This window comes from Ornithorhynchus anatinus, chromosome 10 (assembly GCF_004115215.2).
Source record: "Ornithorhynchus anatinus isolate Pmale09 chromosome 10, mOrnAna1.pri.v4, whole genome shotgun sequence".
Lineage (NCBI taxonomy): Eukaryota > Metazoa > Chordata > Mammalia > Monotremata > Ornithorhynchidae > Ornithorhynchus > Ornithorhynchus anatinus.
Window position 1 is genome coordinate 55,665,889 of NC_041737.1, and position 135,477 is coordinate 55,801,365.

Consider the following 135,477-nt stretch of genomic DNA (forward strand, 5'->3'; position numbering starts at 1 on the left):
GGCGCTCGGCACATAGTAAGCGCTTAACAGATCCCATCGTGGCTACTAGGAATCCTCTCCCAGGAACCGAGTAGCCCCGCACCCCCTTCCCGTGATCGGCATCCCCGACTTCCGCGCCGCCCAGATCGGGGGGCACCGGGGACCCCCGACCCAAAGCCCATCCGCCCAGATTCCTTTCCCTCTGCTTCTCCTCCCCATCGCCCTTACTCCCTCCCTCCGCTCTACTCCCTTCCCCATCCCACAGCGCTTGTGTATAATTATATATATTAATTTATCTTATTAATGATGTGCATTTATCTATGATTCCGTTTATAATAATAATGATAATAATGCTGGTATTTGTTAAGCCCTTACTCTGGGCAGAGCACCGTTCTAAGCGCTGGGGGACATATAGGGTCGTCAGGTTGTCCCCCCGTGAGGCTCCCAGTCTTCATCCCCATTTTCCAGATGAGGTCACCGAGGCCCAGAGAAGTGAAGTCACCCGGCTGCCAAGTGGCAGAGCCGGGATTCGAACCCGTGACCTCCGACTCCCAAGCCCGGGCTCTTTGCACTGAGCCAGGCCGCTTCTCTATTTTGACGGCAGTGATGCCCGTCTCCTTCTTTTGTTTCGTTTTGTTGCCGTCTCCCCCCTTCTAGACCGTGAGCCCGTTGTGGGCGGGGACGGTCTCCATCCGCCGCTGAACTGTCCCTTCCGAGCGCTCGGCCCAGTGCTCCGCACACGGTGAGCGCTCCATCCAGACGATGGAATGAATGAAAGAGCGAACTCCTGGGCTGTGGGGGGGTCCCGGCCGTCCCCGGGCCCCCTCCCCAAGGCTTCCGCAACTGGGAGCCCGGGAGCCCGTCGTCGCCGGGACGGTCCGTGGCCCGACCGTCCGTTCGGAGCGCTCGGCCCGGTGCCGTGCACACGGTGAGCGCTCCATCGAGACGATGGAATGAATGAAAGAGCGAATTCCTGGGCTTTGAGGGTCCCGGCCGTGCCCGGGCCCCCTCCCCAAGGCCTCCGCAACTGGGAGCCCGGGAGCCCGTCGTCGCGCCGGGACGGTCTCTGTCTGTGGCCCGACCGTCCGTTCGGAGCGCTCGGCCCGGTGCCCCGCACACGGTGAGCGCTCCATCCAGACGATGGAATGAATGAAAGAGCGATTTCCTGGGCTTTGAGGGTCCCGGCCGTGCCCGGGCCCCCTCCCCAAGGCCTCCGCAACTGGGAGCCCGGGAGCCCCGTCCGTTCCGAGCGCTTAGCCCGGTGCCGGGCACACGGTGAGCGCTCCATCGAGGTGATGGGACGAATGGGTGCGTTCCCGGGCTTCGGGGGTCCCGGCCATCCGGCGACCCCTGAGCCCGCGGGCCGGGGGGGGGGGGGGGAATCGGGGGCACGGGGGATGTAGGTGACGCACCGGAGCGGAAAAGCCAGAGCCGCCCCCCGCCCGGAGGAGGAGGAGGAGGAGGAGGAGGAGGGGAAGGGGGCGGCACCGGGGGAGGGGCCCGGGGTCCGGGCTGGGGGGGGGGGCGCCAAGAAAGGAAAGAAGATCTGTCGCCCCCCGGCCGGGCTCGGGGGTCCGGACCCACCTCCCCCCCGGCCCGGCCCGGCCCGGCCCGGTCCGTGCGGTGCTGACCGACGCCCGAGGAGCGGCGGGGGCTCCCTCCGGGTGAGTGCGGGACCCCGGCACCCCGGGACCCCGGACCCGGGGTGTGTGGGGGGGAGGGGGGGGGGCCCGCTCTGGTTAATATGCAATGCCCGCCATTAGCATAATTTATATATTTATGACGGAGAGCCAAAAAGGCGGCGGGGGACGGCACCGGGCCCGGGGTGGGGGGGACGGTCCGGAGCCCCCCACCCTCCGGCCGGGTGGCGAGGGGGGGGCCCGCGCCGGCCGCTTCATAAATAGGGAATAAGAAGAGGGATGTCGTTCCCGAAGCATCCCTCGTCTCCTGGGGGGGGGGGGGCGCGGGGTCCCCCGAGCCGCCGACCCGCCATCGCGCCCCCCCCCCCCCCACCCCGTCGCTCCCCGCAACGTCTAAGGCAGGGTCGGGGGCGGCCAGCTCCCCCCCGGACGGAGGCGGGAGTTGGATTCCGAGGCCGACGGGCCCCGGCATCGTTGGGTTGGTGGTTTTTCCCGGGGCCGGCCCCGATCGGGTGCCGGGCGCTGTGCTGAGCGCCGGGCCGGAGAGGAGGTGACGGGGTGGGAACCGCCCATGGCGTTGCTTAATGATAACGTCGGGATTTGGGAAGCGCCTACTCTGCGCGGAGCACCGTTCTGAGCGCCGGGGGAGACGCGGGGTCATCGGGTTGCCCCCCCCCGTGGGGCCCCCGGTCTTCATCCCCGTTCGGCAGACGAGGGAACCGAGGCCCAGAGGAGCCAAGCGACTCGCCCGCGGTCACCGGGCTGAGGAGTGGCGGAGCCGGATTCGCCCCCGTGACCTCCCACTCCCGAGCCACGAGCGATGGCATTTCTCGAGGGCTTACTGGGTGCCCGGCGCTGTTCTGAGCCCTGGGCGGGGATACGGGGTCAACGGGTCGTGGGGGCCCCCGGCCTCCGTCCCCGTTTTCCGGACGGGGTCACCGAGGCCCGGGGAAGTGAAGTGACCCGCCCACGGTCACGCAGCCGGACGGGTGGCGGGGCCGGGATTGGAACCCGTGACCTCTGACCCCCACCCCCGGCCCCGGGCGCTTTCCGCCGGGCCACGCCCGCGGGTCCCGCCTGGGGGTCCCGGTCGTGAGCCCCGTTTTCCGGACGGTGGACGACGGTGACGACGACGGCGACGGCTCGGGATTCTCGTTCTCACGGTACTCGTTGAGCGCCGGGGTCGTCCCGCGTGGGGCTCGCGGTCTTCGCAGAAGGGAGAGCGGGTAGCGGATCCCCCCGTACGGACGAGGAGACTGAGGCCCAGAGAAGCGAAGCCACTCGGCCGAGGTCCCCCGGCGGGCGAGCGGCCCGGCGGGGATCGGAACCCCCGGATCCCGGCCCCGGGGCTCCCTCCACTGGACCGCGCCGCGCTGGAGATCGGAACTCGGCTCTCGGGTTGCCCTTGGTCTCCGACACCCGCCCCTCTCTCCCTCCTTCCCTCCCCGGCGGGCCCCCTGGCCCGCTCGCTCGGCAGAGAAAACCGCGGAGGGCGTCGGCCGTCCGAGGCCGAGGGCTCGAGAAGAATCGTTCGTTAAAATCCGTGGCGTCCGATAGGGCCGGCCGGCGTTTATTGAGCGCTTACTACGTGCCAGGCTCCGGGGCAGATAACCGAGCCGTCGGCTCGGGCCCGGTCCCCGTCTCGCGTCTTCTCTCCGTTTTTACGGGGGGGAAGACCGAGGCCGAGGGCCGGTCATTCATTTATTCGTTCATTCGGTCGTATTTATCGAGCGCTCGCTGGGCGCAGAGCGCCGGACTGGGAAACCCGGCGACCCGTCCGAGGTCTCGCCCAGCAGGCCGGTGACAGAGCCGGGGAAGGAAGCCCGGTGTCCTCGTCTCCCAGCCCTCGTGCCTTTTCTGCCGGGCCTCGCCGCTTCTCCGGCTTGCCGATACGCTGCTGCTGCTGCTGCTGCTGCTGCTGCTGGAAATTTAAGCGCTTACTACGGGCCAGGCGCTGTGCTAAGCCCCGCGGCAGACACGAGATCGTCAGATCCCTCACGGGGACCAACGGGTTACAGCCACCGGATCGAGCTTTTACGCCAAGCGGCGTGGCCTGGTGGGAAGAGGCCGGGCCTGGGACGTCAGAGGACCCGAGTTGGTTCTTTCGTTCATTTGTTCATCCATTCCGACGTATTTCGCGAGCGCTCACTGTGTGCAGAGCCCTGCGCTGAGCGCTTGGCAAGTACAGGGCGGCGACAGATAGAGACCATCCCTAGCCAACCACGGGCTCCCGGTCCAGAGGTGGTCTCTGTTAAGCGCCGACTCCGTGCCAAGCACGGCCCTAAGCGCTGGGGTGGATCCGGGGTGATCGGGTCGTCCCACGCGGGGCTCGCGGTCCGATCCTGATTCCGCCCCTTGCCCGCCGTGCGACCTTGGGCAAGTGACTGAACTTCTCTGGGCCTCGGTCTCCCAAACTGTACGAAGGGGATTAACTACCTCTTCTCCGTCCCGCTTAGGCCGCGGGTCCCGAGTGGGACGGGGGCCGTGTCCGATCCGACAGACTTGGATCTGTGGGATACAGGTTTTTGGGACGCGGCATGGCGTAGCGGGGGCTCTGGTCCCCTTTTTTTAATCCACCAGGCCATCCTCCTTCCCAGCTCCTCTGGTCGAATCAGTTCTCCCTCGAGGCGACTGGCTCGTTGTGGGCAGGGGATGTGTCTATCTCCTCCTCTCCCGGTCGCTTAGTCCAGCGCCTTTAAGCGCTCGGTAAATACGACTTGAATAACCAGACGGTCTCTCCTTCCTCCGACCCTCCCCTCCGCGGGAAGCTCGGGATCGGCGGGCCGGCGGACGGACTTCCGATCCTCTCTTGCTCTCTTTTTTTTTTTTGGAATTTCCTGTTGGAATTTTTTTTTTTCAAAAACAGCTTGCGCATTGGCCTCCATATGTAGCGCTGTCTCATGGCTTCTCGCTCGTCGTGTTTGCAAACCCTGATGAGTTTTCTGTAAATTGAACGGAATCTTCTGGTATATAAAATCTGTCTCGGGGGAGGGAGCCAAGCCAAGCTCGTGGGGCTTGAGGAGGATGAGGGCCTTGGCCTGTCCGGACCCCCTGCCCTCTCGCCTTCAGACGTCGCGGTCGTCCCCCCCCAAGAGGAGGAACCCTAATTCCCATTTTACAGATGAGGAAACTGGGGCCCAAGGAGGATAAATGACGGAGCCTTATGGCATTTGTTAGGTGCATAATATTAATAAAATAACTGTAGCGTTTGTTAAGCGCTTTCTGTGTCCAGACCCGGTCCTGATCGCCATGAGACAGATGAGGAAACTGAGGCACAGAGAAGTGAAGTGACTTGCCAACACAGCAGGCAAATGCGGGAGTTGGGATTAGAATCCGTGACCTTCAGATTCCCGGGCCCGGGCACTCTATCCACCGCCCCGGGCCGCTTACCGGGTGCCGTAACAATAATAATAATGATAATGATAATAATAGTCATAATGATATCTGTGGTAATTGTTAAGTGCTCACTCTGCGCCAGGCCCAGCGTTGAGCGCCGGGGTAGATACGAGCTCATTAGGTCGGATGCAGCCCGTGTCCCACGCGGGGCTCAGAGTCTCCATCCCCATTCGACGGACGAGGGAGCCGAGGGGTCGAGTGACCGGCCCGAGGTCACCCGGCAGCCGCGGGGCGGAGCCGGGCCCCCGCTTCAGCCGAAGAGTTAGACTTCCGCTGCCCGTCGGGCGCTCGCTCCGTACGGTCTCCGAGGTAACGACCGGAGCGTCAGTCAGGACGCTGCTCCCGGCCCGCCTGGGTCTCGCGGTCTACCTTATGCCCGTTTCTCAGATGAGGAAACCGAGGCCCAGAGAGGTTGGGCGACTTGGTCCGGGTCACGGGGCCGGCCCCCCTCAGAACGGAGACAAGAACCCGGTCTCGCTCTTTTTGATTTTTTTTTTTTTTTTTTTTTGACGGTTTGGGTTAGGTACTCACTACGTACCGGGCACTGTACTAAGCGCTGGGGTAGATTTAGGGTTGGACTCAGTCCGTGTCCCACGTGGGGGTGGAGTTTCAGTCGCCCTTTTCTGGCCTAGAGAAGTGACCTGCCCAAGGCCGCACAGCAGGCAAGTGATCGCTGTGGGCGGGGACCGTATCTGCTCACTGTTATAGCGCCCGCCCCCGAGCGTTTAGTACAACGCTCTGCACCCAGCCCAGTGAAGACGATGGACTGACTGACGGGCGGCTGAGCGGGGATTAGAACCCAGGCCCTCTGACTCCCAGTCCCGGGCTCTTTCCACTAAGGAGCGTGGTTTAGTGGAAATAATAACAATGTGGGTATCTGTTAAGCGCCCCACTACGGGCCGAGCACCGTTCTAAGCGCTGGGGCAGCTACGGGGTCATCGGGTTGTCCCCCGTGAGGCTCCCAGTCTTCACCCCCATTTTACAGATGAGGGAACCGAGGCACAGAGAAGGGAGGCGACTCGCCCGCGGCCACACGGCCGACAAGCGGCGGAGCGGGGATTTGAACCCGCGACCTCTTCCCGCCGAGCCGGGGCTCGGGAGTCGGAGGACGCGGGTTCTAAGCCCGGCTCCTCCACTCGTCTTCCGGGTCAGCTTGGGCAAGCCGCCTCGCTTCCCCGTGCCTCGGTGACCTCATCTGTAGAATGGGGATTGCGGAGTCCCTGATTACCTCGCGTCCACCCCAGCGCTCAGAACGCTGCTCGGCACGTAAGAGTGAGCGCTTAATAGATGCCAAAATAAGAATGAGCCACGCGGCTCCCGGGCCGGCCCGCTAAGGCCCTGGTGGGTAGGGGGCCGGGTCCGCCAGGTCCGGCGCGCCGCCGGCTCCCGAGCGCTTGGGCCGGTGCTCGGTAGAGCCGCCGACGGATCGACGGGGGCGAGGGGGGCCGCGGTTCTCTGTTCTCTCCCTCCATCGGCGTTTCGCTTTCCTCTCCTCCGCAGGAAGCCGCGGGTGGGTGGGGCCGCCTCCCCGCCTGCCCCCTCCCCGGCCTGTGGTCATGGATCCCGGGGCCGGGCCTCCGCCCGCGCCTCAGCCTCCCCTGACGACCGTCAACGAGCAGGTAAGGCCGTCCCTTGGTCCGGAGGGCGAGAGGGAGCCGGCGGGAGGACGGCGGTCGGCGGGCGACGCCCCGGCGGGGCCCCACTTACCCTCCGGTCCCCTTCGCCGTCCTCCCCCGCGAGGCCTCAGAGGTGCCTCCTCCTCCCCGTCCCGCCTCGAGTCCTCTCCGGCTCCGCGGAGAACCCGAGGCGGGGGGGGGGGGGGGGGCGCCGGTCCCGGGTCCCCCGGAGGACGGGTCGGGGCCGCCCCGGGCTGCAGCCGTCCCGTGTCCCGGCCCTCGCAGGTCATCGTGATGTCCAGCCACGAGACCATCCGCGTGCTGGAGGTGGGAGTGGACGCGGCCCCGCCGGCGGAAGACCGAGGGAAGGGCCGACCGGGCTCCTCCGGCAGCGCCGGCGAACCGGCCGGGGACGCGGCCCGCCGGGCCCCCGCGGCCCCCGCGGCGGCGGCCGGTGAGCGGCCCTCGGCGGCGGGCGGGAGGAGGAGGGAGGCTCCCGGGGCGGGACGATCACCGCGCGGCGCGGCTCGGCGGGAAGAGCCCGGGCCCGGGAGTCGGAGGTCATGGGTTCGATTCCCGGCTCTGCCACTCGTCAGCTGGGCGACCGTGGGCGAGTCACTTCTCGGGGCCTCAGGGACCTCATCCGGAAAATGGGGATGAAGACCGGGAGCCTCACGTGGGACCACCTGATGACCCCGGATCTCTCCCAGCGCTTAGAACTGTGCTCTGCACATAGTAAGCGCTTAACAAATACCAACTTCATTATTATTACCTTTCGGCTCCTCGGGGGGCCCCCAGCCCCGAGTCCCTCCCGGTCAGCCTCGGTCTCCCCGCCTCAACCGGGCTCTGCCTGACCCCTGCTCTTCCCGGCCCTTTCCCGGGGCTGAGCGGGGCAAGAGGAGAAGAGAACGGTGCCCGAGGCGTAATAAGCGCTTAACAGATATCACCGTTACCGTTATTCCCCAACGGGCTGGGCTAATTCCCGTGACGTTTCGGGAATCAGTCCAGAACTCCCGTCCGGGCCGGTCGTTCGTCCGTATTCCTAACGCTGGTACTCGTTAAGCGCTCAACTACGTGCCGAGCGCCGTTCTAAGCGCCGGGGCGGACGCGGGGGTCATCGGCTCGTCCCTCGTGAGACTTCATCCCCGTTTTCCAGATGAGGGCACGGAGGCACCGAGAAGCGAAGCGACTCGCCCGAGGTCGCACGGCTGACAGGCGGCGGAGCCGGGCTTAGAACCCACGACCCCCGACTCCTGAATCCGGGCGCTTTCCCCTGAGGAGTGGGCGCTTACTGTGTGCAGAGCACTGAACTAAGCTCCGGGGAGGGGACGGTACGACAGTATAACAGACACGGGTCCCCCGCTCGCGGTGAGCCGACAGTCTAGAGGGGGGGAGAGGCATTAATAGAAATAAATAAATCGATTACCGAGATGCACGTAATTACAGCTATCCCTGGACCACCGTTAGCATTTAGAGAAGCGGCACGGCACAGCGGAAAGGGCCCGGGAGTCGGAGGTCACGGGTTCCGATCCCGGCTCCGCCGCCTGTCTGCTGGGTGACCTTGGGCGGGTCACCTCGCTTGGCTGGGCCTCGGTGGCCTCATCTGGAAAGTGGGGATCGAGACCGTGAGCCCCACGGGGGACGGCGATTGGGTCCCACCTGATTTGCCCGAATCGACGGCTCAGCCCGTCTCGCGTGGCTCGGGGGAAGGAGGCCGGGCCCGGGAGTCCGCGGTCATGGGTTCGAATCCGGGCCCTGCCGCTTGTCAGCTGGGTGACCGCGGGCGAGTCGCTTCACTTCTCCGGGCCTCGGTCACCTCGGCTGGGAAGTGGGGATGAAGCCTGGGAGCCTCACGTGGGACAACCCGATGACCCTGGATCTCCCCCAGCGCTCGGAACGGTGCTCTGCACGTAGTAAGCGCTTCGCAGATACCAACGTTATTATTATTTTTAGGCCCGCCTCCGGGCACGGGGGCTCAGGTGGATGACTTTGACGCCCATCCCCTCCGCCGGGGTCAGGCCGGACCTCTGCCCCCTGAGGAACCTCCGCCCGAACCTTAGACGGTCCGAAAGAGCGCCCGACCGGGCCTCCACAGTCACCGCCCGCACGCTCGCTACGCTCCGGGCACCGTACTAAACTGGGGCCGGCGGGACCAACCGGGGCAGTCACAGAAGCAACGAGGCTGGTGGTTAAACAGTAACGCTGGTATTCGTCAAGCGCTCACTACGGGCCAGGCACCGTTCCGAGCGCTGGGGGGTGGGGGGGGGGATACGAGGTGATCGGGTTGTCCCACGTGGGGCTCACGGACCTAATCCCCGTTTTACAGACGAGGTCACTGAGGCACAGAGAAGTTGACGGACTCGCCCCCAGTCACACAGCTGACGAGCGGAGCCCGGGCCTGGGAGTCGGAGCGCTTGCCTGCCGTGCGCGACTGCGGCCAGGTCCCTTGACCTCGCCGCGCCTCGGTTTCCTCAGCTAGAAAATGGGGATTCACTGCCGGCCTTAGAGTCCTCCCGCGGTCCGTAGGGGACCGCGAGCCCCATATGGGTCAGGGACCGTACGCCTACCTCGGCGCTTGAGAGAGTGGGGGGGGGGGGGTTTAATGGTATTTCTTCGGCGCTCACTACGTCCCAGGCGCCGTACTAAGCACTGGGCTAGATACGGACTGATCGGTCACTCGTCCCACATGGGGCTCCCAGTCCCAATCCCCACTTCCCAGGGGACGGAAGCGCTGCGGAGAGGAGGGTGGAAAGAGCGGGTGGACGCGGTCCCTGCCCGCGACGAGCTCGCGGGGACGAGAACGATGACAGTGACGACGATAGGCCCCTCGGCCCTGAACGTCCCGGCCTTCCCCTCCCCGCCTCGCTCACAGACCGACTCTTCCGTCTCCTCAGCGCTGTCGGCCCCCTGCGTCGTGAAGTCTCTGTCGGGGCCGGCGCCCGGCCCCCTTGCCGCCGCCACCTTCAGCCAAGCGCCAAGCCAACCCCAGGTCCCTCAGACCCTGACACCCCTGAACGTGCAAGCCGCCCCCCAGGTAAGGCCCGCCCGGGAACGGGGGCCGGGGTGGGGGACGGCGCGGCGGGACGGTCGGCCCACACGCCACCGGGCGGGGGGCCGGGGCGGGAAAGGGGGTCTTGGGGCGTCGTCCCCAGCTGGGGTCCGGGAGGAACGGCGGGGGAGCCCCGAGGGAGACGCCCCCTCCCCTACTTGATGGCCTGCCGCTAGGCCGGCCCCTCGTCCCCCCTCCCCGGGCCCGGGCCGCGCCCCGGGAGAGCCTAGCGGGCAGAGCTCCGCACCCGGGACGTGGGGGTCGGAGCGGCCGCGGGCCCTTCTCCCAGTGCCGTGGGCCCCGGCTCCTTCTCCGAATGCCCCGGGGCCACCGGCTTCAGCCCAGAGGACCGTGAATCCCGACTGGATTCGCGCCGGGGCAGAACGGGCGGGGGGGGGGTCGGTGCCAGGCCCGGTTAAGAATCCTCATCCCGACATTTGTTAAGCGCTTACTAGTTCCAGGCACTGTACTGAGCGCTGGGACGGGTACGAGCGCATCGGGTCGGAGGCGGTCCCCGTCCCCCGACGGGGCTCCCGGTCTCCATCCCCGTTTTACAGACGAGGTCACCGAGGCCCAGAGAAGCGAAGGCCGCTAAGGCGATGGGCGGCGGCCGAGCGGCGAATCGGCGGTATTCGCCGAGCGCCTACTGTCTGCAGGTGACCGTACTAAGCGCTTGGGAGAGGACAGCGGGACGGAGTCGGCAGACACGATCCATCCCCGCCCACGGGGAGCTTACGGTCTACGGGGGACCGCAGGCCCCAGCCACTCCCGGGGCGAGGGCCCGGCGTCCCCCCCGTTGAGCCGCCGGCCTTTCGGGCCTGAGGTGTCACCGTGGGCAGGGAGCGTGGCTGCCGACTCCGTCATAGCCAAGCGCTTAGTACCGTGCTCTGCGCCCAGAAAGCACTCGATCAGTATCACGGATCGATCGATCCATCGATCGATCGGGGATTTCTGGGCAGGGCCCCTTTGGAAGCGGCCGCAACCCTCTGTGGCTCCCGCGACCTTATTCCGTTCAGTTGGGCGCGGGGCACCGTGCTGAGCGCTTGGGAGAGGACCCCACAATAATAATATTAATCATAATGTTGGTATTTGTTAAGCGCTTACTCTGTGCAGAGCACTGTTCTGAGCGCCGGGGTAGACGCAAGGGAATCAGGTTGCCCCCCGTGGGGCTCACGGTCTTAATCCCCATTTTACAGAGGAGGGAACTGAGGCACAGAGAAGTGAAGTGACTTGCCCACGGTCACCCAGCTGACAGGTGGCAGGGCTGGGTTTCGAACCCATGACCTCGGACTCAGACACCTCCCCTGCCCGCAGCGAGCTGACAGTCTTACGTCGGTCAGTCAGGCATCGTATTCATTAATAATAATAATAATAATAATGATGTTGGCATTTGTTAAGCGCTTACTATGTGCAGAGCACCGTTCTAAGCGCCGGGGGAGAGTCAGGGTCATCAGGTCGTCCCACGGGAGGCTCCCAGTTCATCCCCCTTTTCCAGATGCGTTAACAGAGGCCCAGAGAAGTGAAGCGACTCGCCCACGGTCACCCAGCTGACAAGTGGCAGAGCCGGGATTCGAGCCCGTGACCTCCGACTCCCAAGCCCGGGCTCTTGCCACCGAGCCACGTTAAGCGCTCACCTTGTGCCAAGCACCGTTCTCAGCACCGGGGTAGATCCAAGGCAATCGGGTTGCCCCGCGTGGGGCTCACAGTCCCCGTCTTCCAGATGAGGTCACCGAGGCCCAGAGAAGCGAAGCGACTTGCCCGAGGCCCCGCGGCAGACAGGTGGCGGAGGCGGGATTAGAACCCACGCCCTCTGACTCCCAAGCCCCGGCTCTTGCCACTGAGCCACGCCGCTTCTCTATTTATCGGGCACCGGGTGACGACGATGGCGTCCGTTAAGCGCTTCCTCTGGGTCAGGCGCCGTTCTAAGCGCCTGGGAGAGAACAGGAGAACGACAAACGGACGCATTCCCTACCCTCGACGGGCTTACGGTCGTTCGCTGAGGTGGACTCCGAGAGGGCCAACGTGGCTCCCAAAATGGGCTCCCGGCCCCGAGACGGGGCGAGGCCGAATCCCTCTCGACCCCTCAGGCGCCTCTTAGGACTTATCGGGCTCCTCCTGTGTGCAGAGCACCGGACTAAACACTTAGGAGAGTAGTAATAATAATAGGGTGGTATCCGTCAAGCGCTTACTGCGTGCCGAGCGCCGCTCAGAGCGCCGGAGTAGATTCAGGGTCATCAGGCTGGCCCACGTGGGGCTCCCAGTCTTCGTCCCCGTTTCACAGAGGAGGCCACCGAAGGCCAGAGAAGTTAAGCGACCTGCCCAAGGCCACCCGGCTGACAGGCGGCGGAGCCGGGATTAGAACCCACGACCTCCGGCTCCCCAGCCCGGCCTCCTGCCGCCAAGCCGCGCTGCTCCGTGCGGCGTAACTGAGTCGGCGGACGCATCCCCCCCCCCCCCCGCCCCCGTCCCTCCGTTTCGATCGATCGACAGTATTCACTGAGCGCTCGCTGCGTGCGGAGCCCCGGGCTAAACGCCCGAGAGAGCCCGGGAGACACGTTCCCTGCCCGCGGGAAGCTGCCGGTCTAGAAGGGGAGCCGGGTGGCAATAGATACGTGGACGTAAACGCCGTGGAGCCGACCAAACCAACCAGGCGCGAGGCCAACGCAGGTGTGGGAGGACAGGAAATGAGGGCTTAGTCAGGGAAGGCCTCTCGGAGGAGGTGCCATTTTAATGAGGCTGCGAGCTCGGGGGGGGGGGGGGGGGGGGGGGTCGCGTTTCCCTCGGAGGCGTGAGGAGGATCGGGCTCGCCAGGAGATTTTGATTCATTTAAAAGTCCTCCCCGGCCCCCCGGCCCCGGGCCCTGTTTCCCCCGAGCCCTCCCGTCTCCCACGATCTTTATTCGTTCGGTAGCATTTATCGAGCGCGTACTACGCGCAGAGCACTGGACTGAGCGCTCGGAACGGACGACTCGGCACCAGATAGAGACCGTCCCCGCCCGACGACGGGCTCGCGGTCTGATCGGGGGCAGACGGACGGACGGAAGCAAGACGACATCATCACGCTAAATAGAATCGAGGGGATGGACGCCTCATCGGCCAAATTAATGATAAAAATATAGACAGGTGAACACGGGGCCGAGGGGAGGCGGAAAGGGGGCTTGGCTTAGGGATCCTCAGAACGCCCCTCCCGTGAAGGTCAGGGACGCCCCCACCCCGGGCTGCAGACTCACCGTGGGGCAGGGAACGTGTCCGTTTATTGTCGTAGCCCACCCTCCCAAGCGCTTAGTACAGTGCTCTGCCCACAGTGAGCGCCCAATAGATAGAAGTGAGTGAATGAATGAATGAATGAAGGGCCTCTGGGCGTCGCGTTGATTTTTTTTTTCTTTTTCTTTTTCTTTCTTTTTTTCTTTTCTTTTCTTTCCTTTTTTTTTTTTTTTTTTTTTTTTGAAATCTCGTTTACTCTTGCAGGTCTTGACTCAGGAAAACTTAGCCACAGTTCTGACAGGAGTTATGGTTCCGGCAGGGGCAGTTACTCAACCTCTTCTTATCCCCATCAGTGTTGCAGGTCAAGTGGCCAGTCAGCAGGGGCTGGCCGTGTGGACAATCCCTACCGCAACAGTGGCTGCCCTGCCGGGACTGACCGCCGCGTCCCCCACCGCGGGGATTTTCAAACCGCCTTTAGCCGGGCTGCAAGGTAACGGCCCCTCCCGCCGCGGCCCCCGTCCGTCCGTCCCCCCCACCCCCCGCCCCCCCGACCGGACCCCCCCGCTCCTCCCGCCGCCCCGGAGAGCGCGTCGTCCCGCCCCGGGCGACGGGGGCCGTCCTCGGAGGCCCCGGCCGCCCCGTCCGAGCACCTCCCGGAAGAGGGACGGGAGGAAGGCGTGGACGTCCGGTTCCGGGTCCGGTCGCGGCGGGGCTTGGAGAGGGGGGGGGTCGCCCGGGCCGGCCGCGCCGCCCTCCCCGCCACGCCCGCCGCTCTGGAGGCCCGCGACGTCTGAGGGTCCCCGTCTCTGCCTTCCTCGTAGCGGCCGCCATCCTCAACACGGCCCTCCCGGGGCCCGTGCAGGCCGTGGCCCCGGCCCCCGCGGCGCCCCCGGCCCCCCCGGCGCCCCCGGCCGTGCAGCCGCGGCCCCCGGCCCAGCCCCAGACGCTGTTCCAGCCCCAGACGCCCGCCATCCTGCCGCAGCCGGCCGCCGCCCCCAAGCCGGCGGACGCCCCCACGCACATCGCCGTCCAGCCGGCCGGGTTCGCGTTCAACCCGGGAATCGTAAGCAGCCCTCCCCGCCCCCGCCCCGCCCCCCGGGGGCCTGGGGGCGCCCGGCGGAGGGTGGGGGGCCGCGCCCCCCCGGGACTGGGGCATCCGCTCCGAGAGGTTTGACGGGACGTCGCTCTCGGGATCCGTCGATCCATCGATGGGTGGGGTCTACGGAGCCTTCGCTGTGGGCCGGGAGGGGACGGCAAAGTCGGTAGACCCGTTCCCTGCCCGCAGTGAGCCGACGGTCCCGGCGGGGAGCCCGCCGGGCCGGCCGGAGCACCGCCCCCCCCCCGGAGGGGCCGCGGGACGGGGCGTCTACCGGCGTTCCCGTCTCATCCTCGGTCCCGTTAAGCCCCCACGGGATGCCCCGCTGCCCGGCTGCGACTCTCCCCGGCCCCAGGGAGGACCCCGTCGGCCCGGTCTTCCTCACTCCCTCGCCCGCCTTCTGTTCCCCGTGCCCCCCGGCAGATCGGTGCTGCCTCCCTGGGGGGTCAGACCCAGATCCTGGGCTCGCTGACCACGACGCCGGTCATCGCCAACGCCATCCCCAGCGTGCAAGGCATCACGGGGCAGATCCTCACCAACACGCAGGGCCAGGCAAGTGCCCGGCCCGGGGGAGAGGCCGGCGGGTCCCGCCCTCTGCGGGGAGACAGACCCCGGGGGGCCGGTACCGGGGTCCGACCCCCTTCACCGGGGTGGGGGTGGCCGGCCGGGGCTATTCCCAGAAGGAAGGAGGGGCGGGGCGACCGGGGATCGGTGGGACCCCGCGCGACGCCCCGGGGTCGGGCCGGAGCCGGGGTTCGGTTCCGTCCCGCGCTGGGGAAGCACGGGAGACGCAGCCCGGCCCCCGGGGCTCCCAGCCGGAGGGCCGGATTCCCGGCGTAGCCGCGCCTTCCGGTCCCCCCGAGGACCGAGCCGAGAAGGCCCCCTTTCCCGCGGGCCGCCCGCTGCGGGTCGAGGCGGGGGAGGTCGCCCACCCTGAGCCCCACGGCCCCCTCCCTCCCCCAGGTGATCGGGACCCTCCCGTGGGTGGTGAACTCAGCCGGCATCGCCGCGGCGACCCCGGCCCCGAACCTGCAGGTGCAGGCGGTGACCCCCCAGCTGCTACTCAACGCCCAGGGCCAGGTGATCGCCACCCTGGCCAGCAGCCCCCTCCCGCCCGCCGCCGTCCGGAAGCCCAGCACCCCGGAGCCCCCGGTCAAGAGCGAGGTGAGGACGGGGTGGGGGGCGGGCCCGGGGCCGGCCGGCGCGGCCCCTCCGTCTCTCGGTGGGCCGGGAGACGGCTCTCCCCTCGCCCTCGCCCGGCGTCCCGTCCGCCTGGCGCCGGCCACCCGGAGATCTCCGGCCGGGCCACCTGGTCCCCGCCTCACCGGCCGGGCCGGGCCATTTTACGTAAAGGACCCACCCCCCGGCCCCGGGGACCGCGCCCGTCTGTCATCTGTCTCTGTCGTTTGGGGATGACGCCAGCCCCAGTCAATCGAGACATTTATTGAGCGTTTTATTAAAAAAAAAAAAAAAAGGTATTCATTAAGCCCTTACCGTGGGTCAAGCACACTTCTGAGCGCTGGGGTTAAGCCAGTCAGGTGGGACACGGTCCTGGCCCCACACGGGGCTCACAGCCGGAGGGAGAACGGGGATCGAATCCCCGTTTTGCAGACGAGGGGAGCGAGGGAGGGAAAAGCAGAGCCGCTTGCCCAAAGTCACACCGCAGACAAGTGGCGGAACCGGGATCGGAACCCAGGTCCTCTGGCTCCCGGGCCCATTTTTTATCCACCAGGCCGCGCTCCTTCCCGCCGCTCTGTACCAACCGCTTGGGAGAGTAAGACGCAATAGTAGGTCGGCCCCATCCTGCCCCCGGGGAGCTTACAGTCCGGTGACCACCTACATCCCCCCCCCCCCCCCCGGGGTGAGGCTGCGGGACGGAGGGGGGACGGAGAAGGCTTCGCCCCTGTCCACGACGAGCTTAGAGTCTAGAGGGGGAGACGGACATGAATAGAAATGAATGACGGATACGGACCGGAGTGGCGCGGGGCCGGGAGAGGGGATGGATGAAGGGAGCGAGTCAGGGCGAAGCGGAAGGGGGTGGGAGAAGAGGCAAGGAGGGCTCAGTCGGGGAAGGCTTCCGGGAGGAGATGGGCCTCCATTAAGGCTTTGAAGCGGGGGGGAGAGTCGGTGTGCGGCCCGACCCTGGCCGTCCGTCCCGAGTGGCCGTCGGCCACTCGGGACGGACCGGCCCCGCGATTCCAAGCCCCCTCCCCTGCGAGTCGGGGGACGGGGCGGCAATGGCCGCCCGCCGGCTCAGTGGAAAGAGCCCGGGCTTGGGAGTCAGACGCCATGGGTTCGAATCCCGGCCCCGCCGCTCGTCAGCTGCGTGCCTGCGGGCGAGTCGCTTCACGTCTCTGTGCCTCGGTTACCTCGTCTGTAAAGTGGGGATGAAGACCGGGAGCCACACGTGGGACAGCCTGATGACCCCGTATCCACCCCGGCGCTTAGAACGGTGCTCTGCACAGAGTAAGCGCTTAACGAATACCAACCATATCACCCTCCCGGCCCTCCGCGGGCGGGTGACCGTTCCGCCTCGGAGCGACCGGCCGCCGGCCCTCCCCGGCACGCGGCCGAGGCCCGTCTCGGGACCGGTCTTCTCCGCCCGTAGGCGCAGCCCATCCAGCCGACGCCCGCGCCCCCCCAGCCGGCCGTGCTCGGCGGCGGCCCGGCCCCGGGGCTCAAGCCGGCGGCCTCCGCTCCCGTCCCCGTCGCCTGCTCCGAGACCCCCACCGTCAGCCAGCTGGTGTCTAGTAAGTCGGGGCCGACGGGACGTGGCCCGGCGCGCCGAGCGAGAGAACGCCGGGGGACCCGGGGCCCGGGGAGGACGGTGGCGTCAGCGAGGGAGGTGACCCCCGAACGCCCCCCACCCCAGAGCCCCAGACGCCGACCCTCGACGAGGACGGGATCAACCTGGAGGAGATCCGGGAGTTCGCCAAGAACTTCAAGATCCGGCGGCTGTCCCTCGGCCTCACGCAGACGCAGGTGGGCCAGGCCCTGACGGCCACCGAGGGTCCGGCCTACAGCCAGTCGGCCATCTGCAGGTGAGCGGGGGCGCGGGGGGCAAGAGGGCGGGTCGGAGGGCCAGGTCGGGGGTCGGCCCGCCCCGGCGTCGCCTTTGACCTCCCCTCCCGCCGTGGAGCTTTGGGCTCTGTGGGGGGGTCGCCGACCCCTGGGGTGGACCCATCCCTAAGGAACCCGCCCCCCCCAGGATCAAACCGTCCAGGGGGCGGGGCAGACTGCGCCTTCTCAGAGGGGCGGGGCCCCCTGGACGGTCCAGAAGGGGGCGGGGCCACCTCGACGGTCCACAAGGGGGCGGGGCCGTTCCCCGACGTTCTGAGGGGGGGGCGGGACGGACGGATCACTCTCCGAGGGGCGGGGCCACCTCGGCATTCCAGAAGGAGGGCGGGGCCACCTCGACGTTCCGAAGGGGGCGGGGCCACCTCCCAACGTTCTAAAGGGGGCGGGGCCACCTCCCAACGTCTTTGAAGGGGCGGGGCCACCCCCGACGTTCTAAAGGGGGGAGGGGCGCACCTGGACATTCTGGAAGGGGGCGGGGCCACCTCGACGTTCTAAAGGGGGCGGGGCCATTCCCGACGTTCTAAAGGGGCGGGGCCACCCCCAACGTTCTAAAGGGGGCGGGGGTAAACTGCGCACTCTCAGAGGGGCGGGGCCACCTGAATATTCCGAAGGGGGCGGGGCAGACTGCGCCTTCTCAGAGGGGCGGCCCCCCCCCCCCGCCCCCGGCATCCCCCAAGGGGGCGGGGCCACCTGGGGATTCTAAAGAATCTAGAGCAGCGGCGTGGTCTAGTGGCAAGAGCCCGGGCCTGGGAGTCAGAGGCCGTGGGTTCTAATCCCGCTCCTCCACTCGTCCGCCGCGTGACCTTGGGCAAGACACTTCACTTCTCTGGGCCTCGGTTCCCTCGTCTCTAAAACGGGGATGAAGACTGGGAGTCCCCCGTGGGACAACCCGATGGCCCCGTCTCTACCCCAGCGCTTAGAACAGTGCTCGGCACCTAGTAAGCGCTCAACAAATACCATTATTATTATTACTGCAGTGGGCAGGGCAACCTGAATTTTCTGCGGGGGCGCGTGGGGCAGGGCAACCTGAACTTTAATAATAATAATAATAATGTTGGTATTTGTTAAGCGCTTACTAGGTGCCGAGCACTGTTCTAAGCGCTGGGGTAGACATAGGGGAATCAGGTTGTCCCACATGGGGCTCACAGTCTTAATCCCCATTTGACAGATGAGGGAACTGAGGCACAGAGAAGTTAAGTGACTTGCCCACAGTCACACAGCCAAGTGGCAGAGCTGGGATTCGAACTCATGAGCCCTGACTCCAAAGCCCGTGCTCTTTCCACTGAGCCACGCTGCTTCTCCTTTCTCAAAGGAGAAACTTTCTCAAAGGGATGGGGTAAATTTAGCTTTCTAGGGAGGCGGGGCGATCTGTGCATTCTTGGAGGGCGGGGACCCCCTGAAGATCTTAAAAGTGTCGGGTCAACTGGAGCGTCCTCGGAGGGGTGGAAGAATCCGAAGAGCTCGCCCGAGAATCCCAGCCGTGCAGGAGGGTGGCCTTGGGACCGTGCCCACCGCGTGATCCCGTCCACGCCAGCCCGGCCCTGGCTGGAAGGAGGGTGTCGGGTCCCTGCGGTCCCCGTCCCTCCTCCCTCAGGCGGCCCCGGCCTGAGCCCGCCTCTCCCCCTCTGCCCCCCGGGGGCCCGGGCCCGTCCCCCGGCAGGTTCGAGAAGCTGGACATCACCCCGAAGAGCGCGCAGAAGCTGAAGCCGGTGCTGGAGAAGTGGCTGAACGAGGCGGAGCTGCGCAACCAGGAGGGCCAGCAGAACCTGATGGAGTTCGTGGGCGGGGAGCCCTCCAAGAAGCGCAAGCGCCGCACGTCCTTCACCCCGCAGGCCGTCGAGGCCCTCAACGCCTACTTCGAGAAGAACCCGCTGCCCACGGGCCAGGAGATCACCGAGATCGCCAAGGAGCTCAACTACGACCGCGAGGTCGTCCGCGTCTGGTTCTGCAATCGGCGCCAGACGCTCAAGAACACCAGCAAGCTCAACGTCTTTCAGATCCCCTAGGGAGGATGGGGGGGGGGGTGGGGGAAACCGTGCGTCCCTCCCCCCTCCTCTCCCGCCGTTCCAGCACTTTGTACAGCCCCCCCCCCCCCCCCCCGGGACCCTCCCTCCCACCCCTGCCCCGGTCCGGGGTGGGGGGCGTCGCCGAGAAACGTGTGAGGGAGGGTCAGAGCGGGAGCGGGCGGGAGCCCCGGCCAAGTCTGGCTCTCGCCCCTCTCGTCCCACGCGACCCTCCCCGGGCGTGCGCCCGCGCACCACCCGGGACCCCCGCCCTGCGCGTGTCCTAGCCCCTCTAGTGCTCACGCGCCAACGGCCGACACCGGGTCCCGCCCCCGGGGGGGAGCGGGAAGGGGGTCACTGGCGGGGGGGGCGATTCCTGTTTGGAAAAATCGCCCGCAAACCCCGGGGGGGGGGTGGAGGGACCGGGATCCGTTAGCTCCCGTTCGAGTCGACCCCACCCCGCGCGCGCGCGCTTCCCGTTTCGAAGCTTCCGTCCTCGGCGGCGGGAGCCGCGCGTGGCTCGTCCGCACGACGCCCGCGGGGCCCCGGGAAAGCGGGCCCCTTCCGGCCCCGCGGTCGCCTTACCGGCCCCGTGACCGGGCCCCTGACCACCCCCGCGCCCCACTGCCGGCCCACGGGAGGAGCCCGGGCGGCCCTTCCCCAACACAGACCCTTTCAGGCGGTCGAGCTCCAGCCCCTCGTGTTGTGCCACGGAGGCCTGGGAGCCCAGAAAGTGACTCGGAAGCCCCCGAAGAGGGGTCTTCCCAAGAGGGGGCCGAGGCGGCTCCGTCCCCTCACAGCACAAGCCGCTCCAAGCGAGGACGCGTGGCTGGTGGGGGCAGGAGCCCAACCCTGCTGGAGCAACCCGGCTCCTCCTGCCCCCCGGCCCGGGGTGGCTCCAACCCTGGCCCTCCACGTCTCCGCTTGCTTGGGAGGGAAGGGGGCAGGGTGCGGGGCGGTGGTCACTCGCACCTCCCCCCCGCTCAGCCTGAAGAGGGGATGGGGACCCCCTCCCCCCCCCCCCAAATAAAGAATGCCCCGGGGCGACATTCCTCCCCCAGAGGGATGCAAGACCCCGGCCCTCTTCGTCGCCGAAGGGGCCGCATTCTGGAAGCACCTTCGGGTATTTACCTTCACCCCCAAACTGGTGGTCGGGGGCAGAAAGGGCAGTTGGCCTCCTTTGAGATTTCGCCTCCAGTTTTGAAAGCCCAACGGCCCTCTCGGTAGCCCGGACGGCGAGCCGGGTCCCGCGGCGATATCGGGGATCCCGGAAGAGTGGTCGGGACAGGCTCCGGGAACGGGATGGAGCGATGGGGGGGGGGGGGGACGTTGGGGGCAGGGCCCAGGGCTGGTTTGGGGGGAGGGGGTCCCTCAAAAGGTGCCCGGAAGTCACCCCCACCACCCCACCGTGTTGCCGTTGCTTCCCGGGCCCCCCGGCCCGCTCCTTGGACGAGGCAGGAGCCTTTAGGTAGTGAGGAGGCCTGGGCTAAGTTTCCCGCTCCGTCTCTTTCCCCCTTTCCCCCCCAGCTCCGTGTTGTACTGGGATCCCGGGGGTGGGGGTGGGGTGAAGCACTTGATGTAGTTGTGTGAAATAAACAGTATTTTTTTCTTTTTTTTTCTTTTTTGTACCTGTCTGCGTGGCGTCGAGTGGCTCCGTGGGAAATAACGGCCGGGCGGCCCCCCCGGCCTCCCCCGGCTTCGAAACCTGGGAAGCAGAGTGTGGCTTAGCGGGTGGAGCCTGGGCCTCAGAGTCAGAAGGACCTGGATTCATTCATTCGATAGTATTTATTGAGCGCTTGCTACTACGGGAAGCAGCGTGGCTCACTGGAAAGAGCACGGGCTTGGGAGTCGGAGGTCGTGGGTTCGAATCCCGGCTCGGCCACTTGTCAGCTGGGTGACTTTGGGCGAGTCACTTGACCTCTCGGTGCCTCAGTGACCTCACCTGTAAAATGGGGATTGAGACTGTGAGCCCCACGGGGGACCACCCGATTCCCCCGTGTCTCCCCCAGCGCTTAGAACAGTGCTCGGCACGTAGTGAGCGCTTAACAAATACCAACATTATTATTATTATTATTATTACGCGCAGAGCACTGGACTAAGCGCTTGGAATGGACGGTTCTAGTCCCCGTTCCGCCACGTGGCTGTTGCGTGACCTTGGGCGAGTTGCATCACTTCTCTGGGCCTCGGTTACCTCGTCTGTAAAATGGGGATTATGCCTGGGAGCCCCATGTGGGACAGGGACCAGATCCAACTTGGATCTCCCTCTGCACTTAGAACAGTGTCTTGCACACAGTGATTAATGAGTACCATTATTATGGGGGGAGTTTGGGGGGGTCTTGGGGGCAGTGGGCCCCTTCCCTACCCCTAAGGAGGTGGGAACTTCATTTTCAGACCCCGTCCCCATGGCAGACTGCCCCTCTGGGCCTCCAGCCCTCGAGGTCAGCTTTCCTCCCGGCCCCTTTGGGGGTGATGCAAGCCAGCCCCCTGCCCACATGCAGCAAGACGGGCAGGGGAGCCAGACCGGATGGAGACGGGGGCGAACCCGGACTGGGGGAGGCCGGGCCCATCTGGCTAAAAGCGATTTGTCCGGGAAGAAACCCGCCGGGCCGGCTCCTGCCGGGGAGGGCAGAGGGGGAGCCGGGTCTGTCTAGCCGAGACCGGCTGGGCCCGGCCCTCGGCGGCCAGCCCGGAGGGGTCAGGTTGACCTTTAGAAAGCAGGCTGGGAAAATCCCTCCGAGCCCCGGCTAAAGGGCTGGGACGAGGAGGAGAAAATTGCCTTTTTGCGCCTTGCCCCCTCCTACCTCACCTCTCCGATTTCCTACTACAGTCCAGCCGGCACGTTTTGCTCCTCTAACACCGACCTACCCACTGGATCGCGATCCTGTCTATCTCGCTGCCGGCCCCTCACCCACCACCTGCCTCTGGCCAGGTCTGCCCTCCCGTTTCGTACCTCAGACGATCACTCTCTCCAGCGTCCGAGCCTTATTGAAAGCACATCTCCAAGATACCTTGCCCGACTAATCCCTCATTTCCTCTTCTCCTGCTCCCTTCTCGCCCTTGCACTCGGATTTAAATCTTTTATTCACCCCTCCCTCAGCCCCACTGTATTTATTTGCATACCGGTATTTTATTTCAATGTCTCCCCTTCTAGGCTGTAAGTTCCTTGCGGGCAGGGAACGTTTCTACCAACTCCCACTGCTTAGTACAGTGCTCTGCACGCAGTGAGCACTCAATAATACCAACAATTGTTTAAAGAAGCGAAAGGTTGCTGTCCGAACCCAGCCGCTGAGAGAATTTCTGCGGCTCTCTCTCTTTCTCCTTCTCTCGTTCTCTTTCTTCCTCCTCTCTCCCTCCCAGCCACCCCACAGCCAAGCTATTTCACTGGACCAGATCTGAGCTGCCCACCATCCTCCCTTCAAAATCCTTTTTTTTAAAAAAATGATATTTGTAAGCCCTTATTATGTGCACTTACTATTTGCCAGACACTGTTCTAGATACGAGCTAATCAGGTGGGACATAAGCCAAATCCCATGTGCGACTCACAGTCTTAATCCCCATTTTACAGGGGAGAGAATAATAATGATAATAATCGCATTTGTTAAGCACTTACTATGGACCAGACACATAAGTGAAGAGAAGTGAAGCAACTTTCCCCAAATCACACAGCGGACGAGTGGGGCAACCGGGTTGAGAACCCAGATCCTTCTGACTCCCGGGCCTGTGCTTTAACCGCCGTCCTCATCCAACTCTTGTTATAGTATAATAATAATAATAATAACAATAATAATAATAATGGTATTTATTAAGCACTTACTATGTGCCAGGCACTACTCAAAATGCTGAACACTCCCAGGCGCTTAGCCCAGTGCTCCGCACACAGTAAACCCTTAATAAATACACCTGATTGGCACGGTGGAAAACGGAAGGGAGCTCACCTCCTCCAGGAGGCCTTCCCAGATTGATCCCCCCTTTTCCTCCGCGTTGCCCCGGATCCCTCCCTTTGCTCTAACCCCCTTCCCCGTGTGTGACCTTGGGGCAAGTTGCATCACTTCACAGCTCTTATGTGTCTATGTACGTGCCTATAATTCTATTTTTTTACACTGCGGCCTGTTTACTTGTTTTGATGCATATGTATCTCTAATTCCATTTATTTCTGTTGTTGCCCCTTTGATGTCTGACTCCCCCCCCTTGTAGTCCAGTGTGGGTAGGGATTGTCTATAGTGCTGAGAATTGTCCTTTCCAAGCGCTTAGTCCAGTGCTCTGCACAGGAAGCGTTCAGTAAATACGATAGAATGATTGACTGATGAAATGAATGAATGAATACAGCTCTTTCCTCAAGGCGAGAAGTGGGCGGAACCACCCACCAAATGGGGGGGGAGGAATGGGACCGACCCATTTTCTAAACGGGGGACGCGGGTCGGTCCAAACCACTCGCTACCTCAAGATGGGGGCGGGTGAGGATGAATGCTTGATTGACTGATTGAATGAATGAGTGAATGAATGATTGAATGAATACAGTTCTTTTCTCAGAGCGGGCAGCGGGCGGAACCACCCACCAAATGTCGGGGGGGGTAATGGGACCGACCCATTCTCTAAACGGGGGACGAGGGTCGGTCCAAACCACGCGCTACCTCAAGTTGGGGGGGGAAATGAGGATGAATGATCGATCGATCGATTGATTGATTGAATGAATGAATACAGTTCTTTCCTCAGGGCGAGCAGCGGGCGGAACCACCCACCAAATGTCGAGGGGGGGGAAATGGGACCAATCCATTGTCTAAACGGGGGACGCGGGTCGGTCCAAACCACTCGCTACTTCAAGGGGGGGGGGATGATGAGGACGAGTGATTGATTGATTGAATGAATGAATACAGCTCTTTCCTCAGGGCGAGCAGCGGGCGGAACCACCCACCAAATGTCGATTAGACTGTAAGCCCGTCAATGGGCAGAGATGGTCTCTATCTGTTGCCCATCTGTCCATTCCAAACGCTCAGTCCAGTGCTCTGCACACAGTCAGCGCTCAACAAACACTATTGAATGAATGAATGGGGGGCGGGGGAAGTGGGACCGACCCATTCTCTAAACGGGGGACGCGGGTCGGTCCAAACCACTCGCTACCTCAAGCCGGGGGGGGGGGGAAATGAAGAAGCCGATGGAGGGTGTTCCGAGCGAGCTGATCCCGCCCCCTCGGCCAGGCGATTGGCAGCGCGGCGTCATACGTCACGTCCGGTGCGGGCGTGATCGACGGGCGGGCCGCGTGACGTCACCCGGGGGGGCGGGACGATCGGAGGCGGGCCGCTCTGATTGGCCGAGCGGGGGGGTGATCGGCGGGTCCCGTCCCCGGCCGGGACCGCCCTTCCTCCTCCAGGCGGGGGCAGCGGAAGCGGGGGGAGGGCGGAGCTGCAGGGGTCAGAGGGCGCGGGGAGGGGGAGGGGAGGCCCCCTCCAGGGCGGGAGGGTGTGCAGCACAGGGTAGGAGCTTTTAGCTGTTTGGGGGGGTGGGGCAATTAAGTGGGGAGGGGGGCAGGAGGAGACCCCCCCCCCTCCTGCTGCTGCTGCTGCTGCTGCTGCTGGTCCTGCAGGGCGAGGGGAAGGAGGCGCCATGGCCTGGGCCCTGAAGCTGCCCCTGGCCGACGAGGTGATCGAGTCCGGCCTGGTGCAGGATTTCGACGCCAGCCTCTCCGGCATCGGCCAAGAGCTGGGCGCCGGAGCCTATAGCATGAGGTGAGCGCCGCAGCCCTGCGCTAAGCGCTTTCCTCGGTGCACGACGCCCTCCTGAGCGCTGGGAAGCCCCCGCCGCCAGGCCCCAGCTGGGATGGGGTCCGCCTATAAAAATGCAAAGAGGGGGTATTTGTTCAGCGCTGACTCTGGGCAGAGCGCCGTTCTAAGCGCTGGGGGAGATGCGGGGGCATCAGGAGCTCCCAGTCCGAATCCCCCTTTGACAGATGAGGTCACTGAGGCACAGAGAGGTTAACAAGAATAATAGTATTGGTCTTTGTTAAGCGCTTACTCGGTGCAGAGCGCCGTTCTAAGCGCTGGGGGAGATGCGGGGGCCTCAGGCGGTCCCACGTTAATCCCCCTTTGACAGATGAGGTCACTGAGGCACAGAGAAGTTAATAATAATAATAGTGTGGGTGTTGGTTAAGCGCTTACTCGGTGCAGAGCGCTGTTCTAAGCGCTGGGGGAGATACGGGGGCCTCAGGTGGTCCCACGTTAATCCCCATTTGACAGATGAGGTCACTGAGGCACAGAGAAGTTAACCGTAATAATAATAATGTTGGTATTTGTTAAGCGCTTACTATGTGCAGAGCGCTGTTCCAAGCGCTGGGGGAGATACAGGGTCATCAGGTGGTCCCCCGTGAGGCGCCCAGTCTTCATCCCCATTTGACAGATGAGGTCACTGAGGCCCAGAGAAGTGAAGTGACTTGCCCACGGTCACCCAGCTGACAAGTGGCAGAGGCGGGGGACTCGAACCCACGACCCCTGACTCCCCAGCCCGGGCTCTTGCCACTGGGCCCCGCTGCTTCTCCACCTCCCCCGGCGCTCACCACAGCGCTGGACTCGTCGACGGGGCGGGATGGGAGGGAGGAGGATGGTGCTTCCTGCCGGGCGCTTACTCTGTGCCAAACGCTGGGGTAGGTTACGAGGTCAGAGGGTCCCCCCCGCCGTGGGGCGCCCAGTCTTCATCGCCGTGATCCAGATGAAGGAACCGAGGCCCAGAGAATATTAATAACAATGTTGGTATTTGTTAAGCGCTCACTAGGTGCAGAGCACTGTTCTAAGCGCTGGGGGAGACGCAGGGTCATCAGGTGGTCCCCCGTGAGGCTCACGATCTTCATCCCCATTTTACAGACTGAGGAAACTGAGGCTGAGAGAAGTGAAGTGACGTGCCCACAGTCACCCAGCTGACAAGTCTGTTGCGCGCTTACGCTGTGCTAAGCGCTGGGGGAGATCTTTTTGTTTCAGCTTTGTTCTGTTTCGCTCTGCCGTCCGTCTCCCCCGTTCAGACCGTGAGCCCGTCGCTGGGCCGGGACGGTCCCAGTGTGCTGCCGAGTTGTCCGTTCCAAGCGCTTAGTACGGTGCTCTGCGCACAGGAAGCGCTCAACAGATACGATCGAATGAACAGTTTAGACGGGGAGCCCGTTGTCTGTTGCCCAACGGTCCGTTCCAAGCGCTCAGTCCGGTGCTCTGCACATAGTGAGCGCGCGATAAATACGGTCGGCTGCTAAGCGCCCGACAACGACCGAGAGCTTTGGATTTGGGGGGGGGGGGGTTGAACGGAGCGTGGCGTTTTATCTTTCTGGCGGCCTCTCCCAAGCGCTACGTGGCTCAGCGGAAAGAGCCCGGGCTTGGGAGTCGGAGGTCGTGGGTTCGAATCCCGGCTCGGCCACTTGGCAGCTGTGTGACTTTGGGCGAGTCACTTCACTTCTCTGGGCCTCAGTGACCTCGTCTGTAAAATGGGGGTGAAGACTGTGAGCCTCACGTGGGACAACCCGATTCCCCCGTGTCTCCCCCAGCGCTTAGAACAGTGCTCTGCGCATAGTAAGCGCTTAACAAATACCAACATTATTATTGTTATTAAAAACCCTTTGATACCCACCCCAGCCCCTCATCACTTAATTCACTTATTCCTACAGGCTACTGTTTCTCCTCCCCCTAATCTTTCGATCATATTTACTGAGTGCCTGCTCTGTGCGAAGTTTGGGACTGAGCTCGGGCAGGGGAATTGAATCCACCTTAGTGCCTGCCCCTCCCTGTGACCCCTCATGGGGTCACAATCCCGATTCACAGATGAGGTTACGGGCCCAGAGCGTGATGTGACTTGCCCAAGGTCACGCAGCAGGTAAGCGTGCAGAGCCGGGATTAGAACCCAGGTCGTTCCGTCTCCCGGGATCGGGTCGCCCCGCTTCTCTTCGTCTCCCGGAAGCAACTCTCCTGGCCCGCAAGACGAAAGGAAGCAGCGTGGCCTGGCGGAGAGAGCCCACGTCTGGGAGTCAGAGGAGCTGGGTTCTAATCCCGACTCCACCACCCGCCTGCCGTGTGACCCTGGGCAAGTCACTTCACCTCTCTGCCCCTCAGTTGCCTCAACTGCAAAATGGGGGTTCGGTATTTTTGGGACTGTGTCCGACCTAGTGAGCTCCCCTCAGTTACCTCATCTGTAAAATTAACTGTGAGCCTCACGTGACACAACCTGATGACCCCGTATCTCCCCCGGCCCTTGGAACGGTGCTCTGCACAGAGTAAGCGCTTAACAAATACCAACATTATTATTATTATCACCGGCCCCAGGGCTGGGCACATGGTAGGCACCGAACAAGCACCGTGATTATTATTCCCTGCCCCGGAGGCGCTTCCGCTGAAATCCAAGGAGGCGGTGGGACACGGGGAACGGAGGGAGAGCCGGGATGGAGCAGCCTAGGATGGCAAATAGGACAGGCCCGGATAATGGATGGACGACCTGAACGGGCCTCAGTCGATCGATCGTATTTCTTGAGCGCCGACCGTGTGCAGAGCACCGCGGCGAGGGCTTGGGCGAGGACGGTATGACGGACACGATCCCTGCCCACAGCGAGCTGACGGTCTGGAAGAGACTCGATAGGCCTCGATCAGTCAGTGGTATTTGTCGAGCGCGCTTACTGTGAGCGGAGCACCGTACTAAGCGCGTGGGAGAGGACAGTGTGACAATATAACAGGCACGTTCCCTGCCCAGAGAGTCTAGAGAGGCCTCGACGGGCATCGGTGGCCATTGGGCGGACGTGACTCGGGTGGTGAGAGCGTGAATTATTACTGGACGGCCCCGGGGCGCAGAGGAGCCGCTGGGGTGGCGGGTGGAGACGGGCTTGGAGACCGTGGAGAAATCCTCCCCCGGGGCCCAGAGAAGCCTACTGGGTGGACGGCGGTGGGGGCGGCTGGAAAAATCTTCCCCCGGGGATACAGAGACTGACGGGAAAGTCTTCCCCGCCACATGTCTGTGCCACGCATCTGCGGCGTGACCTCGGGCGAGTCACTTCGCTTCCCCGGACCTCAGTTAGCTCATCTGGAAAATGAGGCAGGACAGTGCCCGGCGCCTAGTAAGTCCTTAACGGACGCCGTGAAAAAAGAAGACAGAGGCCCGATCCGGCGGAGTGTTTGTCGGAGGGCGGTGGTGGCCGGGCCCCCCGGCCCCCACGGGCGCGGCCCGGGCGGCGGCCCGAGAAGGAGCGGGCCGGGGTTTGGCCGGGAGGGGAAGCAGCGTGGCCCAGTGGCTGGAGCACGGCCCTGGGAGTCAGAAGGTCACGGGTTCCAATCCCTGCTCCCCCACTCGTCCGCTCGGGCGGGTCACTTCGCTTCTCTGGGCCTCCTCTGGAAAATGGGGATCGAGACTACGCGGGACCAGGGACCGTGTCCCATCCGATTCACTTCTATCCACCGCAGCGCTTAGCGCGGCGCCCGCTACCCAGTGAGCGCTTAACGAACGCCACCGCCCTTCCGGTCGCGAGGAGGTCCGAGCCCGCCTCCCCCGGGGCCGGCCGGATTCCTCGGCCTCGCCTCCGAGCCGTCCGGGGACGAGAGCGGCAGCGGGCGGCCCGCTCCTCCCGGTCGCCCGATTTCTGGGAGGCGGGGAGGGCACGGGACCCCCACGGTGGGCACTCGGGAAACCCTCCGTTCCCCGAGCGGCCAAAGCCGGCCGGCCCCGGGGGGGCCGCTTGAGCGGGAGGGCGGCCCGGCCCGGCGGAGAGGGCCCGAGCCTTCCGGCCCCCGCTCTCGTCGGGGCCGGCTGCGCGACCTTGGGTTAACGAGCCGACCTCTCTGAGCGTCCTTCCCCTCGTCCGCAGAACGGCCGGGTGTGTTGGCGGGGGAGGAGAAGCTCTCCCGGCTCCCCCCGACCCCGGCTCAGCCCAGAAACCCCGGGTCGGGGCAGAGACTGTGTCCTTTTTGGTCACCTCCTGTCTGCCCCGGCGCTCGGCACAGTCGATGGCGGGCGGGAAACAGTGCCGTCCATTACCGAGAGCCCCGAGACTGGATCTGTCCCCTGGCCGGGGGATGACGTCCCCTCGGCGGGGAAGCCCCCGCCGCAGGCGGGCACGAGGCGCGCGGTCCCCGCTCCCCTTCCGGAGCCGACCGCCCCCTTGGAGACGCTACCTCGGCCCCCGGGGCCCACGGCCGGGTGGCGGGATTAGGTGGCGGGCGGGTGGCCGGGGGTCTCAGCTTTGCTTCCTTCGGGTTCTGCTTCCCAGCCGGGGAGTCGGGGTGGTCTCTGCCGGTGGCCGGGGTCCCGCCCGTGGTGGGGGAGACCCTCCCGCCCGGTGCTGGAGGGGCGGGGACGCACCTCTCCCCCACCTCTAGACTCTAAACTCACTGTGGGCAGGGAATGTGGCTGTTTATTGCTGAATTGTAGCTTCCAAGCGCTTAGCACAGTGCTGCGCGCTCGATTAGACCGTAAGCCCGTCAGTGGGCAGGGATCGTCTCTCTCTGTTGCCGAACTGTACGTTCCAAGCGCTTAGTACAGTGCTCTGCGCATAGTAAGCGCTCGATAAATACGACTGAATGAATGATCAATACGATCGGATCGAGACAGACCGGCAGCCGGCCGTCGGGGCGGGGGGGGGGGGTCCGACCTCGCACGTTCCCTCCCGTTTCCAAATCCCCTGGCCTAGGGGCTAGAGCCCGGGCCTGGGAGACAGAAGGACCCGGGTTCTAATCCCGGCTCCTCCCCCCCCCCCCGTCTGCCGGGGAACCTCGGGCGAATCACTTCGCTGCTCTGGGCCTCAGTTCCCTCATATGCAAAATGGGGGTGAAGGCTGTGAGCTCCATGTGGAACGGGGACTGTGTCCAACCTGACGATCCACCCCAGCGCTTAGAACGGTGCCTGGCACGTAGTAAGCGCTTAACAGATATCATTATTAATATCATTATTGATAAATCTGAGTGGGCCAGGCTGTTGGGGGGCGGGGGGGGGGGGGGCTGACCCCGAAGCCAATAGCCCCGAGATCCCGGCATCTACACGTGTGCCCTTTTACCCTTCTAGTCTACCGTTTCTCCTACCTGTAACTTGTTTTTATGTCCGTCTCCCCCCTTTAGACTGGAAGTTGTCTTTTTTTTTTTAGTGGTGTGCGTAGAGCGTTTAGCACGCGCCAGGCACCGTCCTAAGCACTGGAGTTCGATCCGAGCTAATGGGGTTGGACGCAGTCCCCGTCCCCCGTGGGGCTCGCTCGGGTTTCGGCTCGGCGAGCGCCGGGGCGGGCACCCCCCGGGCCCGTGACCCGGCGGGCCTCCGCCGGGCGGCTCCCCCCCGGCTGCAGCGAGCCCCCCGCCTCTCCCTCCGCAGCGATGTGCTGGCGCTGCCCATCTTCAAGCAAGAGGAGTCGACGCTGCCCCCCGACAGCGAGGATAAAATCCTGCCGTTTCAGTACGTGCTCTGCGCCGCCACCTCCCCGGCCGTCAAGCTGCACGACGAGACCCTCACGTACCTCAACCAAGGTGAGGGACGCCCCCCCCCCCCCCCCGGGGGGGGGGGGACGCGGGCGGAGGCGGCGGGCAGCGTGACCGCGGTGATCCCGCCCCCCCCCTTGGACTGGAAATCCAGCCCCGCCGTAGGGGACCGGGCTTCCGGCCGAGCCCCACGGCGTCGTCGGCGTCCGAGAGGACCCCGCCGTGGTGGGCGGAGCGGCGCCCGGCCCCTGACCCCGAGAAGCTGGCGGTCTGGCGGGGGTGGTAGTCGGCGCCGGTGGACAGATAGGCAGGAAGCGGAGCGCGATTGCCAGGGGGTCAGCCGGCCGCGGCCGAGTCCCCGGGGCCGGCGAGGAGCGCCCGGCGGGGGAAGCCCAGGGGCCGGCCGAGGGCTCCCCTCGCCGTCGGTCTCCCCTTCCGCCCGTCCGCCGGTCCGTCCGTCCACCCGTCACCTTCCTCCCCTTCCAGGGCAGTCTTATGAGATCCGCATGCTGGACAACCGGAAGATCGGAGAGCTCCCGGAAATCAACGGCAAGTTGGTGAAGGTAGGGGAGAGAGTGCCCTCGGCCTTCCTCGCTGAGCCGCCCCTTCCCGTCCCCTTTCGGGGGCAGAGGTGCCGGGGCCCCTCAGAGACTCGTGGGACTCCCCACCCCCGGGCTCCCTGAGGATCTCACTGCCGGAATCGGCCCCGGTGAGCGGCCCCCTCCCCCCGCCTCCCGCCGACTCGGGGGAGGATCCCGGCTCAGGCGCCCCCACCCCGCTCCCTCCCCTCTCCCCCCGACCGGGCCAGCCCGCGTGCCTTCAGTGTTCCCACGTTTACTCGGCGTTGAACGCGAGCCGGTCGGATCGGAGGGTGGGCCGATTTGCGGAGGAGAAGACCGAAGCCCGGAGAGGCGGAGCGGTCACCCAGCGGACCGGGGACAGAGCCGGGACTAGAACCCGGCCTTCTGACTCCCAGCCTGTGCCCCCGAGACCCCGTGCGCTCCGTCAGGCCATTCCACCTCTCCCGGGGGGAGGCGGAGGGGTCCGGAGCCACCTTGGCCAGTGGATTTTGAGCATCGGCCACCAACTGTCCCGACACCGATCCCCGAGATCGTGCCTCTGGGACGGGGAGCGGAACAGAGGAAGCTGGGGCTCGGGGGGGGAGTCCGGCCGTCGGCCCGCCGGGGGCGAATGGATCGAGGCCGGGTCCGCCGGCCGACCCGGGGTCCGCCCCTCGTCCCACAGAGCATCTTCCGCGTGGTCTTCCACGACCGACGGCTCCAGTACACGGAGCACCAGCAGCTGGAGGGCTGGCGGTGGAACCGCCCCGGAGACCGCATCCTTGACATAGGTGGGTGGGGCGGAGCGGGGGCCAGCGCCGGAACGGCCTTGGGGTCACCTTGAGGTCGCGGGGTGGGGGATTCGATCCCGTCCGGGCCCTCCGGGCTCTCCGGGGGGGCCGCCCCTCGCCCCGAGGCTGAGGCGCAGAAGGGGTCACCGTGAAGGGGTCAGAGAAGGTCCGTGTCAGATCCAAGTCAGTCGGGCCGAATACAGCCCCTGTCCCCACGTGGGGCTCCGGGTCGAAGGAGGACGGCGGGCAGGTGTCGAATCCCCATTTTGCGGTCGAGGAGACTGAGCTCGGAGAAGTGAAGTGACCGTCCCCCGGTCGCACAGCGGGCTCGCGGTGGAGTCGGGATGAAGAACCCAGGGACTCCTCCTTCGACCGCCCCGTTAGCGAGGGCGGCCCTCCGCGGGGATTTTTTCGTGTGACCGAGTCACCCGGCTGCCCCGCACCCTCCCCCCAGATCCCTCGGGGAGCAGGGACCGGGCGAGGAGCGGGCCGCGGGCCGGTTCTCCCGGAGCCGGCGGCGGGAGGGCGGCTGACGGGCGACTGTTGCCCCAGACATCCCGATGTCGGTGGGCATCATCGACCCCCGGGCCAACCCGACCCAGTTGAACACCGTGGAGTTCCTGTGGGATCCCACCAAGAGGACGTCCGTGTTCATCCAGGTAGCGCGGGGCGGGGCCGGGACCGCCGGGATGGGGGGATGGGGGAGAGGGGCCGAGCTGGGCGGGTGCGTCGGGAAGCCGCGGCAGAGCTGCCCTCCTCCGCTTCGACCGCGGGTCTGCCCACGGCGAGGCCGCCTCCCGGGGGCGGTGAGGGTCACCGAGAGAGATGGCAGGCGGGCGGTGCCCGGGGAAATCCGGTCGGGCACTTTTTCGGATCGCCCGCCGTCCGGGTGGGGGTTCCTCAGGAGGGAAAAATCCGGCCTGCCCACAGCAGGGCAGGGATGGGGCGGGCGCCGCGTCCTCCACACTCACTCCCCACCTCCCCCGCTCCAGCCCCAGCGCACGGGGCCGGGTCGGCGCTGGCGGGACGAACGGGGCAGTCTGGGGTCAAAGAAGCAGTGCGGCCTAGTGGTTAAAGCCCGGGCCCGGGAGTCCGGAGGACCTGGGTTCTAATCCCGGCTCCACCCCCGTCTGCCGTGTGACCGTAGGCGAGTCACTTCACTACTCTCTGCCTCAGTTACCCCGTCTGTCAAACGGGGATTGAGACCGTGAGCCCCACTTGGGACCGGGCCCGGGTCCAACCCGGCATTAACTCGCATCTACCCCAGCGCTCAGTAGAGCGCCTAGCACTCGGTAAGGGCTTCACCAGGACCACAAAACAAAAAAGAGAAAGGAAGGCCCGGTGAGATTGGCCTGACGATCACAGCCTAAGGCGGGCCGCCGCCCGGGAGAAGCCCGGCCGTATCCGAGGCGACGGAGCAGCCTGCGAGAGGGGAAGTGACTGGCCCCGATTCACCCGCACCGAGTCTCGAGCGGGAGGGAAGGGATTGATTACAGCGTGCGTTCAGCGCTTGCCATGGACCAAGCAGTGTGCTAAACGCTGGGGGAGAGAGAAGCAGCGTGGAGAGAGCCCGGGTCCGGGAGCCGGAGGACCTGGGACAGGTCACTTCACTTCCCTGTGCCTCAGTTCCCTCATTTGTAAAATGGGAATTCACTGGCACTTAGACCGCCAGCCTAGGGTGGGACCTGATTATCTTGCGTCTGCCCGAGCGTTTGGTACATAGTAAGCGCTTGAATCCTGCAGTTAAGACAGACTGGACACTGTCCCTGGCCCACCCAGGGCTCAGATTGAAATTGCAGCCAGTGGGAGTCACGTTTGACTCGGGGCGGGTTCTCTGCTGGGGAACGCGGAAAAAGGTCAACCAGTAGCAGTTGACCGTGCTTACCGAGTGTCCGGCGGAAACAGCGCGCCGTTCCGAGTGTCCGGGGAGTACGAGACGGGTCCGACGGCGTGCCCCGCCCACAGAGAGCTTCCGCTCTACCTGAAGGTGTGGCGTTCCTCTCTTGGGAAGACGGGCATCTCATCAGGTCGGGGTAGACCCCCGTGGCCCCCCAGAATGGATTCTGGCCCCGGGACCTCGGTGGTTTGAGGGCGGGAGGCACCCGGGCGTGTGGGAGAGACAGCGTCGGCGGGTGGGCCGGGCGCTGAGCCCCCGCCCCGGGCTCCCTCCAGGTGCACTGCATCAGCACGGAGTTCACCATGCGGAAGCACGGCGGGGAGAAGGGGGTGCCCTTCCGGGTGCAGATCGACACCTTCAAGGAGAACGAGAACGGGGAGTACACCGAGCACCTGCACTCCGCCAGCTGCCAGATCAAAGTCTTCAAGGTTCGGCCGGTTCCCCGGGGACCCCTCCCGGGCTCAGGGGAGGCAGCCTGGGACCCCCCCCCCCCCCCGGAGAGAAGGGGGGCCGCTTGGAATCAATCAGACCCTAGAGACCGTGGCGGGGTCGATGCCCGCTCGACAGCGGTAGAGCGTGCGGGGGACTCGGCCAGTCCGGGCCTCCGCCGGATCCCGGGTCTCCGCCGAGGGGCGGGGGGGCCTCAGATGGCCCCTCGGGCCCTGGAAGCCGGTCTCCCGCCAGCCCTCACCCCCCTCTGACGTCGCCGCCCCGTATCCACCCCCCACCGAGAAGACGGCACCTCCGCCGTCAGCTTGCCCGACTCCCCCGGCCTCCCCCAGCTCGCGGCTCCCCGGCCCGGACGAGGACGGGAAGGAGGGCCGGGGCGGAGGTGGGACCGGAGCGGGGACCCTCTCCGCGGCCCCGGGGGCGGCCCCTTCCCGGCCCCGCGTCACCGGGGGAGTCGTCCGGGCTTCCTCTCCACCCGGCCCCCGTGCCCGCCTTCCAGCCCAAAGGTGCCGACAGGAAGCAGAAGACGGACCGGGAGAAGATGGAGAAGCGAACGCCGCACGAGAAAGAGAAATACCAGCCTTCCTACGAGACGACAATTCTCACCGAGGTGAGCGGGGAGGCCCGGGAGATCCCGGGGGCCGGTTTCGGGGACCCGGAGTTCAGGCGGCGAGGCCCCAGCCCGACGACACCGGGACCCCTCGAAGCCGGAGCCCGGGCCCCGCGGCCGTCAAGCCCAACGCCTCATCGCCCCCGGGGGAGCGGCGGTCCTGCCCTTCCTTAAGGTCACCGAAACCGCGGTGGGGCGACCGCTTGGCCGGCTCAGGCAGTCGGGCACGAGGAGCTGGGGGGCTGGCTTGGTTTCCTGACCCCTTCCCCCCGCTAGGAGCCTGTGTCCCCCGTGACCTTCGACCTCCGCCCTACGTCGAGACCGTGAAGTTCCCGTTTGGGCGTAGTAGCGGTCGCCCGTTGCCCGAGGAAGCTCCTCGAGGGCAGGGGTCGGGTCTCCCAACTGTATCGTTCTCGAGCGTTCAGTACAGTGCTCCGGGCACAGTAAGCACTCGCTAGATGCCACCGACGGATGGGTCGGTCGCGCTCCGCGCACAGCGAATGCTCCGTGCGTACCCCGGACCGACCGGGTTGATGGCGGTAGCGGAGATAGGCGAGCACCTCCAGCGCAAAGCCCCACGCGCCGCCCGAGGCTCGTTCGCTGCCCGGGAGGAGCTCAGCTCCCGCCCCGACGGCGGGGGGGGGTCCCCGGAGCGCGGGGGCCGGGGCCGCCCGGTCGCTCCTCGGCCTCCCAGCCGGGTTCTGTCTTCCAGTGCTCCCCCTGGCCCGAGATCACATACGTCAACAACTCCCCGTCCCCCGGCTTCAACAGTTCCCACAGCAGTTTTTCCATCGGGGAAGGGTAAGTGTGGGCAGGGGGTGGTCCTGCCGCGGGAACACCCCCTGCCGCCCCGTGCCCCCCCCGGACAGCCGGTCTGTGTCTGGCTCTCTCAGCCTGGCGTCGGCCACGTCTCTCTCCAGGAACGGCTCTCCGAACCACCAGCCCGAGCCGCCCCCTCCGGTCACGGACGTAAGTCTGGGCCGGAGCGCCTGCCGGTCCGGGGCCGGGGGGCGGGGGGCTGGGCTTCTGGGCATCCCTCCTGGCGCTCCCCGGGGACCCGTCCGCGGGCGCCGGGGCCAACCCGCCCCCGTGGCCGCCGTTTCAGAACCTGCTGCCGACCACCACGCCTCAGGACGCCCAGCAGTGGCTCCATCGGAACCGCTTCTCCACCTTCTCCCGGCTGTTCGTTAACTTCTCAGGTCGGGCCTGGCTCCCCTCTTCCCCACCCTTCCTGCCCTCTTCTCTCCTCCCCCGTGCCCTCCGCCGCTCCTCCCCGTTCCCGGCCAGAACCGGGGAGAGCGAAGCTGCCCCTCTCCCGCCCTCTCCGAGTTCAGGGTGCCCGGGGCCCACCGTAGAGCGCTCCGGCTTGGGCGCCGGCGGAGGAGGGTGGTGAGGGCCACGGCGAAGGGGGCCTGCCCCCAGACGGGGCGGTCCCGCCGGCACGGGCGGTCGGACCGCGGCCGGCTCGGTGGGCCGAGCTCCGGCATCTGGCGGCTCTGCTTTCGGGATCCCGGTGGAGCCCGGTGGACTTCCTTTTCCCTCCAAACCCCTCCTGCCCCGTGGAGCCCCTCCCCCCCGGCCTGTCCGTTGCCCCTCCTGACCCCCGGGGGCCTGTGTCGTCGGGGAGATTCGGGACCTGCCCCCCAGAAGCCCTTCGGGCCCCCGTGACCCCAGGACCAAGTTTCCGAGCGGCCGCGTTGGGGTTCTAGGCGCGGATTTACTGAAGCTGACCCGGGACGACGTCATCCAGATCTGCGGCCCTGCCGACGGAATCCGCCTCTTCAACGCCCTGAAAGGCCGGTGGGTGCCCGCCGGGGGCCGGGGGGGGCCGGGGGGGCCGGGGCGAGGTGGGTGGGCGACCGCCGGTGCCGCCGCCGGAGCTCGTCGGACGGGGGGCGTCGGAGGAGGTTCTCGGGGACACCCGAGAGAGGCGGAAGACACGGCCTCTGCCCCCGTGGGCTTTACGCTCCAATCCCCTGCTGAGAGTTTCAGAGCTGGAAGGGTCCTGAGGGGGTCATCTGGTCCGACCCCCTGCCTCCTGGCCGGTGAATCCCTAAAACGTCGAGGACGGCCTCTGTTCGCTTCTTAAAAATTCACCTGGGATGGAGGTTTTCGCTAGTGGAAGGTCAAGGATGGGATTTGAGCATCTACTGAGTGCTGGACACTGTAGTAAGAGCTTGGGGGAAGGACGACCGAGGCCCCACGGCACCCTCCCCGGCCACAAGAAGCACAAAAAACATCTCCCGGTCCTCCGATTCAGAGCGCGTGTCGCTCGCTGCCGGGTTAGAGCTCTTCTCGGTCAATGGTATTTAATGAAACAGCGTGGCCTAGAGGAAAAAGTACCGGCCTGGGGGGGGGGGGGGTGTCAGGGTCCTGGGTTCTAATCCACCACTGGTCTGCTGGATGACCTGGGACGAGTCACTTCACTCTTCTGGGGCCTCGGTTCCCTCATCAGCAACGTGGGGATCCAATTCCTGTTCTCCCTCCTATTTAGACTGTGGGCCCCGTGTGGTCCCTGATTATCGGGTATTCACCCCAGCGCTTAGTACAGGGCTTGGCACACGGTAAGCGCTTAATACCAGAATTATTATCGAGGGCTCGTTGTGCGCAGAACGCCGTGCAGCGCGTCAGAGTGAGCTTAGTTTCCTCTGATTTGATCTTCCGGTCGTGGAGAAGCGGTCAGCGTCCGCCTCGTGGAGGCCCGCCCCGGGCTGGGGACCGCAATGCAGGCAGCCTTCTCTTCTCCAGACCGGACCCCCCAAATTCCTTGCCCTTTGAGGGGGCCGGGGGGAGACCCACGGTCCCTACTCCCGCCCCTAGTCTCCTCCTCCCCTCCTCCCACCTCCGGGGTCACCGTGTCCAAAGCCAGGACCGAGAGGGACCTCTTGGCGACCCCTCAGGGATCCTCTTCGGAACGGGGGTCCCGGCGGGGAAGGCGGAGGCCGGCCCGGAGGGAGCGTCTCCCCCCCCGCCCTCGCCACCACCTACTTCCTCCCCAGGATGGTGCGGCCACGACTGACCATTTACGTGTGCCAGGAGTCGCTGCAGCTGACTGACCAGCAGCAGCAGAAACACGAGGACGGGGACTCGAACGGCGCCTTCTTCGGTGGGCTCGCCGGGGTCGGGGCGGCGGGGCGAGGCGGGCAGGGGGCGGCGCCTGAGGGGAAGACTCGTCCGAGGGGACTCCCCAAGCGACTCCTCCCTACCCCGGGCGGGCCCGTCCGCTCCTCCCCTTCGTCGGTCTGATTCGCCGCTCCAGCCGGTCTCCTCCCCGCTGCGGCGGACTGTGGGAGCGGGGGTCCGGAGGGGGTGAAGGGTGCGGACGCCGCCGCCTCCGAGGAACCCGTGCCCCCTCCCACGCCCCCGGCACACCGAGTGGCCAACCGCATCACTCACTAGGGTCCCGGAGCCGTCCCCGTGAGCCGGGGCGGCGGGATTGGGAGGGTCCCGGGGGGATGCCCCGGCCTAAATGTGACGCCGTCCGTCCCCTCCCCCTCAGTGTACCACGCCATCTACCTGGAGGAGCTGACGGCCATGGAACTGACGGAAAAGATCGCCCAGCTTTTCAGTATTTCCCCTTGCCAGATCAGTCAGATCTACAAACAGGGGCCGACCGGCATCCACGTGCTCATCAGCGATGAGGTAAGCACCCCCACCCCCGCCTCGGGCCACGAGCCGGGGACTGCCCCGACCCCAGAGGAGGGTGTCGCCCGGCCCCCGGGGAATCCCCGGTCCCAGCTCCTGGGACCGGGTGGGGCCCAAGTCAGGCGTTACCCGGGAGGACGCCGAAGCCGGGGAACGCCCTTCCCTCTGCCTCGGTCTGGAGGGGCCCTTTTCCTCCGGACCCGGGTGACCGTCTCACCCCTTTTTACTTCCAGATGATCCAGAACTTTCAGGAAGAAGCTTGCTTTGTCCTGGACACGATGAAAGGTAATGGAATCCCAGAACCGGCGCCGACCGGGGCCCCGGGGGGCGGCCGCCGATCCCGCCGCCTCCCATCTGGGGCTCACGGGTCGGGTGGGCCCGGACCCAGCCGCCCGGGGAGGGGGGGACCCCTCGGGTCCCGCTCTCGTCTTGCCGAACGGCCGCCTGAGATCCCGGGGGCGGGGGCGGTGAGGAGGGTGGGGAGGGAATCCCAAACCGTCTCAGGGTCCCCGGGAGGCCGAGTCTGGTCGGAAGGCCCCCGGCTAGGAGCGCCCACGGGGGGCCGAGAGCTCACCGGGGCCAGCGGGCCGGAACGGGCACCGGCCAGGGCAGTTCGGGGTCCGGGAGCGGACACGGAATCCTTGGCAAACTTAGAAGAGAAAGGGCTTACGAGTGGAGGATGGGCCGGTTCCCCAGCCAAAGCGTTGGACCGTGGCATCCCTTCTCATCCCCCGCCGCCGGCTTTTTTGCCCCCTCCTCCTCAACCCCCTGGGCTGCTTTTACCCGAGCGCTTCCCCGGGGGCGGAGCACCTGCCCAGAGCCCGGGGAGCCTCCCGGTCGATCGGTCAGTAGATCGTATTTATGAAGGACTTATCGTGTGCAGAACACTGCCCTCCCAGAGCCAAAATCCCAACCCCTCCCTCGAGGAGCTTGCGGTCTAACGGAGGGAATCGCCAGAAACGGGCCCCGACGGTTCAAAGGTGGAATTTAGACGTGAGCAGGGGCAGGGGAACCCCGGGGCCGGGCGAGCAGCCGCGGCCCTGGGCGGAGGGGAGGCCGCCCTGTTGCTGCGGATCCCTCCCCGCCCCCTCCGTCCGGGCGGCTGACCCTCCTCCTTCCTTTGCAGCTGAAACCAACGACAGCTACCACATCATCTTGAAATAGACGGGGAAGCCCACCCCCCCGCCCCGCCCCTCGCCCCCGCCGGAGCCACCCCGCCCTGGGACGGGCTGGGGGCGGAGCGTCGGAGGGCCGCGGGAGCCCCGCGGAGGCTGCCCGTCCGTCCCCCTCCTCCCCGCCCCCCGCCCCCTCCGGCCGGGTCCCTCGATCCCGGGTCCCGACCCGCGGCGCCGGCCGGATGCCACTCGCCCCCCGTGGCTTCGGGTCGGGTGGACGGCGCGGGGGGCGGGGGGGGGGGGGGGGTGTCGGGCAGGGAAACGTTCCCGCTCCGAAGTCGAAAGGAGAGCGGCCCCGCCCTCTCCCAGACGGGCGCCGCTCCTGCGCGGCGGGCCCGGACTGAAGGTCTCCGGCGGGCCGTGGCGGACCGGACCCCGAGCATCCCTCCCGCCCCCCGGCCGCCTCCCCCTCCCCTGCTCGGGGCCACCCCGTATCCCGGGCGATCCGCCGAGGGGCTTCGGGGCCGGGGTGCGACCCCCCGCCCCCCCCTCGAACCGGGAGGGTGTCGCCGGGGTCGGTCGCCGGCCCCCTCCCCGGATTGGCTTCAGGTTGACGCGTCTCGAAAGATTTTTATACGGGACTGGGTGTCTGGCTTTTTTTATTTAAAAGCACTTGATAAAGCTCGATCGGTTTTTATACGAAAGGCGGTTCCCGTCCATTAAAGTCAGCCTGCGTGGTGGTCCAAGTCCGTTTCGATTGTCGGCGGGAAAGCCTGAGAGCGGGGGGTCCTCGGACCAAGAGGCCCTCCGAGGGCTCCCGACGGGCCCCGGGTCTCCCGCCGCCACCGGCCACGGCGGGGTCCTCCCGGGGGTCCGGGCCGCGAGTCCATCGGACCCGAGGCCGGCCTCCAGGCGGTCGGTCGTATTTATCGAGCGCTCGCTGTGCGCACGGCGCTCTACTAAGCGCCGGGAGCCCCGGCGGGCCCACGCTGGGGGCTCTCCTCCAGTCAGACGGGACTCGGCGTCTTCTCCGAGCAGGCTACGAATCTCTTCCTCCTCCCTGACCCACCCCCCCGGGAAGGGGGTGGAAGGCGACGGGGAGCCGGAAGGAACCGTGAGGCACCGCCACTTCCGGCCAAAGGCGAGAAGCCAGACCGGGACCCTCCAGCCCGAAGGCCGGGGCGAGTTTGACCACGGCAACCGGACCGGAGGCCCTCCTGCCCCCCCACCCATCTCCGGGAACGGTTCCGGCCCGGGCAACGCCGTCAATTCCCCTTGCCCGTTCGCCACAGGAATGACGCGAGAGGGCCGGATAGTTGGACGGGATTTGCAACGTCACACCGGGCCCGGGAGAGGCCGGATCCCGCACGCGTGGACCTACGGCCTTTGACCCCGGCCCGGCGCCGGGCCGGAGGCCTGCATCGTCTCCTGTCTTCGCCACCCGCTCCCGGACGTCAGGCGTCGGAGCCCGCCGCTCCCCGGGCCCGTCTCCGAGACCTCCGAGAGCGCTCGAGTCTTCGAAGAGACTGGTGTGGCTCCCCGCCCCACGGCTGCAGAAGCCGGACAGAACCAAAGCGGGCCCATCCTCCATTGCTGCCCCCCGCTCGAGGCCGTCGACTGTCCCAAGCGCTCAGTCCGGGGGTCTTCCGTACGAGGTAGCAGAATCAACCAGCGCGTCGACCGGTTGATTCTCGGGCCCCTCGATGAAGTCGAGGGCTTGCCGGAGCCGCTGCGCCCGAGCGCTCTCGGGGGAGGGGGACCCGACCCAGCTCCTGGTTCCTCCCGCTGTTGGCAACGGTTGGGGTGAAGCGGGATCGAGACGCAGGCCGGAATCGCACTGGGGACACGGGGCGGGATGGGGTGGGTTTCCCCACTGGGGCCAAGGAGTCCTTTTTTGGCAGGAGCTGGGAAATCTTCCGTTCCCGCCTCCACCCCTCCGTTTCACCCCTTCCCCTGGAGGTCAACCTCTGGCAGCCAGCCTTCCCCTCTTAATAATAATAATTACAATAGTAATAATGATGGTATTAAGCGCTTACTGTGTAACCGAGCACTGTTCTAAGCGCTGGGATAGTACCAGGTTATCAGGTTGTCCCCCGTGGGGCTCACAGTCTTCATCTCCATTTTACAGATGAGGTCGCTGAGGCACAGCGAAGTGACTTGCCCAAGGTCACACAGCTGACAAGGGGTGGAGCGGGGATTAGAACCCACGACCTCTGACTCCCAAGCCCGGGCTCTCTCCACTGAGCCACGCTGTTTGTCTTTGGTATTCGTTAGGCACTTACTATGTGCCAGAAGCGGCGTGGCTCAGTGGAAAGAGCCTGGGCTTGGGAGTCAGAGGTCAGGGGTTCGAATCCCGGCTCCGCCACTTGGCAGCAGTGTGACTGTGGGCGAGTCACTTCACTTCTCTGGGCCTCAGTTCCCTCATCTGTAAAATGGGGATTGACTGTGAGCCTCACGTGGGACGACCTGATTCCCCTGTATCTCCCCCAGCGCTCGGAACGGTGCTCTGCACATAGTAAGCGCTTAACAAATACCAACATTTATTATTATTATTATTATTATTATTACTCCGGGGTGGATGTAAGGAAATCAGGTTGAAGGAGATCTCTTGGGAAACTTACGTTACTTGGGAGGGGTCCGACTTGCCCCAGGGCTCCCGACCCGGGATCGAGCTGGCTCAAGGGCAGACCAATTCTAGTGATAGTAATAAACGCTGTGGCATTTGTTAAGCGCTCGCTATGTGCCAGGCACCGTACTAAGCGCGGGGACAGGTCTAAACAAATGGGGTTGGATTCGAGTCCCCGTACCACATGGGGCTCACCTTCTTTCTCCCCATTTTATAGGCGAGGCAGCTGAGGCCCAGTGAAGCGACCCGCCCCGGGTCTCACAGCAGACAAGTGGCGGAGCAGGATTAGAAGCCAGATCCTCCCGACTCGCAGGTCCGTGCCCCACCCGCTCGGCCACGGGTGCGGGCAGCCCCCGGTTCCAGGAGCTCCCCGGGTGAGGGGCCTTCCGGCCCAGACCTGGGAAAGGTCTCGGCCGCCCGCCGCCCTTCCAGCGTGGGGCCGGGTGGCTTGGCGCCGTCGCCCGAACGGGTCGCCCGGCTGGCCCTCCGCCACCGGGCGGGGAATGATGGCGGGACTCGAATGCCATCCGTGGCTGCCCGGCGGCAGGGCCGGGGCCTCTGGACTTGGAGACGGTGACGCGTCCCGTGAAGCGCCGTGTCACGGGGGCCGAGGGCCCGCAGTCGTGCGTTCCCTCTCCCCGGCTACAGAGAAGACGGAGTCGGGGCCCACGGGAGATTGCCGCGGCAGCGACGCGGTCGGAGCGTAACCCCGTCCCTCCTGGCTCCGATCAAGCGGTCGTATCGAGCGCTCGGGTGCGGAGCGTTGCGCCGAACGCTTGGGAGAACGGTATAACGGGCCCGTTCCCGGCCCACGGCGAGCCGGAGGAGGGCTTCGCCCGTCCCGCGGCGGCGGCGGCCGCGCTGTCCGCTGCGTGACCTCGGACGGCCCCCTTCACTTCTCTCTGCCTCAGTTCGTTCATCGGTGAAGTGGGGGTGAAGACCGTGAGCTCCACGCGGGACCGACTGAGCTCACTGGGGGCGGGGAACGTGCCTGTTTACCGTCGTACTCTCCCAAATGCTTAGCTCGGTGTTCCGCGCCCGGTAAGCGCTCGATAGGAACGAACGACGGAATAACGGGGACCGCGTCCGACCCGATTTCCTCGTGCTGGGGACCGGCACGTGGTAGGCGTTCGGATACCCCGGGTACGATCCCCGGGGGGGCCCCCCGCTAGGGAGCGGGAGGAGAGCGAGACCCCCCGTCTGCCCTCCGCCAGAGCCGCGGGGCCGAGGGCGGCGGGGCCCGGTGGCAAGAGCCCGGGCTTGGGACTCGGAGGGATCTGGATTCCGATCCCGTCCCTGCCCCTCGTCTGCCGCGTGACCTCGGCCGAGTCGCCTCGCTTGGCCGCGCCCCGGTGACCTCGACCGCGAAATGGGGATTGAGGCGGCGGGGGCCGGGGACCGGCCAAGCCGAACGGCCTGGGGCCTGGCGCCTAGTGAGCGCTTAACGGATCCCATTTTGGTTTTTATTAACACGCTTGAGACACCGCAGTCGTGTGACATTCCCAGTGCGGGGAGAGAGATTCTGCTTTTTCCCCCTTCCGGGCTCGGTGTCTGGGCCGCTCCGCCGCTCCCGGGCTGAGGCGGGGGGGCCGCAGCGGCGGCGAACTCGCTTTCCCAGGAGGCCCCTGGGCCGGACTCCATTTCCCAGGCGCCCCCGCGCGCCGGGCCTCGGCCGGGCCCGGCGCCGGACTACGAGTCCCGGCATGCCCCGGGCGGCCCGCCGGACTCCATCTCCCAGGGTGCCCCGGGGCGCGGCCGGACGTGCCGGCGCCTATAAAAGCGGCGCCGCTGCGGCCGGCGCCTATTGTTAGCCGGAGCCGGGGCCGCCGCGGCCCCTCCGCGCTCCCCGCTCCCCGCCGACCCGGCCCCGGCCCCGGCCCCGGCCCCGGCCAGGGACCCGGCCCGGGACCCTCCCTCCTTCCCTGCCGCCCGGCCCGCCGGAGGAGGAGCCGGTAATGGGGCCGAGGGGGGCGGGGCCGGGGCGCCGCAGACCGGCCATGGGCGGGCGGGGGAGGCGGGAATTGGGGGTGGGGGGACGTCGGGGGGGGGGGGGGGCTGGGGGGCACGGCAGAGAAGGGGGGGCGGGGCGCTGGAGGTAGACGTTGGGGGTGGGGCGAGAAATGGGGTTTGGGGGGTGGGGAACAAGGCAGAGAAGCAGATGGGGGGCTGGGGGATAGAGGTGGGGATGGGGCAGATGTGGGGGGTTGGGGCAGATATGGGGAGTTGGCGATGGGACAGATATGGGGGGGTTGGGGGATGGGACAGATATGGGGGGGGTTGGGGGATGGGGCAGATATGGGGAGTTGGAGGATGGGGCAGATATGGGGGGGTGTGGGATGGGGCAGATGTTGGGGGGTGGAGCAGATATGGGGGATGAGGCAGATATGGGGAGTTGGAGGATGGGGCAGATATGGGGGGATGTGGGATGGGGCAGATGTTGGGGGATGGAGCAGATATGGGGGGGTGGGGCAGATATGGGGGATGGGGCAGATATGGGGAGTTGGGGATTGGGCAGATATGGAGAATTGGAGGATGGGGCAGATATGGGGAGTTGGTGGGGATGGGCCAGATTTGGGGGTGGGGAGCAAGACAGAAAAGGGGTTTGGGGCAATGGAGGGATAGATGGAGTCGGGCGATGGGGGCCCTGGGAGTGGAAATTGGGGATGGGGAACCAGGCAGAGGAGGGGTTGGGACTCGGGGTAAAGATGGGGTGGGAGCACGAGGAAGGGGACAGATAGAGATGGGGGTGGCGGGGAGAGGAAAGGGCTTTGGAGGAGGGGCAGAGGCGGGACGGGAATGGGATGTGGGCCCTGAGGGTGGAGATGGGGAATGGGGGCAAGAGGAAGAGAGGGCGGTAGATATTGGGGATGGGGGCACAAAGGGGGGATTGGGCAGAGGATTGAGCAGAGAAGGGGAACGGGGATGGGGTGGGGGCGGGGTTTGGGACTGGGGACCTGCAACGGAGATTGGGGGTGGGGTGGAGGGACCGAGGATGTGGAGGGGGTGACAGGTTGGGGATAGGGGGCCCGAGGACTGAGGATGTTGGGGGGAGGGGGTTGCTGAATGGAGGGGGCCCGGATGCCACGGCGGGTCGAGACGGTGGCGTTGGCACTGGGGAAAGCGGCTGGGCGTAACGGTTCCGGGCATTTGGACCGAGGGGCGGGAGAGGACCGGAGTAGGGGATTGGCCTAGGCCGGCCGCCCCCTTGGGCGGGAGGGCTCGGAGGTCCCCCGGAGGGTACCGGGAACCGGAGCGGGGGAGGGTCGCGCGCCCTGAGGGATGCGTCTCCGGGTTCCCGCCACCCATCGAGTGACCAGTGCCAGAAATAGTAGCGTTGGTATTTGTCAGACGCCTACTCCGTGCCCGGCGCCGCTCTGAGCGCCGGGGTAGGTACGAGGTAATCGGGTCGTCCCACGTGGGGCTCACGGTCTCAGTCCCCATTTTAGAGATGAGGTCACCGGGGCCCGGAGGAGTGGCTTGCCCAAGGTCACCCAGCAGACGAGGAGCGGAGCCGGGATTCGAACCCACGTCCTCCGGCCCCCGAGCCAGGGCGCCCTCCGCCGAGTCGCGCCGCTTCCGTTAAACGGGGCGGCCCGGCGGGTCCGACCGACCCCGCTCCCCCTGGACGCCTCCCTGCCCTCCCTCCCGCCCGGCAGACCTGGGGCGCAGCCCGGCGGCGGCGCCGCGGGTGGCTCCGGTCACCTCGCGGCCTCGGGTCCCGCGGCGCCTCGGCCCCGGGGGAGGCCGGGACCCCCGGCCGGAGGTCCGACGGGGCCCCGGAAGAGGTGACGGGAAACGAGGGGGAGCCCGCGCCCTCCTCCCCCCAGCGGGCCGCTCCGCAGTCGGGGAGCAGGGAGAGCCGGCGTGCCCGGCGATCTCCGGGGTCGGGGAAGTCGGCACGCCTTGGGGCACTCGAGAGAATAGGGGCGCCTCAGGAAACGAGGGCGCTGCCGCCCGACGACCTCTCCGGGCAGTCGGGCCGGAAACTTCCCCGCCTCTGGGGGTGAACGTGGGAAGGGGCCGGACCCCACCCCCAGGCCCTCCTGCTCTTCTTGGGGGGTGGGGAGGGAGGGGAGAACCTCGATGGGAGTCGGGTGGTCTCTGGCCGCAGCCCCTCCCCCGGAATTCCCGCCCCTCCTTCCTCCCCCACGTCTTCTCGCCCCGACCCCCAGAGGGGCCGGGTCTCCCCCGCGTTCCCGCGTTCCCCGGGGTCTGGGCCCGCCGGCCATAACCGTAATGAAAGGTAATAGCGGTAACCGTCCCGTCGAGCGCTTTACCGTGTGCCGAGCACCCGACTGGGTGTCGGGGAAGATACGAGGTGATCGGATCGGACGCCGTCCCCGTCGTGGGTCTCGGGTCCCCATTTTACCGGGGAGGAGGCCGAACCGCGGGGGGAAGGGAAGTGACTCGCCCAAGGTCACACGTCAGGCAAGTGGCGGCACCGAGGTCGGAACCCGGGTTCTCCGGCTCCCGGGCCCGGGCTCTCGCCCGCAGGCCGCGTTGCCTCTCGGGGAATCGGCTGCCGTCCTTTCCCGATCCCGGGGTTCGTCCCACCCTTCCCGGGGTCACCTTGCGGAGCGACTGGGGTGGACCCCCCTCCCCCAGCTGAGGTGCCCGGGGGAGGGGAGAGGGGAGAGGGGAGGGGAGGCCGCCTCACGGCCGTTCGAGCTCCTCTGTGGGCGAGGAGGCTGCTGGGCAGACCCGCCCTCACCCCTGTGGCCCAGAGGGAAGAGCACGGGGCCGGGAGTCGGGAAGCCCGGGTTTGACCTTGGGCGAGTCGATTTACTCCTCCACCTCCACTTCCTCCTCTGCAAAATGGGGCACTCGACGCCTGCTCTCCTTTCTCCCTTCCACCGCCAGCCCCACGTGGACCGGGGACCGCGGCCAACCTAATGATCTCGTCCCTACCCCAGCGCTGAGCGCGGTGCCCGGCCCGTAGCAGACGCCCAACGGGATGCCCCGGTTATCACTGGGACCCGCCGAGTGGCCGCCGAGGCCGGGGGGCCGGTGGCGGCCAGGGGTCTTGGGGCTCCGGGCCTCGACCGGAGGGGGCTTCCGGGGTCAGAGGGCACGCGCGGGGGACGCGGGGCCGGAGGGAAGCGAGTCTTCCACCCTCCGCGGCGCCGTCGGGATCGGGGGGGGGGGGGGGGGGGGCCGGGTAGTGCGGGATGGGGAAGGGGCGGCGGAGAGGTTGAGGGGGCCCGGGGTGGGCCGGGCACCGCAGGCGGAGGGGGAAGTGCCGGCAGAGCGGCCGGCCAGGAACCCCCGGGGAGGACGAGCCACCGAGTGGCTAACGGGAAGTGGGCTGGGCCGGCTGGGACCTGACCCCAAAGGCCACCAGTGAGGCAAGTCAGCGGCTCGGGATCTGGGTGCCCGCTCCGCCTCCTTCCACCCTAGGAGTTTGACGGGGTTGGCTCTTGGTTGGGGTCGGGGGGTCGGGGGGGGGACGACACCCCCCCGGAAGCTTCCCGCTCCCAAGAAGGGGGAAACCAGCGTGGCCTAGCGGATCGACCAGGGGCCCGAGAATCAGAGAGACCTGGGTTCTAATCCCGGCTCCACCATCTGCTGCGTGACCTCGGGCAGGTGACTCCTTCGTTTCCCCGTCCCTTAGTTCCCTCAGCTGTAAAATGGGGGCGAAGACCGAGGCCCGCTTGGGTCATGGACTGGGTCCAACCTCGCATCTACCCCGGCGTCCGGCACCCAGTAAACGCTCGCCGGATACCCTTTTTTAAAAAAGGGGGCGTGCGGGGTCCCTTCCCGGGTTTCCTCTTCCTCCTTTCTCCCCTTCCTAGAATGCCCGTCACCGGAAGGGAGCGGGCCCGTGACGGAGCGTCCGGAAGGCGAGGACCGTGGTTGGGCTGGTGGAGCCGGTGGGGAGGGCGGCCCTCCCGGGGCCACGGATGGAGCACCGTCCGAGATGCCGGTCCCAGACGAGTGACGGCAACCGGTAAATGTTCAGCGCCGACTCCGTGCCAGGCCGAGGTGGACACGAGCAGAGGAGGTTGGACGGAATCCCTCTCCCCCGCGCGGGGCCCCCGGCCTTCGTCCCCATTTCCCGGATGAGGTCACCGAGGCCCAGAGAAGGGATTTGCCCAAGGTCACCCGGCAGACAAGCGGCGGAGCCGGGATTAGAACCCGGGTCCGGGCTCCATCCGGGGCTGCCAAGAGCAACGGGTCCTTCCTTCCCAGTCCCTTGAACGGGAGACCCCTCCCCGCCCCCCCCGACACCCAGAGCCTGTCCGGAGTCATTCATTCAGTAGTATTTATGTGCAGAGCACCGTACTAAGCGCTTGGAATGGACAGTTTGGCAACAGATAGAGACAATCCCTGCCCATCGACGGGCTCATGGTCTAATCGGGGGAGCCGGGGCAGACCGGGCTGGAGCGCCCCGCCGATCAGTTCTTTCGGTTGCATTTACTGAGCGTTTACTGTGTGCAGAGCACTGTGCTAAGCGCCCGGGAGAGGACGGTACAACACGACAGCTGTGCATACAGGGAGCGAGTCGGGGCGACGCGGAAGGGAGAGGGAGAAGAGGAAGGGGGGGGAGGCTCAGTCTGGGAAGGCCTCTTGGAGGAGACGGGCCCTCGGTAAGGATTGGGAGCCGGGGAGGGTGATCGTCGGGGCGGAAGTCCTCCCTCCTCCCACCGATTCCCCCTCCGGGAGGCGGGAGGCGGGAGGCCCCGGGGTGGAGGCGGAGGCCGGGACTCCATCTCACGGCTCCAGTTCTTCCTCCCAACGCGTGTGGACCTCTGGGGCCCGCGCACAATATAATCACCGCCGTCGTTCCTCGGTTGGCATTTACCGGGCGCTTACTGAGCGGCCGACGCCGCGGCCGGGGTGGGGCGGTCGCTCCGGTCCCGGGCCCTGCCCCCCTCGGGGCTTCCCTCCCCGAGAGGGAGGAGGAGCAGGGCCCTCGGCCCCGTTTCACAGCTGAAGAAACCGAGGCCCGGAGGAGCAGAGCGGATAGTGGACCGAGCGCGGGCCTCATCCCGGCTCCGCCTCTTGCCTGCTGCGTGACCTTGGGCAAGTCACTTCACTTGTGCTTTGAGGTCATGAGTTTGAATCCCAGCTCTGCCACTTGTCAGCTGTGTGACTGTGGGCGAGTCACTTAACTTCTCGGTGCCTCCGTTACCTCATCTGTAAAATGGGGATTAAGACCGTGAGCCCCACGGGGGACATCCTGATTCCCCTGTGTCTACCCCAGCGCTTAGAACAGTGCTCGGCACGTAGTAAGCGCTTAACAAATACCAACATGATTATTGTGGGCCTCAGTTTCTTCAGCTGTGAAATGGGAGTTCAGTAGCTGTTCTCTCTCCTACTTGATTGGGACCCTCATGTGCAACGGGGACTATGTCCCACCTGACGAACTCGTAAGAACTCCTGGGCTTAACACGGTGCTTGACACATAGTCAGCGCGTAACAGATACCGTTAAAAAAAGAAAGAATAATAGTGAAGTGACCTGCCCAAGGTCACACATCAGGCCCTAGGCAGAGCTGGGATTTGGAGCACGACTTCCCTACTGAGTCGCGTGCACTTTCCGCTAGGCCGAGCTACCTCCTCGCGCGGCCTCGACGGGACGACGATCGAAGCGACGGCGGATCGATACGCGCTTACTCTGTGCCGAGCGCTGGCGTCCGCGCCGAGCGGCCAGGTCAGACCCGGTCCCCGGCCCCCACCGGGCTCACAGTCGGAGGAGGAAGAGAACAGCTTGCGTTCTTTTAGGGTGCATCCCTTTTCCGGATGAGGAAACTGAGGTACAGAGGCAGCGTATCATAGCGGGTAGAGCCCGGGCGTCAGAAGGACCTGGGTTCTAATCCCAGCTCCGCCACTCGTCTGCTCTGTCACCTTGGGCAAGTCACTTGGCTTCTTTGAGCCTCGGTCCCCGCCTCCGTAAAATGGGGATGAAGACTGGGAGCCCCACGTGGGACGACCCGATCACCTCGTATCCCCCCAGCGCTTAGAACAGTGCTTCACACCTAGTAGGCGCTTAACAAATACCATCATTATTATTAGCTTGTACCTACCCCAGCCTTTGGAACAGTGCTTGACACACAGTCAGCACTTAAGAGATGTTGTTATTATTATTACCGTTATTAGGGGAGAAGCAGCGTGGCTCAGTGGAAAGAGCACGGGCTTGGGAGTCGGAGGTCGGGGGTTCGAATTCCGACTCTGCCACTCGTCGGCTGGGTGACTGTGGGCGAGTCACTTGACTTCTCTGCGCCTCAGTTCCCTCATCTGTAAAAATGGGGATGAAGACTGGGAGCCCCACGTGGGACAACCCGATTCCCCCGTGTCTACCCCAGCGCTCAGAACAGCGCTCTGCACACAGTAAGCGCTTAACGAACACCAACGTTATTATTGTTATTACGACGATGGTGCGAAGTGAGCCACCCGCAGCAGTGGTGGTGCTGGGATCGCGGCCCCGGTCTCCCGACTCCCAGGTGCCCTCTCCACCGAGCCACGCTGCTATTCGGCACTTGCTTTGTGCCAAACGCTGTGACGGGTAGGAGATGATCAGATCAGACCCAGTCCCTGTCCCTCTCCATCTTTAGGAGGGAGAGCAGGTCACATCCCCATTTAACAGCGGAGCAGAGAGGCCCGGAGAGGTTCGGTGACTTGTCCAAGGTCACACAGCCGGCTGTGGAGGAACCGGGGCTCAAACCCCGGTTTCCCGATTCCCGGAGTCCTGCGCTCTTCCCAGCGGGCCGTGCTGCGTCTCCGGTCCGGAGAGGCCGGGGCGGATCCGTCGGTCGGTCGATCGATCGATCCCCTCTAGACGGTAAAGTTGCTCTGGGCAGAGAACCCGTCTACCAACTCTGTTATTTGGTCCTCTCCCAAGTGCTCAGTCCAGTGCTCAGCACACAGTAAGTGCTCAGTAAATAGCCCTGAAGGGTCAGTGGTGGTTATTGAACTCTGTCCTACGGCCTTGGGGAAGCAGGATATCACAGAGTTGCCGGCGATAAGGACGTTAGGCGCCGGTTAAGCCGCTACCGGGTTCCGGCACGTGCTCGGCCCCGGGGAGGCCGGAGATCGTCGGTCCCTGTCCCTCGTCGGGTTCACGGTCCGAGGGCCGGGCCCCGCCCCGCCCCCGTTTTCCAGCTGAGGACACCGAGGCCCAGAAAGGGCTCCCAGCTGGCCGGTGGTCAGGCCGGGCCTCCGCGCGAGGGTTTCTGCCGGTGGGTTGTCGGGGGTCGCCAGCGACGGCCCCGGGGCGGAAGGGTCTCCGTGGGCCGGACGGGAAGGCTGAGCCCCGCCGCCCTCCCGCGGGCCGGTCGTCTGGCGGCCCCCCGTGGGAGCAGAGGCAGGGAGGTGAGGCGCTGCCCGGGTGCTCGTGTCCTTCCGCCGGGATCCCCGCGGTCCGTGTCCGGGAGGCGGCGCGCCGACCGGTCGCCGGCGTCCCCGCTCCGACTCCGGGGGGAGGGGAGCGGGAGAGAGAGAGGAGAGAAAGGGAGACGGCGACCCATCGTGGGGTGACGGACGGTTCTGCGACCTTGTGGTCGGGGTACACCTGGGGAGCGGGGCAGGATGCCCCCTCCGCCCCCCTCGGCGGGGCCCGGCTCCCCTGGGAAGGGGCAGGGGGATCCCGGAGATGCGGATCGGGTGGCCCCCGCTCCGGGCGATGACCCCACCCGCCCACTTCCTCCCGCCACCGGAGGCGGGGGTCCCGGGGGACGCCTTGCCAGCTCCCAAGCGGAGGAGGCCCCTCCCCTCCTCCGGAGCCTAAGCTTTCAGAGAGCCGGGACTCCCTCTCCGACCTGGGGGGTCACCGTCCACCCTGAGGAGGGGTGACTCCGCACTGGGCCCCGACGCCGTGGTGGAAGGCGGTTAGGGGTCGGGGAGGCGGGAGGAGGAGAGCGGGGGAGTGGCTTTTGGAGGGGAAGCAGAGGAGGCTCCCCGGAGGGGGTGACTGGGCGGGGAGGCCGGTGGGTAGAGGTCTGGAGGAGGGTGGGGGAGAGCCCGAGCTGGGGGAGGCGCGTCCCCCGCTGGCGGGGGTCCAGCCTGACCAAACGGAGGACCGTGGGAGACCTCCCGCCGCGGGGGCCGGGAGGGCCGGGGCTCCCGGGCAACGGCGACGCCCTCGACGTCCACCATCCCCACCCCCCACCCCCCCTCGCCCCCAGGGTCCGAATGAGCGTCTGCGGCCACTGAGCGGGGCTGCGGGGCCGGGCCGGACGGCCCCCGCCCCCGCCCCCCGAGACCGATGGACGCGTTCGCGGGCTCCGGCCTCAAGAGGAAGTTTGAGGAAGTGGACGCGGGCTCGTCCCTGTCCAACTCGGACGATGAGATCTCCAGCAGCGACAGCGCCGACAGCTGCGACAGCCTCAACCCGCCCAGCACCACCGGCTTCACGCGTCAGTGCCCGGAGCCTCCCTCCCCCTCTCCCCCGGGACCCCCGGACCCGAGGCCCCCTTCTCCCCCAGCCGGCACCTGGCGGACCGCGGCGGCCTCCCGGGGCCGGGCCGCCCCCGCCCCGTGCCCTGGCTCGCCTTGGCCGGTCGGGGGATGGGGAGACGGTTGCCCTGGGAGCCCCGGCTGGGCGCCGTGCTGCCCAGATGCCAGAGACCCCGGGGGGACCCCTGGGGGAGGAGGACTGGGACCCCTGGAGGAGAGGAGGGGGCGGGAAATTCCCTCGTGAGGGAGAGGGACCGGGAAGCGCGAGGGGAGAGTCACGGGGGCGAGGGTGGTCCTACGATGACGGGCCGCGGAGAGGGGATGCCGCGGGTCGGAGGGGGTCCCGGCCGGCGGGCCGACGCCGCCCCCCTCCTCCCTCCCCCCCCCAGCCACGTCCATCCTGAAGCGCAAACAGCAGCAGCTGCGCCGGAAGAGCGTCCGCTTCGACCAGGTGACGGTGTACTACTTCGCCCGGCGCCAGGGCTTCACCAGCGTGCCCAGCCAGGGCGGCAGCTCCCTGGGCATGGCCCAGCGCCACAACTCGGTGCGCAGCTACACCCTGGGCGAGTTCGCCCAGGAGCAGGAGGTCAACCACCGCCAGGTTCTCCGCGACCACCTCAAGGAGGAGAAGCTGCACGCCAAGAAGATGAAGGTGCCGGCGGCGGCGGGGGGAGCCGGGGGTCCGCCTGCCCCGTCGCAGTCCCCGGGGAGAGCCCGGGGGCGTCTGTCTACCCCCGCCGCGGTGCCCGGGGACGGCGAGAAGCCCGGAAGGTCCCTCTGACCCCCGCCGTGGCGCTCGGGGTGGGGTGGGGGGGGTCCGGGGAGGGGTCGGCCCGGCCTCGGCGCGGTGCCTTGGGGATGGGGGTAAGTCTGATGGGGCGCGGGGTCGTCTCGCCCCCGTGGCGGCGCCTGGGGACTGGGGAGAGCCCGGAAGACGTCCGCGGCCCGACTGGGGTGCCCGGGCACGGGAGGACGTCCGCGGGGGAGCACGGTCCGACTGCAGGGCCCGGGGGTTGGGGGCGGGGGAAAGCCCCGGCAGGGCAGGAGCTTACTACGTGGCAAGCTCTGAACGAGACACCGGGGTAAAGAGCAGGCAGTCGGACCTCTGAGAAACGGTGCCCGGCGCGGCGGCCGGAAGGAGGGCCCCCGAGTCGGCGCGGCCCGGCGCGGAGAGCACGGGCCCGGGGGGCGGAGGACCCGGGTTCTCGTCCTGGCCCGGCCGCTCGTCTGCCGTGCGACCCTGAGCGGGTCACTCCTCTGGGCCTCAGATATCTCATCTGAAAATGGGGATCGAGACCGCGAGCCCCAAGTGGGACGTGGACCGGGTCCGACTTTCCCGTTCCTGCCCGGCTCCCGGTACCGGGCTTGGCGTGTAGGAAGCGCTTAACGAGTAGCGTTAGGAAAAATGCTCCTCCCCTTTCCGGTGCCCTCTCCAGGTGGGGCTAGTTTCTGGGCCCCGGGACCAGCGACGCCTCCGGTCCCGGGTGCCCTCCTGGCTTCTCCCGGCACTCTCTAGCGGTGCCATCCGCCCCCTCCTTCCCGTTCCCGTCCGTTGCGTCTCTGCTGGGGCGTCGGCCTTCACCCCTCCCTACCGGCCACCGAGCCCCCAGGACCTCGGTCCCGGAGACAGACGGGGCTCGGCGGTGCCGTTTCCCAGAGGGCAGCCGCCTGGCTTCTCCTGCTCGGCTACCCGGGCCGTGCAAGACGTGGGCACCTGGGCTGCTCTGCGTGTGCGGAGCCCCGGCCCCGGGAGGCCGGGGGGGACCGCTCCCCTGTCGGGTCGGGAGAGGAAGCGAGAGGGGCCGCGGCCAGACCTCGGGACGGGATGGGGACCAGGGTAGAAGGGGCGGGTGGTCCAGCCCGGACGCCATCCCCTCCCCTTCGGGCGGCGCCGGGGACGAGGGCGTGAGGACCACGAGGCCGGGCGCCCGGAAAGAGCAGAGAGGGACCCGAGGCCGAGGGGCGCCGTCCGGCCGGGACCCCGCGGGCTCCGGGGCCGGGGGGCGGCCGGCTCCCGGGCTGACCGGCGCCCGTCCCCCGGCAGCTGACCAAGAACGGGACGGTGGAGTCGGTGGAGGCCGAGGGGCTGACGCTGGACGACGTGTCGGACGAGGACCTGGACGTGGAGAGCGTGGAGGTGGACGACTACTTCTTCCTGCAGCCGCTGCCCACCAAGCGGCGCCGGGCGCTGCTGCGGGCCGCGGGCGTCCACCGCATCGACGCCGACGAGAAGCGGGAGCTGCGGGCCATCCGCCTCTCGCGGGAGGAGTGCGGCTGCGACTGCCGCCTCTACTGCGACCCCGAGGCCTGCGCCTGCAGCCAGGCCGGGATCAAGTGCCAGGTGGGCGGCGCCGGGGCAACCCCGCGGGCGAGGGGGCGGAGGGAGGGCCACCGCAAAGAGCCGTCCTATCTGTGGGGCGCTTACCGGGCGCCCGCCGGCGGTCTGAGCGCGGCGGGGAGGTTCGGGGTCATCGGTTCGGACGCGGCCCCCGTCCCGCGTGGGGCCCGGGGATCAGGTAGGAGGGAAGTGGATCGAATCCCCGTTTTACGGATGAGGAAACTGAGGCCCAGTGGAATTCAGTTCGGTCGTACTAATTGAGCGCTTGCCACGTGCAGAGCACCGTACTAAGCACTTGGGAGAGGATAACGCAATAAATCCACATTCACTGCTCACTTGGAGAGCGCGTGCCGTAAGCGCTCAGTAAGTACGACCGAATGGCGCCGAGTACAGTGCTCTGCACACAGTAAGCGCTCAATAAATACTATCGTGTGAGCGAATGACTCGCCCAAGGTCACGCAGCAGGTGCGCGGGGGAGTGGGGATTCCAACCCGGGTCCCCTGCCCCCCAGACCCGCGCTCCTTCCGCTAATACCGAAGGAACGCGGCATTTCCGGCGGGCCCTGACCGGGCCCGGGGCTAGGGGCGGGTTCGCCGTCCCACCCGCCACCCGCAGGGGTCACGCGGTCCGAGCGGGAGGGGGGCCGGGCCTCACGCCCGTCCGTCCGTCCCTCCCCGGCAGGTGGACCGCATGTCGTTCCCCTGCGGCTGCTCCCGGGACGGCTGCGGGAACGCGGCCGGGCGCATCGAGTTCAACCCGCTGCGGGTGCGGACGCATTACCTGCACACCATCATGAAGCTGGAGCTGGAGAGCAAGCGGCAGGTGGGCCGCCCGCCCGCCCCGGACGAGGACCCCGCCCCCGCCGCGGCCCCCGCGGCCCCCGCCTCCCCCGCCGGCCCGCCGGGCGCCGAGACGCAGGACTTTCAGGAGTTCATCGCCGAGAACGAGACGGCCGTGCTGCACCTGCAGAGCGCCGAGGAGCGCGAGCGGCTCCAGGCCGGCGAGCCCGGCGACCCGGGGGACCCCGCCCCCGCCGGGCTGGCCTCCGTCTGCCTCCTGGAGGACCCCCCGGGCGGGCCCGGGGGCCCGTGTCCCGGCCCGGCCGCCCCGCTCCTCATCCAGGCCCGGCTCCCGTCCGGCCCCCCGGTGCTCTGCTTCGCCGAGGACGGGGCGCCCGCCGGCCCCGTGGACCCCGCGTCGGTGAGCGGCGGCGGGTCCGTGCTCTACTACCAGCTGGAGCCGCGGGCGGCCGGGGACGGGGCGGGGGACCCCCAGCCGGCCCCCGCCTTCCCCGGGGAGAAGGATCTCGGCGTCTTCGCCCTCCCCGCGACGGCGGCGGCGGGGGCCCCGGGGCCCGAGGGCGCGGCCGGCCCGGGGACTCCGCCGCCCGAAGCCCGCGGGCCCGGGGAGGCCGGGCCCGGCGGCCCCCGCCCCGCCCGGGCCCCGCGCCCGCCGCCGTGCGGCCCGGACAGCGACGGGGGCGGCCCCCCCGGGCCGGGCCCGGAGCGGCCCCCGAGGAGCCCCCGCTGGCCGTCTGACCCCGCCCCGCCCCTCCCGCAGCCCGATCTCTATTTATTCCCGTATCTGATGGAAGGCCCGGCCCGAGGGGGCCGGGGCGGGGGCCCGGGGCCGCCCGGACGGACGTTCTGAACGGGCGGCGGGCCGGGGTTGCGGCCCCCGGTCGGGCGACCCCGGCCCGGGTCGAGGCCCCGAGCGCGGAGGGGCCGGCGGCCGCGCCGGGTGGGCGGGGCGGAGGGGCCCCGCCCGCGGTCCCGCCCGGGCCCCGGCGGCGGGCCCGGCCCCCGGACGTCTCGCTCGGGACGCCCGGCTCCCGGGTGTGGTTGCGGGGCCCGGGCCGGGCCTCGGGGCCCGCGTGGCTCTCCGCCCCTCTTCGGGCCGGGGCCGGGTGGCCCTCTCCGCCCCCCACGGGTGCTCCCGTTTGCCGCCGCCGTGCTCCGTCGGCGGGTGGGGCCGGGACCCCCCGCGCCCCCGGGTCAGGCCGTGTGCAATCCTTTCCCCAAGCACTTTGTGAGCGCAGCCGTGAAGGCCGGGCCCGCCCGGGGCCTTCCTTCCTCCCACCCGCCGGGGGAAGGGTCCGGCCTGGGCCCCGTGGCCCCCGTGGCTCCCGGAGGGAGCGGGACCGTCTTCACCCTCCACGCTGCCCCTCGCCCTCCTGAGGCTGCGGCCCCCCACCTCCCCGCCGGAGTCGGGGAGGGGCGGTCCTTGTCCGCCGCACCGGGGAGGGGCGCGGGCCGGGGGCTCGGGTCCCAAGGGGAGGGGGCCCCCCGGGCCCCCCCAAACCCTTCCCCCGCCCCCCACGCTTTAGCTGTGAACGTCTCTCGGGGTGGGGGGGGGGAGGGCTGGGGAGGGGGACTGCGGCCCAGACCCCCTCCACCTCCCCCCCTTCGACCCTATTCTCAATGTGAATCCAAAGCTTGTCTGGTTCGCCGCGACTCCACCCACACGCCCTCTCCGGGCTAGGTTTTTTTTTGTTTTTTTTTTTGGCCTCTTCGGTTCACTACATTGTGATAATGCTGTATTTAAAGAAAATATTTAAATGTAAAATTAAAACACGTGCTCCGAGCGCGGGGCGTGCCGCTGGTCTGCGCCGCCCACGGGGTGGGGGGATCCGGCCGCCGCGGCGAGGGCCGCCTCGCGTGGTGCCGTCGGGGCGCGGGGCCTTCTCTCTGTGAGGGCGAGGCCCGGGGGGAGGGGGCGGGCGGCTGTGAGGAGCCGTCGTCCCCGCCCCGGGGCGTCCCCGCCGGCCCCCCGGCCCCCCCTCGGCACCCCCGGGGGGCTGGGAGGGCCCGACGGGATGGGGCGCCGCCCCCCGCTCAGCGCTTCGTCCTCGTCCCGCGGTAGTTGGTGTCCAGCAGGACCACGCCGTGCAGCAGGAGGGAGAGGTCCGCCTCTGAAACGGGAAGCGCCGCCCACGTCCGCCGGGGACCGGAGCCGGGGGGACGTGCCCGGAGGCCGCCCTCCTTCCCCCCGTGCTCTGCGCCCCGCCCGGGAGGAGCCCCCCCAGGAGCCCCACGTTGGGTCGGGGCCTCTCGTGGCAAAAATTGCCAGAGGAGGCTGGAGGTGGGGGCGGGAGGAAGAAGAGGAGCAACTCCGTCCCCTCCCAGGTGCTTAGTACAGTGCTCTGCACTCAGTCAGCACTCAGTAAATACCGCTGACCGACTGACGGAGGGGGAAGGGGACGCGGGGGACGCGGGGTCCGGCAGGCTGACCTTTGAGGTTGCGGGACAGCTTCAGCCACTCCTCCAGCCAGTCCCGGCACTGGTCCTCCCCGAGGTGGGTGGAGTCCAGGCCGCGGGTATAGCACGCCTGGACGCGCGGGAGAAGGGGGTCGGTGAGAAGAACGAGCGGACGCCCGGGTTATCCCTTCCTGAAGGGAAGGGAGCCCGGAGGACTGGGGAGTGGGGGTCGTTGAAGAGCGGGGGCGACCCGAAGGGCAGCCCAGGGGGACTACGTGACTGAAGTCCAACCGGAGAAGCGGACGGAGCCCGGGCCTGGGGGTCAGGAGGACCTGGGTTCTGATCCCAGCTCCTCCACTTGTCTGCTACGTGACCTTGGGCCAGCCGCTTCACTTTTCTGCGCCTCGGTTCCCTCATCTGCCGAACGGGGATGAAGACCGTGAGCCCCGTGTGGGACGGGGACCGTGTCCAACCTGATTATCTTGTTATCTACCCCAGCGCTTGGAACGGCGCCTGGCACATCACGAGCGCTTAAATAACCAAAAAAGCACTCAGAAGGCTTCCTTCACCAGGCCTCGACACGAGACCCAAAGCGTACTTGTCCTTTCTTTCCTTCTATCCTCTTCCTCTTTCGTTCCGCGGTCCCTTGTCCGGGACTAGGGTCCACCCCGCCCCCCAAGGGCGCTGGGAGAAGTCCTCGTCGTGTCACGTCCCCGTCCCCCATCCCTCCGAGCCCCGGAGGGGTGGGGACGGGGAGCGGGGGTGACGGGCGGCGGCAGGGAGCTCACCGATTTGACTTCCTGGGTGGTCAGCTGGCTAGGCCCCAGCCTGAGCAGGGCTCGGTCCAGATAGAGGAGCTCGATCGTGTGGTTCTTCAAGCGGTGCCTCAGGAGGGGGGCGGGCAGGTACGGGGTCAGGAACAGCCCCCGGCTCAAGGCTCTCTGGGGCGGGCGGAGGGAGTCAGTGGAGCGGAAGCTTTCGGGACGGGGAGGGGGTGACGCAGGCCCGAGACGCTGGCCGGGAGCCTGCGCGGGCCTGGGGGCCGGGGAGGACTGATGGGGAAGGGGGACGGTCAAGGGGAAGACAGGTGGGGGGAGGAGAAACGAGGGAGGAAGACAGGAGGGGGAAGAGGAGGGTAGGTGCTGCTCACCAGGTGGGCAGCAGGGAGTCTGTGGAGGCCCAGGGGTCGGTCTGTGAAACAGTCTCGCACAGCGAGGAGCTGGGCAACGTCGGGGTGGTCTCCGGCCTGCAGCTGATGGGGGAGATGGGGCGGGGGGCAGGGGCCGGCCCTCAGAGATCCCGACCGGCCCCCTCCCGCCCGCCCTCCTGACGCCCCGGTGGCCGGGAACGAGGTCGCGATTCCGGCCCCCCCAACCCGTCGGCGCCTGCCGGGGGGGGCCAGTGGGCCAGTGGCTCAAGCCCAGCCTGGAGACGGGCGGGGTGGGACGGTCCCCGGGTGGCACGGGACGCCCCCACCGCGGGCCGGCCCCGGCCCTGTCTCCGCTCCTCGCCCCCGGCCGAGAATCCCCGGAAGGGGAGGGGAGCGGCGGCGGCTCCGCGTCCCGGTGTCCGGCGTCCGTTACCCGGGCGCAGAGCCGCTGCAGGTGGCCGGTGGAGGTGGCGGGCCCCAGGGCGGCGGCCCGGTCCAGCCCGCTCAGGACCAGCGGGTGCGCCTGGCGTCGGAGGGCGTGGTACACGTCCAGGAATTCCACCTGCTGGGCCGCCGTCCAGAAGTGCCGGATCAGCAGCTGCCGCGGGAACAGGTACCTGGGCGGCGGAGAGGCCGGGGGCGGGGGGGGGACCGGGAGGAGGGTCGCGCCGGGCGCTTCGCGGCCCGCCCCCTCCCCCCGGGGGGTCGCCGGGGGCGCCCACTCACATGAGCAGGAAGACCAGGTAGTTGGCGAACGGCGGGATGGACACGATGCCCAGCAAGAGACACTTCATCACGTCGCGGCGGAACTGGGCGGGGACGACAGGCGGTGAGCCGCGGCCCGGCCTGGGCGCTCCTCCCCGCCTCCCTGGGGCCGCCGGTCCTCGGCGGGAGACCGGGCAAGCGGGCACACCCGCCCACAGGGACGGCCCCGGGCTGCTCGGGTCGGGGGGCGGAGAGGGAGGAAACGCCCCTGCCCTCCAGCGGCCCTCGGTTCACCTGGGGCGACGGGCCATCCGTCGGTGGTATTTATCGAGCGCTTAATGGGTGCGGGGCACCGTACTGAGCGCTCGGGAAAGGGCAACAGAAGAGTCGGTAGACACGTTCCCAGCCCACAACGAGCTTACGGTCTAGAGATCGGTCGCCGGAGGTATTGAGTGCTTACGGGGTACACGGCACTGTCCTAAGCGTTTGGGAGAGGACAGCGGAACAGAGTGGGTGAACCCGTTGCCTGCCCACCCACAACGAGCTTACGGTCTAGAGGGGTGACGGCGCGCGGTGAGGGGTCCCCCCCGAGCGGGCTCCCCGGAGGAGGTGGGCTCCAGCGGCCCTGCGGGGCGGGAACGGAGAACACAGGCCCCGGGAGGAGCGGGGGGCGGGGCTGGGGGGGGCAGGGGGTGGGAGTTGAGAGCGTGGGGGCTCCGGGGAGCCGCCCGCGGGTCCGGGTACCTGGCGGAGGTGCTCCATGTCCCTGTAGGGGAGCCGCTGCGGGCTGAGCCCCTGCTCCAGCCTCCTCAGCCGGATGCGGCGCGCCTCCTGGGCGTCGGCCACCAGCCCCCGGAACCCTGCCGCCGGGGATGGGGTCAACGGGGCCGCCGGGGGCCGCCCGCCGAGCTCCCCTCGAGTCCGACCCGCGCGCCGCCCCCCGACCGGCCCGGGGAGGGCAGGAGCCCACTTGGTGGGGGCGGGAAGGTCGGCGGGAGGGCTTCCTGGAGGAGGCGGGCCCGAGACGGGAATTTACGGGAAGAGGGGGGATGGGGAGGGGAGTCCAGGCAGAGGCCACGTGGCCTCGCGGGGGGGTGCCGGGAACAACCAGGGCCAGCTTGGGGGGGGGGGGTCCGGACGGCAGGCGGAGAAGCGGGGCACCCCCTCCCCCCCTCCCCACAGACCAGCCCCCCGACCAGACTGACACCCCCCGACTCTGATCCCGGCCGGCGGCTAGAGCCCGGGCCTGGGAGTCAGAGGGAGCCGGGTTCTAATCCCGGCCCTGCCGCTCGTCCGCCGTGTGAACCCCGGCGGGTCACTTCTCTGGGCCTCAGTTACCTCAACTGTAAAATGGGGACTTAAGACCGTGAGCCCCACGTGGGACAGGGACTGTGTCCACCCCGGTTTGGTTGTATCCACCCCAGTGCTCAGTACAGAGCCTGGCGCGTAGTAAACGCTTAACAGATACCGGCGATTAGTATTCTTCTTATCTCTCGGATCACTTCGGGAAGCGGAGACCGGGACGGAGCGGTATGTGATACAGACCGGTTAAGACGGGAGGGCTGAATCATCAACCGATCGATCGATCGTGTTTGTCGAGCGCTTCCTGCCTCCTGTACTAAGCGCTTGGGAGAATACGAACAACGGACAACTGAATGTTTAAACGAAGACTTGGAGGGACACGTGGTGTAGGAGGGTGCCACCCGGGTATGGTACTTGTTGAATGCTTACTATGTGCCGGGCACCGTACCAGGCTGGGGGAGATACGAGCTTATCGGGTCGGGCCCAGTCCCGCTCCCACATGGGGCTCACGGTCTTCATCTCCATTCTGCAGATGAGGGAACTGAGGCCCAGAGAAGCCAAGTGACCGGTCCAAGGTCACCCGGAAGACGTGACAGCTCCTTCCGACTCCCAGGCCCGGGCTCTGCCCGCTAGGCCACGTGTCGGGAACGGACCGGGGGAGACTCGTACCTCGACGGGCACGGCCGGGCCGGCCGTTCGGTCTCGATGCCCCCTCGCCCCCCCAGCCCGTCCCCCGTCCCCCGCCGGGGTTACCTTTGAAGAAGGTGGTGTACAGGACGTAGAAGCCGGGAAAGCGACGCTCCAGGAACCGATGGTATTTCTCGTTGACCATCCTGGCTCGGGCCCGGACGGAGGCCCAGAGGCCCCGACCGCTCGTCCTGGGGGACAGGTGGAGCCCGCGGGGCCTGCGGGGGGGGGGGTGGACAGACACGCCTTGGCCGACGGGGGACCCCCGGCCCCCCCCACCCCTCCCCCTGCCGGTGCCCAGACAGTGGGGGGCGGGGGGAGGGAAGGGACCCCCGGATGGAGTTGTGGATCTGCGGATCCGGGAGGGGGGGGGGGGGGGGGGGGGGGTCGTTCAGATCTGGGGAGGAGCTCTGTGGGTCGGGGGAGGGCAAGAGCCGGGGACAACTTGGGAGGGGTTCGGGAGCGGGAGACCCGAGATCGGGGTGGGGGAGGGCGGTGACGGAGAAGTGAGGGGAACGCGGACTGGGCGGGGGTTGTCAGTCAATCAGTCAATCAATCAATCACTCCACTAGCTACTGAGCACCTAGTAAGTGCTTGGGGAAGCACGGCGGAAGCAAGGAGCCTGGCCTGGTGAAAACAGCGCAGGACCCGGGAGTCCGAAGGACCTGGGTCCTAGTCCCGGCTCCGCCACTTGCCTGCTGCGGGACCTTGGGCAAGTCCCTTAACTTCTCTGGGCCTCAGTTTCCTCATCTGTAAAACGGGGATTCAATTCCTCCTTAGACCGCGCGCCCCGGGTGGGACAGGTACGGTGTCCGCCCTGATTATCTCGTCTCTACCCCAGCGCTCAGGACGGTGCCTCAGGACCCAGAGGAAGCGCTTCAGCGGTATTTATCGAGTGCTTACCGCGTGCAGAGCGCCGAACTAAACGCTTGGGAGAGCACAGTGCAACAGACCGAGCAAACCCGTTCCCTGCCCACAACCAGCTTAGAGTCCAGAGGGGGAGACGGACATTAATGTGAATAAATAACCTATACTCAAGTCTGTTAGCTTCTCAAGCGCTTCACAAATACCACAATGACCATCGTCATCTTCCTTCCTCCCATTTTGAGGGCTTTACTATGTGCACTAAGGGGAGAGCCCAGGCCCGGGGGGTCGGAAGACCTGGGTTCTGATCCCCGCTCCACCACTTGTCTGCTGTGTCACCTTGGGTGAGCCGCTTCTCTGTGCCTCGGTTCCCTCGTCCGTAAAATGGGGTTGAAGACGGGGAGCCCCACCCGGGCTGCTTACCTTGTATCTACCCCAGCGCTTGGCACATAGTCAGCCCTTAACAAAGACCATTATTATGATTATTATCATTAGAATCAGCAACGGGCTCCCTGCCCATAACGAGCTGACAAGTCTAGAGGGGGAAACAGACGTTAATGTGAATAAATAACTTATTGCTATTGCAACCTGTCGCCCGCTCTAGACCCGGATCCCGAACCTCGCTGGGGGGCAGGGAAAGCTTCTTCTTGTTGCACTGTCCTCTCCCGAGCGCTTAGCCCAGTGCTCCGCACCCAGTAAGCGCTCCATAAATAATAAGGTCGGTATTTGCTAAGCGCTTACTATGTGCCGAGCGCTGTTCTTCGGATCAGGTTCGCGGTCTTCACCCCCCTTGGACAGAGGAGGAAACTGAGGCACGGAGAAGTGACGTGCCCCAAGCCGGCTGGCAGGAGGCGGGATTAGAACCCACGACCTCGGAGCATACGACCGGAGGAGGGGCGGGACCTGCCTCTCGCGTGTCTTGGCGCAGAGCGGGGGCCAGACGAATGGCCACGATCGGACGGGAGAGGAGGGACGGAGAGAGGGGACTGTGGCCACAGCGGCCCCGCCCCCACCGCCCCCAGGCCGCTCACCTAGGGGCTGCCGGGGTCAAGCCCGGGGTCAGGCCCGGGGTCAAAGCCGGGGTCAAAGCCGGGGTCCCGGGCGGCAGGCGGCGGGGCGGGGCGGGGCGGGGGGCTCCCGCCGCCCCCCACAGCCACAGTCGGGTCCAGCAGCCCCCGGGCAGCGCCATGGTGACCCCGCCGTCACCGCCTGAAGGCCCGGAGGGTCACCGGAGGGGCAAAGGTCAACCCTGCCCACCCCGGCCCCTGCCGCGCATGCGCACCCGGCCGGCCTCCCCGGCCCCTGCCGCACATGCGCGCCCGGCCGGCCTCCCCGGCCCCTGACGCGCATGCGCGCCCGGCCGGCCTCCCCGGCCCCTGACGCGCATGCGCGCCCGGCCGGCTTCCCGCCTCGGCACCCCCCCCCCGGAAGTGCGTCACGCCCCCTCGGGATTGGGCCCCCCACTAGGAGGCGGGATTTCCCCTCCTCCCCCCGCCCCCGCCCGGCCTGGTCTGACTTCCGGGTGACGGCGCGTGCGCGGCGGAGAGGGGCCATTCCTAATCTAATAAATATAACGATGGCAGGTGTGAAGCGCTTACGAGGTGCCAAGCGCTGTGCTAAGCGCTGGGGGGATACAAGGGGATCAGGTTGTCCCACGTGGCGCTCTCAGTCTTCATCCAGCGGGGCTCAGTGGAAAGAGCCCGGGCTGGGGAGTCAGAAGTCATGGGTTCGAATCCCGGCTCTGCCCCTTGTCAGCTGGGTGACTGTGGGCAAGGCACTTCACTTCTCTGGGCCTCAGTGACCTCATCTGTAAAATGGGGATGAAGACTGGGAGCCTCATGTGGGACAATCTGATGACCCTGTAGCTGCCCCAGCGCTTAGAACAGTGCTCGGTACATAGTGAGCGCTTAACAAATATCAACATTATTATTATTTCCACTAAACCACGCTCCTTAGTGGAAAAAGCCCGGGACTGGGAGTCAGAGGGCCTGGGTTCTAATCCCGACTCAGCCACTCGTCAGTCAGTCGATCGTCTTTATTGAGCTGGGTGCAGAGCATTGTACTAAACGTTCGGGAGCGGACGGTATAACAGTGATCCTGCGCACAGTGACTACTTTTCATTCAATAGTATTTATTGAGCGTTTACTATGTGCAGAGCACTGTACTAAGCGCTTGGAATGAACTACTTGTCTGCCACTTGTCAGCTGTGTGACTGTGGGCAAGTCACTTCACTTCCCTGGGCCTCAGTTCCCTCATCTGTAAAATGGGGATGAAGACTGGGAGCCTCATGTGGGACAATCTGATGACCTTGTATCTGCTCCAGCGCTTAGAACAGTGCTCTGCACAGAGTAAGCGCTTCACAAATACCAACGTTATTAAGTGGAGAAGCAGCATGGCTCAGTGGAAAGAGCACGGGCTTTGGAGTCAGAGGTCATGGGTTCAAATCCCGGCTCTGCCACTCGTCAGCTGTGTGACTGGCCTCAGTTCCCTCATCTGTAAAATGGGGATGAAGAATGTGAGCTCCATGTGGGACAACCTGATTCCCCCGTGTTTACTCCAGCGCTTAGAACAGTGCTCTGCACATAGTAAGCGCTTAACAAATACCACCATTATTAATAATAAGAAGTGGCAGAGGTGGGATTCGAACTCGTGACCTTTGACTCCCCAGCCCGGCCTCTTGCCACTGAGCCACGTGATTTCTCTCCAGCCCCCCCCGCCCCCCCTTCCAACATGGCGCCTGCTGGAGAGCCGGGCGGCGGCGCCCCCTGGCGGCCAGCGAGGAGAGTGAGCCCGAGGGAGGTAAACCCCTAGCAGCGCGCCCTCCTGTGGCCAGCTGTAGCAAACGCACGCGAAAGCCAGGATCAGTCCCTTAGTCACGGTATTTATTGAGCGCCCGCTGGGTGCAGTGCATTGTCCTAAGCGCTTGGGAAATACAGAGCAAGACAAGTGACAAGTTCCCCACCCACCACTTTGTTGTCTTTTTAATCATCATCAGTGGTATTTATTGCATGCTTACTGTGTGCTGACCCCTGGACTAAGCCCTTGGGATAGCAGTAATAATGATGTTGGTTTTTGTTAAGCGCTTACTAGGTGCAGAGCACTGTTCTAAGCGCTGGGGGAGATACAGGGTCAGCAGGTTGTCCCACGTGAGGCTCACAGTTAATCCCCATTTTACAGATGAGGTCACTGAGGCACAGAGAAGTCACCCAGCTGACAAATGGCAGAGCCGGGATTCGAACCCATGACCTCTGACTCCCAAGCCCGGGCTCTTTCCACTGAGCCACGCTGCTTATTTGTTGAGCACTTACTATGTGCCAGGCACTGTATTAAACACTCGGGTGAATGCAGGCAAATCGGGCTGGACACAGAGGGAGGAGGGCTGTGTGACTTTGGCAAGTCACTTCAGTTCTCTGGGCCTCGGTTACCTCATTCTGTAAAATGGGGATTCAGACTGTGAGCCCCATGTAGGGCAACCTTGTATTCCCCCCACCCCAGCGCTTAGCACAGCGCCTGGCACATAGTAAGTGCTTAACAAATGCCATCATTATTATCGATTAGACTGTAAGCCCCGTCATTGGGCAGGGATTGCCTCTATCTGTTGCCGAACTGTACATTCCAAGCGCTTAGTGCAGTGCTTTGCACTTAGTAAGTGCTCAATAAATACTATTGAATGAATGAATTATGGAAAGGAATTGGGCTGTGAGTAGGCGTGGGTTTAATAATGCATCAAGAGTCACCTGGGGAGGTCAGCCGGTGAGGGCCAAGGCAACGTAGGGGTGGGGAGAGAAGGCTTGGCCTGGAGCTAAAGAGATTGGGGGTCTGGGTCTCCCTCCCCCATAGCACTTACACCCATATCTCTCATCTATTTATTTCCATTAATGTCTGTCTCTCCCTCTAGACTGTAAGCTCATGGTGGGCAGGGGATGCGTCTGTTTATTGTTCTATTGTCCTCTCCCAAGCGCTTAGTAAAGTGCTCCGCACACAGTCGGTGCTCAATAAATACGATTGTCCGGGTGGGCAGTGGAGAGAAGGATCCCAGGAGGCTGGAGGGAGAAGTCCTCCCCGCGGCCCGGCTCCCCACGGATCCCCACCTCCTACTCCCCGATCCGGGGCCCAAGCGGTAGAAAGTTTCTGGAAGAGCCCCCAGTGTCTCTCCAGACCAGTCCATCCCGCTCCCCGGACTCCTACCTTATGGGCGCTAAAGCCTTTTTTCTGAGTGCCAGGAGAGAGATGGAATTTCATCCAGACCAGAGGTGGGTGGGGGAGGGCAGGTCTGGAGAGAGGCCGGGGGTGTCGGAAGGGAGCCGAGGGAGTTGAAGAGGCTGTCGGAGAGGGGATGGAGAGGTTCGGAGGGAAGGAGAGGGAGCAGGGGGTGGGTTGGACTGGGGGGACTGGAGAGGGTGTGGGGAGGGTGAGTTGACAGTAGCGGGGCATTGGAGGTGGAGGGGAGCAGTCGAAGGGGCAGGCTCTCACCTTCCCCCACCATTGGTAGGAATAGAAAGCAAGACTGGGCTTTCGGGGGGGAACATCGCAGGGCTGGTTGTGCCAGAGGCACAACGGCAACTTCTGGGGGGTCTGGGGGAGGTGGACGGCGAGGCAGCCGCGACTGCGGGGTCCTGGGGGAGGCGGAAGGCGAGGCGGCCGTGCCCAGTTTCACCCTGACTCACTGGAGATAAAGCCCAACTCCTGTGTGGGTGTGCGCGCGTGCCCCGTCTCCCCCATCGGGCTGGCAGCCCCCCAAGGCCAGGACCCACACCCTTCTCTCCCTCTGAGGGTGGTCTGGGGGGGGGGCCATCCCCAACCCAGGGGCAGGGGGCTGAGGGTCCCTTCTACTTCCTCGGTGCCACCCCCCGCTGGCATCGGGTCTCCCGCTCCCGTGGGTCCGGGACCTGCGCCAGGCTGAACCGGCCCCCCGAGTCGCCCACCCGGTCCCTACCCCCGGCGGGTCTTGGGGATCCAGGTGCAAGATCAGCTCGTTGTGGGCCGGGGACCTGCCTACCGACTCTGTTGGTAGGGAAGCAGCGTGGTGTAGTGGCTAGAGCCCGCGCCCGCGAATCGGAAGGTGACGGGTTCTAATCCTGACTCCACCACTTGTCTACTGCGTGTCTTTGGGCAAGTCGCTTCACTTCTCTGGGCCTCAGTCGCCTCCTCTGGAAAATGGAGATTAGGACTCTGAGCCTCATGTGGGACAGGGACTACGTCCAACCTGATTTGCTTGTAACCACCCCGGTGTTTAGTACGGTGCCTGGCACAAGGAAAGAGCTTAACAGATACCATCATTATTATTTTATTGTCCTCTCCCAAGCGCTTAGTACAGTGCTCTGCACACGGTAAGCACTCTCCCCCTCTACACTGAAAGTTCATTATGGGCAGGGAACGTGTCTACCAACTCTGTTTACTCTCCCAAGAGCTTGTACAGAATATAGTACACTGTAAGCCCTCAATAAATAGGATTGATTGATCGGTCGACTGACTGACCCACCGCCGGCCGGAGGAAATCTCCCCAGGGCATCACCAGAACCCGGGAAACCCCCGCAGCCAGCTCCCTGGCAGGGCCTGGGCCTCAGCGGAGTTTTTGGGGGTCTCGGGGGGTCCCTGACCCGTAGGTGCCACAGGCCAAACGGGGCCGAGCAAGGCGGGTAGCCCCCGCTGAGCCAACGGGAGAAGGCCGGGGGGCCGGACGACAACACGGGACATCGGGTTCTCTCGACGGAAAAGCGGGCAGCCTGGGGCTGGGGGAGGGGGATGAGGCCCGGGTGGCGGGGAGGGCGGCGAGGAATGGTCGGCGCTCACCGGGGAGGGCTTCCTGGAGGGGGGGGTTTCCAGCTGAGTTCTGAAGGTCTGAAGGGATGTGGGTTGGAGGCTGGGGAGAGGGGAGGGCAGGGTCTGAGGGAGAGGCCAGGGGATGGGAAAGGGGGGTGCCCAGACCCCCGGTGAGATGGGAGCGGAGAAGGGGCGGGTCTTCAACGCAGGAAATCCCTCAATTCAGTTCCAAGCATCCTTCCCCGGCCCCATCCTTCCTCCCTCCCTTCCGCCCGTGTCCTCTCCCTCCCCTCGCCAGGGCAGGGCAGGGCAGGGCTGCCAGGACCGGGTTGGGCTGTTGTGCTCTCCCGGAGGCGGGCCCTGCCCCGGGAGGGTCCGGAGAGGAGGAGGAGGAGGAGGAGGAGGGGGCTGGGTACCGGTCCCGGAGAAGCGGCGATGCTCGGATTCCGGGGCTGGGGATGAGGGGGCCGGAGGGACGGACGCCGGGACAAACGTTCTGTGAAACGTGGACATGTGCTCGCCCCGTGTGGTGCGGGGCGCCAGGAGGGGCATCTCCGGGGCCGACCCTGGGCCCGGAGAGGTTACGTGACCTGCCCCGGGTCACAGAGCAGGTGGGAAGCGGGCCCCGGGTAGGATGCGGGTCCCCCGCAACTTCCCGATTTAGGCTGGAGCCGCTAGGCTTCTCAGGGCCTGCCCCGCCCCGCCGGGTCCCCGGGACCCTGGAGGGTCTCCCCCGGCCCTACCTGGCTCCCCCGGTTCCCCGGGGTGGGTCGTGGCCTAGACCGCCGGACCCGGTCCCCCGCCCTTCAGCCCGGCCCCTGCCAGGCTTCGGCCGCGCATCTCCGCCCGATAACCGTACCACGGCGGCACGTGGGAAGTGCGGTCGGCCCTCGGGGGGTCGGGGGTCCTCCCCACATCCAACGGGCAAGTGCCGGGAAGACCTCCGCCAGGGCTGGGGACGTGGGACGTGGCCCGGTGGCTAGAGTCCGGGCCTGAGAGTCAGAAGGTCATGGGTTCCAATCTCGGCTCCGCCTCCTGCCCGCCGTGTGGCCTTGGGCGAGTCTCTTCACTTCTCTGGGCCTCAGTTCCCTCATCTGTAATAACGGGGATTAAGACCGTGAGTCCCTTGCGGGACAGGGACCGTGTCCAGCCCCATTTGCTTGTATCCACCCCAGCGCTTGGTATAGCGTCTGGCACACGGTGAGCGCTTAACAGATACCACTATGATGAGGATGATGATCTCAGTCCAGCGGCCGGGAATCGGCCGGCTGGAAGGGGCCTCCGCCCGCCTTTCGGTGATTTCTCATCTCACGGCGCGGCCTTCCCGCCCCCGGCCGGCCCCTGCGGCCTCTCCGCCTCCCCCGGACAGGGCGGACTCAGAACCGGCCGGACGGCGGGCGGGGACCGTCCGGATTGGCTTCCCCCGAACTGGGCGTCCCCCGCTCGGTCCCGGGGGACCTCCTCCTCTAGGTACAGGTGGCCCACTCGAAGGAGGAGACGGGAGGCCCCACGGCCGAAGGAAAACCTGTTTGTCACCATGGCCCGGCGACAGGCGAAGAAGCCACCGGCTTCCCTCTGCGAACTGAGTGAGTAAGAGGAACGTGGGCAGAGGAGGGAAGGGGATGGGGAACGTGAGAAGTGAGAAGAATGGAATCGGATCCACTCCGGAGGGCCCCGGCAACCGCTCAGTCAGTCGATGGTCTTTACTGAGCGCTTACTGGGTGCAGAGCACTGTGCTATGTGCTTGGGAGAATATACGATCAATAATAATGGCATTTGTTGAGCGCTATGTGCAAAGCACTGTTCTAAGCGCCGGGAGGGGGGAATACGAGGTGATCAGGTGGTCCCAAGTGGGGCTCAGAGTCTTCATCCCCATTTTCCAGATGAGGGAACTGAGACCCAGAGAAGTGAAGGGACTGGCCCAAAGTCACACAGCTGACAAGTGGCGGAGTGGGGATTAGAACCCACGACCTCTGACTCCCAAGCCCGTGCTCTTTCCACTGGGCCACACTGCTTAACGACAGCCGATCTGTAGGTCACAAATTCCACTGATTGAGTGATCGATGGTTGCGTCATACTCTCCGGAGAGCTTAGTACAGGGTTCTGCACACAGTCAGCGTTCAATAAACACCGCTGATCGACTGCACTTAGCTCTAGGGAGATGACGATGCGAGACTGTCGGTAGACAAGACCCCCCCCTACTAACCCCTTGCCCCCTGGGCAACCCCCAATGCTTGCCACTTCCTTGGGCAATGCCCACTGCCTCCCCGGGCAGTCCCCATGCTTGCCACTTCCTTGGGCAGTGCCTGCCTCCTCCCTGTGCCCGGCCCCTCCCTGAGCAGCCTCTCCTTCCCAGGCTCCTGCCCCCCCTGATGTCGGCCCCTGCCTGGGCATCTCCTTGCCCAACTCCTCCCTGGGCAGCCCCTTTCTTCCCTCCTCCCCGTGCCCGCCCCCTCCCTGGGAATCTCTCTGCCCCCCTCCTCCCTGGGCAGCCCCTTTCTTCCCTCCTCCCCGTGCCCACCTCCTCCCTGGGCAGCCCCTCTCTCCCCTCCTCTCCATGCCCGCCCCCTCCCTGGGCATCCCCTTGCCCCCCTCTTCGCCGGGCGGCCCCCCCCCCCCCCCGGGTGCCCAGGTCCTCCCCACAGAGGCTGCACGGTCCTGACAGGCCACTTTCCAAAAATGGGGCTTCGGGGCCCGGGGAGACCCCCGCCCCTTCAACCCCCCTTCCCCTCCTCCATCCCTTCCCCCCCGGGGCCATCCCTGGGCCGGGCAGCCGGTCCTGTCTCCTCCCACAAGGAAGGGGCTGAAGGGCGGGGACCCCGACTCGAACCCCGCACCCCTGCGTAGAGATCTTTTTTAGAAAGTAGGCGGGGACGCCCCCTGCGCAGAGATCACCTCTAGAGACCAGGCGGGGGGCGTCCCTTGCACGTAGATCTCCTCTAGAAAGCAGGCGGGGGCGCCCCCGGGGCGGAGATCTCCTGTAGAAAGCAGGCGGGAGGCGCTCTCTGCTTAGAGCTCTTCTCTAGAAAGCAGGCGGGGGCGCTCCCTGCATAGAAATCATCTCTAGAAAGCAGGCGGGGGAGCCCCCAGGGTGGAGATCTCCTGTACAAAGCAGGCGGGGGGCGCTCCCAGCATAGAGATCTTTTTTAGAAAGCAGGCGGGGGCGCCCCCAAGGCGGAGATCTCCTGTAGAAAGCAGGCGGGGGGCGCTCCCTGCATAGAGATCTTTTCTAGAAAGCAGGCGGGGGCGCCCCCAAGGCGGAGCTCTCCTGTAGAAAGCAGGCGGGGGCAGTCCCTGCATAGAGATCTTTTCTAGAAAGCAGGCGGGGGCGCCCCCAGGGCGGAGATCTCCTGTAGAAAGCAGGCGACGGGGACGGCCCCTCCCCCGGTCCTCCGTCAAGAGGGTGTGGGTGGGGCGGCAGGCGCCCCCTGGCGGGCCGGTGAAAGGGCCACATCCCCCCCCGCTTCCGCGTCTCCCCTCCGGCCGCGCGGGGGCGCTGCGACAGGCTCCGGGCGGGGGCTCCGGGGGAGGTGAGCCAATGGGAGCGCGGGGGCGGCGGGCCAATGGGAGCGCGGGGCCGGGGCGGCGGCGGCCAATGGGAGCGCGGAGCCGCGGGGTGGGGGCGGGGCTGGAAGGGGGAGGGGGAGGAGGGCTGCGGGATGGAGGCGCGCGGGGCCGCGCGGACGAGGTGAGCGCGCCGCGGGGGCGCGGGGTCAGGGGTCACGGGGCCCTGGGGGGCCTGGGCTTGATGCTGGGGGGGAGGGCGGGGGTTGGTCTCGCCATTCATTCGGTCGTATTTATTGAACGCTCACCGTGTGCAGAGCACTGGACTAAGCGCTAGGAACGTCCAGTTGGGCCACAGAGAGAGAAGGTCGGGGGTCAAACGGGGGAGGCGGACGGCAGAGCCAAACGAAACCAAAACAGGACCACATCAGCAAGAGAAATGCAATCAAGGCCATGCGCACCTCCTTAACAAAATAAATAGGGCTGAAAAATAATATATGCACATGAGCACAGGGCTGGGGGGAGCAGAGGGAAAAGGGGAAGCTCAGTGTGGGAAGGCTTCCTGGAGGAGGTGAGCTTTGAAGAGGGGAAGAGAGTTCATTCAGTAGTTTTTATTGAGCGCTGACTATAATAAGGTTGGTATTTGTTAAGCGCTTACTATGGGCCGAGCACTGTTCTAAGCGCTGGGGGAGATGCAGGGTCATCAGGTGGTCCCACGTGAGGCTCCCAGGCTTCATCCCCCTTTGACAGATGAGGTCACTGAGGCACAGAGAAGAAGAATAATGTTGGCATTTGTTAAGCACTTACTATGTGCAGAGCACTGTTCTAAGCGCTGGGGGAGATGCAGGGTCCTCAGGGGGTCCCACGTGAGGCTCCCAGGTTTCATCCCCATTTGACAGATGAGATCACTGAGGCCCAGAGAAGTGAACTGACTTGCCCACAGTCACACAGCTAAGTGGCAGAGTCGGGGTTCGAACCCATGTCCTCTGACTCCCAAGCCCGGGCTCTTTCCACTGAGCCATGCTGCTTCTTTACTAGGTGCAGAGCACTGTACTAAGCGCTTGGAATATACAGTTGGGCTACAGATAGAGACGATCCCTGCCCAGTGACGGGTTCGCAGTCTAATCGGGGGAGACGGACAAAAACGAGACAACGTCATCACCATAAATAGAATCGAGGGGATGGACACCTCATTCACAAAATAAATAGGGTAATAGTTTGGCAGAGGTGAGGAGGGAGGGCATTGCAGGACAGCGGTGGGACGTGGGCCAGGGGTCGACGGCGGGACGGGCGTGAACGGGGGACGGTGAGGAGATGAGCGGCATCCCGGGGGAAGGGGGAGAGCGGGAGCTACGGTGTACCGGGCCCCCCCTCAGCCCATCTGCTATTTATCGACCGCTTACCGGCTGCAGCGTCAGGTACTCGTATTTGCGGAGCTCGGTTTGGGTGCGGAGCACCCAGCCCAGCGCTCGGGAGAGGACATTCTGCCGCTGAATTGTAATAATAATAATGCTGGCATTTGTTAACGCTTACTATGTGCCAAGCACTGTTCTAAGCGCTGGGGGGGGATGCAGGGACATCAGGTTGTCCCACGTGGGGCTGCCAGTCTTCATCCCCATTTTACAGACGAGGGAACTGAGGCCCAGAGAAGTGAAGCGACTCGCCCAGAGTCACTCAGCTGACAAGTGGCGGAAGCCGGGATTAGAACCCACGACCTCTGACTCCCAAGCCCGGGCTCTTTGCACTGAGCCACGCTGCTTCGGTGACTAAGCCACGTGCGATTGAATGAACGAATGACAGTTCAAAAATGGAAACATTCCCTGCCCACAACGAGCTTCCCCTAATAATAGTGATGGTATTTGTTAAGCGCTCACTATTTGCCAAGGACTGTACTAAGCGGCTGGGTGGATACAAGCAGACTGGGTTGGATTCGGTCCCTGCCCTGAGCTCACAGTCTCTGTCCCCAGTCTTCAGATGAGGCTCAGAGAAGTCCAGCGACTTGCCCGAGGCCACACAGCGGACAAGTGGCGGAGCGGGATCAGAACCCATGACCTTCTGACTCTCAGGTCCGGGCTCTAGCCACCGCGCCATGCTGCTCTGTAAGCATTTGGGAGAGGACAGTACAGCAGGGTGGGTAGACACGTTCCCTGCTCACAAGGAGCTGACAGTCTAGAGGGGGAGGCAGACATTAAGAGAAATAAGTAAATTAGGAATATGGATGTAAGTGCTGTGGGGCTCAGGAAGGGGGGAATAAAGGGAGGAAATCCAAGGGGAGCGGCCCCCTCTCCCCACCAGATCCGACCCTTCTTGCCCCCTGTGATCCATCCCGGTGTCTCCCCGACTGCCCCTGGGGTGCCCGCTGCTGCCGGACCCTTCCCTGGGCAGAGCAAGGGCTTCCAACGCCCACGGCCTGGTTGCCCCGTGGTGGCACGGGGAGGTTCTAGCCACCCCTCGGGGTCTCCGTCAGAACTTTTCGGAGGGTGGCGGAGGGTGGGGGAAGGCCACCCGCGTCACTAATCACATCAGACACAGTCCCTGCCCCACCTCTTGGGGCCCACAATCTAAAAGCCAGGGAGCCGTTTATCTTATCCCCCAGATGAGGAAACTGAGGCCCAGAGAGGTTCAGTTACTTGCCCCAGGCCACTCAGCTGGACACTGGAGGAGCTGGGACTAGAACCCCCGATCTGCTGCTCCTGTGCCTTTTTTAATGGTGTTTGTTAAGCGCTTACTATGTGCCAGGCACTATTCTAATAATAATAATTGTGATATTTGTCAAGCACTTACTATGTGCCAGGCACTGTCCTAAGCGCTGGGATAGATTCAAGCTCATCAGGTTGGACACAGTCCCCGCCCCACGTGGGGCTCACTTTCTTAAACTTCATTTTCTGAGGCCCAGAGAAGTGACTTGCCTGAGGTCACACAGTTGACAAGTGGTGCATCTGGGATTAGAATCCAGGTCTTGCTGACTCTCACCGTGGGCAGGGAACCGATTATATTCTTCCAAGCGCTTAGAACGGTGCCGTGCACACAGTGGACACTCGATAAATACGACTGCCTGACTCCCAGGCCCGGGCTCTCCCCATTAGGTCACGTTGCTCCTCTTCGGTGTCCGTTCGGGTACCGCCCTGGCTCGGTGTTCCGCCAGACTCTGTTTGCTTTGGACCGAGATGGAGAAGAGGTTGTCCTGCTAAGGGGGCTGCCCATCTCCCACGTGGGCACCTCCGTTCCCGGAACCGGTCCGAGCGGGAAGTTGGCATCTCCCCCGGTTGTGGGCGCGGGGAGCTGTGGACGAGATTATTGGCATGTGGCACTGCTGGTGGAGAAAGGGGAGAGTTGGGGCGAGAGGGTGCGGGACAGGGGCCCTCTGTTTCATCATCGTCGTCATCATAATTGTGGTATTGGCCAACCGCTCACTACGTGCCGGGCACTGTACGACGCACCGGGGTGGCCACAAGATAACGACAAGGGCCGCCAGCTCCCGGGCTGGGGGGAAAGACCCAATGGCTCCCCGTGCCCAGCTCTCCCCGGCTGCTGGATTGACCCCAGCCTAACCCCGAGGAAGCCTTTTCCCGTCTCCCCATCCGCCTTCCCGAAGCCTCCGGGAGATGAGGAGGGCAGGGCTGGTCCTCCCCAGGATCTCAGAGAGGTGGGCACCCTGGCACCCGGTGCCACTCCCCTCTCCCCCCTCCCCGCAGCCCCGCCGCCTCTAACAACCGGGAGGGATCTCGTGAGGCTTTCGGCTCAGCCTCTAATCGCCCCGGCCCCCGAGCCCACCAAGCGTATTTTCCTCGATCAGCGGCGAGGCAAAGGAGAAAATTTGATTACGCGGGGCAAGAAGTTTGCTGATTCCCGCACGTTCCCTGCCAGGGTGTGGGCGGGACGCCAGGAGGGGAAGACATCACGGTCGTGACCAAGACCTCGTGGGCCAGACGGAGGGAAGGGCCAGTGGGCGGGGAAACTGGCCGAGCCAGGGGGGAGGAGGTATCGGGGCCGAGAGAGATGACTTTCTGTCCCTCTCTCTCAAGGAGCCCTTTGAGAGAAGAAGTGCGGCCTAGCGGAAAGGAGTCAGAGGACCTGGGTTCATTCCTTCATTCATTCAATCGTATTTGTTGAGCGCTTACTGTGTGCAGAGGACTCTACTAAGCGCTTGGAAAGTACAATTCAGCACAAATGGAGACAGTCCCTACCCTTCAACGGGCTCCCGGCTCCGCCATTTGCCTGCTGGGTGACCGCGGGTGAGTCGCTTCACTCCTGTGGGCCTCAGTTTCCTTATCGGCCAAATGGGGATCTATTATCTGTTCTCTCTCCTACTTAGACTGGGAGGCCCTGGGTGGGACAGGGACTGTGTCTGTCCTGATAATCTCGTCTCTGCCCAGCGCTTAGTATGATGCTCTGCTCCTCCCCCTCTCCCCATCCCCTCAGCACCGTACTCGTCCGCTCAACTGTATATATTTTCATTACCCTATTTATTTCGTTAATGAAATGTACATCGCCTTGATTCTATTTAGTTGCCATTGTTTTTACGAGATGTTCTTCCCCTTGACTCTATTTATTGCCATTGTTCTCGTCTGTCCGTCTCCCCCGATTAGACTGTAAACCGGTCAAACGGCAGGGACTGTATCTGTTGCCAACTTGTTCATTCCAAGCGCTTAGTACAGCCCTCTGCACATAGTAAGCGCTCAATAAATACTATTGAATGAATGAATGAATGACAGAGTAAGCAATTACCAACAACCACATTTAATAATGGTTTTGGTTAAGAACCTACTCTTTGCGAAACACTCCTCTAGACTGTGAGCTCACTGTGAAAAGGAACGTGCCTGTTATATTGTCCTCTCCCAAGCGCTTAGTACAGTGCTTTGCACAGAGTAACCCCTCAATAAATATGATCGAATGAATGAATGTGCTAAGCCCTGGGATAGGTCTCATATGGGGCTCACAGTCTTATTATTTTTTATTTTATGGTATTCGTAAGTGCTTACTATGTGCCAGTCACTGTACTAAACGCCGGGGTAGAACCAAGCTAGTCAGGATGGACCCCGTCCCATGTGGGGCTCCCAGTTTTCACCCCCATTTTCCAGATGAGGCCACTAAGGCCCAGAGAAGTGAAGCGACTTGCCCATTGTCACACAGCAGGCAGGTGGCAGAGCCGGGATTAGAACCCAGGTCCTCTGGCTCCCAGGTCCCGGCCTTTTCCCACTAGGCTACACTGCCCCACCTTGGCAAAGCCACCAGAAATGCCCGGGGTCCAGTGTCCACCTGCAGCCTGTCCACCTGCAGCCACCTCCCCCAGTCAGTCCATCAGTGGTATTTATTGAGCGCTCACTCTGGAGCACTGGACTAATTGGATAATAATAATTGTATTCGGTACGCGTTTTCTATGTGCCAGGCATCATTCTAAGCAGTGGACTGGATCCAAGCAAATCAGGTTGGACCCAGTCCCATACGGGACTCACAGTCTCCACCCCCATTTTCCAGATGAGGTCTCTGAGGCCCAGAGAAGTGAAGCGACTCCCCCAAGGTCACACAGCAGACAAGCGGAGGAGTCGGGATTAGAACCCACAACCTTCTGACTCCCAGGCCCGGGCTCTAGCCACTAGGCCATGCTTAGTCCGGTGGCCGGGCGCCTGTGGACCCTGGGGTCCAGAGGGGTTGGGCCAGGGACGGGGGGAGAGCCGCCCCACCGAGGTTGCCCCATAACGGGGGGCCGTGGGGCTGCGGGAGGAAGTTGCGACAGGCGAGACGGGCCTGGGTGGGGAGGGGGAGCCCCACGCTGAACCTCTGCCCCCCACCCCCCCTGCCATCCTCCACCCGGTACCCCCCTGCCCCCCGATTATTGTTGTTTATTATTGTTGTTGGCATTATCATCATTAGTGTTGGTATTACTAGCATCGTCATTAATAATAATCAGTAATTTTGGTATTTGTTAAGCGCTTACTATCTGCCAAGCACCGTCCTAAGCACTGGATAGATACAAGGTAATCAGGTTGGCCCACATGGGGCTCACGGACTTAATCCCCATTTTACAGATGAGGGAACTGAGGCACAGAGAAGTGAAGTGACTTGCCCAAAGTCACACAGCTGATAAGTGGCGGAGTCGGGACTAGAACCCACGACCTCTGACTCCCAAGCCCGGGCTCCTTCCGCTGAGCCACGCTGCTTCTCTTATTACTATTGTTCATTCATTTAGTCGTACCTATTGAGCACCTACTGTATGCAGAACACTGTACTGAGCACTTGGGAGAGTACATATTACTATTATCATCATTTTTCTTTTTTTATAAGGGATTTGCTAAGCGCTTACTACGTGCATGGCACTGTACTAAGCACTGGGGCAGATCCAAGCTAATCAGGTTGGAAGCGGTCCCTGTCCCACCTGGAGCTTCCAGTCTTAATCCCCATTTTACAGATGAGGGAACTGAGGCACAGAGGAAGAGAATAGTAATCATAATGTTGGTATTTGTTAACGCTTACTATGTGCACAGCACTGTTCTAAGCTCTGGGGTAGATAGAGGGTAGTCAAGTTGTCCCACGTGAGGCTCACAGTCTTCATCCCCATTTTACAGATGAGGTAACTGAGGCACAGAGAAGTGAAGTGACTTGCCCACAGTCACCCAGTTGAGCCGGGATTCGAACCCATGGCCAGCGACTTACCCAAGGTCACAGAGCAGACAAAGTGGTAGAGTCAGAATTAGAACCCAGGTTCTTCTGACTCCCAGGCTCTATCTCCTAGGCCAGGCTGCTTAGAACGCCACCTGACACATAGCAAACATGTAGACAGGGAATGTCACTGTTCATTGTCGTGTGGTGCCTTCCCGAGCGCTTAGTACACTGCTCTGCACACAGTGAGCATTCAATAAATGCAATTGAGTGAAGGAAGGTCACCAATAGCCCGATTATCAATATTATTATGGTGATTATTGTTCCCTGGCTCTGTCGAAAGGGTGAGGGAGATTGGAAAACCGGGCAGGAAGGGTTACTTCCTAGGCCCGAGGCAGAATGAAGCGATGGAGAAATTAGCCTTCCCCTCGTGAGCCGCTTCCTTGCCAAACCCCGAGAGGAGTCAGGAGACCTAGTGATCCCTCCGTGACCTTTCGGGGCCTCAGTTAACTCCTCTGGAAAATGGGGATAATGTCACCTGCCCCTCCCTATCTCCAGGGGAAGGTTAAAAGGCCCTACAGGAGAGAGTTAGTGGGAAAGCACTGGGGGAAAATCGGAGTCTGGGGGTGGTGGGAGGGACACAGTTTGGGGAACATTTATCCCCACCCCGACCCGCACCCCCGTGAAATTCGCTCTGGGCACAGGGGGTCCCCGAAGAAGTAGATCTGGCCGCCGGAAGGCCGGCAGTGTGTCTGGTGGAGAAACCGGCCATTGGCTCACGGTTGGTTTGAGGGTATTTCAGGTCCGGATTTCATCTCTGGGGCGGTTTGAGAGCCATCAAAGTGGGGGTGAGCGGTGGAGTTGGGTTGCCGGGGTGGGGGTCCCCGAGATCTTCCACTTTCTGGAGAGGCTTTAATTGTTAGAATGAAAGGCTCCTTTGATCCTCTGGGGGTGTGGAGGAGGAGGACTGAACCTTTTACAACTAGGAGGTTTTGATAAAGCCCCTATTGTGTGCACGGCTCTACTGAGGCCAGGAGAGTTTGATCTCTGGGGGTTTGTTGTCCAGAAATTCCCAGCTGGCTGGGACCGGGGAAAATTAATTAGGGATGGGGGAAGGAATATGTACTCAAGGGCTGCTGAAGTAGCAGTGGGGGGGGGGGTGAGAGGTGAATGGGGGAAGGCTTCCTGGAGGAGGTGGGGTTTCCCGAAGGGCTTTGAAGACGCCAGTCAAGGCGGAGGGAGCTCCAGGCAGAAGGGACGGTGTGAGCAAGGGGTCGGTCAGGGGTGGGAGAGACCCTAAATTCCTTTGGTTTTTGTAAGGGCAGTTTCTGTTATAATTACAGTGTTTGTTAAGCACCCACCGTGTGTGGTCTAAGAGATAGGGGAGGTCCAAGGCATTTAGGATCATCCACCCGCTTGGGGCTCACAGTGTAAGTAGGAGGGAGGTCGGGTATTGAATTCCCATTCGCTAGATGAGGAAACCGAGGCACAGAGAAGTTAAGCGGCTTACCCAAGGGCAGACAGCAGGCAAGAGGATTGGAACCCGGGTCCTCTGACTCCCAGCTCTTTTCATCGAGTCGTGCTGTTTGCCAGTTATTCTTTTATTCTTTACTGAAATGTAGAACACAATTATACATAAAATACATAGGTAGCTATGCTGGTTTTGATTCTCATTATTAGGGTGGCTCTTCGGCACTTACAGTGTGCCAAGCGCTCCGCTAAGGTGTGGGGTAGCTACGAGAGAGGTCAGACGGATGGGGAGACTGAAGGCCCAGAGGGGGCAGGTGACTTGTCTGAGGTCACCCAGCAGACCGGGGGCTGGGGGGCGCACGGGGAGGGTGTCTTTTGGGGGGAGGGGTTTGACGGAGTTGTAGTCGGAGGGTGTGGTGGGTGGGGGATGGACAGCCCTTTCGACACAGTGAAGGGGGAGCAAAGGTTAACACGCAGGGGCCCCGTGCGCCTGTGTGTGTGTGTTTGTGTGTATGTGTGTGTCCGGGGCTGGGGGTAGGGGATGGCAGTGCCCGGGTCCTTATCGGCCCAGGCTCAGCCTGAGCCCAGGCCGGCGGGGGGTGGGCGGCTGGCAGCGGGCCACGGTGGCTGCACTTCCCCGGGGTGACGGAGAGAAGGAAAGGAGTGTAGGGGGGCGGGCGGTCCCCGGGCCCGTCTGGGCCCGGCAACCTTGAACCTCCTGAAACCCGGAGGCAGGGACACCCCGGAAGACCCACCTTCGTGTGGACCCGTCGATGGTGTGAGCCGGGGGCAGCGGTCCTGACCCCGAAGCAGCCGGCTTCAACCCCATTGGTGTGTTTGGAGGAGGGGAGGGTTCCAGCTCTCATTTGGGGGGGAGTGGGCGTGCGTGCTTGGGCGGGGGGTTCTAGTTTGTGTGTGTGTTGGGAAGCGGGCAGGTTCCAGCTCTGATGGGCGAGCGAATGTGTGTATTTTTGTGTGTGTGTGATGGTTGGGGGCTGTGACTGTGGGCAAGTCACTTAACTTCTCTGGGCCTCAGTTACCTCATCTGTAAAATGGGGATTAACTGTGAGCCTCACGTGGGACAACCTGATTACCCAATATCTGCCCCAGCGCTTAGAACAGTGCTCTGCACATAGTAAGCGCTTAACAAATACAGACATTATTATTATTAAGGCGTTCCAGATCCGGTTTATGTTAGGTGGGGGATGGTGAGGGGGATGCTTTCCAGCTCCAACTGTTATTTGCGTGTGTTTGTGCACGCATGGTGGTTTACGTGTGTGTGTATGTGTTTGGCAGTGGGGGTAGGGGGGGAGAGGGGTGCGTTCAAATTCCCCACGTTCCCGGCCCGTCAGCCAGTGGTATTTATTCAGCGCTTACTGTTTGCAGAGCTCTGGACTGAGCGCTTGGGAAGGGACAGTGCAACCCAACGGGTAGACATTATCCCTGCCAATAAGGCGCTTCCAGTCCAGAGGAGACTGACCCCGGGCCCTCTTGGGGCAGTTCAGCTGCTGCGGTGGGTCGGAGGGAGGCCTCCCGCACACGCCGTCTGCAGGCCTCTGGGGGTGGGGAAGGGTCTCCCCCTCTCGCACCCCTCACCCCGAGCCTGGCCGAGCCCGGGCTCCCAGGAGGGTGGGCGACGACCTCAAAGAGGTTGGCCGGCGGGAGGAGGGTCTGTTTTTCGGGCCCGAAGTCCATCACGGGGTCCGGAGGCTTTCCGAGCCTCTCAACCCTCCGTGGGTAGGACCCCCCCCCACCCCCGGAAGGGTCTCCTAGGTCTCAGACCCCCCGGGCCTCACCCAGCTTCCCCTTCACGGCGAACGATTGATCCGACGGCTCCGTGACCTTCATTTAAGTGCTTACTCTGGGCCAGGCCCTGGCCTACGTCCGGGGAGATGGTACTCAGCCGCTGCCTCCCTCCCCCTGCCTAGATTAGAAACCCTAATTCCCATTTTACAGATAAGAATATTGGAGCCCAGAGAGGTTAAATGACTGTCCCTTTTATAGTATATGTTAAGCGCTTACTAAGTGTTAGGCATTATACTAAGCACTGGGGTAGATGCAAGCTAATCAGGTTGGACACTGACCCTGTCCCCCATGGGGCTCTGCAGATGAGGTCACTGAGGCCCAGAGACTTGCCCAAGGTCACACAGCAGACAAATGGCGGAGCCAGGATTAGAACCCAGGCTTCTCTGACTCCCAGGCCCGGGCTGTACCCACTAGGCTACGCTGCTTCTCACAGGGTGGCACGGCAGTCCGGTGGCACAGCCGGGACCAGAACCTGATTCTCCTCCCGCCTCCGGTCCCTTATGTGTCTTCCCGGAGTCCATCCGGGACCGGCAATCCCAATCCTACGGGCGGAGGGCATTATCCTAGTTAACCTCCTGTCCCTTCTCCCTTCTGCTCTGCCTAGAATCCTATTCTGTTAAGGATCCCAGCTGCCAGCCACCCACCATGGCACCAGGGACGGAGAGGCAGCCCCCGGGCGGTAAGTGGTGGCCCAGCCCTCTGCCAGAGTTATTTTAAAGCAGCTTGCAAAGAGCGTGGAGGTCTTAGCGGCCCGTCGTCCTCCTTGGAGGTGACGCTAGGTCGGCGGGGCAGTTCCCCAATCAAATTGATGTCATTCTTGGTCACAAGACTCCTGACTTCCCCCTTCCAACCGGATTCCTCACCTATTGCCTTATTTACTCCTCTTTTTTTTATGGTACCCGTTAAGCGTACACTACGTGCCAGGTACTGTATTAAGCGCCGGGGTGGATACAAGCTTAATCAGGTTGGACGCAGGTGCCCTTCGGGTGTCCCCCGGGAGGCCGAACGGGCTGGCGGCTGCTGGCCGGCACTCCGGTCTTGGTTTTCAGCCTTCCAGTTCCCCTCACCCGGAAAGCAAGGGCTAATTAGGACCTGAGGCTTATCGGCCTAAAGTTCCAAGCGGAGAAGTCCAGGGCCGGGAGCCCGAGAGACCTCCCTCCCCCACTCCTTGGGCCAGAAAGCAGCCAGAGAGCCAATCGCCGGGTCCCACCGGGCACCTGACCCGCCCCTTCTCCTGCCCCGGCCCGGCTGGAAGTCAGGTGCCCCGGGGAGGGGCCGAGCCCCGTGGGGTCCCTGCTGTCTGGGGGCTGAGGTCCACTCCTTGGCCTTTTCCCAGAAGGCTGCCGATAGGGGACAAGGGGGGGACCCTGAGAGAGTGCGGCCCACCCGGTCAGTCAGTCGGTCAATGGCATTTGTCGAGCGTGGGCCGGGTGCCGAGCGCTGTGCTCAGCGCTTGGGAAAGGACAGTACAATCGAGTTGGTCGGCCCTCCCTGGGGGCCGGGCCCCCACTTCACAAACCCCCTCCCCACGGCCTCCGCCTCGCCTCCCCCGACAAACCGCGGGGCGACGCTGGGGGGAGAGGGAGCTGACGGCTCAGGCCGCCTGGCCGGGGAGCCCCCCAGAACCCGTCCTCTCCATGTCCCCTCGGGCTGTCGAGAAGATGGATCTGGGGACGCGAGAGATGCGGTCAGCACCATCTACAGCAACCCGGCCGCCTCGCACCCCGCCGACCCCCCCGGGGAGCCCTTCGCCACCTACTTCGATGAGAAGATCCCCATTCCCGAGGACCGGAAGGTCAGAGGTTGCAGAGGACGGGAGGCATGGAGGAAGGGAGGGGGCCCGGGCGGAATGGGGAGTCAGGCCCGGGGTGGGCCACCGGTCAACACTGGATACCTGGTGGTTGGGCCCGGTTGGGAAGGCCGGAGGATCCCGGCCCAGTTAGCGGTGGAGGGGCTGGGGGGAGAGGCGGGGGGCGGGGCGGCCCCCGCCCTGCGGGGAGGAAGCCCACGCTGTAGCCTCGGGGGGCTACCGGTCCGGAGGGGAGGGGACCCAGTGGCGGGAGAAACCTGAACCGCGCATAAGCGGGCCGGTCCCGCAGGTGGAGGGGCCAGACCCCCGGGGAAGCCCGGTGATGGCTGGGGAGGAAGGGTAACCTGGGAAGGCTGCCCGGAGGAGGCCCGACACCTCCCCCCTCCGGCCCCACAGTCCTCCTGCTTCAGCTTCCGCAAGCTCTGGGCCTTCACGGGCCCCGGCTTCCTCATGAGCATCGCCTACCTCGATCCGGGGAACATCGAGTCCGACCTGCAGTCCGGGGCCGTGGCCGGCTTCAAGGTGAGAGCGGGGCCTCCCGGACGCCCCCCACCCCCGAGCCCAGCCACCGGGCAGCTCCCATCCCAACCCTCCCACTCCCCGACCCGACAGCACGCCCCCGTCCCCGCGCCGGCCCCGGAGGGGGTCGCGAGCGGTCGTCCCCGTCCTCCATTCGGAGATGCTGAGGCCCAGAGAGGTCGTGCGACCCAGGCGCGCCGTCCAGCAGGGAGGAAGGGGGTGGGACCGGCCAGCCGGCGGTGGGCCCTGTATCCTCCCTGTGCCCCCTGTGACGGGGGGTGGCCCACTGCCCGGCAGCTGCTGTGGATCCTCCTGCTGGCCACCATCGTGGGCCTCCTGCTGCAGCGTCTCGCGGCCCGGCTGGGCGTGGTCACCGGGCTGCACCTGGCTGAGGTGTGCCATCGCCAGTACCCCAAGGTGAGAGCCTGCGCCATCCCTCCGTCCCCCCCAACACTGTCAGCCCATCTCCCCACTCCGACCCGGCTGGCCCGGCCCCTTCGCCTTGGGCGTCCCCGGGGCTGCCCCGAGGGTCCGCGTTGGGAGGGGAGAGGGCTCGACCCATGACTCTTCAGCACCCCAGATGGGTGGGCAGAGAAGGAGGGCACCCACCCAGGGCCCAGGTGTTCCAGAGACCTGGGGGAGGGGCCGGGGGGGGTGCCGAGAGTCTCAGCGCCCCATCCCACGCCACCCCCCGCTCCCTCCTCCTCCGTTCCCAGGTCCCCCGGATCATCCTGTGGCTGATGGTGGAGACGGCCATCATAGGGTCCGACATGCAGGAGGTCATCGGCTCGGCCATCGCTCTGAACCTCCTGTCCGTAGGCCGGTGAGCCGGGGGCGGGGGCCAGTCGGGGCGGGCGGTGCGGACTCCCCAGGGCCCGGGCGTTTAGGAGCTCGCGTCGGCGGTCCGTATCGCCGGGAGGTCGGTGGCCGGGGGTGGAGGGCAGAGTGGCTGGGGTCGGGGGACGCGGACCTCGGAGTTTTATCCTCTACGGCTCGGGGGTCTCTGGGGACGTTGGGGTGGGAGGTTGGCGAGGGGAGCCTGTGGGCGGGGGGACTCCACCTGGCCTTCCCCCCACAAATGTCGTCTTCCCTCTCAGGATCCCACTGTGGGGCGGAGTCCTCATCACCATCGCGGACACGTTCGTCTTCCTCTTCCTGGACAAATACGGTAAGTGGGGCGGGGGACGGGGGAGGTTTCGGGGGGCCGCCGGGGGACACCGAGGCCCGCTCAGGCGGCAGGCTGAGTGTCCCGGGCCGGGATCCCCTCACCCAGGCCTGCGGAAACTGGAGGCGTTTTTCGGCTTCCTCATCACCGTCATGGCCGTCACTTTTGGCTACGAGGTAACCTCTCCTCGGGATCCCCTCCTCCCCCCACCCCGTCGGGCTCCTGACTCCGGCCGGTTTTGCATCTGACCCCTCCTGGGTGCCGCCAATCGCACGCCCCGTCCCCTCTCCCCAGGCAAAGCCCCTCCTGGGCAGAGGGGCCGTTCGGGGGGCTGTCGGGGGCGGCGCCTCAGCGCCCGGTGCGCCGATGGGCCCGGCGGTTCCCGGCAGAGGATTGGGGGAGGGGTTCCCGGGGTCAGGGTGGGGGCCGCCCGCAGCCAGGGGCTGTGCGTGTGTGTGCGCGTGTGTGCGTGTGTGAATGTGTGCGCGTGTGTGTGTGTCCAGTACGTGACAGTGAGACCGGACCAGAGCCAGGTGCTGAGAGGCCTGTTCGTCCCCAGCTGCCAGGGCTGCAAGACCCGGCAGCTGGAGCAGGCGGTGGGCATCGTCGGGGCCGTCATCATGCCGCACAACCTGTACCTGCACTCGGCCCTGGTCAAGGTCAGCGCGGGCGGGGCGGCGGAAGGGACGGAGGGACGGAGGGACGGCGGGGCGGGGTCCAGCGGAACCGGCTCCCCGAGGGCCAGCCACCCCCCTCACCCCTCCACCGGGTCCGCCCCCTGCCCCCAGTCACGCCAGGTGAACCGCGCCGACAAGAAAGAAGTGCGCGAGGCCAACAAGTACTTCTTCATCGAGTCCTGCATCGCCCTCTTCGTCTCCTTCATCATCAACGTCTTCGTCGTGTCCGTCTTCGCCGAGGCCTTCTACAACCAGACCAACCAGGAAGTGGTGAGAACCGCGGCCGTGGTCGGTGGGGACGGGGGCGGGGGGAGGCGGGAGCCCGGACGTTGCCTCGGCCCCCTCCACCCTGGCCCCCTCGGTCGTCTCGAAGCCAAGAGAGTTGAGCTGTTGGTGTCTGGACTGATTGTCACGCCCCCCTCGCCCCCTCCGCCCGGCCCCCCAACTCTGTGGTCATGACGAACGCCGCCCGTTTAGCGCTTTACCTACTGGTTGCCGAGCAGCGCGGGCCTGGGGACCTCATCCCCATTTTACAGATAAGGAAACGGAGGTCCAGAAAGGCCTGGTGACTTGCCCAAGGTCCCACAGTGGGCCAGTGGCGGAGACTCCCTGCCCTTTCCACTAGGCCACCCTGCCTCCCTCCATCTCCCATAAACCCCTCATAGATTCTGATGACCCTTTCTCCGTTGACGGCGATAGGATTTGTTAAGCGCTTACTCTGTGCCAGGCACTGTTCTAAGCTCTGGAGTAGATACAAGCTAATCAGGTTGGACACAGTCCCTATCCCACTTGGGGCTCAAAACATTAATCCCCATTTTACAGATGAGGGAACTGAGGCTCAGAGAAGTGAAGCGATTTGCCCAAAGTCACACAGACGACAAGCGGCAGAGCCGGGATTAGAACCCATGTCCTTCTGATTCCCAGGCCCGGGCTCTGTCCACTAGGCCACGCTGCTTTGTTCCAGCCCCTCTCCCAGCCTACCGAAGAGACTTAGTTTACCTCCTGTGCTCTCCTGCCCCCGTATCTTCGCCCGCCACCCCCCTCCAACCCCAGAGTCGGTGGTTGTGGTGAATTGGGTCCCCGTTCAACAGCTGAGGAAGCGTAGGTTCAGAGAGGCCTCGTGACTCGCCCAAAGCCCCCCACGGGCCAGTGGCTCCCGGCCCGGTGCCCTATTCACTAGCCCCCACTGCCTCCCCATCTGTCTCCTGATCCCCGCGTAACCCCCGCCGAGGGTTCTCATGACCACCTTTCCGTTCCAGCCCCTCCCCGCGATCTACCACAAGGGTCGGTCTCGTTGACTGCCCGTTCTCTCTTGCCCCCCGCCCCCGGTCGCCTCCCCCCTCCCCTCGGCCTTGCCTCGTCCCCGCCGCAGAGCAGACCGATAACAGGCAGGCCACTCGCTGGCCAACCCTCACTGCTCCGAGGGATACGTTCACCCCCGAGCCCAGGTTTTCCCTCAGGCGGGGGATACCGGGGTGGGTGGGCGAGGGGCAAGCGGGTCTGGGTGCCTTCAGCTGGCATCTCGGAGCTGCCCCCCGGGCCCCACCTCAGCTGTCCATCTCTTCCCCGTCCCCTCTCCCCCGGTGTTCTGCCCCCAGCACGACGTCTGCGTGAACAGCAGCAGCCCCCAGGCTGGGCTCTTCCCGCAGAATAACTCCACGCTGACGGTAGACATCTACAAGGGGGTGAGTATCTTCCCCCTTCCCTCCCCCCAGCATTCCGGGCCCGGGCCGAGCCTACGGAGCCTCTCGTCCGGGTCCTCCTGACCGGTGGGAAGGTCACCCTGAGTCACGGAGCCGGATCCCGTCCCGAGGGGTCATCGGGACCACTCCTCTGCCTCTGGGCCGGGGCTCGATCTCCCTAAGCCGTCCGGGATTCAGGGTGGGGATAAGGCCCTGCCAACTCCCTTGCTTACTCTCGAAAGTCAGGAAGTCCATTCATTCAGTCGTATTTATCGAGTGCTTACCGCGTGCAGAGCACTGTACCAAGCGCTTGGGACGGTACAGTAGAACAATAAGCAGACACATTCCCTGCCCACATCGAGCTTACAGTCTAGAGGGGGAGACAGACGTTAATGTAAATAAATAAATTACAGATATGTTCGTAAGTACTGTGAGGCTGGGTGGGGGGATGAATAAAGGGAGTAAGTCAATCATATTTATTGAGCGCTTACTATGTGCATAACACTGTATTAAATGCTTGGGAGAATCCAATGCAACAGAATTAGCAGAGCTATCAGTGTAGAGGGGAAGACAGATATTACCTTGGGTCTAACCTGACTCTTTCTCACTAACAATAATAATAATGATATTTGTTCAGCACTAACTGCGTGCCAGGCAGTGTAAATACAAGATCATCAAGTCAGACACAGTCCCTGACCCACATGGGGCTTCTAGTATAAGCAGAAAGGAGAACAGGTCTTGAATCCCCATTTCACAGATGAAGAAAATGAGACCCAGAGCAGCCAAGTGACTTGCCCAAGGTCACCCAGCAGGCAGGGGGCAGAGCCGATGGGAATCCAGGAATCGTCAGGCCTCACCGCTCCTCCGAGCTTTCTCCCCTCTTTGATCCTGAAGGCCCCTGATTCCTGACCCCAAACGGAGGCCAGACCCCCCCCCCCCCCGCCACTGCCCACCGATCATCATGCTCGATAACGGGGGTGCGGCGAAGCAGGGTTAAGTGTTGGGGACAGCCCCCACCAGGCTAACCACAGCCCCATTTTAATGGGCTTTGCCGTCTCGCCTCCTCTTCCCTCCCTCGGTCCCGCCGTGTGCCAGGGCGTGGTGCTGGGCTGCTACTTCGGCCCCGCGGCCCTCTATATCTGGGCCGTGGGCATCCTGGCAGCCGGGCAGAGCTCCACCATGACGGGCACCTACTCCGGCCAGTTCGTCATGGAGGTACGTGCGGGGTGCGGGTGGTGGGGGCGGCCCCGGGCCCACCCTCTCAGAGCGCCCCCCAGCCACTGACCTCCCACCAGCCGTTGGCCCTCCCCTTCCACCGTCCAAGTTCACCGTTTTCCGGGCCTCCCGTCTTGGCGTCTCTCTCCTTTCATTAATTCATCCAGTCGTACTGATTGAACACGTACTGTGTGCAGAGCACTGTACCTTAGTACTCTTGGGAGAGTCCAACAGGAAACAGACACATTCCCTGCCCACTTACTTACAGTCTGGAAGTGGGGAGACAGGCATTAATAGAAATAAATTACAGATATCGAATCCCCCATTGGTCCCAGAAGGCCCCTGAGGGCAGGGGGTGGGGGAGGACCGGCCCCCTCGGAAGCCCACCCATCCCGGGACATACGGCGAGCCCATCGCTCAGCGCCCCTCTCCCGCAGGGCTTCCTCAACCTGAAATGGTCCCGCTTCGCCCGGGTGATCCTGACCCGCTCCATCGCCATCATCCCCACCCTGCTGGTGGCCGTCTTCCAAGATGTGGAGCACCTGACGGGCATGAATGACTTCCTCAACGTCCTGCAGAGCCTGCAGGTGAGGTCCGGGCCCAGCCCAGGGGTCCACGGCCGCTGGGAGCAGCGATCTGGGGCTCGGGCTTGGGGGCAGAGAGGCACAGAAGTCCGGGAGCCGGGTTCCAAGCTCCCTCCTGGCCACCCGAGGCCGGCGGCCAATCCGATCGCCTGGTCGCCGGGGGCTGGTCCGGTAGCCGGGGGCCTTCAATCAATCAATCAGTTGTAGTTCATGAGCGCTTACTGTGTGCAGAGCACTGTACTAAGCACTTGAGAGAGTACGACAACAATACATCACATTCCCTGCCTATAACGAGCTTTCAGTCCAGAGGGGGAGACAGACATGAATAGAAATAAATGTGACAGATCTGGACATAAGTGCTGTGGGGCTGGGAGGGGGGATGAATAAAGGAAATAAGTCAAGGTGATGCAGAAGGGAGTGGGAGAAGAGGAAAAGAGGGCTTAATCAGGGAAGGCCTCTTGGAGGAGATGGGCCTTCAATAAGACTTTGAAGGAGGGGAGAGTAAATGTCTGTCGGATATGAGGGAGGGCATTCCGGGCCAGAGGCAGGACGTGGGCGAGAGGAGGGTGGTGAGGTGGACGAGATCAGAGGAGCCAAGAGTGCGGGCTGGGTTGGAGTAGGTGGAGGGGAGTCTCACCGCACCCATCTCCGGGCTTTCTCCCCCCAGTTGCCCTTTGCCCTCATCCCGGTCCTCACGTTCACCAGCCTGCGCCCAGTAATGAGCGACTTTGCCAACGGACTGTGAGTGAGCGGGGTGGGCACGGCGGGCTGAGGGGGGTGGCGAGCAGGCCGCGCTGAGGAAGGGAGCCGGGAGGAACGGACAGTGCAGGCTCGGCCCTGTTTCTCGGGACCCCTGGCCTGGGAAGATCTGAATACGCATCTTTAGAGAAGCAGCGTGGCCTGGTGTAAAGAACACGGGCCTTGGGAGTCAGAGGACCTGGGTTCTAAACCCTGCTCTGCCACATTTCGGCTGTGTGGCCTTGGGCAAATCACATAACCTCTCCGGGCCTCAGTTTCCTCATCTGTAAAATGGGGATTAAATCCTAGTCCCTCCTACCTAGACTGTGAGCCCCATGTGGAACTGGGACTGTGTCCAACTTGAGACCTTGTACCTACCCCAGTGCTTATCATATCGTTAAGTGCTTAACAAATATTACTATTGTATCTATCACACTGCTTAGGACAGTGCCTGGCACGTAGTAAGCACTTAACAAATACCACAATTATTAGTAGTAATAATAATATCATTCACTGCAGCTCGAGCCCCGCTGGGCTTAGCACAAAGGGGGTGCTGAAGTCGGTCCCCCCGGCCCCGTGACGCCACTTCACTTCTCTGGGCCTCAGTTCTCTCATCTGTATAATGGGGATTAAGACTCTGAGCCCCATGAGGGACCGGGACAGTGTCCAACCCGATTTGCTTATATCCACCCCAGCGCTTAGTACGGTGCCCGGCCCAAAGTAAGCGCTTAACAAATAGCAACCTTATTGTTATCTCAGGGTGGTAGGGGACGCGCAGCCTCACCTGTCGACATCCGTCCCAAACCAGGGCCTCTCGCCGAGTCGCACCCCCAACCCTCGCAGCCCCCCCCCGGTCCGGGATTTGTCCTGTGGCGGGTGGGCTCGGGCACCACCTCCTCCCTCCCCGCTGAGCCCGGTCTTCCCCGCAGGGGCTGGAGGATTGCCGGCGGGATCCTCGTGCTCATCATCTGCGGGATCAACATGTACTTCGTGGTCACCTACGTCCAGGACCTGGGCCACTTAGCACTGTACGTGGTGGCCGCCGTGGTCTGCGTGGCCTACCTGGGCTTTGTGGCCTATCTGGTGAGTGCCGGGCCCGGGGGGCAACTGTTAGAGTAGCTTATGCCGGGGGAGAGGGAGAGAGGACAGAGGGGCAGGGGCCTCAATCTCTTCGTGGTGGCTTTCTGCCGCTGCTACGGGGCAGAGCGAGTTCAGTCAATCATATCTTTTGAGCGCCTAGGGGAAGCAGCGTGGCTCAGTGGAAAGAGCCTGGGCTTCGGAGTCAGCGGTCATGAGTTCGACTCCCGGCTCTGCCACTTGTCAGCTGGGTGACTGTGGGCAAGTCGCTTCACTTCTCTGGGCCTCAGTTACCTCATCTGTAAAATGGGGATTAACCGTGAGCCTCGCGTGGGACCACCTGATTACCCTGTATCTACCCCAGCGCTTAGAACAGTGCTCTGCACATAGTAAGCGCTTAACAAATACCAACATTATTATTATTATTACTGTGTGCAGAGCACTGGCCTAAGCGCTTGGGGGACATGAGGGAGGGCGTTCCAGGCCAGAGGCAGGACGTAGGGGACAGGAGGGTGGTGAGGTAGGCGATATATATATATCAATATATATATCTATCTATCTATATATTGTCTATATAACAATAGAACGGACACATTCCCTGCCCAAAATGAGTTTACAGTCTAGTTGGAGGAGACAGATATTAATATAAATAAATAAATGACAGATATGGACCTAAGTGGTGGGTGGCTGGGAGAGGGCTGAATAAAGGGAGCAAGTCAGGGCGACGAAGAAGGGAGTGGGAGAAGAGCAAAGAAGAGCTTAATCAGGGAAGGCCTCTCGGTGGAGAAGGGCCTTCAATAAAGCTCTGTGGAGAGGAAGAGTGGTGGTCCGTCAGATATGAGGAGGGAAGGCGTTCCAGGCCAGAGGCAGAACGCGGATGAGAGGTCGGCGACGAGAGAGACGAGATCGAAGTACAGCGAGATCGGTATTAGAGGAGCAAAGGGTGCAGGCTGGATGTTCCCCCGACAACCCGGGGGCTTCCCGTCCCCCAGACTGAGCCCCATTTGGGGAAAGGGGCAGAGGGGAGGGCCTTATCTTATTGGGATTTTTTTTTAATGCCCGCACTGCCTGAATCCTAAACAGCCCGCAGCCTAATCAGGGGGCCCGGGGGTAGTTTGGGGTGAGGAGGGCTCAGCACCTGCAAGGTGTCTGAGGACCCTGCGGTGAGGGGACCCTCTAGCAACTTTCCCCTGCATGTTGGGAGACACAGAATGACCCAGTGGAAAGAGCCTGGGCCTGATAGAGGGTCTGGGTTCCAATCCAGGCTCTGCCAATTGCTTGTGGGCAGGCCGCTTCACTTCTCTTGCCCTCACTACCCTCAACTGCAAAATGGGGAGTCAGTCCCTGTTCTCCCGCCTCCTTCATAACGACGGTATTTGTTAAGCGCTTACTATGGGCCGAGCACTGTTCTAAACCCTGGGGTAGAAATAAGGTAATCGGGTTGTCCCACTGCAGCTCACGGTCTTCATCCCCATTTTTCAGATGAGGTGACTGAGGCACAGAGAAGTGAAGTGGCTTGCCCAAGGCCACACAAGCAGACAAGAGGCAGAGCCGGGATTAGAATCCATGTTCTCTGACTCCCAACCCCGTGCTTTTTCCACTGAGCCGTGCTGCTTCTCGTGAACCTTAGACCTGCTACTTAGACTGTGAACCCCAAACGGGACAGGGACTGCGTCTGACCTAATGAACCTATACCTACCCCAGCGCTTAGAGCAGTGTTTGACGCATAGTAGGTGCCTAATGATGGCCTAGTGGAGAGAGCCCGGGCATCAGAAGGTCGTGGGTTCTAATCCCAGCTCTGCCACTTGTCTGCTGTGTGACTCTGGGCAAGTCACTTCACTTCTCAGAGAAGCAGCGTGGCTCAGTGGAAAGAGCACGGGCTTTGGAGTCAGAGGTCATGGGTTCAAATCCCGGCTCGGCCATTTGTCAGCTGTGTGACTTTGGGCAAGTCACTTAACTTCTCGGTGCCTCAGTTACCTCATCTGTAAAATGGGGATGAAGACTGTGAGCCTCTCGTGGGACAACCTGATTCCCTCGTGTCTACCCCAGCGCTTAGAACAGTGCTCGGCACATAGTAAGCGCTTAACAAATACAAATACCAACATTATTATTCTCTGGGCCTCAGTTCCCTCATCTGGAAAATGGGGATCGAGACGGTGAGCCCCACAGGGGACAGGGATTGCGTCCAGCCCGATTTGGTTGTAGCCACCCCAGAGCTCGGTACAGTCACATAGTAAGGGCTTAAATGCCACAATTATTATTATCGCTAATTATTATTATTATTACTACTAATAAAAATTTAAAAACGCAACTGTCCAGGGGGCTGCTGGGAGCCCATGCTCGCCGCGGGGCATCCCCACTGCTGCTGACGGGGGCTGTTTCTCTCTTCCAGGGCTGGCAGTGCCTCGTTGCTCTGGGCCTGTCCTTCCTGAACTGTGGACACACGGTAAGCGCCAGTAAGGTCCTGCTCACTGAAGAGCCCGACGGCGGCTGCCTTGATTAGACATTGAGCCAGTCGGTCTGCCCGCCCCACGCAGAGGACCCCGGAGTCCGGGCGTTTCCGGGGTCCCCCAGGGTGCCGAGCGCGGACCCCCTCCCCCCCCCAACACCGCCTCACAGTTTCCTGGCCTCGGCTGCTTCTCCCGGGGCACCCCCTGCCCCGAGAACGGACGAGAGACGGACACTCTCCCTCCCTGCCCCCGCACGCCCCCTCCCCTCGATTCACTCCACGAGCATCACGGTGCAGGGAGGTGGGTTTGGTTTTCCCATTCCAACACTAAACTACTGAGCCAGCATGTCCCCCTGGAGCCAGCCGGCTCTCCTTTCCCCCGAGGCAGCTGAGTTTGTTTTTCTCACTCCAACACTAAACTACTGAGCAGACCTGCCCCCCCGGAGCCTTCCCCACTTTCAGGCCTCTTCCTGCCACTTCTCTGGCTCCCTTATTGAGAGAGCGAGCATATGCAAGACCTGAGGCAGGCCTCTTTGGGCCTTGGCAAGTCCCCATCCAAGCTGCCCCCATCTTGAGAGGGCCCCGGGGTAGAGCTTCCCCGGGGCCGAGGCGGGGTTTCAAGGAGGCAGAGGAGAGGGAGGGCCCGGGGCCGGACACTCCACCCCACAGCACTCCCACACTGGCACGGTGCCTGCCAACCAGCCCCGTCTCCCCCAAGTGGCCTCTAAGCCGGACCTGGCGCCAACCCGACTCTCCGGCGCCCGGATCGGGGGGAGGCTTGTGGGGGGAACAGAGAACGAGAGAGTCACCGAAACCCACTGAGACTGAGAGACCGAGAGACGGAGACTGAGAGACTGACGCTGAGAGACCGAGAGAGGGAGACTGAGACTGGCCTCCAGCCACAGTCCGAGGGAGAAGCCGAGGTTTGCAGGGATTTGGAAGGAAATGGCAGTGAGCGCACTGGTGCTTCTCCCTCCCCCAAGGGAGTTTCCTCATCTGAGTCGTCTTTTGTTATCATGGTTATTATTATTATTATCATTATTACTTTTGCCCCCCCAAGCCTCCTGCCCCGGTGTGGGGGATGGCTCGCACGGCTTTTCGGGGAGAGGAAGGAGGCTGGCCCTTGTGGGAAGGGGGCATTGTTTGGGGAGGAGTTTTGCTCCGAGGATCTCAGCGGTCCCACCCCACCACCACTCCCCATTCCTGCCTTTTCTGCTTTCCAAATAAGGACCAGCCACCAGGTCCAAAAATAAAATAGGTGAGGCCTTGGCCTGAGCTGGACATCAGCCCTCGGCAAAGCACCGGCTGAGCTGCCCGCCTCTTGAGAGAGCCCAGCATGGGTCCCTGAGGCAAGATTGGGTGCCCCTCACCCGCGGCCCTCCGGGAATGGCATTCCTGCCCCCTGCCTGCTCCATCCCCTTGGGGGGAGCAGTTTTGCTCTCCATCAGCCCCCCAGCCCTCTGGGAATGGCCATCCGCCCAAGGGAGCCGCCTTGCCCGGCTGGGATCAGGCTAGACATGACATTTTCCCAAGCACAACCGCGCAAAGCCCAGTTCGGTCACCACCCCCAGGCTCTGCCTGGGTCTCAGCCTCTCAGGGTCTGCCCGGATTTGCCCCGTCAACCCCCGCTGCTGCCGTTAGACTCCTTAGTAAACCCCCTCTTTGCCCCCGCTGCACCCCCTCTCTGCTCTGCTTGCTCTGCCAGCCCAAGCTCTCTCCACATTCGCCAATCGGGCCAGGTCCTGCCCTGGGACCCCTGAGGGAAGAAGGGGGAGGGTATGGAGCTGCTAGGGCAGGGCCCACCAGATGAGAGCGAGGGAGGGTTGGGTTCTACCTCCTCTCCCATCCTCCCCCAGCAGCCCCCAATCCCCACCCCCCAAGGGAGGAAACTCGTGAATCAAAAGCTGCACATAAAGAACCCACCCCCTTCTCCGGCGCCAGGCCCAAACAAAGCCGGCACTTGGGACTGGTAAAATCAGAGACTTCGGGATTCCCAGTCGTATCCCCCGCACTTTAAATAAACGGATCCGGTCCCCCCCATCTCCAGCCCACCCCAAAACCCGGATGGAGGAAGCTAGTTGGGGCTGCCCGGGGTTCCGTCAGAATCCGTAACACCAGCTCCAAGCACCTCCCCACCGTGAAATTCCCCGCTCCCGCTGACCTCGGATCTCTGTGTGAACTTGATTTGTAATTAAAAGAGGATCATATTTCCCCACCACCCCCACCACCCCTCCCGCCCCGTGTGGTTTCTGGCTCTTTGTCCAAACGGCGCCCTCGCTTTGGCACAGACTCGGGTTGGCCAGCCGAGAGAGGCCAAGAGCCGGCAAGCCCAGCCCCTCCCCCCTTCCCGGGGAAGTGGGGTGGGGGTGCGGGTGGGCAGATCCACCCCCTTCCAGCCCCTGGACAAGTGGGGGGCTTTGCAGTAGGACGCCCCTGCCCCGGTTCATTCCTCCAAGGGCCCGGCTGCAGCCCAGACAGCCCGGGCCCTTGACCTATTTTTGGATGAGTCCCATCATGGGCCTTCGGACCGGCCAGCGGGGCCGAGCGTGACCTTCGGCCGACAAACCGGCCCCTCCTCCGAGAGAACGTTCAGCCAATCACCCGCCACCCCTGCGGTGGATCCGAGCGGGTCAGTTTAAGGACCACCACCCGCCCCCTCCCCCACCGAGGGGGTCTGGGCCCCCGGCCTCGATTGCGCTTCCGTAATTCCTCCTCTCTCCCTGTCTGTCGCAAGCTCTCCCTTCCTGTCCTAAGTGAACTGGATGCCGTAAGTAGCTCTGTCCGGCACGCGGGCACCCTCGGCTCAGAACCTCCGAGGAGCCAGATGGGCGCTGTTCTTCCCCCCACTCCCTTCCCCCGCCTCCCCCTCCAAGACACTTGGCTTGCTAAGGGTCGTCACACTGGTGCGGCCGGCTCCAGCGGTCGGCCCTGCCTCTTGAGTTTCCCCGGGTGGGAAAGCGGCCTCAAAGCTCTAATTGGCGGCACGTGCCCCCCGGCTGCCCCCTCTCAGGCCAACCTGGGGCGGGGAGGGAACGTATGGGACGTTTGGCCCCAACGCCCCAGCGGAAGACATGGCGGGAGCTCTGCCACCCTCGGGTTCAGATGCCACTGATGGGCAGAGGGCTAGAGCAAGGATGGTTGAGGGCAGAAGGGCCTTCTCTTTCCCCTGTACCACCGATGGATTAATCCAATGGGGAGGGGCCTTCTCTTCCACACCACTGATTTGACTGATTAAATGATCTGGGCATGGGAGGCTTCACTCTTGCAGTCCCCAGAGACCTGGTGGGCTGCCGCGGCAGGGCCAGAAGACAAACGCCCGGTGCCCTCCCGTGCTGACTTAGCCGCTCCCCTGCCTCCTGCCCACATCCTAGAAGCAGAGAACCCCCATCCCTAACCCCAGCTCCTGTGATGCCCTCTCTCCAAACCAGTAATAACCTGGCACTAAGCACCAGCTCTGCTCAAAAACTGTCCCAACCTGCCCTGCCTCCCTTTCATCACTCCCTGGGCCTCCAGGAGATTTTGTTTTTTATGTATTTGTTACGCACTTACTCTGTGCCAGTCACCGTACTAAGCACTGGGATAGATACAAGATAATCAGCTGGGACACAGCCCCTGTCCCATGTGTGGCACCCACTCTTAATCCCCAATTTACAGATGAAGTCACTGAAGCTCAGAGAAGTAACTTACTCAAGGTCACATAGGAGACGCACAGCGGAGCAGGGGTTAGAACCCGGGTCGTTCTGACTCCCAGGCCCCGGACTCCATCCACTAGGCCGTGCTGCTTCTCATCTGGATTTTCGCCCGGACCTGGGTCCTCTAAGCGATAAACTCCTGGAGGAGCAGAGTAGGAGTGGGATAAAGCAGGGTTGGTCGTGAACTGGCGTCCGGCCTCCCCTCCCGCCACCTCGCAGTTCCCAGGTGTAAAACCCCCCCAACACAATCCACACCCGTAACCAGTGCCTCTCAATCAATCCATTAGAAACTTTACCATCAGCTTCAAAGCACTCAATCGGTTCACCTCCTCCTGTCTTACATTTATTTCTTACTTCCCACTGTATGCTCACTCCTCCAACGCCCACCTACTCGCTGTTCCTCGATCCGGTCTATCTTGCCGCCGACCACTTGCCTGCATCCTCCCGCCAGCTTCAAAGCCTTATTAAAACCGCTTCTCCTCCAAGGGGCCTTCCCCAACGAAGCCCTCATCTCTCCTACTCCCTTCCTGCGTCGCCTGAACACTTGGGTCTGCGCCCTTCAAATGCTTGATATTCACCCCACCCTCAGCCCCACAGCACTTAGCTCGTACCCACAATTTAACATCCGTCTCCCCCCTTGAGACTAAGCTCCTGGCGGGCAGGGAACGTGAACACCAACTCCGTTGAACTCTTTCAAACGCCACTGGGGGATTAATTGGTATTTATTGAGTGCTTACTGTTTACGGAGCCCTGAACTAATTGCTTGGGGAATCCAACACAGTAACTTCAATGGAATTTATTGGGCGCAGAGCACTGGAGTAAGCGCTTGGGAGAGTACAACACAACCGAGTTGGTAGGCACCTTCCCTGTCCACAACAAGCTTCCAGGCTAGAGGAGTTGGTAGCCACTTTTCTTGCCCATAGTGCACTTACAATCTAGAGAAAGTTAGTTTAGAATTTGCAGTCCTATTTTTCCTTCAGTACTACAGCAGCCTTACCTGTAAACTCACTGTGGGCCGGGAATGTGCCTACCAACTAATAATGAATAATAATTACGCTACTTCTTAGGCACTTACTATATGCCAAGCGCTGTTCTAAGCACTGGGGAAGATACAAGTTAATCCGGTTGGACACAGTCCCTGTCCCACCTGGGGCTCACACTCTTAATCCCCACATTGCAGTTGAAGTGACTGAGGCCCAGAGAAGTTAGGTGACTTACCCAAGGTCACACAGCAGACACGTGGAAGAACTGCGATTAGAACTGGGAATCCTGTTACACAGCACTCTTCCAATGGCTCCGGACAGTGCTCTGCACCCAATAAATACAACTGATCCATCGATCGATTAATCCAACCACCCCCAATCCCTTCCCTTCTCTCTGGTGGCAGAGCTGGGCCCTGTCCTGACATCTCTCTAACCCGCCTTTCTCTTTGCCTTTAGTTTCACCTGGGACTGACCGCTCACCCTGAACTCTTCCACCTGAACAATGTCGATGCTGACTCCCTCGTGTCTAAATGATTGCCGGGGGGGGGGGGCGGCGGGACGGGGGCGGCAGGGCGGAGAGAAGGACCGGCCTTCCCAGAACCCTCTGCAGCCCCCTTCCCCGTCCTCCCTCCATCCTCCCCGAGCGGCCTGTTACATTTCACTCTCTCCTGTCCGGAGGTGAGTTTTGGTCAAGGATCTTGGCCAGATGCCCAAAGAAAAATTCCTCATGGGAAGGTTAAAAAGGGGAGCAGCCAGTCAAGAGCCATCCACTCCAGAATCGAAGCCAAGGGTCTGGCGACCGATAGGCCCCGTGGGTCAGCGTCCGCATTCCCGGCCATCCTCCCAGAGCCTTAAGTTATAGTTTGTATTTATGCCACTCACGACCGAGGGCTAGCGTCGGTTTTTTCTTAACTTATACGCAACTGATGAAACTTGACGGTGGTGGTGGTTTTTTTGTAAAAAAATGCCAGCGTTTGAGATAAAGCCAACCATATGCAGTTATCTCTGATGAGGCGACCGATGGTAATGCCTTGTTCAGAACGGGATGTTTTTCTAAGGAATGTTGACTATGCTGATTAAATAAAAAAATAAAATCCAAAAACCAGTAGTTGAGGAATGGATCGACTCCCCTTTCTTCTCTTGGGAAGTTTTGTCCTCTTGGATTTTCCCTCTCCACTCGGTGTTGGGAGGGTTTGGTTCCCCCCAAATTTCCCTGAGATTCCTCTTGGACTTCCATCTGACAGTAGTTGGCCCTAAGGCACAACATAATAATGAGTAATAATTGTATTTTTTAAGTGCTTGTGCCAAGGATTGCTAAATACTGGAGTAGTCACAAGATCATCCCCCTGCTGTCCCTGTCCCACACAGTCTGAGGGGGAAGGAGACAGGCGTTTCATCCCCATTTTAGAGTTGAGGAAACTGAGGCACAGAGGAGTTAGGTGATGTGCCCGAGGCAGAGGCGGAATGAGAAGCCGGGTCCCCTGACTCCTGAGCTCTTTCCAGTAGGCCACACTGCTCAAAAGCCTCAGTGGTATCTGATGATCTTGGGTTCCACAAGTTCAATCAATCAGTCCTATTTATCGAGCACTTCCTGTGTGCACAGCTCTGTACTAAGCGCTTGAGAGAGTACAATGTAACCAGTTGGGTAGACACGTTACTAAGTAGCCGTGATCAGGGTATTTATTGAGTGCTTACTCTGGGTACAGCGCCGTACTACTACTACTAAAATTACATGTGGCCTTTGGTAAGCGCTGCCCTTCCATCCTGAAGATCTATCTGGAGGAAGCGGTAGCCTGAAGGGATGGTGATCAATCAATTAATGACACTTATTGAGCGCTTACTATGTGCAGAGCACTGTACTAAACGCTGGGGAGAGTACAATACGATAGAATTCTCAGGTGGGACACGGTTCCTGTCCCACATGGGGCTCCCAGTTTAAGTAAGACAGAGAACAGGCATCGAACCCCCATTTTTCAGGTGAGGAAACTGAAGCCCAGGTAAGACACCCGATCCCCGCTCGTGATGTCTGGAGAGGGTCGACCAGCCGGCCCAAGTGAGCTGCCAAGCCACCCCCGCCACCTCTGAGCCGGGGCAAGAGCCGCCCGTGACTTCTCCCCCTGGAATTTTGGCAACATGGAATGTCAACAACCTCTGAACCTTCTCGCACTTGGGACGAGGCTTCACTTTCTGTTCCCGTCAGAGGTCTGAGGTCGGACGAAATCCTTATACATGGAGTAGAGAACACCTGTATGTAGAGACAGAACGGGGTCAGGATGTCTTGGGGGGGGCGGCGGGAGCCCCTCCCTCCACCCCTGATCCCGGGCTTCCTCCTCCTCGCTTTCAATCAATAAATCAATAGTATTCACTGGATGCTGATTGCGTACAAAGTGCTTCTACAGTCTCCAGACAGTTACTCTCCCCGCTTCAAAGTCTTACTGAAGGCACATCTCCTTCAAGAGGCCTTCCAATAATAATAATTATGGCATTTAAGTGCTAACTATGCACCAGGCACTGTACTAAGCATTGGGGACAGATACAAGCTCATCAGGTTGGACACAGTCCCTGTCCCACATGGAGCTCACTGTCTCAATCCCCATTTTCCAGATGAGAAAACTGAGGCCCGGAGACGTGAAGTGACTTGCCCGAGGTCACAAAGAGGACAAGCGGCAGAGCCGGGATTAGAACCCAGGTCCTTCTCTGACTCCCAGGCCGGTGCTGTACCCGCTAAGCCACGCTACTTTACTCAGTTGGTCACGGACAGAAATCTTAGGTCACTGGGCCGGGTCTAATGTCCTTTCCTTCCCTTTTCCATTCCTTGGCTGGCATTCTCGCGAGAAGCAGCGTGGTCTAGTGGATAGAACTCGGGTCTGGGAGTCACATTAGTGCGGTGGGGCTAGGAGAGGGGAAAATATCAATATCTATAAGGAAAATCCATGAATGTCTTACCAATGGTCATCGCTCCCACGACAAATCCCTGGGCAGCCACCCTCATGTGGATGAGATAAAGCGACATTTTCCGCTCCCCTCTGTATCTTAATTTGTACAGGCTGAAGCACACAACAGCTGCACATCCGGCTAGCCCTGCCAGAGAAGAGAAAGCCAGAGAGAGAGAGAAAGAAAGAGAAAGAATTAGTGTGGCCTAATGGATAGAGTGTGGGACCAGGGTTCTAATCCCCAGACTGCCAATTGTCTGCTGGGTGACCTTGGACAAGTCACTTCACTTCTCTGGGCCTCTGTTCCCTTGCCTGTAAAATGGGAATTAGGACCACGAACCCCATGTGGGTCAGAAACTGTGTTCAGCCCGATTAGCTTGTATCTACCCTAGTGCTTAGTACAGTGCCTGGCACCTATAAGCGCTTAACAAATACCATTAAAAAACAGTGGGGAGGAAAATGTTGTTTGCATCAAAAGGATTTCACATGGGCTTAGGAGAATTTCAGTCACAGCTGGTCTAGCAACCCTGACCATCTTTTCGGCTCTGTCCTCTGTATCAGTGAGAAGGAAATGAGCCCCAAAGAATTAAACCCAGTTCCTTAGTCACATTCGCAAACTGGATAATTTTTTACGGGGTAGCTACCCCTTAGCTGCCAGTCGAACTCCAGATCCGCTCGATAAACACTTTGAACCTGTTCTCTCTCAAACTGGATTTGACCTGCATTTGGAGATCTGGCTATGCTTTTTCCTCCCCTCCACCCCCCTTCCCAATTCCTTCCTTTTGTTGTACATCATTTAGTCTAACTAAAGAGTCTTTCATCTTTCGGTGAACTCACCACAGAGCTCTCCAGAGAGACAGGTTGAATCGCGCCGAGCTGCTGAATGGACAACAGATCTCCCCAGTTAGCGTCGGAGACAGGGAAAGGGGGGCCGCACAAACCCTCTCGAAATTTTTTTTGGGGATTACAGATATACTAGATCAAGAGCAGAGATTCCATTTGAGCGCGACTGGTTTCCCCAAATACAAATGAAACACTGCCCACCCCGGCCACCAACGTACACACACACACACACACACACTCTAAAAAAGCCCCAGCAGTGGTAGCTTGAAGTGAAAATTTGACTTTCCTGACAGGAATTAACTAGTTGGCCAACAAAGTCAACGTTGGAATAGCCAAACGATGAAAACAGAGGGGAGGTTTATTCAGAAGAGGCCACATCACTACCATTATAACTTGCCATTCATAAGATCGCAGAGTTCACTGTGAAAGAGGAGTGTGACCTAGTGGAAAGAGCCTGGGCATCAGAAGACCTGGCTTCTAATCCTGGCTCTGCCACTTCCTTGCTGTGTGTCCTAGGGCAAGTCACTGTGCCTCAGTTGTCTGTAAAATGGGGATTAAGGCTGTGAAGGCTAAGTGGTACATGGACTAAATCCAACCTGATTACTTGTATCTACCTCAGCACTTAGCACAAGGCTGGACACATAATAAGCGCTTAACAAAAACCACTAAAAATTGTAGCTAACAGACACGTTCCCTGCCCACAACAAGTCTAGAGAGGGAGGCAGACATTTATAAAAATAAATAAAATTTCAGATCTGTATGTAAGTGCTGTAGGGCTGGGGGGGGGGGTTGTATAAAGGGAGCAAGTCAAGGCGGCGCAGAAGGGAGAGGGAGAAGAGGAAAGGAGGGATTAATCAGGGAAGGCCTCTTGGAGGAGGTGGGCCTTCAATAAGGCTTTGAAGGTGGGGAGTGTCACTGTCAGATACGAAGAGGGAGGACATTCCAGGTCAGAGGCAGGGCGTGGGCGAGATAAAAGAGATGGAGGTACAGAGAGAAGGTTGGCATTAGAGGAGCAAAGAGGGAGGGCTTGGTTGTAGTAGGAGAAGATTGAGGTGAGATAGGAGGGGGCAATGGGATTGTAAAATTAAGGTTCTGTATGTTCTTGTGTCTATGTTTCTGGGGTGCCTCCAGGGGAGTGAGGGGAGTCAAAGCCTCCTCCAGGGGACAGTGGGAAATTAGCTCAATCTGTTCAATTAAAGCTAAGACCTTGTCCTTTGCTGATAGGGTGAGATGAAGATCCCTGCCAATGGCCCATTAAGAGGGCAAAAAAGCCCTCAAGCTGGGGTCAGGCCAAGTTAAATAAATTTTAAAAACGGTCACAACCTTTGGTGTAATAGAGCACCTAGTTATCAACAAGGTTGAGGGGCAGAAATCAGTGCTCTGGGTTACAAGGAGGCGTTACTTCCGCTCTGAGCCCCATGTCTATTTATTGTTGTACTTTCCCAAGCGCTCAGTATAGTGCTCTGCACACAGTAATATCCCAGCTCTCCACTTGTCTGCTGTGTGGCCTTGGGCAAGTCACTTCTTGCCTCAATTACCTCATCTATAAAATGGGGATTAATAATAATAATAATAATAATAATGTTGGTATTTGTTAAGCACTTACTATGTGCAGAGCACTGTTCTAAGCGCTGGGGTAGATACAGGGTAATCAAGTTGACCCATGTGAGGCTCAGAGTCTTAATCCCCATTTTACAGATGAGGTAACTGAGGCACAGAGAAGTTAGACTTGCTCACAGTCACACAGCTGACAGGTGGCAGAGCCAGGATTAGAACCCATGACCTCTGACTCCCAAGCCCGGGCTCTTTCCACCAAGCCACGCTGCTTCATTAAGACTACGAGCCCCAACTGGGACAGGGACTGTGGCCAACCCGATTTGCTTGTATCCATCTCAGCGCTTAGAACGGTGCCTGGCACATAGAAAGCGCTTAACAAAAACCACTATAGATTCTTCTTCTTCTTAATAAATGCATTTAAATGAATGTGGGGGAGGGACTCTGTCCAACCCAATTAACTTGCATCTACCCCGGCGCTTAGTACAGTGCTTGACACAGAATAAGCGCTTCACAAAAACTCCAATGCTAACAGAAGGGAAAACAAGGCATTCACATAACTGGTCATGCCCATTGGGAAGACATAATAAATCACTTGATCACCGGCATTTAATGACTGCTTACAATAATGATAACATTTGTTAAGCACTTACTATTTACCCAGCACTGTTATAAATAAGGGCTGGAGTGGGTACTTCGGGCAGAGCACTTGGGAGAGGACAATACAACAGAATACTGCACAATCATTTCTCGAGGGGGAAAAACAAAAAAAAGAGCTGGGAAGCTTCTGGATCTAATCGTTTTGATTGGTAAATAGTTTGTAGGACCAGGATTAGGGGTGTCATTACTCACCCACGGGGATGAAAGGAAAATCTTGAGACTTCCTAAGCAGTTTAGACACTTGGCTATCCTCTTCACCTGCAGACCAACGATCCTCAGAAGACATTTTCCTCACTATAAAAGCAGAGGAGAAAATCAGCTGATAAGTTCGGTGCTGTACTATCAAACCAATCATATTTATTCACTCAGTCGTATTTATTGAGCACTTAACTGTGTGCAGAGCACTGTATTAAGATCTTGGGAGAGTTCAGCACAACACGTGGTAAGCACTCAATAAATATCACTGATTAAAAAAAGTCATTTTTTAAAATTTGTTAAGCACTTACAATGTGCCAGGCTCTCTACTGAGAGCTGGGGTAGATTCAAGGTAATCAGGTTGGACCCAGGTCCCTGTCCCACATGGGGCTCACCGTCTTCACCCCCCTTTTGCAGATGAGGGAACTGAGGCACAGAGAAGTGAAGTGACTTTCCCAAGGCTACACAGCAGACAAGTGGCAGAGCAGACAAATCAGGTCCTTCTGACTCCCAGGCCCGTGCTCTACCCACTAGACCACACTGCTTCTCTGAAATAACCCCTTCTCTACACAATTTGTGTCTACTACAGCTCTCCTAAAGTTGTACTTTTGGAGTGATCTTATCTATATGATTCTCAGAACTGATGAACTGCCCCGGAATGACTAGGAAATAATCAGCCACCTCCAGATTCCCCTCAAGTTTTAGCTTCCATGGGGGTTACTTATTGAGCAGTTACTCTGTGGCGAATGCTGAACTAAGCGCTTGGGAGAGTCCACTAGAATTGGTAGACATGATCCCTACCCTAGAGGGCTTTACGGTCTAGTGGAAATATCTTTGTTTTTGGGTGAAGGGGAGGAAGGGAAAGAAAGGGACGAGAGTAAGGGAAGTACAATCAAAGGCTATGAAAATCAGTCAGATGGTCAATCCTATTTACTGAGCCCTTAACTGTGAGCAGAACACAATACTAAGCGCTTGGGAGAGTACAATGTAACAGTTGATAGACATTCTCTGCCCACAACGACCGTATAGTCTAGAGGAAATCAATTTCCGAATAGGTTTGAATGACTCCAGCTCAAGATGTAGCCCTATAACACTGAGCCTTAATTTTGTTTATTTCTGTTCATATCTCTCTCTCCCTCTAGACGGTAAACTCTGATGACAGGGAGCACGTCCACCCACTCTGTTATATTGGTCTCCCCCGAGGGTTTAGTAGAGTGCTCAGCACGCAGTAGGTGCTTAATAAATACAATTGATTGATTGATGGAGCCTTCCTCACTCAAGAACTCTTTCCACCCAACCAAGTTTATCCTGTTCAGTTTTCACCAGCACCGACACCGACTTTTCGGCTTCTGTAGATGGATGGGTAAGGAGGACGGTCGGCAAATCCAGGGGGGCACCCAGCTCACGACCACAAACCTGGGGCTCTGGGGAGCAGAAGGCCCCAGATTCTAATCCTGCCTCTGCCACTCGCCTGCTGGGTAACCTTGGACAAGCCACTTCACTTCTCTGCACCTCAATCATCTCATCTCTAAAATAGGGATTAAGACCGTCGGCCCCGTGCGGGACGGGGACTGTGTCCAACCTGATCCGCTTGGAGGGCCCCCAGCGCTTAGTAGAGTGCCTAGCACATGGTAAGTGCTTAAGAAATATCGCTTTTTTTAAAAGAGCCATTGCACCAACCTCCTCCTTTTCGTCTTCTTTTTCTTCCTCCTCGTCCTGCAGCTGCAGGTCCCGTGGCTTGTGGGGGTCTAGGGGAAGGCAGCCGGCAGGCCATTAAGCCCCTTGGCCGCAAGCCAGGTGGGAGCCCGTCCCCCGCCTCGGCAGAGCAGGCTGGGGGCGGGGCCAGACCCTTACACCGCCGGCTGCGGACACGGGGAGATAATAATCATAATAATAATGGCATTTGTCAAGCGCTTACTATGTGCGAGGCACTGTTCTAAGCGCCGGGGCGGGAATGCAAAGTCTTCAGGTTGTCCCACGTGGGGCTCACAGACTTAATCCTCATTTTACAGATGAGGCAACTGAGGCCCAGTTGTCAGCTGTGTGACGGTGGGCAAGTCACTTAACTTCTCTGTGCCTCAGTTCCCTCATCTGTAAAATGGGGATTAACTGTGAGCCTCACGTGGGACAACCTAATTACCCTGTACTTACCCCAGCGCTTAAACAGTGCTCTGCACATAGTAAGTGCTTAATAAATACCAAGATGAATAATAATAATAATGTTGGTATTTGTTAAGCGCTTACTATGTGCAGAGCACTGTTCTAAACGCTGGGGGTAGATACAGGGTAATTAGGTTGTCCCACGTGAGGCTCACGGTCTTAATCCCCATTTTACAGATGGAGTAACGGAGGCACAGAGAAGTTAAGTGACTTGCCCCAAATCACACAGCTAAGAGGCAGAGCCGGGATTAGAACCCACGACCTCTAACTCCCAAGCCCAGGCTCTTTCCACCCAAAGTCATACAGGCGACAGGAGGCGGAATGGGGATTCGAACCCATGACCTCTGACTCCCAAGCCTGGGCTCTTGCCACTGAGTCACGCTGCTGATGGGGGGGGGGGGTTGAGGGAACAGGGGACGGGCCCGTCTGATGGACTGACAGACACCTGACCCCCAAGACCGAAGTGGACCACGGAGGCCGACCGACCGATGAACAGGTAGGTTTTGTTTTTTAACGGTATTTGTTAATCGATCGAATGTATTTATTGAGTGCCGTATGCAGAGCACTGTACTCAGCGCTTAGGAGAGTGCACTATAACAGCGTTGTTGGGCACCTTCCCTGCCCAATGCTGTGTGACCTTAGGCAAGTCACTTAACTTCTCTGTGCCTCAGTTACCTCATCTGCAAAAATGGGGATTAAAAAATGTGAGCCCCACGTGGGACAATCTGATTATCCTGTATCTACCCCAGCGCTTAGAACAGTGCTCTGTACATAGTAAACGCTTAACAAATACCATGATTATTATGAATGGAAATACAGAAATGACTGTGAGGGACAGAAGTGCAGAGGGGCTGGAGGGGTGGAAAAAGAGGGCAAAGACAAGTGCAAGGGCCATTCGGAAGGGAGTGGGAGAAGAGGAAGAGCTCCTGCACTATATGCTGGGGTAGATAAAAGGTAATCCGGTTGGACACAGGCCCTGTCCCCCCTGAGGACCCCAGTCTTCATCCCCATTTTACAGATGAGGTAACCGTGGTCCAGAGAATTGAAGTCACTTGCCCAAATGCACACAGCAGACAAGTGGAAATTTGCCCAAGTTGACACAAAACGTAAGTGGAGGAGCTGAGATTAGCACTCAGGTCCTCACACCAAGGCCTGGGCCCTTTTCATTATTATATGATTATTATTATATTCTTATTCTGCCACGTTGCCTCTCACAATTGACTGACGGACGGCAGGACGACGGAAAGGCGGGAAAACCGCCCGCACCATCCCGCCAGCACGTGGCTCGCTCGCGAGGCGCGGCCCCGCTCCCCCCCAGCCGCCGTGCGCATGCTCGGAGCACGAGGGCGGTGGCTCGCGAGGCGCGGCCCCGCTCCCCCCAGCCGCCGTGCGCATGCTCGGAGGGCGGGGCGGCCCGGGCTGCGCGACGCCCCCTGCCGGCCTTTCGTCGGATGAACAGCGTGTGCGCGCCCTCGCCCCCATCAAACCATCTCCTCAGGCCGCTCACCTGTAGCGTCTCTCTCTTGTAGTCTGCTCGCGGGGTGGTTTTTTATTGGTGGTTTTTTATTACTATTATTATTATTCTATCATTATTATATTACTATTATCAATATTACTATTGTTATTATAATATTCTCTCTAAACTGCACACTCCTATGGGCTCGGATTGTGTCTACCATCCCTTGTCAAATCCGCCAGATGAGGAAACTAGACACAGAGAAGTCAAATGACTTGCCCAGGGCCCCACAGCACACAGATAGTGAAGTTGGGAGCATTCATTCGTTCAGTTGTATTTATTGAGCACTTACTATGTGCAGAGCACTATACTAAGCACTTGGGAGAGTATAATAGAACAAACTCAGATGTTCTGGCCCCCAGTTCTTTTTTTTTTCCAGTGGCATTTAAGTGCTTACTATGTGCCAAGCACTGTATTAAGCCCTGAGGTCAATAAAAGCAAATCAGGTTGGATACCATCCATGTACCATTCATTCATTCATTCAATAGTATTTATTGAGCGCTTCCTATGTGCAGAGCACTATACTAAATGCTTGGAATGTACAATTCAGCAACAGATAGAGACCACATAGGCCTCACAGCCTTAATCCCCATTTTATAGGTGAGATAACTGATATCCACTAGGCCACCCTGCTTCACTTACCTCCTTGTCTCCCACTAGATTATAAACTCTTTGTGGGCAGGACTTGCGTCTTCTTTATCTGGTTTGTTTCCAAGTACTAAGTGCAGCCAGTTCTCAAAGGATTTTTGATTTCTTTGGAATTACAGGCTGAATGTAATTCTTTTTTATAAGCTAAGGATTCCTGTGCCAGTAAAGCTGAAGCCCTTAATCTCTTCCCACAAACTGAGAAATGGGAGAAAATTTGAGCCAGTGTCCTTCTAATCCATCCACCTTCTAAAATAGCCTCGATGATCCGGCTATTTCCTCTTTGGCCCTGGACTAGAAGCTCTGGTTGAGGGGTAGAACAGGAACAGAGGCTGGAAGGGTTTGGATTTCAAGAGAATCATTCATCAATCAGTGGTGTTTATTGAGCACTTACTGGGTGCAGGGCAATCAATTAGTTGTATTTACCGAGTGCTTATTGTGTGCAGAGCCCTGTACTAAGCACTTGGGAGAGTACAAGACAATAGAGTTGGTAGATTTGTTCCATGTTCACAAGGAGTTTACAGTCTAGAGGGGATGGTAGACATGTTCCCTGCTCACAGGGAGCTTACAGTACAGAGGAGAAGACAGACATGAAAATACATTACGGCTATGGACGAAGACGGTGATGGTATTTGTTAAGTGTTTACTATATGTCAGGCACTGTTCTAAGTACTGGGGTAAATACAAGCTAATCAGGTTGGACACAGTCCTTGTCCCTCTTGGGGCTCACACACTTGATCCCCATTTTACAGATGAGGTAACAGGCACAGAGAAGTGAAGTGACTTGTCCAAGGTCACAGAGCAGTCATGGGGCAGAGTCTGGATTAGAAACCATGACCTCTGACTCCCAGGGCCCGACTCTTTGCATTAGGGCATGATGCTTCTTATACAGTGCCTGGCACATAGTAAGCGCTTAGCAAATACCATGAAAAAAAAATTGTGCCTGTCTCCCCAATGAGCCTTGAAGCTCCCTGAGGGCAGGGAGCATAGCTCCTTCAGGAAGCCTTCCCTGACTACTCTCATTGCTCATCTCCCCCACCCTATTTTCCCTCCCTTCCGGGACACTCATGCCCTCTATTTGCCCTCCCTAAGCATTCGGGGTAATAATAGTAATGTTGGTATTTGTTAAGCACTTACTATGTGCAGAGCACTGTTCTAAGCACTGGGGGAGATACAGGGTAATCAGAATGTCCCCCCTGAGGCTCACAGTCTTAATCCTCATTTTACAGATGAGGTAACTGAGGCACAGAGAAGTGAAGTGAATTGCCCACAGTCACACAGCTGACAAGTGGCAGAGTCGGGATTCAAACCCATGACCCCTGATTCCCAAGCCCGTACTCTTTCCACTGAGCCACGCTGGGTATTCATCCCACCCCTTCCCAGGCGACAGTTATGTATATGCCCTAAAACTCTCCGGCTTTCCCCTACCTCTAATTTATTTTCATGTTTGTCTCCCCCTCGAGATTGCAAAATCCTTGAAGGCAGAGGTAGTACCTCCCTAGTCCATTGTCCTTTTCCAAGCACCTAGGGCGGGGTTCTACTCTTAGTAAGCGCTCAATAAATACCTCCGTTTGTTTACCTGACTGATCAGGGAACCTATCTGTTCCCCAACTGGTTCCTCAGCACCTAGATCAGGGCTGGATCCACCCAGCCGCCTACAATTCCCCAAGACCTCCGGGACTTCGGTCGACATAAGGGAAGAGAAAAATATCCCCCGGAGGGAACGAGGTGCGAAGTAACCACTTAAACCACTGGTTTTATTTTTTCCTTCCTAAAATTGGCCGGGATCTTTATTCGTTTATTTTTTAGAATTGTCTCCCTCCCCACAACCACATGAAGACTCTGAAAACACATACAAGTTCTAAAAATAATTATGGCATGGCATTTGTTAAGCGTTCACTGGGGCAGCTACCAGACGAGCAGGTGGGACCCAACCCTTGTCCTTCTTGGGGCTCACAGTCTTATGGGGAGGGAGAATAAGGATTTCACCCCCATTTTACAGAGGAGGACGCCGATCCCAGATAAGTCAGGTAGCTTGCCCAAAGTCATGCGGCAGGCAAGTAGTGGAGCCGGGGTGAGAACCCAGGTCCTGTGACTCCCAGGCCTAGCCTCTTTCCACCAGTCCAGGCAGCAAGGGGCAGCGGGGTGATATCGTCCTCTCCCGAGTGCTTAGTACAGTGCTCCGCACCCAGTAAGCGCCCAATAAATACCGAAGATTGATCGATTGCCGCCCCACGCTTCTCCAGGCCAACCTGAGTCGCAGAGTCCTCTGCTCGATCCCTGACCCGAAACCCACCCCGAGCCCCTGACCCTTGTCCTTGTTGTTTTTCACCCTTAACCTGAGGTCGGTCAACAGGACGAGTGGTTAATCTTGATCATCCGATAGTGCGACTCCACACCACCCTGAAAGCTACGCAGCTCGATGTGCTTCGTCAAGTAGGGAGCGATAGGGTTTCAGATGGTCGGGGCAAGAACAAAACAAACCGAACTTAATCGAGATGATTATTCTTGGGCTGACTCTGTTCTCGTGATTTAGCAATTGTGCTTTGAAGATGTGCGTCAGGGATTTAAAGGGGTTATTAAGATGAACAGTGAAATTTATCTGGACCTTTGCCAGCTTTGGCACTCGAAGAGACTGGAAGCAGAACGCCCTTTTCTTTCGCTTCTTGCTGTTCTGTCTGGGGATATGGATTGTCCCGTTCATTTCAATGTTTGTGGAGCGGGGGAGGAAGGAGGCGGGGGAAGTGCTGAAGTCCAGCCAGGTGAAACAACTTGCCTGAGTATCCCAAGAAAACAGCAGATGTGTAAAATCCCCACAGGCAGAAATTTCTTCTTTTACCTCCATCGTACTCCTCCCAGTGCTTAACTTCACCCAGTTCATGCCCTGTGAATACTGAATCAACGAAAAAACATATCCACCCTCCCCGCCACACCCATACTGAAAGTCACCTGATTTTCAGAACCTCTTGGTAGACACGATCCCTGTCGACCAACTCTGTTATATTGTCCTCTCCCAAGCCTTTAGTACAGTGCCCTGCACGCAGTAAGCGCTCGATAAATGCCATTGATCCATCTGACTCAGGAACAGGCACAATTTCAGTTTTTCCAAGCCTTGGCTCCCAAATCTGTGGATTATCCAGATCGGTTGCTTCACTTCCTCTCTCCCTTGGCCCTACGTGGGCTCTTTCACACCTCCCCCACCCCGGGGGCCTGGGAGAGGAGAGTCTCAAGCGAAGGTCACCGGCTGGGGAGGTTTGAAATGACTGGCTAAAAATTAACTTTTCTTTCCTTTACCACTGGAGGACTTCAGTTGTCCGACCCACCCCCGGCCTCTTCATCGAGTGTGGGGTAATCGAGAACTGGGCGAAAAATCTAATGTCTACCTAGCATTTAGCACAGAGCTCAGCACCCCGACTAATCACTAAAAGCCCTAATTATTCATTACTCAACCAGGAAGCGTGCACACAGCTTATTGCTATATCGGAAGCGTTTCTAGCCAGATCGACCCAAGTGTCGCCTCCCTCATATCTACCTCAGCGCTCCGGTAAGCACTAAAAACCCTAATTATCGTCGGGAACTGTGCACACAGTCCCAAAGCGGCCTATCGACATATGTGAAGCATTTCAGCCTGGATGGAACCAAAGCATCTCCCCTCCCAGCCCCCCGTCGCCTGGTCTTCCGGGCCTCTTGGAAAGCGCCGGGGGGCTACTTCACGGGGCTATTTCACGGCGAAGCCCATGATGTGTGGACGGACGATCTTCCAGCTCAGCGGGGCCTGCATCCGTTGCAGCTGCAGCCTGGAGAAGCCGGCTCGCTCCAGGGGCTTCCAGGTCTCCCGCGTGAGGTCGCAGCCGTCGAAGATCAGCTGCCAGGTGGGGGCCAGGACTTGCTGCCAGAAGGCCGTCCAGGTGTTGGGTTCCGCGGCCACGTGCTCCAGGAAGTAGAAGGCACCCCCCTGTAGTGGGACGACGGAACCAGCGCTTAGCACAGTGCCCGGCACATAGCGCTTAGCAAATAACATAATAATGATAATACTCGCTCGGTTGCATACTGTGTGCAGAGCACTGTACTAAGAGGACAAGAGAACAATAATCGGACACGGTCCCTGCCTATAACGAGCTTACAGTCTAGAGGGGGAGACAGACATTAATATAAAGAAATAAATTGTGCTCCTTGTCCTGAAAACTAGAATCCTGAAAGATCTATTAATCGTCTTTATTGAACACTTACTAGTTGCACTGTACTGGGCCCTGGGAAGGTACAATAGAGCAATAAAACAGACACATTCCCTGTCCACAACGAGCTTACAGTCTAGAAGGGGAGACAGACATTAATAGAAATAAATGACAGATATGGACATTAATGCCATGGTGCTGGGACGGGGGGATGAATAAAGGGAGCAAGTCTGGGTGACGCAGAGGGAATGGGGGAAGAGGAAAGGATGGCCTAGTCAAGGAACGGGTCTACCAATTCTGTTATATGGTACTCTGCCAAGTGCTAAGTACAGTGCTCTGTACATAATAAGAGCTCAATCAATACCGTGGACTGATTGCCTCTGAACTGTCCACGGGCTCTGGTTACCCCCTCTGTTAAATGGGGATTAATACTAATTAAATCATACTTATGGTACTTGGCAAGTGCTTATTATGTTTCAAACACAGCTGGGGTTGATATGTGGGGCTGGGAATTGTGTCCAACCCGATCTGCTTGTATTTATCCCAGGGCGCAGTACAATGCCTGGCACATAGTAAGTGCTTAATAAGTAGTATTACTATTATTAGAGAAGTCAATAGTTTGGAGACGATTCCCGCCCGGGAAATCAATCATGAGAGAAGGTACCGGGCAAGTGCAAATCGAACGGCGGCAATCATTCTGGATCTCAACTCGGCCCCCGGCTTTCCCGGGGAACGGTTGGGGAGGGAACTGGGATTTCCCGGCCGGGCCGTCGCCGGGATTTTCCAGGTTGGGCGCTCGGGAGCCTCGGGGTCGCAGCCGGGAAGTCGCGCAGCTGAAACCTCGCAACCTGGAAAAAGCGCAGGTGGAAACCCCGCACCTCCTCGGATCCCGGACCCCGTGAAAACGGAGCGGGGAGGAGGAGGAGAGGGGCGGGAGCTGCCCCCGGGAGACCGCAGAAGTCTCTACTCGGGAAAAAGGTTGGGCGAGCCTGGATCCTGCCGCTGGCTCACTTCGGGCCCCATCAACCCCGGCCAGGAATTGTTGAGAGACCGGCGTTCGCACAGCGCCCTTCTCCCTAATTCTCTCTCCCTCTATTTCTCTCCTTCTTATTTCCCTCTTCCTCTCCTCTCTTTCTCCCTTCCTCTCTCCCTCTATTTCTCTCCCCCATTTTTCTCTTCCTCTCCCTATTTCTCTCCCCCTCTCTCCCTATTTCTTTCCCCCTCTCTCCTTTTCCCTATTTCTCTCTTCTTCCCCTTTTGTATTTCTCTCCATCTATTTCCCTCCTCTCTTTCTCCCCCATTTCTCTTCCTCTCCCTGTATTTCTCTCCTTTTATTTCCCTCCTCTCTCTCTCCTCCATTTCTCTTCCTCTCCCTCTCTCTGTATTTTCCTCCCTTTCTCTCCCCCCTCCCCATTTCTCTCTCCCTCATTTCTCTTTGTATTTTCCTCCATTTCTCTCCCCCCTCCCCATTTCTCTCTCCCTTATTTCTCTCTTCCTCTCCTTCTCTCTGTATTTTCCTCCATTTCTCCCTCCCTCTCCCCATTCCTCTCCTCCTCTCTGTATTTTCCTCCATTTTTCTCCCTCTCCTCATTTCTCTCTTCCTCTCTGTATTTTCCTCCATTTCTCTCCCCCCTTTCCCTCTTTCTCTCTGCCCTCTCCCCCTCCTTCTCTGGGTGTCTGTGTGTCCGGGGGCCGGGGCCGGTGTGTCCCCCGCAGGGTCCCCGGGCCTCCTGGAGCGGGCCGGGGGGTAGCAAAGGAGACGGACACTGTGCGCCACGACCCGGCGGGCACCAGCTGCCTCCACTGGACCCGAACCACCGTCCATCCAGACCCGGGACTCCTGGAGGGACCGTGGGCCGCGACGGTCAGCTCGTTACGGGCAGGGGACGTATCTGCTCACTCTGTTGGACCGGATTCTCCCAAGCGCTCAGTACAGTGCTCTTAGCAGGGGAAGGCCCCCAAAAGACCGCAGATTGCGCCACCCCGGCCTCACCCAAGCCCCCACACCGGGCACCTCTCCATCCTCCTCCCGCCCCCGCTCCTTCCCCCCCGGACGAGGGACTCAGTTTCCCCCCTCTAGACTCTAAACTCGTTGTGGGCAGGGAATGGGCCTGCTTATTGTCCTCGCCCAAGCGCTTAGTAGAGGGCAAAGAAGCAGCGTGGCCTAGTGGGTAGAGCGCGGGCCTGGAAGCCGGAAGGACTTGGGTTCTAATCCCGACTCCGCCGCTTGGCTGCTGTGTGACCTTGGGTAAGTCATTTCACTTTTTTTCTCCCGCAGTTTCCTCCTCTGTAAAATGGGGATGAAAACTGCGAGACCTAAGTGGGACAGGGACTGTGTCCAACCAAATTCGCTTGTACCCACCCCAGTGCTTAGTACAGCGCCTGGCACATAGTAAGCGTTTAAATACCACAATTATCTACCCCAGGGCTTAGTACAGTGTCTGGCAAATAGTAAACGCTTAACGAATACCGCAATTATCTACCCCAGGGTTTAGTACAGCGCCTGGCACATAGTAAGCGCTTAACAAGTACCATAATTATTATCTACCCCAACTCTAAGTACAACGCCCGGCACATAGTAAGCGCTTAACAAATAGCGCGATTATTGCTATTATTTACATAATTGTAATTGTGGTACCGTTTTGAGCGCTGGAGTAGGTTCAAGTTGATCAGGTCGGACCCAGCCCCTGTCCCACATTCATTCGTTCAGTCGTATTTATCGAGCGCTTCCTGTGTGCGGAGCACTGTATTAAGCGCTCGGAAAGTGCAATAAAGAGAGACGGTCCCTGCCCCCAACGGGCTCAGAGTCTAGAGGGGAGTAGACAGATCTCAAAACAAGTAAACAGGCATCAATATCCGCTCTTCTCCCCGCCGCTTTCCAGAGGAAAGAAGAAATGGTATTTGTTAAGCGCTTATTACGTGCCAAGCACTGTTCTAAGCGCTGGGGTAGATAGGAGGTCATCAGATCGTGAGCCCCCCGGGGGACGGTCTGAAATCCCCATTTTCCAGAGGAGGGAACCGAGGCCCTGAGAAGGTAAGCGGTTTGCCCGAGCTCGCCCAAGCAGCGGGATTAGAACCCACGTCCTCATTCAATAGTATTTATTGAGCGCTTACTAGGTGCAGAGCACTGTACTAAGCGCTTGGGATGAACAAGTCGGCAACAGATAGAGACAGCCCCTGCCGTTTGACGGGCTCCGGCTCCCAGACCCCATAACAACGCCGGGAAGCAGCGTGGCTCGGTGGAAAGAGCCAGGGCTGGGGAGTCGGAGGTGGTGGGTTCTAATCCCGCCTCTGTCGGCTGTGTGACTCTGGGCGAGTCAGGGGACCTCATCTGTCAAATGGGGATTAAAGCTGCGGGCCCCACATGGGCCGACCTGCTGACCTTGCGTCCCCCCAGCGCTTGGCACAGGGTCACGCCATTATTATTATCTGTGAGCACCGATGAAAGCGGCGGGGGCGATGCGGGGACATCGGGGTCGACGGCCTGAAATCCGGAGGAGGGAACCGAGGCCCCGGGGGGGGGGCGGAACGAGTGGGCCAAGGCGTAGCGCGGCGGGGGGCCACGACCACCCGGGACTGACCGGCCGGAGGACGCGGAAGACCTCGCGGAGGATGTCCTCCTGGCTGCGCACCGAGCAGAGGACCAGCGTGCAGACCACGACGTCCATCGAGGCGTCGTCCACCTGGGCCATGCGCTCCCCGGCCGAAACGACGAACCGCTCGACGCGCACCTGCCGGTGCTCGGCCAGGCTCCGCGCCACGAACCGCTCGAAGTGGGGGTTGGGGTCGACGCAGGTGACCCCGCAGCCGGCCGGGTAGAAGGCGAAGTTGGCGCCGGTGCCGCAGCCCAGCTCCAGCAGGGCCAGGCGGCCGGGGGTCCGGGCCCGGGCCTCCAGGCCGCCGAACAGCTCCCGTTTGGGCCCGGCCATCTGCTCGTTGTACAGCGCCGTGAAGCGCCGCAAGAAGTGCGGGAAGTAGCGCTTGCACAGCGGGGCCCACAGGCCCAGGAGCTGCAGCAGGTGCAAGGGGGTCGCCAGGACCCCCAGGACCAGCCGCAGCAGCGCCACGAGCCACGCCATCGGGGGCGACCGACCACGGGCCACGGCCGAGCGGGGCCGGACTCCCGGGCTCTCCCCGCCCCCCAACCCCCGCCCCCTCCGCGGGGGACCAATCGGCACGCGCCCCGGGGGGGGGGAGGGAGGGGAGACCACCCCCCTTCCCTTCCCCAGCCCCCCCACCTCCACCCCCCACCCCGGCACCGCGGCCCGAGTCTGCCCCCAGCCGGTTCCCCGCTCCGCCACTCCTCTCCTTGGTCGAGCCCCTTCGTAATCATCATCATCATCATCATCATGTCGGTATTTAAGGGCTTACTCTGTGCAGAGCACTGTTCTAAGCGCTGGGGGAGATACAGGGTCCTCAGGTCGTCCCACCGAGGGCTCACAGTCGTCATCCCCGTTTTACAGAGGAGGTCACTGAGGCCCAGTGAAGTCACTTGCCCCAAGTCAGACAGCAGAGCTGGGATTCGAACCCATGACCTCTGACTCCCAAGCGCGGGAGCTTGCCACTAAACCACGCTGCTTCTCTAATAATAATCATGATAATGATGTTGACATTTGTGAAGCGCTTCCTATGTGCCGACCACTGTTCTTAAGCGCTGGGGAAGGTATGGGGTCATCAGGTTGTCCCACATGGTGCTCACAGTTTTAATCCCCATTTTACAGATGAGGTCACTGAGGCACAGAGAAGTGAAGTGACTTGCCCACAGTCACACAGCTGGGATTCGAATCCATGACCTCGGACTCCCAGGCCCATGCTCTTTCCACTGAGCCACGGTAAGTGACTTGCCCACAGTCACACAGCTGACAAGTGGCAGAACTGGGATTCAAACCCGTGACCTGTGACTCCCAAGCCCGGGCTCATTCCAATGAGCCACGCTGCTTATTCCCTGGGCTGGTTGGGGGGGGGGGGAATGAAACAGCTTGGTCTTCCAATAGGGGGTGACACTTTCTCTGTGGGGGTTATGGGGGTGACCCCCAGTCATGTCGGTCTCTTTGGGGGCTATGAGGGTGACCCCCCACCCCCCAGTCATGTCGGCCACAGGTGAACCCACAGGCCGGATCCCTGGGCTTCCCTAGGCTGAGCCGGTGACCATTTCCCCACCCAAGAGTTTCAGGGGGCAGGACCCACCCTCACTCCCTTCCCCCCCTCAAGGCCCCGGCATTGCAAGGGCTCGCCCCCTTTACCGCATGGAATCTTTGGGTGCAGGAGCAACATGGCAAGCTGCCAGATTTGGTTCCCCAGCTTGGGAGTCCATCGTGGAAAAGTCACTGTATTAGACGCAGCCCGAGTCAGGCTAGGGGGGCCCAATTTTCTTCCCCTTTTTTCTAGTTTTTGTTAAGCACTTACTATGTGCCAGGCACTGTACTAAAGTGTGATAATCGGGTTGGCCACCGTCCCGGTCCCTCATGGGGCTCACAGTCCTAACCCCCGTTTTACAGATGAGGTCGCTGAGGCGCAGAGAAGTGAAGGGACTCACCCAAGGTCACACAGCAGACAAGGGGCTGAGCCGGAATTAGTCCCAGGTCCTGCTGATTCTCAAACCCGCGCTCTAGCCCCTAGGCCACACTGCTTGTCTACTTGACCTGAATCAATCCTGGGCCTGGGGGAGAGCCACTACCCTGTCCCCCACGACCCTGTTGTACGACCCCTGACCTGTCTGAGAAACGACTCTCTCCTCAATTGCCCCCCACCCCCAGGGCAAAATAAATCAGCAACAAATAAAAACCTAATCCCTGATCAACTAGGACTCTCTTTTACAACCGGTCTTTGCATAGGTGGCTTTTCATTGGGGAATTCATCATCTAGGGTGAACATGAGAGTTGTGTTTTTATTTATCTTGTTAAGATGCTGAGGAAAAAAATGTAACTCGATCACTTCCCAGGGCATCCGTTAAAGCTAACGATTGAACGGAAACTGCTTGCGACAGAATAGCCTCTGAGGTGGCGTTGGCAGGCCGCGGGCTTCTCTGAGGAATCTTCCTGGAACAGTTTCCCCCAAAGAGATGAGAGTCTCCTGGGAAATGTCCACAGGAATGGAATTCATTCTGGGTCAGCGAAAAGCCGCCCCTCAGTGCTGTGTGGGGAGCAGTGGGGTGGGGTGGACGCCCACCCCGAGTCTCCCTTGGGGGCTGGGCTGAGCGTCGGTAGAGAGGGGCAGCTGATAAACAGCAGCAATCAATCCACCCTATTTATCGAGCACTTACTATGGGCAGATTGCTGGGGAGAGTTCTCTCCCCCTCTAGACTTTAGGCTTGTTGTGGGAAGGGAATGTGTCTGTTTCTTGTTGTGTTGTGCTCTCCCAAGTGTTTAGTACAGTGCTCTGGAGTAAGCACTCAAATACCACTGACTGACTGAGTGACTACAATATAAATATATACGTATATATACAATATTTACGTTCCCTCCCCAGAACAAACTTACAATCTAGAGGGGAAGACCAACAGCAGCTTGACTTCTTCTCACCAAAGCTTTCCCTAAGCTGCCCCTAAAGCCTCTTAAAAATCACAGAGCAAGGTCCCTTCCTCTATGAGCTTGCCCGAATTAACCCTAATTTCCTTAATTAAACTACAGCATTTATGCTCCTAACCGTAATTTTTTTTAATACTAATTTGTTTCCCCCTCTAGACAATAATAATGCTATTTGTTAAACGCTTACTGTGTGCTGGTCACTGTACTAGGCGCTGGGGTGGATGCAAGCTAATGAGGTTGGACACAGTCCCTGTCCTCTATGGGGCTCACAGTCTCAATCCCCATTTTACAGATGAGGTAACTGAGGCCCAGAGTAGTGAAGTGACTTGCTCAAGGTCACGCAGCAGACAACCGTAAGCTCCTTGTGGGCAGGGAATGTATCTACCAACTCTGTTGAATTATACTCTCCCGAGTGCTTAGTACAGTGCTCTGCACACAGTAAACACTCAATAAACACCATAGGTTGATCAACCCCAGCTGATCAGAGCGTTGACTTCAGCACCTAGTAGAGTTGTTTTTGGCTTTTGTTTTTAAATGGTTCTTGTTATTCATTCAACAGTATTTATTGAGCACTTACTATGTGCAGAGCACTGTACTAAGCACTTGGAATGGACAATTCGTCAACAGATAGAGACAATCCCTGCCCAATGACAGGCTTGCAATGCGTACTCAGAGCTCATACCTTTCCCCCTCCACGGGACTCCTCCACCTCAAATCAGAGGACCTGGGTTCTAATCCCAGCTCTGTTTCATTTGCCTGCTGAGTGACCTTGGGAAAGTCACTTCACTTCTCCGTGCCTCGGTTTCCTCATGTGTAAAATAGAATTAACTTCCTGTTCTCCCTCCTACTTGGGCTGAGCCCCATGTGGGAGAGGGACTTGTCCAATCTGATTGACACACACTAAAAGCTTAACAAACTGCCATAAAAAAGTAAGTGCTCAACAAATACCCTAAGGAAAGATTTGGCAGACAAGAGCTAGGATTCAGTCATTTGTTTTCTTTGGCATTAAGCTACTGGGTCAACTCAAGGGTCTCAAAAAGGTAACACGGCAAGTCATGAATAGGTGAACAGGTGGGTAAAATGAAATCTGTTGTTTTTGAAAACACCTTCAATGCATTTAACAAACGAGTGGCCACTGAACTCTGGGAGATGCTTTATTTTTGACAATCCCAAATTACAAAGTAAGCACTAAATATATAAATGAAACAAACCTAGAAACACAAGGGCTTGGAAGAGTTTTAGTTTTACATATTGAAGCAAGTGATAAAAGTAGAAGGGAGAGGGAGGAAAAGGCACACAATTCAGAGTCAAATAGAAAAAAAAAACAACTATCTACTGGAAAGGTCAATCCAAAGAATACACCCAGCTCTCCCTGAAGTGTGTTCTTTTTGCTTTGTCTTTTGGATAGAACATGGTTAGGGGTTGTTTTTCCGATGAAATGCATCCATCTGGGTAGAATGTGATTGCGATGTTGGAGGAGATAGTGGCGTGTCAGCATGTGACACGTGAGTCAAAGCGCAAAGGCCACGGAGTGAGTTTCCCTTCACGTGGGTCTCGTCAGGAGCCCATCCCCTGCATTTCGGGACAACTGGGTGTAATCTCTGTCTTGGGCAAAATGCAAACGATGACCTGACACAGTATCCCCCAGATATTACATGGGGGATGTTGCCGATCCCTGGAGTAGCTGGTTTGGAGAATTAAGAAAAATAAATAAATGAATAAAAAGATGAGGCGGCTAGTCGGGCTTGGTCCCATGTGGTTGTCTGACCGTTCTTGGAACTAACCTTGGATGCGAGGAGCTTCTCTCCGGGGCCTAAGCGCCTCTTCCGGGAAGGACTAGAGAGATGGCCCAGCCCAGAGTGACCAGGTTCCGGAGGACCCCGGTGCTCCTGCTGCCAGTGGAATTGGCGGCCTTGAGGATCTCCTGGGTCACCCAGGTTTTGTAGAGACCCACCTTTACGTAGACCCCAGGGTAGTTCTTCTGGCCGCAGCCTATCCCGAAACTGGTGATACCCATCAGGAAGAACTTTTCTGCCTCTGGAATATAACACATGAAAGGGCCTCCGCTGTCACCCTGGCAGAAAAGTCCCAAAGGAGGGTTAGTCATTTCCAGCTCTGGAGACAGTGGGATAAAGTCAGAATCATTTGGCCTGGGAAAAACCGAGGTCGGTTTTGGCTGGAGTCGGGACAGGCCCGGTTGGGAGTGGGAAGTGGGGGGAACGTTTCTTTCTGTTGCCAACACCAGCTGCTCTTTTCCCTCAGCTGGGTGCCTTCTCTGGTCCCCAGAAATCGTATCCATCCTATCTCAGGCACCACCAATCAATCAATCAATCAATTGTATTTATTGAGCGCTTACCGTGTGCAGAGCACCGTACGGAGCGCTAGGGAGAGGACATTACAGCAATATCACAGGCACATTTCCTGCTCACAACAAACTTACAGTCTATGACGGGCACAGGCAGGAGCCTGTCTAAGCCCTTTTCCCTCATTCCCTTCTGCGTCTGTTCACTTGGACCTCTGACCTTTGGACATTTGATATTTGCCCCACTCCAAACCCCACAGCGCTGGTGTACATAACGTTAAATTATAGGTTATACATTACTTATTCGTATAAATGTTTGGCTTCCCCTCTAGACTGTCGGCTCTTTACAGGCTGGGAACGTGCAGCGCTCTGCATTTCGTAAGCGTTCAATAAAAAAAAAACCGGTTGATTGATCAATTGCCCTGCAGCCAGAGCCCCTTGCTCCCTCCTGCCTTCCCTCCACGCTATAAGGGGCGAATGCCCACCCGATTTGCTTCTATCTAGCCCAGGTCTTAGTACAGTGCCTGGCATAGAGCACGTGCTTAACAACTACTTTAATTATTATTATTAAAGGGGCGGGGTGGCCAAACCCGTTGCCCCTGGAAATGCGTCTTTCGACATCTGCCGAGGGTCCCGCTTTTAAGAAAAATGGCTCCACCTTACCCTGCACGTGTCGATGCCTCCGTCGCCTCTGGCACAAAACGAAGAACTGGGGACCAAGCCTGCGTACCCTTTGTGACTGTTGCAAATGTCACGTGACACCAACTTTACTTCGGCTTCCTGCAAGAACACCGAATGTTTCCCTGAAACGGAAGAGCGGTGAGATATTTTTAGGCCTTTCACAGAGTACGCCTTCGAAGGTGGGGTATCCCGGAGAACGGTTCGGGGACCATGGATAGAGCCCGAGCCTGGGAGGCAGGAGGTCGTGGGTTCTAATTTCGGCTCTGCCACTTGCTCGCTGTGTGACCTTGGGCAAGTCACTTCACTTCTCTGGGCCTCAGTTTCCTCATTCTTAAAATGGGGATTAAGACTGCGAGCCCCATGTGGGACAGGGATTGGGTCCGACCCCATTTGCTGGTATCCAGTGGTTAATAAAGTGCCTGGCACACAGTAAGTGCTTAACAAATACCAGAATTATTATTATTCTTTATTATCATTACTACTCTCTGGCCCAAGGGTACCAAAGCGGGTGGGGTGGCTAACTTCTCAAAGACCAGGTGTCCACATAGAAGACGCTGGATGGAGTTGGAGCCATGTGCAGAGATATACAGTGCGGCTGAGATGTTGACTAAAGGTAAAAGTGGGACTATTTTTCCATGAACGAGGGCCGAGGCAAACAAGCCCCAGCTCACACAGGGCATAAACGAAAGGGACCTTGAATTCAATAAGCTCTGAAAATGGCAATATGCTTCACCGTTCCTTTCGAACTTTCTTCCTCCTCGTTCACAGCCCCCCTCTGCCTGCTCAGCTCACCCTATATCAACTCCACCTATGTCCTGTTGCTCTCCATTTCCCTCCCAAGTCCTGCCTGGGGAAGCTGAGTTCCAGTGAGAGGAAGGGCCCAATTTCACCGTTACCCACGACTGGATCGGACTATGGTTTTCCAGGCATTCAATTGGTCAGCGGTATTTATTGAGCGTTTACTGTGTGTGGAGCACTGTACTAGGGACTTGGGAGAGTACAATAGAACAATAAACGGACACGTTCCCTGCCCACAATGAGCTGACAGTCTAGAGGGGGCAATAATGGCCGGGAGAACTTGCCGGACATAATGGCAAGCTGCCGGTCACCCTCCACTAGATGGTAAGCTTCTTGAAGACTTAGGGGCCTGCCTGGTCTCCTCCACTGTAACTGCCCATCAGTGACCTGCACACGGTGGTTATTCAATAAAAAACTGGTGAATTACAATTCTCATCACGGTGGGTTGGGCACCATACAAAGGTATGCTCTAGACTCTTGAGGAGCTAATGATCTATGAAAGACCAAAGTGCGATGATCCGAAGCAAACAACGTATTTGACTTCTAAACCTCTAGACTTGTCGTGGGCAGGGATTGTGTCTGTTACATTGTTCGATTGTACTCTCCCAAGCATTTAGTAGTGCTCGTCCCGCAGTAAGTGCTCTGTAAATACAACTGACTGATTTTAGAAAATACAAATGCCGCGTAAAAATGAAAATTAAATGATACAATCTGAGTGCGAGAAATGATGCAAACTATAGCGTGTGGAGAGTGTGGAAACGAAGATGTGGGAGTTGCAGGTTTATACTGCAGGGAAGGCTTTATGGAGGACAGAGTTTACAAGATAAACCTGAGGCCTCAGGCTAATTTGAATTGTCAAATATTATATTAACATGTAACAATCTATTATAAACAATAAATTATATACTAACACATGTACTACAATATTAATAGTGTAAAATAATAATCTGGTCATCTGGAGTTAAGAAATTTCGCCATTTCCAACAGCATTCATTATCGGCTATGGCTTCCCAGAACATTGCCATTTAAATAAAATGAGTCCTCAGAAAATAAAATCTGGGTGCCATCCCAACATGTGTAGGAGGTGGCAACAAGACCAACCTTGGAACCAGGGGCCAATCCATCTTATTTATTGAGCGCTTACTATATGCAAAGTGTGGTACTGAGTGCTTGGAGAGGACAATAAAACAGGATTGGCAGGCACCTTCTCTTGCCCGTAACAGTCCTGCCTCTGAGGTCTCTGAAATTCCACCAAATCGACAGATGGAATTTGGGCTTTTTACCCTCCCCCAAGTTGGCTCCCTGCCACCTTGGGGTCTCAAGGCAGCTCCCAAAGCCTAGAGAATCAGGCAGAAGGGGCGGGGGAAGCTGTGCAAAACAGCCGCACCTCTGGGAAGCAACTGTCAATCAGACAGGCTCCCTGGCCAATTAGGAGGCCCACAGGAGTATGTCATTTCAGACACAAAGTTTCTCGTCTGCACTGGCAAAAACTTGCACTTTGGAAACCTACTAGGATAAAATGCACCAAAAGTAGGGTACCCAAATCTTCTCGCAGTAGCTGAGTAACAGGAGAAATTTCCTTCAGGCCGGTAAGATGCAGCGGGATTCCATCTCTTTTTAAATTATTATTTTTTAAATCCACTATTAGGTTTACCCTTGGCAGACAAGGTCATTTAGTTGAAATGAGAAAGAAACAATTGTATGCCCAACCTTTCCCAGAAAGAAAATATCAAAAATGAGTTTTTAAACTACTTTGAAGTCCAAAACCAAGAAGGGCTATATTTTTCCAGGACTTGCATTTTTTAAAAAACAATCCCATAATTTGAAGTTAAAGCCCATACTTACCTTTTTCTGTTGTTCCTCCCCAGCCACCTACGAAGCATCTCGTGTTGTCATCAAAGTTTATGAAAATGTTCAGAAACGGTAAGCAAATAGGCTGAACGTAAGCATTAAAGATTATTGATTTCTTTAACTGAAATATGGCAATATCATTTAGGAACAAATCCACATTGAAATTGGGATGGATAAAGATTTTTTTAACCCTGATCTTCTGGGTGAAACGGTGTGGCCTTTTCAGATTATGGATTCCAACCACAGCTTGCCAATACGCTGGATTACTGGAAGAAAATGAATACATCTGTGACAATTGGGCTTCTTAACTGAGTTCGTTTTTAAAGATTTCGATCGATTGACCTGTAATGCTCAATAGCCTTAGAATTTCTCTTCTACCTGGTCCATCATAACTTTTGGGAAATAAATGTCAACGAGGCTGGGTCTAAAGACTTGGAAATTTAGCACTGTGTAGATTGAACATGTGACATGTCGGATATTTCCATTCAGAATCTGGGCCGTGCCGAGATGAAATTCCAACTGCAGCAAGTCCTTCCCTTCCCCTTGCTCCCTTCCCCTTGCAGCAAAAGGTGCTGAAATGAACAGAGGCAGGTGACCTCCCTCTCCTGCCAATCAATCAATGGTATTTATTAAACACCTACTGTATGCAGAACACTGTATTCATTCATTCAATAGTATTTATTGAGCGCTTACTATGTGCAGAGCACTGTACTAAGCGCTTGGGATGAACAAGTCGGCAACAGATAGAGACGGTCCCTGCCATTTGACGGGCTTACGGTCTAATCGGGGGAGACGGACGGACGAGAACGATGGCGATAAACAGCGTCGAGGGGAAGAACGTCTCGTAAAAACCGATGGCGACTAAATAGAATCGAGGCGATGTACAATTCATTGACAAAATAAATAGGGTAACGAAAATATATACAGTTGAGCGGACGAGTACAGTGCCGTGGGGATGGGAAGGGAGAGGTGGAGGAGCAGAGGGAAAAGGGGAAAATGAGGCTTTAGCTGCGGAGAGGTAAAGGGGGGATGGCAGAGGGAGTAGAGGGGGAAGAGGAGCTCGGTCTGGGAACGCCTCTCGGAGGAGGTGATTTTTAAGTAGGGTTTTGAAGAGGGAAAGAGAATCGGTTTGGCGGAGGTGAGGAGGGAGGGCGTTCCGGGACCGCGGGAGGACGTGACCCGGGGGTCGACGGCGGGACGGGCGAGACCGAGGGACGGCGAGGAGGTGGGCGGCGGAGGAGCGGAGAGTGCGGGGTGGGCGGTAGAAAGAGAGAAGGGAGGAGAGGTAGGAAGGGGCGAGGTGACGGAGAGCCTCGAAGCCTAGAGTGAGGAGTTTTTGTTTGGAGCGGAGGTCGATAGGCAACCGCCGGAGTTGTTTAAGAAGGGGAGTGACACGCCCAGATCGTTTCTGCAGGAAGATGAGCCGGGCAGCGGAGTGAAGAATAGACCGGAGCGGGGCGAGAGAGGAGGAAGGGAGGTACTGTACTGGGCGCTTGAGAGAGGACGATACAGCAGAGTCGGTAGAAGTGATCCTTGCCCTCAGTTTGCTGTCTTCAGACTTTCTACAGTCTAGACCGTAAGCTCGTCCTAGGTTGTAAGCTCACTGTGGGCAGGAAACGTGTCTGTTATATTGTGCTCTCCCAAGCACTTAGTTAAAAAAAAATGTTGGTATTTGTTAAGCGCTTACTATGTGCCGAGCACTGTTCTAAGCGCTGGGGTAGACATAGGGGAATCAGGTTGTCCCACGTGGGGCTCACAGTCTTAATCCCCATTTTACAGATGAGGGAACTGAGGCACAGAGAAGTTAAGTGACTTGCCCACAGTCACACAGCCGACAAGTGGCAGAGCTGGGATTCGAACTCATGAGCCCTGACTCCAAAGCCCGTGCTCTTTCCGCTGAGCCACGCTGCTTCTCCAATAAGAATAAATAAGTAATAATAAGTAATAAGAATAAATGGGGTATTTGTTAAACGCTTACTCTGTGCCAGGCGCTGTACTAAGCGCTGGGGTGGATACAAGCAAATCATAGTACAGGTCATTGTATATATTTTTATTACCCTATTTATTTTGTTAATGAGGTGTACATCCCCTTGATTCTATTTATTGCTGTTAGGTTGTCTTGTTTTTGTCCGTCTGTCTCCCCAATTAGACTGTAAGCCCATCAGTGGGCAGGGATTGTCTCTATATGTTGCCGAACTGTACTTTCCAAGCGCTTAGTACAGTGCTCTGCTCATAGTAAGCGCTCAATTGAATGAATGAATGAAAGTGCTGGGGAGATACAAGTTAATCAGGATGGACACAGTCTCTGTCCCACACAGGGCTCATGCTCTTAAACCCCATTTTACAAGTGAGATCACCGAGGCACAGAGAAGTTAAGTGACTTGCCCAAGGTGCCACAGCAAATGATTAACATTGATTAACAGCCTAGGCCTGGTGGCTGGGTGATGGATCCCAATTTCGAGAAGCAGTGTAGCTGGGTAGAAAGAACCCAGGCCTGGAAGTCCAAAGGATCTGGATTCTAATCCCCGCTCTGCCATTTCATTCATTCAATAGTATTTATTGAGCGCTTACTATGTGCAGAGCACTGTACAAGCACTTGGAGTGTACATTTGCTTGTTGTGTGTCCTTGGGCAAGTTATTTCTCTTCTCTGAGCCTCAGTTACCTCATCTGTAAAAAGGGGATTAAGACTGTGAGTCCTATGGGGGTCAGGGACTGGGTCCAACCTGATTACCATGTATCCGCCTCAGTGCTTAATACAGTGTTTGGCGCATAGTAAGTGCTTACAAGCATCATTGTCAATTATATTTATTGAGCGCTTACTGTGTGCAGAGAGCTATACTAAGCACTTTGGCGAATACAACAGAGTTAGTAGAGTCCCTGTCCACAAAGAGTTTACAGGCTGGAGGGGGAGGCAGACATTATTAGAAATAAATAATTTATAACATATAATTTACAGATTTCTACAATCATTATTAATTTCAACAATTTAAAGCAGATGAAGGGCAAAATGCATACTTAAGGCTCTTCAGGCAGTGTGCAGCTGTGATGATCCATTTTTCTTTCATTATGGTTCCACCACATATATGCAATTGATTTGTAGAATAAATCATCTGCAGGCTAACTATCCATGGCCAAGCTCCAGTCTGAGCTTCACGGCCACCCACAATTCGGGATCCTAACACTGCATCCTGTAGCAGTGTTTTTCCGCAATCTAGAAACAGAAACCACATATTATATTATGGAAATCACTCATATTTAGACTGCGAGCCCCATGAAGGATAGGGCCTGTGACCAACTGGATTACCTTGTATCTATCCCAGTGCTTAGAACAGTGCTTGACACATAATAAGAGCTTACCAAATATGATAAGAATAGTAATACTAATGCATTGTTAAACTGGGTAGGCGGAGAACTGGCTACGATTTCCCTAACCGTGGCCTAGTGGAAAGAGCATGGGCCTGGGAGTCAGGGGACCTGGATTCTAATCCCAGCACAGATGTGTGACCTTGGGCAAGTCACTTAATTTCTCTGAGCCTCCGTTACCTCATCTGTAAAATGGGGACTAAGACTGTGAGCCTTATGTGGAACAGAGACTGTGTCCATCCTGATTCTCTTGTATCTACCCCAGCGTCTAGTATGGAGTAAGCGCTTAACAAATACCATAAAAAAACCTCCATCCCCAAATTATCAATCAATTGAATTTATTAAGGTTTTACTGTGTGCAGAGCACTGTACTAAGCGCTTGGGAGAGTACAACACAATATAATCACTGCCCACAGTGGGCTTACAGCCCTAACTTAAATTCCACCCTCCTACCCATCCCGGGCTGGAGTGCCTTCAGAAATGTAATAATGAATATATTTTGCTGGCTTCCCAGTACAGGGTAAGCTAGAGCTACTAATATCTCAAGTCATTCATTCATTCATTCAATAGTATTTATTGAGCGCTTACTATGTGCAGAGCACTGTACTAAGCGCTTGGGATGAACAAGTCGGCAACAGATAGAGACAGTCCCTGCCGTTTGACGGGCTTACAGTCTAATCGGGGGAGACAGACAGACAAGAACAATGGCAATAAACAGCGTCAAGGGGAAGAACATCTCGTAAAAACAGTGGCAACAGTCCTTGGGAATGGGAATTAATTTGACCATCTTTTATTTTTTTCAGACTTTTCTTCTTTGTAACCACAGTGGACTTTGGTCAATGGTCCTTTAATCATCGCTGTTTTGAGGCCTCAATCCATCAGTGAGTTTGCCCCCGGGAAAACCTATCTGTTGGCCCCTAAGGCCAAGAAAGAGAGGGCTACCTCAAGGCCTGGGTTAGAACGATGACTGGGAGAATCTGAGATCAACCCCAAGGTTAATAAGGGGACTGGGAGAGTCTGAGACAAGGGCCCATGAGAGTAAGGGATCTGGGAGAGACGGAGGCCAAGGCCTGGAATAGTGAGGTGCCATTTGGGAGACTCTGAGGCCAAGGCCTAGATTACGTGGCTCAGTGGAAAGAGCCTGGGCTTGGGAGTCGGAGGTCATGGGTTCGAATCCCAGATCTGCCACTTGTCAGCTGTGTGATTGTGGGCAAGTCACTTCTCTTCTCTGTGCCTCAGTTCCCTCATCTGTAAAATGGGGGTGAAGATTGTGAGGCTTACGTGGGACAACCTGATTACCCTGTATCTCCCCCAGCCCTTAGAACAGTGCTCTGCACACAGTAAGCACTTAATAATAATAATAGTAATGTTGGTATTTGTTAAGCACTTACTATGTGCAGAGCACTGTTCTAAGTGCTGGGAGAGACACAGGATCATCAGGTGGTAAATAAATAAATAATGTTGGTATTTGTTAAGCGCTTACTATGTGCAGAGCACTGTTCTAAGCGCTGGGGTAGATACAGGGTAATCAGGTTGACCCACGTGAGGCTCACAGTTAATCCCCATTTTACAGATGAGGTAACTGAGGCCCAGAGAAGTGAAGTGACTTGCCCACCGTCCTACAGCTGACAAGGGGCAAAGTCGGGATTCAAACCCATGACCTCGGACTCCCAAACCCGGGCTCTTGCCACGGAGCCACGCTGCTTCTCTACAAATGCCAACATTATTATTATTAATAAGAGGGCTAGGAGAGTCTGAGCCCAAGGCCCGTGAGAGTAAGGGGTCTGGGAGAAGTCAAAGGCCAAGGCCTGGAATCGTAAGGTGCCATTTTGGAAGAGTCTGAGGCCAAGGCCTAGGAGAGTGAGGGGCCCGGGGAGGCCGGGGCCAAGGCCTGGGACAATAAGGTGCCATTTGTAAGGCTCTGAGGCGAACTGGGCCCTTGTTCTTCACTATCCCCTCAGGTCTGGAGGCGCGGGGCCCAGGCCATCGCTGCGGCTGGAAGACACCGAAAGAAAGGTATTTTTTTCTCCCTTAGGCAGGGCCAGGCTGCCCACGGGGTAAGCAGAAACCTAAGGTTGTTTCTTGTCCCTTCCTTCAGACGGGGCCCTGCCGCCGTCTCCCTCGACGCCTCCCGCCTCCTCAGGGCCGCCCCGTCGGGGCCCTGGCGGCGCCGAGGAGCGAGAGGCGAGGAGGGGCGCTCACCATCTTGCATGCTCCACAACTCCTTCTCCTCGTTCCCGGCAGCCCCGGCCAAACAGAGGGCGGCGCCGAGGAGGGCCAGCCGGGGGCCCATGATGGCGGCCTCGAGGGACAAGATGGCGGCGGCCTCTTCCCGCCTTTTTTTTTCCGCTCCGTCTTGGAGGCGAGGCGCGTGGGCGCGCGCGTGCGCGCTGGGGCGCTGGGCGGAGGGCGCGAAGTGCCAACGGTCGCCTCCGCCGCGCCCCCTAGCGGGGACAGCTGGGTGTGGCGGCGGGGAAGACGACGGCGTTGCAATGGCGCCGTTGCCTCCTGAAGCCTCCTCTTGCCCTTACCTAAAAAGGCCCCGTTCGCCCCCAACACCTCCAGAAAGGGGGCCGCCTACTACATCATTAACTTTACCCTCTCCGGGGCCAACGAGCCCGACTCCTTCACCGCCTTCCCCCTTGGCCTCCCTTCCTCTCCACACCTCAGTTTGCCCGCCATTTTCCCAGTCTTCGCCATTGAGCTGCGCTTAGTGCCTTCTGAAAAGAAGCAGCTTAAAATGAGAAAAATTAAATTGAAAAAATGGCACCTTTCGCTTCCTCCATGCCGGCCGCAGTCGGCAGAACAGTGTGGAGCTTGGGCAAGACCTCAGCTGGCCCAAGTCGTCATCATCATCATCGATGATATTTACTCATTTATTTAATTTTTCAATGGTATTTGTTGTATATTTACTCTGCGCTAGGCACTGTACTACTACTACTACGAATAATGGTATTTGTTAAGTGCTTACTATGTGCTGATCACTGTTCTAATTGCTGGAGGGGGATACAAGGTAATCAGGTTGTCCCACGTAGGGCTCATAGTCTTCATCCCCATTTTACAGATGAGGTAACTGAGCCCCAGAGAAGATAAGTGACTTGCCCAAAGTCACACAGCTGACAACTAGTGGAGCCGGGATTAGAACCCACGACCCCTGACTCCCAAGCCCGAGCTCTTCCCACTGAGCCACGCTGCTTCTAGTAGTGAACTAAGCGCTAACACAATATAATGAGATTGGACACAGTCTCTGTTCCCCGTTTACAATCCCCATCCCCATTTTATTGATGAGATAACTGAGGCTCAGAGAAGTGAAGAGACTTGCCCAAGATCACACAGCAGAAAAATGGAGGAGGTGGGATTAGAACCCAGGTCCTTCTGACTCCCAGGATCATGCTCTGTCCACTAGGCCACACTGCTTCTCCACTTAGTGAGCATTTGCTGTCCGCGGGGCACTATGTTAAGCATTTGCGAGAGTAGAGTAGAGTTGATAGGCATGTTCCCTGTTCACAACAAAGCAGCAGAAGCTTGGGAGCCAGAGGACCAGGATTCTAATCAATCAATCATTTATTTATTCAGTCATATTTATTGAGCACTTACTGTGTGCAGAGCACTATTCTAAACCATTGGGAAAGTGCAGTACAACAATAAACAGTGACATTCCCTGCCCACAACGAGCTCACAGTCTAGAGTGGGGGAGACAGATATCAATGCACATAAATAAATACAAATAATGAGTGCATATTATGTGCAGAGCACTGTACTAAGCGCTTGGGGGAGTACAACAGAATTAATCCCAGCTGTGCCGCTCGCCTGCTGTGTGAATTCAACAAGGTTGGCAGAAACAATCCCTATTTGTCAACGAGCTTACAGGAATCAGGTGGAGGAAATATCCTGCTCTCTGAGGCTACCCAGTTCTTTCTGCAGAGCCTGGTCAGGACCACAGGGAAATATCCCCTCTCTCCTTGGGGATCTGTAATGTTGGTATTTTTTGTTAAGTGCTTACTATGTGCAGAGCACTGTTCTAAGCGCTGGGGTAGATACAGGGTAATTAGGTTGTCCCACATGAGGCTCACAGTCTTAATCTCCATTTTACAGCTGAGGTGACTGAAGTGAAGAGAAGTGAAGTGACTTGCCCACAGTCTGTAGACCCTGATTCCTGAGGAAATTCTCTGGATCCTGCAGAAACTTGAGGTGGAAGGTGAAGGACCTTTCCCTGTTAAATGAGTAAGTATTTTTCTTATGGTATTTAAGTGTTTATTATACATTAAGCACCGTTCTAAGCGCTAGGGTAGATATTAGTTCATCAGGCTGGATACAATCCCTATCCCAAATGAGGCTCACAGTCTAAGTAGGAGGGAGAATAGGTATTGAATCCCCATTTTGTGAGGTATTTGTTAAGTGCTTACTATGTTCCAGGTGCTGTTCTAAGTGCTGGCATTGATTCAAGTTTGGTCTGATTGGACACAATCCCTTGTCCCACTTAGGGCTCACCACATTAATGCTCATTTTGCAGTTGAGGAAACTGAGGCACAGAGAAGTGAAGTAACTTACCTAAGGTCACACAACAGGCAAGTGGCAGAACCGGGATTAGAGCCCGGTCCTGTGCTTTATCTGCTAGGCCCTGCTGCTTTTTTGTGTATGGGGAGTGTGTCTACCAACTCTGTGTTGTCCTCTTCCATGCACCTAGTACAGTGCTTTGCACAAATTAAGTGTTCAGTAAAGGTCCGTGGCTCAGTGGAAAGAGCATGGGCTTTGAGTTCAAATCCCAGCTCTGCCACTTGTCGGCTGTGTGACTGTGGGCAAGTCACTTAACTTCTCTGTGCCTCAGTTCCCTCATCTGTAAAATGGGGATTAAGACTGTGAGCCCCACGTGGGACAACCTGATTCCCCTATGTCTACCCCAGCGCTTAGAACAGTGCTCGGCACATAGTAAGCGCTTAACAAATACCAACATTATTATTATTATTATTAAAGGTCATTCACTGATTGATTAATTAAATTTGGGGAAAGCTGGTTCTTCCCCATCTTCTCCAGAAGAGCACTTGGGAGGCCAATTCCTTTCTTAAAGGACTCGATAAAGATTATTATGTGTGCTCCAGGAAAACCAAATTCTAATCCAGGTTTTACCTGACAATCAGTATTTCTTCCACAAAAAGCCTTTTTTCCCCCTTTAAGAAAAAAGTCTTCTTAAAGCAATCCAATTATTTTGCCCCTCCTGTCAACCTTCCCCAGTTCACATGACATAAAGTTGTAAGGTTGTGGATTCCTTGGATAGGTCTGTCCCCTGATTCAGTCAATCAGTGAGTCACTGGTATTTATTGAGCCCTTACTGTGTGCAGAGTAAGGAAGATTTACTGGAAGTCTGAAGGTCTGCCACATGTCTGGATGACCATAGGCAAAGTCACTTCACTTCTCTGGGCCTCGGTTCCCTCATCTGTAAAATGGGAACTCCAGACTGTCAGCCCCATGGGGGACAGGATTTGTGTCCTATCTGATTAACTGCTAACCTCGATTAACAGGCACACAGTCCCTGTCCCACGTGGGGCTCACAATCTCAATCCCCATTTTACAGATGAGAGAACTGAGGCCCAGTGAAGTGATTTGCCTAAGGTCTCACAGCAGACAAGTGGCAGAGCCACAATTAGAACCCATGACCTGCTGACTCCCAGGCCTGGGCTCTAGCCACTAGGCCATGCTGCTTCTCTATTTTATTCCCACTCTGGAGCTGTCACCCCGAGAAAAAGAAAACTCGATCCCCTTGCCCCCTCCTATCTCACCTCACCGATCGACTGCAGCCCAGTTTGCACACTCCCCTCCTCTGTGCCCCTATCTAATCTCTCTGGCCGCGGACCCCTTTTCCTCGTCCTCCCCTTAACCTGGACCTCCCTCCCCCTTCATCTACACCAGACCACCACTCCCTCCACCTTCAAAGCAATTATAAGGTCACATCTCCTCCAAGAGGCCTTCCCCAATTAACCCCTCTTTTCCCCAGCTCGCTCTCCTTCTGCCTCATCTATGCCCTTAGGTCTTTGACCTTTGGACATTTGATATTAGTCCCACCCCCAACCCCACAGCACTTGTGTAAATATATTTAAATTACATATTACAAATCATTTATTCATATTAATGTCTGTCTCCCTCTCTGGACTTTAAGCCCATTATGGGCAGGGAACATGTCTGCTAAATCTGTTGAATTGTCCCATTTCAAGCTCTTCACATAGTAAGCACTCAATAAATACCATTGATTGATTTCCCATGGAAGACCAGAGCTGGTGCAAACTCATTGTATTCAGACAATAATAATAATAGTAGTATTATTATAGTAGAAATTGTGAGCTTACCGTGGGCAGGAAATGTGTCTGATGTTATATTGTACTCTCCCAAGTGCTTAATACAGTGCTTTGCACACAGTAAGCATTCATTAAATAGGATTGAATGGAAGAATGAAGGAATGAATGAAATTAACAAATTCTTTGTTAATCTTTCACGAGGTGCCTGGCACTCTACTAAGCACTGGGGTAGATACAAGATGATCAGCCTGTTCTGTCCCCCATGGAGCTAACGGTCAAAGTAGGAGGAAGTAGGATTTCAATCCCCATTTTATAGATGAGGATACTGAATCCAAGTTTGTTGCCCAAGGTCACCCAGCAGACACATGGCTGACCTGGGATTAATAATAATAATAATAATAATGGTGGTATTTGTTAAGTACTTACTATCTGCCAAGCACTGTTCTAA

At 60.3% G+C, this 135,477-nt stretch overlaps 7 protein-coding genes across 18 annotated transcripts; 4 read left to right on the forward strand and 3 right to left on the reverse strand.

Annotated features, from left to right (window-relative positions):
• The first annotated feature begins 2,638 nt into the window (after positions 1–2,638).
• On the forward strand, positions 2,639–19,111 carry POU6F1 (POU class 6 homeobox 1). Its single transcript, XM_039913346.1, has 12 exons — positions 2,639–2,782; positions 6,516–6,634; positions 6,917–7,072; positions 8,342–8,357; positions 9,526–9,665; positions 13,148–13,373; positions 13,705–13,946; positions 14,403–14,531; positions 14,943–15,143; positions 16,588–16,729; positions 16,852–17,020; positions 18,718–19,111. The coding sequence occupies exons 2-12, from the start codon at positions 6,572–6,574 to the stop codon at positions 19,061–19,063; spliced, it is 1,830 nt and encodes a 609-aa protein (XP_039769280.1). The 5' UTR covers positions 2,639–2,782; positions 6,516–6,571; the 3' UTR covers positions 19,064–19,111.
• Positions 19,112–24,609: 5,498 nt separating this feature from the next.
• Positions 24,610–40,243, forward strand: TFCP2 (transcription factor CP2). 2 transcript variants are annotated; one of them, XM_029074108.2, is made up of 15 exons: positions 24,610–24,783; positions 30,368–30,519; positions 30,958–31,034; positions 31,717–31,822; positions 32,375–32,481; positions 33,995–34,147; positions 34,669–34,779; positions 35,492–35,580; positions 35,673–35,748; positions 35,885–35,978; positions 36,489–36,579; positions 37,779–37,885; positions 38,279–38,421; positions 38,658–38,709; positions 39,551–40,243. In XM_029074108.2, the coding sequence occupies exons 1-15, from the start codon at positions 24,662–24,664 to the stop codon at positions 39,586–39,588; spliced, it is 1,518 nt and encodes a 505-aa protein (XP_028929941.1). In that variant the 5' UTR covers positions 24,610–24,661; the 3' UTR covers positions 39,589–40,243. The 2 variants fall into 2 exon arrangements, with proteins under 2 accessions (XP_028929941.1, XP_028929942.1); XM_029074109.2 differs by having other exon boundaries at positions 35,700–35,748.
• A 7,166-nt stretch (positions 40,244–47,409) lies between these two features.
• CSRNP2 (cysteine and serine rich nuclear protein 2) lies at positions 47,410–56,546 on the forward strand. Its single transcript, XM_029072921.2, has 6 exons — positions 47,410–48,112; positions 52,288–52,518; positions 52,948–53,210; positions 54,603–54,899; positions 55,578–56,306; positions 56,457–56,546. Exons 2-6 carry the CDS (start codon positions 52,368–52,370, stop codon positions 56,544–56,546), a joined length of 1,530 nt encoding a protein of 509 aa, XP_028928754.1. The 5' UTR covers positions 47,410–48,112; positions 52,288–52,367.
• Positions 56,547–57,374: 828 nt separating this feature from the next.
• On the reverse strand, positions 57,375–64,086 carry LETMD1 (LETM1 domain containing 1). Of its 3 annotated transcripts, none has more exons than XM_029073262.2 (9): positions 63,833–64,086; positions 62,004–62,155; positions 60,693–60,808; positions 59,970–60,052; positions 59,677–59,860; positions 59,244–59,345; positions 58,882–59,034; positions 58,127–58,223; positions 57,375–57,807 (listed from the first exon to the last, which is right to left on the reverse strand). In XM_029073262.2, the coding sequence occupies exons 1-9, from the start codon at positions 63,988–63,990 to the stop codon at positions 57,731–57,733; spliced, it is 1,122 nt and encodes a 373-aa protein (XP_028929095.2). In that variant the 5' UTR covers positions 63,991–64,086; the 3' UTR covers positions 57,375–57,730. The 3 variants fall into 3 exon arrangements, with proteins under 3 accessions (XP_028929095.2, XP_028929093.1, XP_028929092.2); XM_029073260.2 differs by lacking the exon at positions 63,833–64,086 and adding an exon at positions 62,521–62,659; XM_029073259.2 differs by lacking the exons at positions 60,693–60,808; positions 63,833–64,086 and having other exon boundaries at positions 62,004–62,086.
• Positions 64,087–70,055: 5,969 nt separating this feature from the next.
• On the forward strand, positions 70,056–99,643 carry SLC11A2 (solute carrier family 11 member 2). 5 transcript variants are annotated; one of them, XM_029073253.2, is made up of 17 exons: positions 70,056–70,150; positions 82,549–82,623; positions 83,606–83,739; positions 84,151–84,276; positions 84,571–84,690; positions 84,990–85,096; positions 85,371–85,441; positions 85,547–85,614; positions 85,942–86,097; positions 86,227–86,385; positions 87,714–87,800; positions 88,893–89,012; positions 89,450–89,599; positions 90,264–90,337; positions 91,264–91,417; positions 93,804–93,857; positions 98,992–99,643. In XM_029073253.2, exons 1-17 carry the CDS (start codon positions 70,102–70,104, stop codon positions 99,067–99,069), a joined length of 1,782 nt encoding a protein of 593 aa, XP_028929086.1. In that variant the 5' UTR covers positions 70,056–70,101; the 3' UTR covers positions 99,070–99,643. The 5 variants fall into 5 exon arrangements, with proteins under 5 accessions (XP_028929086.1, XP_028929087.1, XP_028929088.1 ...); XM_029073254.1 differs by lacking the exon at positions 70,056–70,150 and adding an exon at positions 72,205–72,252; XM_029073255.2 differs by lacking the exon at positions 70,056–70,150 and adding an exon at positions 75,516–75,714.
• Positions 99,644–100,464: 821 nt separating this feature from the next.
• On the reverse strand, positions 100,465–117,344 carry METTL7A (methyltransferase like 7A). 4 transcript variants are annotated; one of them, XM_001521658.5, is made up of 4 exons: positions 106,401–106,534; positions 104,718–104,819; positions 101,482–101,616; positions 100,465–100,780 (listed from the first exon to the last, which is right to left on the reverse strand). In XM_001521658.5, exons 1-4 carry the CDS (start codon positions 106,492–106,494, stop codon positions 100,716–100,718), a joined length of 396 nt encoding a protein of 131 aa, XP_001521708.3. In that variant the 5' UTR covers positions 106,495–106,534; the 3' UTR covers positions 100,465–100,715. The 4 variants fall into 4 exon arrangements, with proteins under 4 accessions (XP_001521708.3, XP_028929488.1, XP_028929487.1 ...); XM_029073655.2 differs by lacking the exon at positions 106,401–106,534 and adding an exon at positions 116,794–117,344 and having other exon boundaries at positions 100,478–100,780; XM_029073654.2 differs by lacking the exons at positions 100,465–100,780; positions 101,482–101,616; positions 104,718–104,819; positions 106,401–106,534 and adding exons at positions 110,797–112,996; positions 116,849–117,337.
• Positions 117,345–120,879: 3,535 nt separating this feature from the next.
• On the reverse strand, positions 120,880–131,088 carry TMPRSS12 (transmembrane serine protease 12). Of its 2 annotated transcripts, XM_029072828.2 has the most exons (6): positions 130,942–131,088; positions 128,392–128,587; positions 125,370–125,641; positions 122,709–122,848; positions 121,528–121,817; positions 120,880–121,427 (listed from the first exon to the last, which is right to left on the reverse strand). In XM_029072828.2, the coding sequence occupies exons 1-5, from the start codon at positions 131,030–131,032 to the stop codon at positions 121,557–121,559; spliced, it is 960 nt and encodes a 319-aa protein (XP_028928661.1). In that variant the 5' UTR covers positions 131,033–131,088; the 3' UTR covers positions 120,880–121,427; positions 121,528–121,556. The 2 variants fall into 2 exon arrangements, with proteins under 2 accessions (XP_028928661.1, XP_028928660.1); XM_029072827.2 differs by having other exon boundaries at positions 120,880–121,817.
• Positions 131,089–135,477: the final 4,389 nt, after the last annotated feature.

Bases quoted from the DNA above. Each gene is read 5' to 3' on its own strand.
- SLC11A2 (XM_029073253.2), top strand. From the start codon at position 70,102: ATGGCCCGGCGACAGGCGAAGAAGCCACCGGCTTCCCTCTGCGAACTG. The intron at 70,151-82,548 runs GTGAGTAAGAGG...TGCTCTGCCTAG, and splicing joins GGCTTCCCTCTGCGAACTGA to AATCCTATTCTGTTAAGGAT. The intron at 86,098-86,226 runs GTCAGCGCGGGC...CCCTGCCCCCAG, and splicing joins TGCACTCGGCCCTGGTCAAG to TCACGCCAGGTGAACCGCGC.
- TMPRSS12 (XM_029072828.2), bottom strand. From the start codon at position 131,032: ATGGGCCCCCGGCTGGCCCTCCTCGGCGCCGCCCTCTGTTTGGCCGGG. The intron at 125,642-128,391 runs GTATGCATTTTG...ATTTTCTTCCAG, and splicing joins CACTGCCTGAAGAGCCTTAA to TAATCCAGCGTATTGGCAAG. The intron at 122,849-125,369 runs GTAAGTATGGGC...CTTCCGTTTCAG, and splicing joins GGGAGGAACAACAGAAAAAG to GGAAACATTCGGTGTTCTTG.
- CSRNP2 (XM_029072921.2), top strand. From the start codon at position 52,368: ATGGACGCGTTCGCGGGCTCCGGCCTCAAGAGGAAGTTTGAGGAAGTG. The intron at 52,519-52,947 runs GTCAGTGCCCGG...TCCCCCCCCCAG, and splicing joins CAGCACCACCGGCTTCACGC to CCACGTCCATCCTGAAGCGC. The intron at 53,211-54,602 runs GTGCCGGCGGCG...GTCCCCCGGCAG, and splicing joins TGCACGCCAAGAAGATGAAG to CTGACCAAGAACGGGACGGT.
- POU6F1 (XM_039913346.1), top strand. From the start codon at position 6,572: ATGGATCCCGGGGCCGGGCCTCCGCCCGCGCCTCAGCCTCCCCTGACG. The intron at 9,666-13,147 runs GTAAGGCCCGCC...TTACTCTTGCAG, and splicing joins ACGTGCAAGCCGCCCCCCAG to GTCTTGACTCAGGAAAACTT. The intron at 13,374-13,704 runs GTAACGGCCCCT...CCTTCCTCGTAG, and splicing joins GCCTTTAGCCGGGCTGCAAG to CGGCCGCCATCCTCAACACG.
- METTL7A (XM_029073655.2), bottom strand. From the start codon at position 117,295: ATGGCGTGGCTCGTGGCGCTGCTGCGGCTGGTCCTGGGGGTCCTGGCG. The intron at 104,820-116,793 runs GTCCCGGGTGGT...CTGCTTTTATAG, and splicing joins CCGCGTCCTCCGGCCGGTCA to TGAGGAAAATGTCTTCTGAG. The intron at 101,617-104,717 runs GTGAGTAATGAC...CTTCTCTGGCAG, and splicing joins TTTTCCTTTCATCCCCGTGG to GGCTAGCCGGATGTGCAGCT.
- TFCP2 (XM_029074108.2), top strand. From the start codon at position 24,662: ATGGCCTGGGCCCTGAAGCTGCCCCTGGCCGACGAGGTGATCGAGTCC. The intron at 31,035-31,716 runs GTAGGGGAGAGA...CTCGTCCCACAG, and splicing joins TCAACGGCAAGTTGGTGAAG to AGCATCTTCCGCGTGGTCTT. The intron at 38,422-38,657 runs GTAAGCACCCCC...TTTTACTTCCAG, and splicing joins ACGTGCTCATCAGCGATGAG to ATGATCCAGAACTTTCAGGA.
- LETMD1 (XM_029073262.2), bottom strand. From the start codon at position 63,990: ATGGCGCTGCCCGGGGGCTGCTGGACCCGACTGTGGCTGTGGGGGGCG. The intron at 59,861-59,969 runs GTGAGTGGGCGC...TCCGCCGCCCAG, and splicing joins TACCTGGTCTTCCTGCTCAT to GTACCTGTTCCCGCGGCAGC. The intron at 59,035-59,243 runs GTGAGCAGCACC...CGCCCGCCCCAG, and splicing joins GACTCCCTGCTGCCCACCTG to AGAGCCTTGAGCCGGGGGCT.